Source organism: Lepeophtheirus salmonis, chromosome 7, assembly GCF_016086655.4.
Source record: "Lepeophtheirus salmonis chromosome 7, UVic_Lsal_1.4, whole genome shotgun sequence".
Taxonomy (NCBI): Eukaryota; Metazoa; Arthropoda; class Copepoda; order Siphonostomatoida; family Caligidae; genus Lepeophtheirus; species Lepeophtheirus salmonis.
In genome coordinates, this window is record NC_052137.2 from 36,240,459 (window position 1) to 36,376,931 (window position 136,473).

At 30.8% G+C, this 136,473-nt stretch overlaps 4 protein-coding genes and 1 long non-coding RNA gene across 14 annotated transcripts; 2 read left to right on the top strand and 3 right to left on the bottom strand.

Annotated features, from left to right (window-relative positions):
* Positions 1-2,269: 2,269 nt before the first annotated feature.
* On the bottom strand, positions 2,270-85,593 carry LOC121122281 (uncharacterized). 7 transcript variants are annotated; one of them, XM_040717268.2, is made up of 6 exons: positions 83,843-84,012; positions 83,298-83,447; positions 37,196-37,983; positions 19,313-19,507; positions 6,935-7,078; positions 2,270-3,896 (listed from the first exon to the last, which is right to left on the bottom strand). In XM_040717268.2, exons 3-6 carry the CDS (start codon positions 37,832-37,834, stop codon positions 3,324-3,326), a joined length of 1,551 nt encoding a protein of 516 aa, XP_040573202.1. In that variant the 5' UTR covers positions 37,835-37,983; positions 83,298-83,447; positions 83,843-84,012; the 3' UTR covers positions 2,270-3,323. The 7 variants fall into 7 exon arrangements, 2 of the variants coding, with proteins under 2 accessions (XP_040573202.1, XP_040573203.1); XM_040717269.2 differs by lacking the exons at positions 83,298-83,447; positions 83,843-84,012 and adding an exon at positions 61,687-62,033; XR_005865768.2 differs by lacking the exons at positions 2,270-3,896; positions 6,935-7,078; positions 19,313-19,507; positions 37,196-37,983 and adding exons at positions 77,542-77,699; positions 77,754-80,806 and having other exon boundaries at positions 80,873-83,447; positions 83,843-84,381.
* Positions 72,760-73,148, top strand: LOC121122283 (uncharacterized). Its single transcript, XR_005865774.2, has 2 exons — positions 72,760-72,893; positions 73,006-73,148. It is a non-coding gene; the product is annotated as an uncharacterized lncRNA (long non-coding RNA).
* Positions 85,594-91,176: 5,583 nt separating the features above from the next.
* Positions 91,177-93,871, bottom strand: LOC121121257 (acyl-CoA:lysophosphatidylglycerol acyltransferase 1). Its single transcript, XM_040716153.2, has 4 exons — positions 92,711-93,871; positions 92,482-92,618; positions 92,178-92,418; positions 91,177-92,116 (listed from the first exon to the last, which is right to left on the bottom strand). The coding sequence occupies exons 1-4, from the start codon at positions 93,131-93,133 to the stop codon at positions 91,877-91,879; spliced, it is 1,041 nt and encodes a 346-aa protein (XP_040572087.1). The 5' UTR covers positions 93,134-93,871; the 3' UTR covers positions 91,177-91,876.
* An 86-nt stretch (positions 93,872-93,957) lies between these two features.
* LOC121121259 (N-alpha-acetyltransferase 30) lies at positions 93,958-96,735 on the top strand. The gene is made up of 3 exons (XM_040716154.2): positions 93,958-95,086; positions 95,290-95,481; positions 95,539-96,735. The coding sequence occupies exons 1-3, from the start codon at positions 94,829-94,831 to the stop codon at positions 95,674-95,676; spliced, it is 588 nt and encodes a 195-aa protein (XP_040572088.1). The 5' UTR covers positions 93,958-94,828; the 3' UTR covers positions 95,677-96,735.
* A 14,322-nt stretch (positions 96,736-111,057) lies between these two features.
* Positions 111,058-119,340, bottom strand: loaf (lost and found). 4 transcript variants are annotated; one of them, XM_040716727.2, is made up of 7 exons: positions 118,786-119,340; positions 117,494-117,726; positions 117,156-117,435; positions 114,247-114,354; positions 113,401-113,562; positions 113,076-113,345; positions 111,058-113,010 (listed from the first exon to the last, which is right to left on the bottom strand). In XM_040716727.2, the coding sequence occupies exons 1-6, from the start codon at positions 119,033-119,035 to the stop codon at positions 113,095-113,097; spliced, it is 1,284 nt and encodes a 427-aa protein (XP_040572661.1). In that variant the 5' UTR covers positions 119,036-119,340; the 3' UTR covers positions 111,058-113,010; positions 113,076-113,094. The 4 variants fall into 4 exon arrangements, with proteins under 4 accessions (XP_040572661.1, XP_040572663.1, XP_071746080.1 ...); XM_040716729.2 differs by having other exon boundaries at positions 111,058-112,998; positions 118,786-119,226; XM_071889979.1 differs by lacking the exon at positions 114,247-114,354 and having other exon boundaries at positions 111,058-112,998; positions 118,786-119,253.
* Positions 119,341-136,473: the final 17,133 nt, after the last annotated feature.

The window sequence follows — 136,473 nt, forward strand, 5'->3', positions numbered from 1 at the left end:
TGCCCGTAACATTTATATACTTTAGTGACGGACTACCCGTCGTAGCTCTTCCTATGAGGGAGTGGGACATCACATTGGTATTTGTCAAAAATGATACCATATAAAGCATCATCATTCTATTGTACTAATATTTATAATATGAATGTTTCGTTGTTGTCGAGAAAGATCCTGATAATTTTAATTCTCTTGCTATAATAATAACGATGGAGGGGGAAATTGACTATCTTTTATACTACATATAGTAATCGCACTATATCCATCCGGTTAATTAAGGTAATCCACAAAGTCTCATGATACCAGACCCCAAATATTTTTATTATTGGCTCTTATAACCTTAGTACTATCATCATGAATTATTAAAAAAAATATATATTCTGATAAAAATTGTCTAGATAAGAAGTCCATTTTTTATTTACTTTAAAAATTACCAAATCGAAATGCGGGAAGAAAATTGCTAAAAAATTGTTAATTTCAAAAATTGTTAAAATCATTTATTGGCGTTTTAAAGAGAAATAATTTCCTACAACTATTTTTTTTTCGTACTTGCAAAAACAAAAAAGTTATGCAAATATTGCAAAAATTATTTAAGAAAATATTCTGGAAATTAAAAATACTTTTTTATATATTGTATTGCATTTATTTGTGAAAAAAGCATCGTTTTGTAGTATTTTTTCTTAAAAAATGGAAAATTGACGTTTGATAAAAAAAAAAAAAAAAGAGACAAAGAGAAAAAAATTTAAAAAAATTTAGAAAATAACAAATATTTCAGTTAAACATCAATTTTTATGTTTCACATTTATATGCAAACGAATCTAAAGACTAAATTCTACAAACTTCACTTAGTTACAATGAAAAAAAAACAAAATTGTAATTTTGACATAATTCTGTTCTTGCACACAACTTTTTTGATTTTGTTTAAATTTAGAAAATATACTTATTTATATATTTGCTTTTTGAGACGCCAGTGACTTTTAGATTTATAAATCAAGCCCTATATTCTAGTCTCCTTAAACTCCAAAAAATGGTTTTTGTGTTTTGGGTATAGTATAAGCCTGACCAAGTTCAAAAGAGACACACCCATTTAAAATTTCAGCCTCTTGGGTCCACATACTCAAACACACAAACTCTATTATATATATATATTGGTCATCTTGTTATTTCTATAAATAAATATTGGGTCTTTATAGAAATACAAAAATATTACTAAATATTACTTAACAATATTATTTTATAGAACCGAATAAAATACATATATAATATTATGATATATTTGTAATTCATTTTAAAAATTGTGGGGAAATAATATGACATTGATAGTCTGCCCTGGAGTACTTAAGAGATAAATAGCAGTTGGTATGATTGACTTATTTGCTCTTCTATCAATTAATTTTGGGCCTGTTTTAGTTGTTTTTGGAGGAATGGTTGCCTGATACAATAAAGGCTTAATGATTTACTAATATACAATCGATTTTGTATTTAACGATGTCAGTTCCAACAAAATTTGACTAAACAAATGTATCTAAATAATAATCCTAATTTATTTTATAAATCAACAGAAAATATGTATATTATATCAAATACGAGTTTAAATATAGAAGAATAATACCAATATGCTATAAAAGCGGCTCTACAAAATGTAGTTAATGCTCTCATTGCAAGTGATCCCATTAAGATCCCACTCTTAATTTTGGATAGGTTTGACAATATACATTGAGACATTTTCTACCAAATTTAAAACAAAATCGGTTTTGCTACTTGGCAGGGGTGTGTCATTTTGAATGACGCACCAGAGCCCCAAACTTTTATTTTTGATTAAAATAAGGTTAGGATTTACCATAAATTATAGTTTGTGTTCTTGTGCATCTTTTGACGTAATTTTTGTTAACATCGAGTCACTATGAGAGTAATTATGAGCTTCTGAACAACACTGTTCCAACGCATTAGGCCCAACTTGGAGCGGGCCTAGAACTGCCCTGGTGGGTCACATAACTCTAATATTTTACACACTCTCTTCAAAAGCCAGCTCACCAAAGATCATCAAAATCGGTGATGGTCATGGCGTGAGGGTGCGTACACTTGACGTTATTAATGACCCATATATGGGTATTTAATAAATTTTTTTAGAAAAAAACGGAGAGATATTCAATGTTTTTTTAGTAGTCTTTTATATTATGAATGCAAAATTTGTCTTTTAATCTACACCTAACTACTCTGGACAATGCCGGGTATTAATGTTAGTATTGAATAAAACTCTATCAACAGAAAAGAAAACATTTAATAGCAAAGCCATTTTTTATTAGTGTTAATATTCTTCTATATATATTTTTTTTTTTTTTTCAATATTTATAAATTTTACTTGTAACATTTGTCTATAGTTTAGGTATTTGTATAAACATATTCAGTTTATTAACGATTAATTATAAATTAATAATAAAGAAACATTTATTAAAATGTATAAAATAAAAGATATTCATAGTAGTACTTATTGTCTTTACAAAGATCCTCAAAGTTAACAGCATAAATAAAAATTTACAAGAAAAAACTATAAAATATTTCCTTGTTTTCATACCAAGAAAATGTTTAAATATAATGAATTAAGATGTGAATCCACTTAGAGCAGCAGCAGCATTTGTGAGGAACTCCTTTGATCTCCTTTGTGTGTGTGTATTTGTTTGTAGGAAACGCAGCTGATGGATAGGAAGTAATGGATAGGTTTTGTGCTTTGTCAATTTAACAAGTTTGATTGGTTTATTTATTCTATGGGATATGTCATCTTCCCTTCTTATTTGTGACTCTTAAAACTACATTGTAAAAATTTATTTGTGCGATTGATTGACTATTATGAACACCTCTTCCGGCATAGGTACTCAAATTAATCTGTTTGTGTAGACTATCAATATCCATATTGTAATATGTAAAAGGCACTCTATAGGGATCAAACATATGTGGCAGTATTGCTGATGAACTCTTTAGGGATTCCATCAAATGAACTACATACTCAAAATGGATTCGGCTCTTTCTTTTAATCTCTGTAGCATTGTCAAGGATTTTGTAGTTGTAACAAAGAATGACTCTTTCTCAAAAACACGAAAAAGTCAAACAAACATAATAAAACGACTAAAGAAAAACAAAGTAAAATCATGGATATTAAATATATAGTCATATATGTTGTATGTAGTAGTGTTTGTATGTAGGTATAGGTCTGTATATTTAGTAATTGTATTGAATAGAAAAAGTCGTTTTGTTCATTAAAGTTTTACTGTTGGGTAGAATAAGAGTTTGTGTAAAGAAGTCTTTTCCTCCTTTGCGGTCAATCTTTTGAGCTATTTGAGAGGATGATGAGTTTGGGGTGGAGGAGAAAGTGAGGGTTGTGGCGGTGAGGATGATGTTGGGAAATCATCCATTGGAAGAGCAACTATCTCATCTAAATGATTTCCCCGACGGGATGTGGTTTTCGGAATGGCTCCAGACTTGACAGCAGACGTATGAGTAGAGGTCGTTGTAGTCGTCAACGCAGCAGCGGCGGCAGCAGAATTGTTTATTAATATGTGCGGGCGTTGCTGAGAGGATGATGCCTTCATGCTGAACTTGGTTTCGTCATCATGTTGGTGGCGACGGAGGAAGACATCCGATTTGGATGGAGATGAAGACGATGCAAAAGCATTATGTTGCATCGACTGTGGATTTATCACGGATCGGAAGCCCTCGGAGGACGCATTGGGAGGGGGAGCACGATTACTACTGTGGTGGGGATAATGGGAACTCTCAAAAACTCCGCGGGGAGTTGTTTCTTGAAGGCTAAAGTGTGTGGTTGTTGAGGAATCCCGGAGTCGATCGTCTAGCGGGGGAGTAAAACAGCATAAAAATGTCTCCACGCCACAGACAAAACCCAGGCACTGGAAAAACAAAATGGTGAACTATTATTTTAGGCATGTCTGTAATAGGAGTACATACATATTACATAATTAAAGAAATCATCAATAAATGCAGGGTTTATTTGCTTCGTAATTAATCATTTTATTTAATACAGCAATGCAGATAAGTTTACAATATCCTAATATATACATATATGTACACTAAGCAGTAGCAGCAGTTTTCCCCCTTTCTCTTTTTGTCTTGGATAGCAAGAATAACATTAACCAATTTTTTTTTCTGTTTTTTGCTGTTGTTGTTTTTTTCTTTATGCATGAAATTTTTTTAAGCGGTTGTAACTACTAACCATTTATTTGCACACTTTTAAATATATATATCTACAATATACATATCTGTATGATACTTTTTTTTATTCTAATAATAAAATTCAGAATGCGCAAAATCTCTTTTACTCTGAATCATCAACTTTTTGTTGGAAAAATAAACTAATTTTTGGATTATCAATAGAATTTTGAGTTATCAACCCGTTACCGTTATTGTACCTTGCAACCTATTCTCCATTATGAAATAGGGAGAAACGGCCTAAATTCAGTTGGTAGATCGGAAATTCTTCCCAATTATGGAATTATTAAATGAATAATTGTTCCATAGTTTGGAGAAATTGGCAAATTACTAACTCATTTTTGGCCTTTTTTGCTTTCTTTTCGGATGAAAGACTACGGTATATTAGAAAGGTATTGCAGTATTCTATTATTCAAAAAGAAAGTAAATTATTTTTGCATGAAATTATATGAAGCTATCATTCACAATATTTACATTATGTCTTTATAAAAAATAAAAGTAAATGAGAAGAGGTTAACAATATCTCTGTCAAAAAAAAAAAGATATAAATAATATTCCTATCGAATAAATAAATATTGGAAATATTTACATCATGGAAATCCAAATAAAAAGCTACATCAACAAAAGTTAATATCATCTCCAAATCTAAAATTTTGAAATTCTTTAACATACCAAAGAATATGTATTCATATTAGACTGGTTCAAAAAAGTTCTTTCTAATAAAATATGAAAAAATATATGCATAGTTTGAGCCATATTTATCATTGCTTGGAAATTTTGCACTTCCTCTGAATTTGTAAATTATATGAAATAAAAAAAATACTTTTTTTTAGATCACTTTATAATAAAAAGCTATTTTAGCTGAATATGCAGTCTTTCAAAAGTTGTTAAAAATCCATCCCACAAAATATTATTTTTATACAAAAGTAACAGAAATGGTATAAGATTTTGAAATTTTTTTTGAGATAGTGCCCAAAAGAAAAAATGCTTCTTGAAGCAGAAATGAGTTATGCTGAGATCTTTTACATCATGTTCCGCTCCAAGGCTCTCATTACCAAAATTAAAAAGCTGAAGGACGGCAACAAGAGCCTTGAAAGGAATCCCCCGGCCAAAACACCAAAAAACTCAAAAGTGGTGTGAAGACAACTTGGCGAATTTCTGGTCCTGTTCAATTTGGAATCTGTCTTCTCCAGACTCCAAACCTCTTGGCTATGGTATCTGGGGCTCCATAGAGAAGAAGACTATTGTCATCTCTCTTACCATGTGAATGTTCTAAAGGCTGTCATGGAGAATAAGTGCGATGATATGTCGGAGGAATACGTGAAGAAGATCTGTAATGCGAATGCATGCGACATTTCTACTCGTTGAAACATAATCAATAAAAAAATAATATCCAGTGATTCAAGGGTCGGGTATGAGTTAAACGCTTTAATACCATCCTTTATCAGGGCTATTTGTTTCGACAGACGTGCTGTTACACACTGGAAAACATGTCATATTAGAGTCCATGAGTGATAACACATATTACAGTTATTTATTATGTATACCGGTAGTTGCATAAATACGCAGACTAATTTTTAAACGCTTATATCTCGAGGTTCTGTAACCGGAAATAAATTCCAACACTAGTAACTCGGTAAATCTTTTGGCTTTCTTTTTTGTTTTTCTTACTCGCATCAAACAAAGTCGTTTACGATGAATGACGAGGACAAACGTCTTATGGTTGCCACCCTCCTCCACGCCGGTAGGGCTGCCAAGGAGATAATCAAGGACACTGGGATATACAGGACTACTGTGTTTAAGGTCCAGAAGCTTGTCAAGGAGGGAAAAGATCTGAAAGACCTGACTATACCTCTGGAATGACTCAGGATTGGCTCACTGCCAACATTGCATTTTGGAACAAAAACATTTGGTCACCTCAATCACCTGATTTGAATCCCCTTGACTACAGTGTGTGGTAGGCAAATGTTTTTGTTCATGGCATCATCAATGTGTGCAAGGCCTCCCGCGGGCGCTTGGAGGATGTCTAAGCAGCTGGTGGTGGTTATATTCAGTAATTATATTAAATTTTATACCAGAATAAATTCTCTGTTATATAATTGTCAAAAAAAAAAGTCATACGAATTTAATTATTTGCCACAAATAGTCCGTGTATTTATGCAACTACCGGTATATGTGAATGAAATGAAGTTATTGTAGCGTTTATTAGTATATTTCTGATTTTGTGGACGTTATTTCACCACAAAGTATAAAAATTAGACATCCCAGAGTAATGTAGTATGCTACCTGGATGTCACAAGGGATAAGTTCAAGGATTTTTTTGCACTTCTTCCATTTGAAAAACTTTTTTTCATAAAGTTATAAATTTTGAATAATTTATAAAAGGGCAAAAAAAAGTGTACTCTTTACGCGATACAGTATTTTTATTTTATATTTTAGGAGAAAACTATCATAAAACTTTTGGAAAATTGTTTAATCATCCATCAATTATTTATTAAAAATGCTTTGTTGACTTATGTTGACTATTTCCAGATAAGAATTCCATTTTTTTAATATAATTGTAAAATTTACAAATTCAAAATCCGTGTGCAAATCCGTTTATCAAAAGCAACGTTTTTGGACTTTGCTTTCTTTACATTTCACGAAAAAAAAAAAAGAATTAATACATATTATGTGCATAAAATGTGGTACAATATTAAAATAGTAAAATAATACATACGGCTGCGATTATCAAATGGTTTTTGGTCCAATGTGGAAGAGGTGATGAAGGAAAACCACCACTTCGAATTTCGGATTGTAAATGGAATAGTAACGATGATGACACGACATACAACACCGTTAGTATCAAGTATACCACGGTTTGCTACAAAAAAAATGGAAATGAAATTAAGGGAATTGAAGAAGTATTGTGTTCCTACTTAAAATTACGGAGTTGAATCGAGATATAAGATGTAATAAGTAAATAAATAAACTCTTTTCTTACGTCATCTTTCGCACTTAAATACTCATAATGTGAGGCAAATTAGAGCAAGGTTGTTTAGATATTGTTGTAATATATACTTTTAATATAAATTATTTAATTTTATAAAAATCCTGTATCTTGATTTGACTCGATAGTTTAAAGGAACAACATGAAAAAATCAATTTTTTTTTCTTTATATTAACAGCTTTTCAATTCAATGCACGTCTATGGAAGACTTTTTGGAACCATTGAAGGTTATTTTCTTGTTTAGATGAATAAAAAGAATTTTTGTCATTACGTTACATATATAGGTATGTATATATATCGTGTGTTGAAAACTGCCCCAGGGAAAATTGCCAGTTCGGAAAATTGTCCGTATTTTGTTCAAACTTCATGATGAATAATAACACTTTATAAATTTGCCTAATATTATTTATAACAATTAAAAAAACATATTTATTTGTTCCATCCACCCAAGGGAGTACCTTCAAGTGTGAGTAATATTATAGCAACTTAGGTGGAGGTGGGAATAAATAGTTTAGGGCCTCTTAAAATATGGCGGTTGAATACTCACCGCCCTCCGATTGGCCAATGTCCTTGAGATTGTTAAAAACCAACGCCAATTAATTCAAGGAATCCCTCTAATACAACAAATTAGTTAAGCCCCTTAACTGGATCCTGGGGTAGTGTGGGATAGTTAAAAACCACTGCCAAAGTATCACACACATCCAAGGAACCCCTCTAATATCAAAAAATTGATCCAAGCCTTTGGGTTGCACAGGATACTTGAGGGTACCCCTGGATGGTACCGGTAGTTTTTAAGTATCCTACGCAACTCGAGGGCTTAAACTATTTATTTTTTTTGGTATTAGAGGGTTCCTTGGATGTATTGACTGTGATTTTTAGCAATTCCACACTACTATCGGGTCAATCCGAGGGGAGAGGGTAGTCATCCATATTTTAAGAGGCCCTAACCTATCTGCCCCCCCTCCTCTCCTTACCAAGCCTTTTGCTGCATTTCTTAGAAGACATGATTGAATTTAAAAAATAACAAAGAAATTGTATTGCAATAATATTATTCACACATGAAAGTACAGCAGAGATGGTGAAAAAGTGAACCATCAGTTCCGTTCCAGTTGGGCTCCTCAATCACCACATCTGAATCCTCTGAGGGATACTATTTGGTGACAAGTAGATTCCCAGTCCTAAATAATCCGACACCCAAATGTTGAAGTCCTAAATGACTAAGCCAATGAGCAGTGGGATGTCATGTCATAGGCTTACGTGAAATGCATTTTAGCAATTGAGCCACTCCTTGAAACCCGTTATTACAGTCTACTGTTATCATATTCAAGATTAATTCTCTTTGCTATCATTATTTTTTTTTAAATCATAAAACCGTTTTGTAGGTCAAATGTATTCAAAATTGTAAAACATTGTTTAATTCTTACCATTTAGTCTCAAAGCTTTTGCACGAACCGCTATATGAACTAAAAAGTATAATTGGGATTTTTTCCTTCTCTTGATTTTAGTTCAAGATTGATTTAATGTTAACACCCCACTTATGCACAAAATATAGATGTGTAAACACATATCAATTCTAAATATTTGATATTATATACGTATTTATAAGAACAAATATAATTACAGATTGTATTAAAAGATATAATTATTATTACGTATTAGTTGGTTTGTTGCATTTGGTGCAGAAATAACAATAATTATTGTAGGACCTATATATACTAGCTTGATTGCTTCTATTTCAATTCCATGATATAATTATTGTTATTATGGTATGGAAACAGATTGTAGCAACGATTAATGCTTGTAACTTAATTTGAATGTATGTATAATATTATTGTACGTATGTATATTAAATGTACCATGGTTTGAAATATTATTGCAATTTAGGGTATACTCTATTATACTGAAGGATTTTGTTTAGAAGCTTGCTTAACTGGGCAGGAAAGGCCATTTTGAATGTGTAATGAGAATTTTGGGGGAGTTGCTCTAATATTAAATTGGCTAATTTAAAGTAAAAAGATTAGGAACTGCAATCGAGGATTTATCTCTCGTGACCCCGTTTTTTAGGGATTTCTCACTCAGAGTTTTACCTCCATGGGAAATTCCACAAGGGAAAAAATATGGATACACTTTATAGCTTTGTCTCCACGACATTCTTTCTCTTTCTATCTCGCAATTGGAGACAGCAACAGGGAAAAGTTGAAATTCAATTATCGCAACATTTCATAACAAGGTAATAACCTAACGATAAGTGAAGCATGATACTGAAATGATACTTATTTGTATAATATAATTAACTCTTTAAGCGAGTTCATCGATGTCCAAGAAGAAAAATGCCAAAATAAACAAAAGAAGCTGGATTTTATCACTTCGACTACCATAATAGGTACTCCTGAAAGTAGTTATACTATAGTGATTCAAGGTAGATACAAGAAAAAGAGACGTAGTGCCTCAAATAATGAGATGTGATCTCCTCCGTTATCATCCATCAGTCCAGGGGTTCGACTCTGAGTCTGCCTCCTCAAAAAAAAAAAACACTTTATAAGAGACAAACCCTCTTCTTCTTATATAACGTGAGACTTAAAATCTTCTTTCATGATCCTCCAGTACTAATTGTCATAATATCTCATCAAAAGTCCAGATTCATCTACTCCTGCTTGAATAGGCAATAAATATTCTTCGTTTTGCAAAGTTATTTCCTTACTATTAAAAGTCTCCAATTTCGACATAGAAAGAGAAAGTATGAGTACTGAGGTCATTAAGAGTCTGATTTCCAAAGTATTTGTACAGTGTAACCAAAAATATTTCCAGGTAAATCTAGCATTTAACTATTTCATAGTTAGATATGGGACTTTTTCTATTCCAAAAGAAGGCGGGAGAGAGACATATGGTCATACTGAATTAAAATTCTTGCTAATATCAGCTGCTTATTATATGATTTTGGGCAGAGAAAATGAAATACTGCCATAAAGAGGAGAACTTTCTTCATTGAAAATTGCATACGCGCAGAGGAAAATATTGTAATAATATTTATATATACTAGAATGAACACGCTATCTTAAAAATAGCCAATTAAAAAGATTTATTTATATTTACCTTGTTTACTTTAAAGTTCTAAGCTAAAATGGTATACTATAAACTATAATTATATAAAAGGTAAATTTATACTGTAAAACCTCCTTCTATACAAATTGTTTTGTTGTTCACTCTCAATTTGATGAAACTATAATCTAACTTGTGCCCCCTTTCGACACTATTGAAAATCCAACATTTAATTGACCAAATGAAAATGCTGATTTTGGTAAATATAAAGCAATTTTTTCAAATGTTTGACCTTGTGATTTATTTTAGCTTGCTATGTTCCTTCTTCAACCATAATGGAGATTGAAGATCCATACTAAGATTAACTTTCTAACCCGCTCCTTCCTGTACTATTATCATGATTCCTTTTTTTTTTATTGTTTTAAAAAAATTAACTTATTTGCAAAATACAAACTTGCCCTCCAGAGCCTAGGAATCTGGTCTGTTCAGAGTGAAACATAGCCTAACATACGTAGCTCATAATTCTATACAACTTTTAGATTTATGTCTAAAGTCTGTATTTCTCTCCGTTTTTGAAATAAATGCGTTTTTATCATTGTTTTTCTAAGAGGGACGATCATGAGCTACTCAAAAATACACATGAATTATTTTAATATTTGTATATGTATTACTAGCAAAGATTTATCCAACGTTGCTCGGGCTATAGAGGGAGAGGAAAATTGCATTGAAAATCGTCAAATTAATTGAGAAAATACTTATATATACGATATACATATACTAATAATTATAATATGAATGTTTCGTAAAGATGCTGATTATTATAATTCTCTCGGATTCTTCAAACTATATTATTAATCCAGTTAATTAAGGTAAACCACAAAGTATCTTCAAAAAAAATAAAAATATATATACATATAATCTTATTATTGGCTCTTGTAACCTTAGTAATATTATTATGAATACATAAAAAAAAATACGACGCTATAAACTTCGAATAACATTTGCAGCAAAAAAATTGTCAAGATAAAGAAGTTTAATTTTTTATTTATTTCTAATAATTACCAAATCGGAATTCGCAAAGAAAATTGCAAAAAACTTTTGATAATTTTGAAAAAAAAAAGTTATATTTATTGGAATTGTAAAGAGAAACACAAACCTATGATAAAATTTATATTTTCTTCCCCAAAGTAAATATAAATATAATTGAATCCTTCTGTCTTAATAACAATTTGAGCTTTCAAAAAAAAATCGGTTTAAGTGATCCCATATATCAGTTATCGTTTTTTACTCAAATAAAAAGTATTTAAGGTTTGCAACTTTGAAGAATTATTTGACGTCGACAGATTATTTATAATTTATTTGATTATAGTTCGACAAACCTGTAAAAATTACTATAAACAATTTATTTCATTGGATAATTTAAAATATTTATTTATAACACGTAAGAAACATAACATGATTTTAAATCAAATCCATCACGAATGTAAGAAAAAGACTAGTTTTAAAAAAATATTCATAAAATATAAAATAACTTGCATAAAATATGGGAGTATTTATTAATTACTATCTCATCCAAATTATTCCGGGATCCCGAAATTTAACATTCCCAGAGTCTCCCAGAAGGGCAATTTCCTAGTAAGTGATAATCCCAGCTGTTATATATATATATAAGTAGCACGTCGTTACCTCACTAACACAAATCCAGGGTAGGAAAGCAAAACGTGGACAGTTAAAATATGTTTATTTTCTCATTACCATGAGAAAGTAAAGTGATCATTTTTTGAAAAATTCTGTTTCATCTGTCCTTTTTACATAAGTAAACTATACTAAGCATTTAGTCATTTCATCCTCATGAGTGAGCAACAAGCAACAAGGCAGCACATCTCATATTTCATAAATGCTGAGTTGAAGTGACGAAACCAAATAAATATTTTATAGTTTTTTCTTGTAAATTTTTATTAATGTTGTTAACTTTGATGATCTTTGTAAAACCAATAAGTACTACTATGAATATATTTTATTTTATACATTTTAATAAATGTTTCTTTATTATTAATTTATAATTAATCGTTAATAAACTGAATATGTTTATACGAATACCTATACTATAGACAATTGTTACAACATTTATTCAGCAGTATATAACATTATTAATAAATATGTATATATAAAATCTTTGCATTATGAAATGCAGCAAATCTATCTATCAATGTATATTTTAATCGTCTTTAAAAATAGAAAAATATTTTTAAAACAAACTTTTTCGTATAAATTTTTTGTCTGTGTATTTATAATAAAGATTTTAATAATACACATTAATAAATATTTGGATTTCTTAATCTCAATATTAGAGTACCAATTATTTCACATTTTATGAAAAAGTAAGGATTTGGAGGCTTTAAAGTCTTCTTTTGAATAAAATAATATATGTAATTGATAAAGTGAGACCCGTTTATATAAATGGTCATTAAAATTAAACTTTCTTCCAAATTTTCATTTAAACTGAACTCTGAATTTAATAAAAATAAACTTATAGTCTACGTTCTCTTAGATGTCGATTTGTTACTACATAAAATACTTTCAATAGAAGAAAAATGAAATAAAAAATCCAAATAAAGTCAACTTTTTGGACCTTTTTTGGTATGAACTTCATAGGAATTCATGAAAATGAAGATTAACCATTATGTTTTTTCCTTTTTATAGGTACAAATCGTAAGATTGTACCAATATTTTTGTTCCGTGTATTTCTTTTTAAATGTAGTTTACATTGCTTTTGATTCCATACGGATACATATCATGAGTACCACACAAAAACATTTTATCTTAAAGAAAAGCTAATAATCCTGGAATCTCTTTCAACCCCAGGATCTCATCAAATATGGTTTGCCTCGAAATATGGGGAGTCAAAGTTTTTTATTTTCATAGGTATCCCAAAATTGTGGTTTTTTATTTACTTCCAATAAAAGAAAAATACATTTATAATCTATTTTTTATCCAAAAAAATAGCATTTGCCTTTATTTGAATTTGACTCTATATCAGTTAGATCTTTCGGCTGTGATACACTAACAAACAGACAGATAGGCAAAAGGCTACATTTCTTTTAAATAATGTTATCGTTCTTTTAGACAGATAAACAATGTACGCTCATTCAAAATGTATATAACACTTTTAATAGCAATTTTATTAAACCAAATTTTCTAAATTAACTTAAAAGCTGTAACATCTCTTTATACTTAATAAAAATACTAACTAAATATAAGCCAACCGTTATTGGGTTTGACTATTGCCACTCCTTAAAATGAATAAATCGTGTGGTATACAGATTATATTCAAATTAAAGCACGGGATTTTTTTTCTTTAAAAATGTATAATTTCAAAACTTATATAATTGACCATAACTTTGGAACTTGGTAACTCAATTTGATTTGAGAGGGAGATTTTGGGCTCTACTGAGTGACCATTCAAGTTATTTTTTCCTAATCAAATGGATGGAATTGTACAGTAAAAAATAAGTTATTGGAGTTTTCTCAAGTAATTTAAAAACCTATAAAAGATTGAAGAGCTGTAAAAAATATGAGGAGGAGCCCCCTTTATACGATAAAAATATGAAACGCAATAAAGGTTAAAAGTTCATTGAGTCCATATATCTCAGAATGTATTTTTTTTTTAAGACAGCCCTTTCTAGTTTTTTAGTAAAAGAAACACGTTTCAACCTCCATATCTATACTATTTTTTCCACAAAAAAAAGTAAATTAATTAGCACTCTAATAAACATATGAATACATGCACGTTATAAGATATGAAGGGCATCAATAAATCGTTAAAAAGTCTTTTCTTTTTTGTATACATATATAAATATAAGATTCTATGTATCGATGTAATGAATGGTTCTATGATATGTAGTATTCAATACAATTTTATCAATACATTATAAATGTACATTTAATTGCTTATGTTCACATATATAAAGAAGGAAACTAATATATAAGGATTGGATTTCAATAGTCTAACGATATCTCTCTCTCTCTCTTTCTTTCTATATACTGCGTACTTAATAGTGTTGGGTCCAAAAATTGCTCGAAATCGAACAAATTTGGCTTTATTTAAGTCGACAATTTACCGAAAATTACTCATTCTACAACGAAATATTATTATGAAAACTCGATTAAACTCATACTCGAATGATAAAAAACTCCAAACATTAAAGTATTGAAGATTAATATCACAACCACCATAACGAAGTTTGCTTCAGTTTGCTTCTTAGTTAGTTTGTTTCTTAGTCACGAGGATTACGGCGAAAGTTAATGATCAATTTTGGTATGAAAATTTTATAGGGTCAGAGTATAGGCTATTAAATTTTGAGGGATCAAGGTAAAAGTTAAAGGTAACACAAAACGTAAAATATGCCTAATTGACCATAACTTTGAAATAAATCGAGATACAGAAATCAATTTGATTTTATGGAGATGTTTTGTCCCTTACCGACTTTCAATTCTAGTCCATAGTTTTGTCTACATTTTTATTTAAATTTCTTTGTCATATTTTTGGTGGGAGATTGTTTAAAATTGGTTCCTAGTTTTTCTGCTTTGTTATTTTTCCAAAAAGAATATTTCTCTCAATTCTATTTTTCATACTTTGCTGTTGCAGATCAGAGGTCTACAAACTACGCCTTCTTGCTAAATATGGCCCCGCATGTGTTTAATCCGTCTCACGACAAATAGGGAGTTATAAAATAAACCTAACACAGGAAGGCTTAAAAGCAGGGGAAAACTTTTCCTGATAATTTCCCATTATACAAATAGGTGATGTCAAAAAAACATCCATAATTTGTGAATAGATGGCTTTAGTAATGTGTATCTCGTGTTATATAATTGTGATCGTTTCACGCTAGATGGTGTTAGAAAGATATGATTTTGTACTTAAAAAAACTTTATAAGCAGTTTTGTGATTGTTGATATAACTCAGTATTGTTTGAGCGGTCGTCAAAAATGGACACCACCAAAGAGAAAATAAGCTATATTTGACAGTTTTTCTTCAAACAAGTAAAAGACGTATATGATCTTGATACTTTAAGAGCCAATCGCGTGTAATTTTGGTTTGATCGCTCCCTTTCCGGTAATTTTGATGTCATAGATGCACCATGTATTTTTAATAAAAACCCTTGGAAATAATGAATTTATTTTGACTATACCTTATATTGACTGTGTTATTGAGGTAGTCAACCTGAGCTGCATTTAATTAGTTCAATGAAAGAAACATTATTTTATCTTTCATTGATAACAATACTTGGACTCCTTGGCCAAATTGGATCGTTATAATTCGCATCCAACCCTACTACTTAGATATTTACCGATGTAGAAGATATCTGACTACATATTTTTTTTATATATGTATGTAAGTGAATATTAAATGCTATGAAAATACATTTATAGGAAATGAAGTCATGAATATATTAAATATTCCTTTTTTCTCTTTCCATATACATAGATTTGAAGGAATGATATGAAATTCTGCTACTAGGATTATGTTTGTATGCAGAATTGTACATACATAAGTACGAAAGCGTATATTGAACCAATTGAGAGGGAAATATGAGTGTAAGCAGTTTACATATATATAACATAGGCAAGGGAAGGAGGCAATAGGCTATTGCTCTCACTTTTGGCAAATTTGGTCTGGAGTCAAGGGGGTCCAAAGGGGATGGGCTAGAGGATTTGTAGCCCCTCCCAAATCATCCCAACTTTTTTCTTTTTACTAGAAAGTTTAATATTTGAAATTATTTTTTCAATTAAATAGTTAGATTTCAATTTAATAATCTAAATATAGCTATTTATTTTTGAAATTGTTTTTCTAAAAAATTTTATATTTCTAATTTTTTTTTTCAATTTTGTGTGAATAGTTGTAGATTTTTTAAATTTTTGACAAAAAATTTAATATTTTAAATTGATTTTGTGAAATTTTTTGTAAGCATCTGTAGGTTTTTGAATTTTTTTTTTAAATTAATTTTTCGTATGCAGCTGTGAATCTTTGAAACTTTTTTGTGAATAGTTGTGGAATTCTTAAATTGTTTTTCGAAAAAATTTAATCTATACATAAATTGAATTTGTAAAAAAAAAAAATTCCAAAATTGATTTTTTTGTAAACAGCTGTGGATTTTTGAAATTTTTCTCGAAAAAAATTATTTTTTGTATTATCACCTGTTTTGAAAAAAAATATTGGAAAGTCAATTTTTGAATTTTTTACACTAAAAATTTAGTTTTTGTAATTTTTTTCGAAAATATTTTATTATTTGGATTTTTTTCAAAAAAATATTCTAAAACCTAGCCCCTCCCAAAATATAATCCTGCGGACGTCCCTGAGATTTGTAAAAAATTTGCATATGAGCTGAAGTAGATTTATTCCTAAGCGTAAGTATTTTTTCAAATACAAAATGTCACTTTGTATGATACCACAGATGACGTTATCATTTTTTCTCATGATGTATGCAACTTAGTCTTCCTGTTACCAAATTCACCTTGTTCTTGTTCTAACATAAAAAATATTTACACTTTCAAAGACTTGGTTAGTGTTTTTTCGCCTTGTTTGACGAAAAACTATAAAATATGGCGTATTCTTTGTTTACATGTGTCCATCTTTGACGTTCACTATAGTAATACTGTGTCAAACAATCACAAAACTGTCAAAGAACTTCTTTAAATAAAATATTATCTGTATAACGCCATTTAGCGTACACCAATTGTACATATACAACACGTTATATAAATTACTAAAGGCAACTATGATGGGGAAATAATAGATTAAGTTTTACTACATATATTGTATTGGCCATTTTATTATTTCTATAAAGATGAGTTGGCTATCATATACAAATACAAATGTACAGCTACGTTTTTAATAAAACATTACTCAGCAATATTTTAATACATATTGAATATATGATTGAAATTTATAAAGAAAAAATTAAAAAACATGGATGAATAATATGACAAGGGTAGTCTGGGAGTACTTAATTGATAAATAACAGTTGGTATGATTGACTTATTTGTCTAACTACCAACTGATTTCTGGCCTTCTTTCTGTTTCTTTTTGGATAAAAAGTTATGCAAAACACCAAAAGGTACTGCTGTGTATTAATTCAATTAAAAGGGGCAATTCATGGAGGTTGCCAAGTTAGTTATCGAATAGTATTCAAGTATACTCGACGTTCATTGAGGACAAATATTGATTACTCCAGTACAAAAATTCTGAATACACAACATTAGATCAATTTTTGGAGAAGCAACAGACAAAGTAGAACTAAGCCTAGGGATTATCACGGAAATTTCAAACATCCTACATATTATGAAAACTTGTGATTCTATGGTTTTTTGGATGCTGATTCAGAATCTGTATTTTGAATATGGAAATGCAGTGGTGGGGGCTCACTATTTTGCAACATTCACTTTCCAGGAAAGCTCATCTTTTGAGCTTAAGTAAATATGGGAAAGTTGTTTTTTTTTTTGGTTTTTTTTTGAGAAAAATGTCAATAATTATTTTCTTACCTCAGTGAGTGGTATCACGGCGCTAATCCTGGGAAACACGGTGCGTGCTCAGATTAATTATCGTGCTTTGCGCCGAGCATGATCATAAACCTGGATATATATTTTTTTAATATTTTTGCCTGAGAAAAGTTTTCCGTAGGCAACTTTTCATGCAGATTTTTGAATTTGGATTCCAAATTCAATAAGAAAAAATAACACAAATTCTTACATTTTTTTTTACAAAGATTGTATAGTTTAAATACGTGCGCCCCAAAAACCTTGCATAATTATTCAGCAAAGAGAACTTTTTTATCCACGTTTAGATATTCAATTATTTGCCCAAAGAAAGTTAAGAGTTCAAATTTTGTTATGAGACAAAAAAAGTGCTGGAGAGGTTTGGGCTCATGCTCAAACAACTCCAATAGCATCTCCTTTAACATGCTAAGAATTTGAAATTTCATAACTTTTATTCGATTTTCTTAATCAACATAATAAAAAACATATATCTGGTTTATTTTATCAGTTTGAAGCTAATTGTTCATGAGCTGAAAATGCTTAGAAACGAACGCGTGCTCCCGTGAGAATCCCTAACTATCCCTCATTTCCCTATGGACCCTTCCCTATTGTCCATATTGTTTTTTGTGGATTTGTGGAGTAGGATTTCTTGGTTCTACTTTGACTCTTTACCCAAATCTCCACCAAATATCAACCTAAAGACTCAACGACACAGGAAATTGAGAAAAGCCCACAGGGCGATGAGGCATAGTTCTTCTTAATCTGTTGCTCTACAAAAAAAAAAATAACCTATTATGTTCTGAATTCAAATTTAAAATATTGTTTTTCCAATTTTCTATTGCATTAGATATTAATATTCGCCCAAAATTGAAAGGAATAAATAATAAAACTAAGCATTGGGGAGATATATTTATGATAGGTCTTCAGGTTTAAGTACTTTTATTTATAGATCCCATTTTGGCATTCAAATACAGAGTCATAGTTCCATTTTTTACTTAATATTAATGAGAAAAAAAAGGTTTATATTCGATTAAAACTTTGTTGTTAATCCATCCAAGAGTTCTAGAATGCGTTGTGAAAATGCTTCAAGTAGGACTGCTTTAAAGAAGTAGAAAAAAACTTTTTTTCATACCATTCATTAAATGGCTTATTCATATGAAAAGTCATTCTGCTACAATTAAAATGATCGTAACCAGAGAATTCTTATAAAAAAACTTTATATAATGTGTTCCATGCTGGAATTTTTTCTCTTATTTCAAATTATTATTTTTCAACTCTTCATACAAATTGAATTAATGAAGATTCTACAACATAGTTAAAGCAATAGGAGAAAGAAATCATTAGAACTTCCTTAATTACAATCCTACAATCATTAACATCCTCCCAAAGTTTCATATAACTACATTTTTGAATGAATTAATTTATTTAATATGATTACAAATCGAGTTACACATGTATGGACGATGAAAACTACAGTCATCCGGGAATCTAACATTTATCTATAATATACACAAAAACTGGTTCAATTCTTACCATTTTACCATACTCAACAGGTAGCAAAGCGTGTAGGTGTGATATGTTGAGGAACAAAATAAATAGCGTAAAAAGAATTGTGAATATTGAAACAAAAATTATTAACCGCAGCCTCGGAAAATGAGGCAAAGCAAATATCCCGGATTTGGCAGTGCCCGCTGTCAGTACCGTCGACAAACAAGCCACAGAAGTGACCTGAAAAAAAGGAAAAAAAATTAATCAGTGAATTATTTTTATTTTTTGTTTTATTATGTAGTATATCTAGATTGAAATAAATTCATAACCGAGCTATTTAGTAGAGCTTACCAAACTTATCTCTCTATCACCCCAAATGATATTAGAATAAGATTCTTAAATTTTTATCGCATATATGAAGTATATTCTGTATTAATAATTTATAGATATTTAGCATAAAAATAAAATATTTTAATATAAACCTGTATTTAATTAATATGTCCCAAATTTGGTACATCAGGCACACAGACATGTATAATTACATGGTCAAACATGTCACGTTGGGCATACAAATCCAAAATGTCATAACATGTATTTATTAGTCAATAATACTTAAAAATTACATGAGCACATAACTCATAGGATTCAAAATTGTTAGAGCGGATGAAAATCAATCAAAATACGTACACACCTATTAATTTTTAAATGTAACTGAAAAACGGTTTGTGTTTTTTGCACAATATACAATGTCAGTGTTGTGATAAATATGATAAGTTAATAACATTCACAGTTATTTGATTTATAAGTAATTTTCCAAATCTACCAAATTTTGTATATTGGGTCATAAAGTGGTCTTTGTTCGTGTTTATCAAGTTTAATTAATTCATTAAACTTTTGAGACCATCTTGAGGACATAAAAGATCCCAAATCAAATATTGACAGAAACAAAGATTTATTGAAATTTCCAAAGTTTTATTTTATTTTTTGTGTAAAAAAACTGATGAATTTTTGAGTACCAGATATTATTGTTTCTAATAGCCTTCCGGGAGATATTCGGATTTACAAAAGGGCTCATAAGATATATGATTTTTTCTCTTATCACAACACCATCTACCTCCCAACACCAAGTATAGACGCTTTTTTTTAATGTTCCTTTAATTGGTCTGATAGAGTTACACTGATTAAATATAAGTAAACATCAAAGTATTAAAATTACTCCATCTGACTTTGGAACCTTCTTTGAAGTCCATTTACATTATATATATTTCCTTCTCTATGAACGAGCGAGTATCGAACCTATTCGCATTGAATTCAAGAGAATACTATTCACGCTAGCGCGTTGTCTATTGAACTACCTCGTTCCATTCATTTGATGTACTCTTTCATTCTTAATTAAATTTAGAAAAAAAGGGTTGACCTTTATTAATGATTAAAGGTCAAAAAAAGGATTTACAAAACAAAAGTTTTTAAGGGTTTAAAATGAAATAAAAGACAATTTTATTTTAACAAATTACCAAAGGGCAATAAAGTAACCACTTGTCAAATTTCAGGCTGATGAGTTACTCATTTCCAAGTTTACTCTAAAGAATGAAACACGGTATGTATTAATAAAGTGATGGGCATCATTCGTTCAACATTCAAAATTAAAATGTTATAAAATGATGTTCAGTTTATAACTACATAAATAGGTTTTTTTAAATCTTTCAACATTTTGTAATTTTCCATTATAAAGAGCTAATTAATCATCGAATTTCTTTACTTCAAATTAACTTATGAAAACTCAGTAAATGGAAAAATTAGTCAAAAGTGAAATAATGATCCCTTCTGTCTCAATACAATTTTCTTAGTCATCAGTGTAAAAGCTTCTTTTCAGGGTCCTTAATTTCAGCTACACTTTCATAAAGTAAACATTACAAGATAAATGGCATCTTTAATAAACGTCATCACTCACCGAACCGGTGTTTAAAATCAAATGGAAAAAGTCTGAGGATTTTATCGGACTTCGTCTGTGTAAGGACAAATTTACAAAACGGTTAGACTGGGAATACTAAATATTTATTCATTCAATAAAACTAACAGTGTGATAAATGAGCACCCAAAAATATTTGTTCCAACTCCCTTAAAGCCTTCTCCTGAAAAAAAGTACATATAGTTTTGATCAAATTCAAAAATGGCTCATGAATCCAAAGATTACTATCGTAACATTTGACAATGAAAAGTATCTGAGAATGCACATCCTTTTTAAATATCCTACTTCACGAGTACCTATGGAATGAAGAGCTTGAAGGTCATCCTACTCAATATTTTTTGTAAATTCGTCTCTCCACAGAAGCTTACAGTCATGAGGCAAAATCTGATAAGATCCTCAGTTGCTCCTGATAGACTTCTTCCATTTGATATTAAACACCGCTCTTGTGAGTGATGACGTTTTATAAAGACGTCCTTCATCTTATAATGCTTATTATATAAAAATATCGCTTAAATTAACGACGCTGAAGAGAAGCTCCCACAAATAAATACTTGCTCAAATGAATGTTCTTAAGATGACACTCGCTGAAAAAAAAAACCTTGCTCAAATGAATGCACTTAACTGCCAAGATTTTGAGATATCTTAAATGTAATCTTTTTCTAAATATTTGAACCGATGTTTGAATGTATTTTTGGCTTTGACCATGACTGGTGTAGCTATGTTGGAGATTTTATGCAAGTTTGAGATTCTTTAACAATATATGATCAAATAATCATAAAAGTTATAATTTTCATAAAATAGCCATTCTTATTACATAACATTAAATTTTTTAATAAATATTTTCTTAATTTTGTTATAATTTTAAAATGGCGGTTGTAATCTGTGAACTTTTACAATTTAACGATTATTCTCAAACTGCCTACATATAATTAGCCCATTTAATTTATCGCCTATAAATATATATTTGTTCCTAATATAAACCATTAAAGATTATAATTAATCCCTCATTATTGTTTTAAATGTATTCTTAATAAGTTATCTATTTTTTTTGTAAATAATAACCAATTGAAAGATTATTAAAGCAATAATAGATTGAATAAGCATTGAAATTGCTTACGAAATTGATATAAGAGACACGAATGTATTTGTAATTAAATAATTTTTCTGTGTACTCTCAATATTAGATACTCCTTTCAATCGGTTGTTCTTAGACCTCTAAAGTGCCTCTAAAATTATATTGGTTATAACTTATAATCCGTCTAATGTAAAATTCTGATGTGTTAATTATATAAACTGTTGAAGTGTGCTTATGACTACGATTCAAATAAGTTATGCTAAGTTTTAAGTTGACTGGTTTTGGGCAATTCTATGCAAATGTCCATTTCCGTACCATCAATAACGCTGGGTATTTTCTCATTTCTCTCAAAATCCAAAGGGTCAACACATATTGCAGGCTTATCTTTAAGAGTCCAAAATTCTTCCAAATACCGGTAGTTGCATAAATACGCGGACTAATTTTTAAACGCTTATATCTCGAGGTTCTTTGACCGGAAATAAAAAAAATCCAGCACAAGTAACTCGGTAAATCTTTTGGCTTTGTTTTTGTTTTTTTTACTCGCATCAAAAAAAGTCGTTTACGATGAATGACGAGGCCAAACGTCATATGGTTGTCACTCTCCTCCGCGCAGGTAGGTCTGTCAAGGAGATAATCAAGGACACTGGACTATCCAGGACTACTGTGTTCAAGGTCCAGAAGCTTGTCAAGGAGGGAAAGGTCAGAAAGACCTGCCCATACCTCTGGAATGACTCAGGATTGGCTCACTGCCAACATGCCAAAAAACAAAAACATTTGGCCACCTCAATCACCTGATTTGAATCCCCTTGACTACAGTGTGTGGTGGCAAATTGAGAAGAAGGCCTGTGCTACCCGTCACTCGAATTTGGAATCATTGAAGGCCAGTGTCAATGAGCAATGGGCAGCCATGGAAGACCATTACATCATCAATGTGTGCAAGGCCTTCCGCGGGCGCTTGGAGGGTGTCATAGCACCTGATGAGGGTTATATTCCGTAATAATATTAAATTTTATACCAGAATAAATTATCTATTATATAATTCTCAAAAAAAATACGTCATACGAATTTTATTACACATTTAATTATTTGCCACAAATAGTCCGTGTATTTATGCAACTACCTGTAAGTGTAACCAAAATATGTTTATTCAATTTTCTAATTTATATAATTGCCTTGTCAATTTTAAAGCTTAGTTTCTAAATTTATCACTGAATGTAACTTTCATATAGCTTCATATAGCTGGAATTACCCTTTTCAATAATTCTTTCAAAAATATTATATATATTTTCATGGACGACTTTGTTAGCCAGCGTCTTAGGGCGTGTAACGATTATAAGCCATTATTTTTTTATTTTTTTTTAGAAACTAAAAAATACACGACCAGTAAAACTCATCTCTAATAATGACAATAAGATATATTTTATATTTTTTATAATGTTTGTTATTATTACACCTCTTTGTGGTCACAAATTTGGTAGGGCATATTAAAAGACAAACAATTGTTAAGAAACAATTGGGATGTTGTCACAATTCCGTAGTTGTATTAGAATAAAATTTCAATTATATTTATATTTTTGCTGGGGGTCAAACATCGTTTTACTCTTATTTATGTTTACTGTACTGAGCTATATTTTTTTGAAAGTGCATACATACATATTAATTTATAGAACTAATCACTTAAGATTAGTTAGCCATTATAAATATACTTTATAAATTCACATTTCAGGGTTTTGAAAAAAAAAAAAAAGATTCAAACAATGGACTAAGCAAAAACATGTTGGCGTTAGTAATCATATTATTTGAAAATAAGACAAAGCTATATAAAAATTTAAAAATATCAATCTACATAGATTATAAATTTTTAATAATACGAGTAAGCAAAATACAGTAACTGCATAAATGAATTTATTACAAAAATAGTTTAGTGGAAATAATTTTTTGGTCAATACAAATGTTTGTTCTTTTAAATTTGAATAAATAGAAAATTTTAAACGCTCCTTTTCAATGTTTATAACTAAAACCCGAATTATTCTTCTTTAAAAATAGGTAAACCTATCTACAGTGTGTCCCAACGAATTGTAAATGAGACTTTGGAAAAGTTTCATTGACTTACTATATAATTTACCGATTTCTATCCGAATAATCAACTGGTGAAGCAATAAAAACAAATAAGGAAGCAATTTTTCATCAAACCAAGGACGACTGAGATGGTCACCAAAAAGAATCGATGGGCAGCGTCATTTGCAGCAGAAATAAGTTTTGACAAGATTTCTAGCATCGTCTCCTGCCCCAAGGGTCTCATTACCAAGACTTAGAAGCTGAAAGACGACCACAAGATCCTATATATGAAGCCTGTTAGTGGTCGACAAGACCCAGTAAAAACAACGGGCTTTCCGGACTTTTTGGTTTCCAAAGACCCTCAACATCGGCTCATACGTGTAAATGGAGGTTAGGTAGACAATGGTCTTTCCTTGGTTGAAGGTCAGCTACCCCTAAACAATTTTGTTTTTCTGCAATATTCTGCACCCGGCCGTAAGTCCAAAAATTCCAAAAGCGATGTGAAGACAACCTGGCAAATCTTGGCAGTGGTCAATGTGGCCTCCGTCCTAACCAAGCTGCAACACTTTTGACACCGGGATCTGGAGCACCATCGAGATGAAAGTTTGTCCCACTTCCCATGTGAACCCTAAGGCTAGAAAAGTAGTGGGATGGCACGTCTGCAGAATAAGTGAAGGAAACCTGCAAGGCCTTCAAGCTTAGGATCAAGGCCATAGTAGAGGCCAAGGGAGGACACATTGCGATTTAATTGTTTATATAAAGTTTCATTGTTTGCTACTTGTACTTTTTAAGAGTCTTGATAAAGTTGAGCTTGGGAAAATTCGTTCACGATTCCTAGGACCCATTGTACAATGGGCATATTGTATTGCAACTAGCATTTAATTTAAGACTTTCATGGGGAACATTCTACAAAATCCACTAAATTAAAGGCTTAAATAATATTGAAACCAAACAATGCAACAAAATTAGATCTATTTTTTGAGTCTAAATTTTAATGATCATTTATACTTATTTGCTTTTAGGTCGAGAAACACTGAAATAGTTAGTTAACTCTTTGATCTTAAAACTCTTGAAACATTATAAACTGATATATAAAATAAAATAACAGTGTTTATATTTTTACCACTTTTTTACAGATATAGATAGTATTATTGTTTAATAGATAGTTTCAGAAGCAGAAAGAGCTGTGAAATGTAAGGGTAAATAGCTTGTCAACTACACCATCACTGTTGATCTACTCTGTATTAAATATTTAATAATACAGTGCAACACACTCAAGTCCGGAAAAAGTTTAAGTTAACCTAGCAGCCAAACAAGTAAAAATAAAAATAAAATTATTGGACACAAAGCCATAGATATACACATACCAATAATTCAATGTGCTCACCATGGGATACAACTACTTTTTCAAGGCGGCAACACTTAGCTTCGACCCAATATTTTTTTATGCTTAACATGAAATCAATTTTTTCTTTGACATAGAGCAGACCTTTACTTCTAACTAGTCTCCTAAAAACAAATTCCAAAGGATTCAAATTGGGAGAATGAGAGAGACAGGTCTCTGGTAGCCAAAAATCTACAATTTCTTCTAAAAAGACGTTCATAGTCTTTTTAGCCGTGTGTGAGCGACTGAGTACTGCTAGAATATGAACGACTTCCCTTAGCAAATCGACTTCCTTCGGAATATCAGATTCTGCTTTAACACTGCAAAAATGCCTTGATATCTACCTGATCTTTTGTCTTGAAGAAAAATTGAGATAATACTTTTCCAGTATTCCTAATGATAACCAAAGTTATCATTAGGAACCGATAATTTGATTGTGTAAGGGACCTCAGCTTTATCAGCAGCCAAGAATAGGCCGTTCTACATTTTCTACATTTTAACCACTGTAAGAATATGGCACTTTGTACATTTATAAGCCTTAATTGGAAAAACTAAAAATTGACATATTAAACAAATAGTATTTAGAGAATATTTGAGAGGACAAGAGCTTAACTGTTATAACGTTTAATTAGAAAAATATCACTCCACATCATAAGAGGACATAGACAGGAGCTCCTCCGATGTCGATTATTCAAACTACTCTTCGATCAACAAGGACTTACTCAATAAACTTCCCAACGAATCATTCGTGTTACCCTCGTCATTAGGATCTAATATGTTCTAGGCACAAAAATAATGATAAACACATTGGAAAAAATTTACAGGAGGATAAATGATCATAATTTAATACTCTTGTTATAATTATCTGTATCTTAAAAACAGCTAAAACTCTACATAATGATAAATCAATAGATAAAGATTTAAATGTAAGAATGAAGGATCCAACTAAAAAAAATCATTAATTTATAATGTAATAAAGAATATGTCATGGCATTTTTTATACTACATATAATAATTTTAAAAAGAAAATAACGATATAAAAATATATATGTATAATAATTTATCTAAAAATAGAATTTGCACTTGGGTATATCCGTTTTTAATGTTTGCATAAATAATATTTAATAATAATAATAGCGTGGAGAGTGATTTATGATAGCTGATAATATTGTATGAGATATTATTTTATATTAATTGTGCTCAAATAAGTCAACGTTTTGTGTGTGGGCCTTTCTATAGCTAAAATAATTCATCATCGACTATGAGTACATTTAATTTCATAGATATTTAACAAGGATTTCTTCATCCACCCGAGATTGACATTTTATGTAGTAACTAGCTAAGGATTACCCCGCGTTGTTCGGGCTAAGGAAGGGAAGGGAAATCACATTAAAAATGATCAAATTAGTGTAGAAAGTTGAAAAAATAATCAGAAAATACCTTTATCTACTACATATACTAATAATTATAATATTAATGTTTCGTTGCTTTCGAGAAAGAACCTGATAATTCTAATTCTCCTGATTTCTTCAGTCAATATCAATCGGGTTAAGTAAGGTAATCCACAAAGTAGGTGCTATAAACTTCGAATAACATACCATTATATATGCATCGAAAAATTGTCTAGATGAAAAGTCCATTTTTTATTTACTTCAAAAAATTCCCAAATCGAAATTCGCGAAGAAAACTATGTATAAAAACCTTTTTTTTTCTAATTTTACAAAAAAAAAAGTTGTAAATAGCAATTCTTGAAATCTTAAAGAGGAACACAAAACTACATTTATTTTTTTCGTACTTGGAAAAACAAAAAATATGAAGAATAATGTTGTCGAAAAAATAACCCTCGATATCTGGTTCATTTTTACAAATATTGGAAAAATTATGTTTTAAAATGTTCAGGAAATTAAAAACTCTACATTGTAAAGTGAGAGTCCAAAACTTTATGTCTAAAATGTATTATTGTGTGGCATTTCTTTTTAAAAAATTGAGACTTTACGTTTGATGAAAAAATGAAAAAAAGAAGAGAAAAAAAAGGAAAAAGTTGAAAAATTATTCAGGAAATGACAAAAATGTCAGTTAAACATGAATTTTTATGAGTCAAATTTATATGCAAAGGAATTGTTAAACAAATTTCTACAAACTTTATTTTTTTAATAATTCAATGTGTTATTGGAAGTTATTATTATTTTTTTTTTTTTTGCACATGAAAAAAACCGAAATTGCAATTTTCACCGATTTATTTTTTTGCCCATAACTTTTTTGATTTTGAATAAATTTAGAAAAGTTAGTTATTTGTATAGTTGTTTTTCGAAACGCCAATCACTTTTTGATAAATAACTCAACCCCCTATCTAGTCTCCCTGAGCTTCAAAAACGGTTTTTTGTGTTTTGGGTATAGAATAAGCCAAAAATCAACACACCCGTCTTGGCCTGACCAAGTTCAAAAGAGAAACCCCATTGCAAAATTTCAGCCTCCTAGATTCAACGGTGTGGGCACCTATAAAGAATACACACACACACATTCTCCTTTAAATATACACAGATTAAATATCGTAGCAACAATTTTAAGATAAATTTTGTAACGTATATAAAAACTTGTGAAAGGGATCACAATAAATTTCCAAATAAAAGAAAATCAACAAGTCTATACATTTTGTTACTTTAAAAGTGGGTTACCACGACTCTCCCTTTCAAAATAAAGAGGTTAAGTGATTAAAAAAGTGTATTGTTTTGGGAGAGAAAATGCTACATTTGTAATTTTCATTCCTACTTAATGGGCAAACTAACAATACCAAAACCTCTAACTTTGAAATGGAAAATGGTTGAGATATGAAGATTACATTATGCCAAGTTTTAAGAAGTGAATTACGTCTATATGAATAATAGAGCTTGTAAACCTTTTAGTTCTTTTTGGGATGGAACTCAAAAAATAATCTAATATGTTAGTCCTCATAAATTATTTGCTGAGATTTAATCCCTGTTGGTGATGTTAATACTAAATTTCTTAACTTTAGTGTTAATTGGAGAATAGCTATAAATGTTAGTAAATATGTCCTGCTTCGTTTGCACAATCAAGAGTTTATCTACTCAAGTTTGAAGGTGGTAGGGGTCTTAGTAGACTGAAGTCTCCTCAGAGCCTGCTGAAATTTGGCGTTTTCAGGGCCAAAAAAAACTTATTCGTATTTTTGGATATTTCCTTGAATCAAATATTACTACTCTCTTTTCCTTAAAATGACTCTCCCGGCACTAAGAAAATGTTCAGTAAAAAAAATTATTAGCAAATTATTGTAAGTCCCAAAATCTGAGACTTGAAAAAATTTCAGTTTTTTCAAGCCCTCTTCGACTTATTAAATTGCACTGAGGACCACCCATTTTGAATGGATTATAATACAAAATCTTCAAAACGTATTTTATGTTGACTTGCCCTCCTCAACTTCATTGAATCCCAATAATAACCCTGTCTTGATTGGACTCTAATACAAAAAATTTCAAGAATGGTTTTATGCTGACTTCCCATGGTCAACTTAATCAAACTCGCACTAAGAACACCGTTTTGAATGGATTCTAATACAAAATCTTGAAAGGGGTTTTATGTTGACTTGTCCTCCTCAACTTCATCCAACTCACACTTAGGACCACGTATTGAATGGATTCTAATACAAAATTATCAAAACAAGTTATCAATTTATACTTCACCAAAATCTCACTAAAAAACGTTCGGAATGGATTTTAATTAAAAATCTTCAAAATGGTTTTTTTCACTTTTATGAAGGAGGAATACCTACTTTGCCTCTTAATAAGTTTAAAAAAAAAACATTACAAACAAAGTAAATTCTTCTATGTTTTTCTTTTTTTTAGTCTAGGCCAGAGAATTCTCAAATTTTCAAAGTTTTTTTGCATTCATTAAACCTCTTGGATTCAATCCAGGTTTCATGATGCGAACCATCACACTTTATCACTCTCACTACCACAAAATCAAAAGACTTGACCTCATCACTCTGTATAATAGACGTGCCATTACGCTCCACCGATTTTATTTTTTTAAACATAAACCTATCTCCCTCAGTCTGGATGCTAAATAAACGCTACCTATTTTTCAAAAATAGAATCTTTTGATCACAACACTTTCTACCTCCCTGAAACAAATATAATAGAACGACGTAGGTCAATGGACGATGCGCTTGATAGAATATATTCTCTTGAACTCAATGTAAGTAGTTTCGCGTCTCGGTTTTTCCTAGAGAAGTAAATATACTTAATGTATATGGACTTCAAAAACAATCTCTTGTTCAGATGGAGTAAATGTTTACTCATTCTTAATCAACGCAATTCCATCTGACCAATTAAAGGAACATTAAGAAAAATATAAACATTTTCAAGCAGATATATCAAACATATATATGAATATTTTGGGATTATTTTAAATTTTTTCTTTGCATTTTTACGATTTTTTAAAATTTTAATATTCTTCGTTTAAATGTATTACTGTTACAGACAATGATATTTTTATATTTTATAAATACTTAATATAAATCCACCGTCATAGGTTTTGATTATCGCCGCTAGTCGATAAATAAAAAACATAGCTAAGTGCACAAAATAAATCATATAATTTTTTTTCTACATTAAGATATTTTGAGCATTTTTCAAGAAATGATGTCGATAAAGATTTGTTATAAATAAACAAATATATAGGACTAAAAAAACTGGGAAAGCAACATTAATAGAAATAATATTAGGTTCATCTAAAATATACTAATTATTTAAAATGAACCACTCAATTTTGATATTATTTTCCCATTAGTAGAATCTTTCTTATTTCTTATTATCTTATTTCTTCCTATTACTTTGTACTGGACCTCTTTCTCCTACAAAATTTATTATGAATACAGACAGCTTTTTCCGAGCAATCTATCTATGCATGGTATACACTAAAGTCGGTCTACCAGATATATCATGCGTAATTTATTTCTAAGAATTTTGCACAATATATTCTTCTTCTCGAAAACACTCCCTTTCAAAATAAGGAGGTTATGTGATTTAAAATGCTTCTTCCTTTGCGGAGAAAAAAATGCCACATTAGTCATTTTCGTGCTTTCAAAACTTAATTTATCATGGCATTTTCATTTATACAAGCAAGATACATTCTAAATCCCAAAACCTCTTACATTGAAAGAGAGGAATGTCGAGGTTTGAAGATTATAATTACAAAATTCTTATAAATAAATTGTCTACATATGGGTCCATTCAAAACTGTACACGCATGATTGATGTAGTAACCCACCTTTATTGTATACTGCAACCTTTCGCCATAAAAGAAAATTGGAAAAATGCTCAAAATCACCTGGTAGTTAGTCAATTCTTTACTCCTTGATAATTATTGGTTAATAATTAATTATGGCATAGAATTATTCTCAGCTTAGCAAAAGACATTTTGGATTCAACAAATCAACGTTTAAAACACTGATTATGGGGAAAGAAACAAAGACAACTACACCTGACAACAAAATACAATTTTGTCCAGATAAATAGGGAAAATCTTGAAAGGCTTAGAATGAATAAACTAGATGGGGTATGTGTAACCATATATTTTAACCATTTTATTTAATTATTTGAAAGCTACATTCAATAAAATTCAATTATTTAAAATGAAATCCAAAACTCTTGATAACCTCGGCCACACGGTACCTGAAACTTTGGAAGGTCTGGGCGACCTCGTGAGGGGTCCATCATTGCTATTTTACTTGTAATTTCTTCCTTGGGATACTCCAACCATCTAGGAGATGTAAATTAAAAGTTAAAAACGACATTAGCCCTAAGCCTCCAGTGGGCATTGGACAACGTAACAGAGATGTTTTTGAGTATGTTACAAGGGATTTTATATATTAATATATGGTAATGCTTTAAAAAAAAACCTCCATAAACCTGTCAAGGAGAGGAAGGCAAGGGTTTTTACGATATTAATCACAACTATTCATTCTTTCACGACTCGGACTAAGATTTTATACTGGGACTAATAATACCTCGTTATAATATAAAAGGCATATTTTATGGGTTTTTTTTGCATAACCATTGAAAATGAACTATCAGTGCCAGATCGAAAGAGGGGGATTATGGATGTCCTCTTTCAGGATACCGATCTCCCTTAGGATAGTTATTGATATTGCCTAGATTGGGCACCTCATCTCTTCCACCATCGTTTAAGTATCCCCTACTGATTTTGACGCTCAAATTCTTACTTTTTACATAGTATTGAAGCATTGAACACAAATAATAGAATAAACAATGTACCTTTATATACAAGGTCGACTGATATTTTTGAGACATTTCAAAAAATTTACAAAGCAATGCTTAAAATATTTAATAATTTATTAAATAAAAAAAATTCAAAACTATTTGAAAGGTGTGGCTCCTGGCTTCGAATTCTGCTTTAAATAGGCACCCTCAGAGGTGATTACCTTCTCCAGCCAGAGACTGAACCTGTTGCGGGCCACTCAACCTGTTCCCTGGGCAACTTGTTGAAAATTACGATGATGCACTGCCTTAACTCGGCCACCGTATGGCACGAGGTTTGGTTGATGTCCCATTCAACTTCGCCCTACCAGTAGAAGTCACAGGGATTACAGTCGGGGCTGTTTGGAGGCCATATTTTGGGTTGTTGTAGTCCTTGAAGTTCTGGGGCAGCCACAACTCGGACTTGTGGATTAACAAAAAAAAATAACAAATACTTTGATGGTCTTCACTGTGTTCCTCATCATGCAGAGACCTTCATGATGTCATAGTTCTTCAAACCGGTGCAAATCATCATAACCACGGTTATTCCTTTCCACTGGTTGGAGTTGTTGGATTCCATTGTTGTCATCACCACGTGTTCTCAACTACTGACACAATATTTTGGAAAAATGCTACAGTCTACTGCTACCTAACGGTCATTATGTGCAATTATATCAAGTGTCAAAAATATCGCGTCGAGCCTGTATATTTTTATATATTCTATAAAATATTCACAATAATAACTTAAAAAGTTAATATTTATATACTATATACAACAAGGAAGTTAAAATGCTCCAAAAACTCATCTGAATGTAGAAACTTTAATAATTGTTTATGAATGAAAAGATAATACCTACGTACATATTACTATTGCAGTTGTAGAGCAATGAAAATGAAAACAAGGGTTGTTATGATTTGAACGGAAGTATCCATCTTATTCATTAAGACTCTTACAGCAACAATTTTAAGCTCCATTTCTTCGTCTATTGATGGTTTAGTGACTCCGAATAGTTAAAGCTAAAATTCTTTGATCAAAAATATTTGAATCCAACTCCACACCTCTGACTAAGTCATCTAGCATTTTTGACCTTTTTTTTAGGAGTTCTATTTTAAGGATTTTATAATTGGATTGTACAAACTAATAAAAACAAGCATTTAATAATAAATTATTTTGTTAATAAACAAAACTGCATTCGAGCAGAAAAAAGTAAATAAAAATCCATAACATACCATAAAACAAATGCAAAAATCAATATATTTTCCTAATAGAAGTCCAATGTAAACGATGCAATTACATTTCAAGACCTAACAACGGAATGAAAGGATGTGTTTGGATTTAAAACCTACATGACACATTTTATGAAAATGATTTAGTTATGAACCAATTTTAGAACTAAATTGATTGTCCCAAATAGGGGAAGAAAGAAGAGAGGAAATTTGTTTGCTTTGTCTCAGGGAGCCCACTTTAAGGTGAGCACTCTTGTCGGGACCTCTTATTCAAGCCGCAGATGTAGGAGTTGAGAGGATCTACAATCCCAACTTTATGTGTGGCTTGACACGCCCTTCTGGATAAAGACGAACAGGACGTGCACTGATGCCAGTTACTTAGTTTTGACATATGACACCTTGGCTTCACGGAGATCTTCTCATCTTAAAAGAGGCACCGCCTGCTTGAGCAACTAGAGGAGGCCCAAGGACTTAGTTATGACTTACTTGGTTAGTAATTCTTAAGAGGCTCAAAAAGCCCTCCTTTAGCTTTAACATGTGGAAATTGTACAAATGGATCTGTTGTAGAGGTCCTGAGGAGCAGTCCGAGTAATCGAACCGTTCACTGATGGATAACTGTTGGTTCACTAAGAAGTTCATGATGCGATTCCTAGAACCAGATCTGTTGTGCTCCTTATTGGTTAGAGTCCTTTACGAAAGGCCTCCCATCAGTGAGCTTCTTGACGATATTATATCATTCGAACTTTTTATAAAATTCATGTTTGATATTTTCTATTTTAAAATATATTAAACTGAATTAAATGCGATCATTTTACACCAATGAATGCAAAAATGCATTACAAAGGACTTGAAGTGGGGGAGACTCATTTTAAACCTTAAATTATATGTGGAAGATACATTTATGCTATAATATATGTATTAGGACAAAACTTCCGCATGGCGAAACTTCCCAGGGCAAAAATGTCAGCGCTGTACCATCCTAGACCCCCTTGAGGTAGGCTTTAGTACATATTTAAATACTTGAAAAATGGCATTTTAAGTAATATTTCTTGGTTAAAAGCGGATTTAGAAAACCCCAAGCAACTCAAGAAATTGATTTGATAATATCATCATATAGAGAGCATAAACTATACGGACATCAAATGAGTAGAAGAAATATAAATGTAAATTACAAAAATTCTTATTTCACAGAAAAATAAATGTCAGAATTTGATATAATATATATCAGTTTTTGTATTATGAAATAACCAAAAAATCATATCAAAGATACTTTTATACATCATTTATTTTATTTTAGAAGATATAATATATTAATCAATTTATTTTCATAATATCAAAGGATATTTTAAATTGGTAAGCAACACGTAAAAAGTCTGCTTGAAGAACTGTACAATTATTGATCAAATAATGCAGTCTTCTTGTAGTTGCAAGAAACCTTGGACTATGTACGTTCATATAATATAAAATAGATAACCCTCAGTATCTTGTACATACATACATATGCATAGCGTCAACACAGAACAAATATTAAGCAAAACTCTATATAGAAAAGTGTACATTCCTAATTTTTTTTATATCATTTTTATTTTCTGATATTTCATTGATTTACTTATATCAATTATGATGAACTTTATATTTAGATTTCTGATATAGTTATTTTACCTATCGAATATTTCTCATTTTATTTATAAGAATGTTTTTAGCTCTGATTTGACCTTTCAAATAGAACCTATCATATAAGTTTTTTTTTATTAGTGTCAATAACTTATATGTGATTAAGAGTGCATCTGAAGACTAACTAGAATGATTCACTAATATAAATGGAAGATAATGAGTTAAAGTACGCAATTAATAGAAATTTAGATTCAATTCTGAGAAAATTATATTCATAGCTTGTTTTTGTATTGATATAAATGTTATTTACACTTATTCATTAGAAACAAACTATTTGATAGTGAGAAAAGACCCCGTGGTTCAGCTCATTTGTAAACCTCCACAAAAGATCCTGTTCTCCAACAAATTTTATTGGCGTATAGCAATTGAGTGGTTTCTCAAAATGAGTGTGAACCTCGATCAATGTTTACGTGTGTATGATGTACATTTTTGTTCGCACGTCATATTTAATTTTTTATTTCGAAATTGGAGAGAGCGATAGCACAAAGTTAAAATTCAATTATCGCAACCTTTTAATATGAAAAAACTTAGCCTAGCAAAGCGACGTGAATTATTAAGTATTTGAGTATGAGGAGTGGGATCTCGACTCTTTCGAGTTATTAGGGAAATTAACACTTTGGAGGATACAGAAAGTCTCATTTTGTAAAGGCGGTTGTGTGTTCATCTTTTATGGAGTGTTAGGGAGGGGGGGGGGGGTCGGACTCGATCTTTGGACTATGCCAAAAAGTGTAATGCATCGCTTCTCATTAGCCTGTACTTATCATGTATGAATCAAGGTTCTGTAAGGATCTAGGGGTCCCCCCTTTGAGATTTTTTTATTTCTCTAAGACGTTTTATAGTTATATACATATATGTATAATGTGTGTGTCTTTTTTGTTGTTGCTCCGACATTTTTACACTTAAAGACATGGAATGAAAACAAAAAGTTTTGTATTTTGATTTAGCTGTCGTTTGTTTGCGACAGAAAGCCTCATAATCAAAAATAACGAGAATAAAATCGTAATTAAATGCTATTGCAAGTCTTAGGTCCTCACTTTGTATATTGTTTGGATGATACAATGTTATGTGTACAAACAACCTCATTTAATCCTCCATTAGTGAGCATCTTTTCTTTTTTTTTTTACGTTGTTCATGAACTTGAGTTAAACGTTTATCCAAATATTAAGCGAATTATATTTCGTAATATACAGTTGACACGGACTAAAAACTACGCAAATTAATCTTAATAACATTAGATTTTAGGCCTCAACAAGATATAATTTGTGATTATTTTAGTTGAAATATTATAATAAATTACAATGAAATATTTACTATATCTATCGACCTTTTTTTTACTAAAAATATACTCATTAACTTTGATTAGATTGAGTGTTGTGATATGTGGAATAACAACTGATATGGTGAAAATCATATATCCTAAATTGAAGAAAGGGGAATAAAAAATAACGACTCAAAAGTGAACAAATTAATCAAAATGACCAAATCTTGACTAAAAATTGCGAATAATTTCTTTTAAAATACATTTTTCAACAACAAAAAGAGAAATACTTCAAAAGCATACTAAAACTTTCCAGCATTAAAATCTATTTTAAAAAGATATAGAGCAATTAAATGAAATTTAGGGTTCAGAAAATCAGATTTCAGGGTTCAGATAGGAGGTTTATTGTCTTGGATTTCTTGATATTCCCATGTAGTTCAATCCCCAATGTATGACAATTACAAACATATGAATGTAGGTATATGAGGAAAAGAAGCAAAGTTCTACTATGTTGGTACACTCATATATGTACATTCTACGTATAAAAATAAAGTACATTGAGAGTGAGAGAGAACATAAAAATACTAAAAATAAATATCTGCAGTGACTTCATATAAGTACCAATGCACGTACCTAGTTGTGTATGTATATATAACATAACTACTTTGACAAAGACGCGTGTACAGCATTTAAAAATAACAAAAAAGTATAATCTTTTTTGTTATTTCAAAGTCAAGAGGACATATGTGTGTACACCTTCATTTTTTTCTTTTTATATAAGAGTAATAATCCTACCCTTAACATGTTTCAGTATTTAACTGTTTAAAAGGCATGAAACTCTGATAGGTTTTTATTCTTCTTCCCATTTCTATCTAACATATTCATATAGAGACTAAATTATTAGTATGTCAAAAAAGGAAGGGAGAATCGAAGGTGCTTAATTTTTTTTTTTTTTTAAAGAAATCAAATATTCCAAAAGCAAAGGAAAGAGAATAAAATAAAGTGTCTTACCACTAATAAGACCCGTAGAAAATTTCTTGGAGTTTTAAATGTGGATGTATCACAAAAGCAGATGATTGAATGCGTAAGCCTGGATGGATATATGCTAGGAGTACGTTGTTGTTCATCATCTTCTTCGTCCTCATTTCTCCGATAATGAACGTGAGAATCCCAAGAGTTAACAGATTCGGAGGGAGAAGGAACTCGCCGGGACCCTTGGTTATGTACTCTAGTTGATCCCTCATCATCGATTTCTGGAGAGGCGAGCCGGTCCCGCGGCCGCACTCTCCCTACATTTTCTGACCGTCCTCCTCGTAGACTTCCAACTCTTGAACCGTCGATATCATAATCTCGAAAATCGTCCGCTTCAAGAGCTGCAAACTCTAATCGGTTTAAATCTTCCAAAAGTTCTTCGATTTCATCTGGACCATATATGTCCGAGACGGAATTTACCCAATGTCGGGTAGCAACTGAGCCGCTGCTTAGTTCCGAAGCACGACCAAGACTTCCATGGCCCACGCTGACTCGACTTAATGAGTTCCGTTCGAAACGATCGGATCGGGGCATTCCCCCCGTGCAATTAGTTGAATGAATGAAAAAAAATAACGAGAGAAATGAAAACTCTCCAGGATGAATCTGGAGAGTTATCATAACGTATATTCCGTGTTAGAAAATGGACTCGTCGATTTTCTCCTCGACGATGGAGCAGTTCCTCGTTCCTCATTCACTACCTTCCTCCCTCGTCCCATGACGGAGATCCTCTCTTTCCGTTTAACTCAATGCAGAACACGATTTAATGTCTGAAAAAAAAACAAAAGAAATACAAAAAGTTACTTAAAAGGCCAATAAAATAAATGGATATTTATATCACAGTAAAATCAAATATTATATCTAAATATACCTAAATATTACTTCGGTTCTTATTTTCATATGTCGTGTCAAAGTTGCAACGGGTATAGGTCAATTGTATAATTTACAATTCATACGTTTCATAACATCTTATCTAATTACAACATAAATCATTATATTTACCAACTACCAATTAATGATATCTATCATTTCACTTGATTTTTTTAAATGTCCTATATATTATGTACTTGTATTTGCGAGTATTAAAACTTTGGGCATTTGAACTTTAAAATGTATGTCACAATAATTTTAAATTTGTAATTTTTATTCAAAAATGTCATTGATTGGCCAAATAATAATATATCAGCCATCCATTGAATGTTTCATTATTGCATTATCCCCATCACATGTACACATAGTGTAACAACAAAATATGGCGCTTCAGATTGACGGAACTTTCCGACATGTATGATGACAAAATTGAGCAATGCTTTTTTTATGGTGAAATATATCTATAAATATTCTGCTTAGTAGTCAAAATATGGAGTCAACAACAAAATATTTCAATACTATTACATTATCAAAGGCAGAATTCAGGTGCACTCTTGTGATGAATTTGGAGTCGGTGGTGCTCCCCTGGATCAAGGAGGTCGCCTGAGACTGTCCGTGGTTATGGTAACAAGATCTGCTCCCTGCCACACCTCGAAAACGAGACAAAATTGCCTCCAGTATCACTAGTACGACTGGCTGTCCAAGGATATTTGGCCTCCTATCTCTCCCTACCTGAACTCGTTGGATAATTTTTTGTTACAATGTTACCATGAGTCAAAGGTGAGAATAGGTTGAATTGCTACCAAGAAGTCTCTGATTGACTCTATTGTCGTGGAATGCAAGAATTTAGATATAAATATAGTTTCCAGGGCCTGTGTGTGGTTCAAGACCCAAATCGAGGACGTTATTGACACCAACAGAGGCTATATTGAGTTGAATATAATTTCAATGATTGTATCTGCTTCTCAGTTTTTGTTTTTTTAAGCAAATCTTCAAAAATGACTATTTTATGTTAATTTAAAGTAGTCGGACTTCATTGTTAGATCCCGTAACATTCAAAATACTTCTTTTAGAATTATTATTCTAATTCAAGGGTTGCAACTTATACAAATTTGCTCATACTAAATATAATCACCTTTCTCTCTCTCTCTTTATTGTACAACTCATCCATTCTGTCTCTCAAATTCACAAAATATATTTGTACATAATATTTAAATAAAAAACATTTCCGCAATTTCGAAAAATAAGCTACGTTTTATGTTCATATTTCTTATATATACGAGTTTTGTGAAGGAGGGGTTGTACCCTCTCCTTACATATCATTAATGTTAAATACACATAACTGTATATACATATATGGATACTTCCATATGCAAGAAGCGTTCCTATTGAAGAAATTATGATTTCCATACGCGTTTCTTTTTGGTTTTCTTAAAACAAACACAAAAATAATAAAAATGGTTTTTTCTTTATTTCTCCATATCCTTTTGTGTGTGTCTTAAAAAAAAAGAGCTAAACCTTCTCATATCAGGAACCAAGTAGGTAGATATATAGTACGTACCTTTTATATACATAATAAATACTCAGATTCTAATATACATATGAACATCATCATTCTATATACAGCATCAAATCCACTATCTCTAATTGTCCTGATATACTACGAGTAGCAAGCATATCAGGACTAAATGTGAAGAGCACATTCTATACTAGTGTTGGGATTCGGTCTGGAAATCCAAGACCAATTTGAAAACAGTATATTTTTATTTGAACCGAAATCATTCGTTGATTTAATGTATCAAAGAAAAATTATGTCTATATGTGTTCCAAAGAACTATTCGGTCTGCATCACGGCTTTACCTTGCCAAGAGAAAAATATCCTATGTATTTTGTTGTCAGCTGTCGATTCCCTCATCTTGCTTGATACGTCATGCCTATTTCATAATCGATTATCAAAAAAAAACGAACTACTAAGTTATACCACTGTGTTCAAACAATAATGTGTCAAACAGTACCAAAATATAGTCTGTGAAGTTTTTTTACAGCGCGAGATACACATACATAACGGCATTTATTGGAAATATGATAGATTTGATTTTTCTATAATCAATAGTTTTGTGTTTTTCTAGATTCCAGGACCGTTAATCTCTGAATCTGGAGATTCATATGCATTTATGAAGTTAAAGAAATATTTCTTGGTTTAATCATCCTTTCACGCATCGTTGTTTTTAAGAACTCTCTTTATCTCCAATTCCTCAAGGTAGGCTAAATTATATTTATACAATACGGTTTTACCTCGCTAACACAAAATATCCTATGTATTTTTTTGTCAGCTGTCGAATCCCTCCCTGAATTGATACGTCATGGCTATTTCAGAACTTATTCTTTTTGATAAATATACAAAGTAATAAGTTAATCTATCCTTATTCTCCGTTTCCAAAAGGACAGGAATACGATTTTTGTCGATCTCTCGTCGTGTGTATACATATATATTAACCATTTTATTATTTACTCTAATAAGTTTTGGCTATCCTATAGAAACACAAGTGTAAAGCTACGCTTTCAATAAAATATTACGAAGCAATATTATACTACAGTATCGAACAAAATACTTTTATATGTGATATATTGTAATGATAGTCTGGGAGTACTGAAGGTATATATAGCCGTTGTTGTACTTGACTTATTTGGCTAACTAACAAATGATTTCGGGCCTTTTTCTGTTTCATTTTAAAATAAAGGCAACAGCATGACAACTCATAAATTTAAGAGATAGTGGAGAAAATATGTTCATAGATTGAGACCGAAAAAATCTCTCAACGATTTGAAATCGATGAAATTTTTTGAGATCACGGTCTAGAGTGCAATATTTGTCCAAATCCCCCTAGAAAACATATGCTTAAGACACGAACCGGAAAAAAATTCGGTCTTAAACCGGGTCTCAACACTAATACATATATATTTATTTATTGAAGCTGACTCAGCGCATACTACATATGTATGTATAGTTTGTTTCTATTTTTTTGTGGAGTCATTCAATTTATGAGGATTTGACTTGTTTTTTGTGAAACTTTTTGTGGCTTTTATTTGGTTTTTGTATGCATCGAAAAGGGATGGCTGTAAATCACATCTCATACAAATAAAATAACCGCAGCAATTTATTGAATGATGTACAACACTTTTTATTTTAGTTGTTAAATGGGAATATTTTTTACGCACGAAGAACTACACTGTTTGCTGTTGTTGTTGTTGTTTTCGTCAGCTGTTTCTGCAATTCTCGCCTTTCTATGTAGGACTGCTTTCTAACTCATTTGATTTTTAAATAATCAAAAATAGTCTTATAATAGTTGTGAAAGGCTTTAACCCAATGGGAAAATGAAAATGATAGAGATGTCAAAGGAGTAATTCTTGGTTCTTTGTTAATTAGTGTTGTTCGTTAGCCTCGTACAAAGGTACGAAGTGCTTAAGCATTAAAAACTGGCACTATAATTAATTATATACAATTGATTTAGAACCGGTTCCTGGAGTACTACTACATCATAAAAATATTAGAAAAAAAGCCTATATATGTTATTCAACTCCAAAAGAATAATAAAGTAACCAGCTTGAATTATGGAATTGAATTCCATTTATTTATTAAGAGTTTTTAGCGCTATACAAAAGTAGGTACCAAAAAACTACAGTATCATTTCATTTAAATTGTATCTTTGTTATCTTTGACTACGAGGTCCTGCTGCACAACCAAAGACTGCTGAAACAAAATAGTTTTTATAAAATGTCTTTCAGTATAAAAATGTCGGAGAAACCGCAAAAAATGCAACGCGTGTGCAATCTCCTCCAAGCTTATGTTAGTACCGAGAAGGCTGCAAAGACAGTTGGTATCTCTATCCACCCTGCTTACAACACAAAGAAGTCCATTACAGCCCTATTCAGCCAAAAATAATGTATGACTTCTGGCCTACCTCAATGTGACCCTCCCTGACCTCAATCCCCTAGGTTTTGCAGTTTAGGACATTTTGGAGAAGAATGTATATCGTACCCTCATCTACATTAATATCTCTCCGAGATGCCATCATGACAGCGTGGTACGCTATGGACACAACCTTTATTGTCAAGAGCTGCCAATCTGTTCGCCGGCGTGATAATGCTGTTATTGCATGTAAAGGAGGGCATATCGAATAAAAAATATAACTAAATATAGTATTTAAACAATCACAAATTGGTTTTAAGTAGTCTTTTTTTTTTGTTACCATAGGAATCACTTTTTTCGCTATTTAGTCATGCTACTAAAATATCTTAACTTATTTGGGATGTGAAAGCAGGCCTTGTATTTAATAGATCCGTCCTCTACAATAATTAAGAATTAACAACGACAGTTTTTGAAACAACCAAATTGATGGCGGATTATTTTGGACTCAGTGGGAAGTGCTATTTTTTTACATCTGTATTTAGGCGTTGAAATTTTTTATTGAACTCTGTTTCGAGACACTTAAATATGGTTTTATTCAAAACTATTCTGAATGATACAATCATATACCCTATGAAACAGGGGCAGGATAAATAACCCGAAAAAGAACATAAGCACTAATATTTCTGTTCTAGAATGTAGCGTGACAATGTAGACATATATGTAAACATAGATTTACAATTTCTACATTATTTGATTTAATACAGAGAAAAGACATAAAACTAGAATGTGCACTCCGTAGAGTGCAAAAGTCCCGCCTACAGTCATTTCTCCTAAATTAAATTATTATTAGCTATTTGAAGCATTTTTATTAAGCAAACATAAGGACACCATTTTGAGATATGTATCTTAATATGTTGCAAAGTTGTGGTCGATAATGTATTTTTAACATTTTGTACTTCCTTGACCTTTGACCTCTCAAAATTGAATGGTATGTTACTGTGACCATATACTATGTTCGTACAAAGTTAGATAAAAATCGATCTTTAACTTTTCCTGTCATCCTGATAACCAACAGTCAAACAAACTAACGAGCAATAACATAACAATTTGTTGGCCAATGTAATTTTCAGATTAAGTACATAGTTCAACAAGGGGTATTGGCTTGAAATAGTGTAACTCTTTTTATATGATGTTACAATAGACGAGTTGTGATCAAAAAGTAAGGGTACTTTTTATATTTTTTTAGGAAAAAATATTTATTTATTCATGAATATTTATGGTGTCCACTTCAAAGTAAACTCCCTCATATAAAATACACTTGTGCCAACGCCTTTTCCAATCCGCGAAGAACTTCTCATAAGCACTCTTCGGTATAGCCATGAGCTTTCTAGCGATGTAGTCTTTATTGCTCCATGCAAATCTCGGTCTTTTCATAGGTTTCTTCAGTTTTGGGAACAATAAAAAGTTATATGGAGCCAAATTCGGTGATAATGGTGGCTAAGGTATGATTGTGGTGTTGTTTTGGGCCCAAAAATGCAACAATTATTTTTGTCAAAATTAAGCAGTTTGGGGATAAACTTTGCTGACCCTCGACTCATGCCCAAAACGTTCAAAAAAAAAAAATTATGTCAATATCTTCAGCAACTTCTCTGATAGTGGTTCGACAGTTTTTCAAAGCAATAATCCTCAATGCTTCAATATTTTCATCTGTTGTTGTCGTGCTTGAGTGTCCTGAGCGAGGCTCAACATTGGCATCTTCCCGGTCATCTTGGAAGATTTTGTACGAATTGTAAACTTTTCATTTAGAACAGTTTCACAGAATGCCATTGTCAACATTTCAAGTGATTTGGATCACTTAATTTCATTTTATTATACAAAATTTGATGGAAATTAATTGGTCCATGTTTTTCAATAGCCAAAAAAATCGCCAAACACGCAAATTACTTAAAACCGTTATGCCTCGCACAAACAAACTAAACATATTATATTGCTGAAACAGTAAATATAGGCTCGTGGTGATGGTAATAATATAAAAATTATTTATAAAACTCATAATAATAAAAATATTGAAGAATTATTTGTACATGTTGTACAAAATAAACTGAGCATAATAGCTGATATCTATTTTTTCTTAAATTTGATCAAAATAGAATATTTATATACTTAAGCAGCGAATTATGTTTATTAAGTCTTAAAATCATATTAATAAAAATATATGTGATTCAGTTAGACATTCTATGAGTTCGTTAATTTATGTATAATTAATTTTCAAATTAGTTGGATTTATTATGTAGTATCCTATTATATTATAATGTCATTTATCAATTCATTAATATACAAGCTGAAGATGCAAACTAAAATATACTGTACAATGTACATGATTAATGTGTCGTATCAGGGGCGTTGGGAGGTTTGTAGCTTTCTCCCAAAATTAAGATTTATTTTTTCCTTTGGTCACGACAATTTTTTAAAGATTAATTTTCTTAAAAAAATGGTAATTCACCAAATTATGCAGCTGAGCAAAAAATTGGGTATCCAAATTAATTTTTTACGAATAGCTGTAGATTTTTGAAAAAAAAATCTAAAAGTTTTTTATACTTAAAATTTTATTTTTTGAAATATTTTCCAAAAATTGAATTTTTCTAATTTTTTTTTTTTTTTTTTTTGTTTGAATAGCTTTTTAACTTTAGAAAAATAGTATACAGGGTAGGACAGCAAAACGGGGACTGCAAATTAATGTTTCATTTCTCATTACTGTGAGAAGCTTTAGTGATTATGTTTTGATATTTGGTTTCCACCGTCGCTTTTTCATAAACATACTTTCCTATTCATTTAGTCATTTCATCATAATGAGCGACCCAACAAGCAAAAAGGCAGCACCTCTCATATTTCCTAGATGTTGGAGTGGATGTGACGAAGAATATGACATTGTTAACTGTTCTAGGAGCTTGGTGTTTAAATTGGGGAAGAATATATTCCCTGAATTCTACCTAGGACTATCAAGAAGGCTATAAATCACAACTTTTAATTGTGATTAGTTTCTATCACAAGGATGCCATATCACCTTCTGACAGAGAGCACGAAAGCCAGGAGGCTCGAGAGGTGCCAGAAAATTTTTACATGGATCAAAGCAAATGGGTCAATTTTGAAAAAATTCTTGGGCAAGAAACTTTTCACAGTTGATCAATTCCACAGCCGCCGGAACGATACTTTACTTGCGTTTCTGATTAAAGAAAATGTGTCCCCCCCCAATGCATACATCAATGTGACCAGATACATCTTCTACGTGAGTTACAAAAGATTGTCTATAGCTTTAAAAAAGAGTATGAAGATGTTAAAAAATTAAAAATGATTTTCTTTATGGAAGGTGTATACGGCCGTCTATAAGACGCATATACTCCTGTCTAAACCCTCATTACTATTTACTAGATGTGGACTGATATATCGGATCAAAATCAAAAAACCAAAATCCAATATCTGCATTGTACCTGTATTGAAGAAAATTCTTAGAATATTTTCTCCGATATTTTATATTATGTAATCAGAAAGAAAGAGGGAATTGAGAAAAAAATTGTTATTCTATTTTTGTAGCCAGGGAATGGTTAAGACACAGAATTGTTCCACTTATTAATGAATGAATACATTTTTATGACTTTTTTACTCCTTAAAAAGAGTACAACACAAATTTTGCCATTAGATTAAAATTCACGATAAGATTTATTCATTACCAAGACTTGTCAAGTTTGTTTTTCATTAGAATCGTTCTCTTTTTTTAAACGGTTATCTTCAGAACACTACTTTAACCAGATCAAATCTATGAATCCATCCTTGATAGTTCAAATATTTTTGGTTTAAATAAATCTTATTCTGGTGAGTCAGTCTTTTATTATATATCACGTAGTAACCAACAAAGGCTTACGCAAGATACAAACAAAACAAGACATTTGTGACAAAAAAAATGATTTCAAATATAAGTTGGTACATTTTATTATTCCTACAACGATTTTAGCGGTTATACAATTTTCGGATGCCATTTTTATAGTACGATTTCTCTTTAATCACAAAATAGATCACATTTCAGTATAAAAGATATAATCTCTTAATTGTATTATATTGAACCACAAAGTTGAAATTGGGTATTAACAAGAAGAAAAAAAAATATATGTTCTGTTGTACAAATGATTTCATTTAAAATAATATTGATTAAGTAATTGATAACCAATAAACATAAGGGTTTTTAATTATCTTCAAAGAATGAATAGAATAAAAAAAACCAAAACTCGAAGTATAATGACTAAACTATGAAAAACGTGATTTTTATGGAATCTTGAATTGGCAACTCAAAACCAATTTGTGTTATGTTTACATACTAATTGCAATTATTTTTAATTCAATTTGTCCTCCTTTACTAGCTGTAACGGCCTCGACACACCGGAGAACATATTAACAGCTTTTTACTATGAAGGCCGTGTCCATGGCGCAACATGCTGTCATGATGACAGCTCGGAGTGAATCCAAATTTGGATGAGAGGTGTGGCACACACTTTTCTTCAAAACATCCAAGCTACAAAGTCCAGTGGGGGGGAGGTCGGAGAGGGGCACATTGAAGCAGATTAGAAGTCAACCATTTTGGTTCTTCTTAGCTATAAGGGGATGTAATAACTTCTTGATGTTTTAAGCGAACCGAATGGAGATGCCAACGTTATTTGCAGCATTATCGGCACTGACATCCGTGTCGAAGAGATTGCACACGCTTTGCCTTTTTTCTTGTTGCTCCGACATTTTTACACATAGAAACATGTGATAAAAACAAAACTTGTTTATTTTTGTTTCAACTGTCGTTTGATTACGTATTGAAATCCTGTAATTAAAAATCCCACTCTTTATATTCCTTATAGCTCAGATTTGAAGTTATGCACCAGTATAATTTTTTTGATTCTCTCAAATTGCATCATATAACCTTACAGTACATTTGGCCTTAATGTACCTATATTGAAACGTTTCACATAGTGTTCTTCGCTACTCTAGTGACTTACTAGTATCTAGGTAATGGCACATTTAAAATGGAGCTGTACTAAACTAATATTAAGACCGATACTCTTGCACTCCACTGTGTTATATAAAAAATGTCCCGCAGATGAGGTGAATTCTAGCCCTAATCACATGTCAATTTCCCTAAACGATACTTTAGTTTGATATTTGTAGTTTTTAAAGATTCGAAATGTACCGAAATATTGATACCGGAACGAGCTCAAAAATATTGGAATCGTGACAACAGCAGTGTATTTTGCTATATATATGTACGAGTGAATATTGTATCTTTGTACATTAAATATATAAAGAAACATTTCATACACTGATCTGTCAGTGTTTGTGACAGCAAAGTGAAATGCCATTTACTCAGGATATGACCAGTTATGTAAAGTACTTTTTTATAAATAAATTATGGAGTTCTTTAGGGAATTTTTAATAAAAGATGTCAAAACAGAAAAAGGGAAAGGTAGAAAACCCCTTGGGATATTTTCCTTTCTTTTTCAATTAATGAAGTTACATTAATTTCCCATTAATATGAAAAGACCCATTTATTAATTAAGTTTCCTACTTCTTATAGAGACCATAAATTAGAGGAAAGTAGAAAAACTATTTATCTATTTATATTCGATGATATATTGTCCCAAAATAGAATCTTTACTGAATGTTCAACATGTTGAATAAGGTACAAGTTAAGTTTGTGTCGATGTTCCCTTTATATGAAGATAACTGCAATAATTATCCATGCAAAATCAAAAGACTCGTCATCATCAATGTGTATCATAAATGTGCCATTAAGGATATTATTACACTCTGCATAGTTTGAAACAAAAATGTAAACCTATCTCTTTTGTCTGGTTTTCAACGTGGCCAAGATAAAAAATGATGGAGAAAACCTCTCTACGAAAGATCCCACTAAATTGATGAATCGCCTCGCAAGAACTTCTCTGTGGTCGCTACTAGGACCAACAAGAGGACTGTGAATAACAGCTTGGGATTGTCCTCATACACGAGGGACCAAACCATCTTCTTACAGAAGTTATGAAGGCCAGGAGCCTCTCAAGTCCACGTATTGCTGCCGAATCCTATAGACTTTTTATTATAGTAAACAATCCTCATGACTTTTTTAGTATCAGATATTTTGACTTTAAATAGCCTTCCTGGAATTATTCGGATCCACCAAGAGGGATTCATTAGATATATGTATATATATTTTTTCTCTATTCACAACATCATCTACCTTCAAAACCCAAAAATGGAATCTTTCTTTTTTAATGTTGCTATAATTGGTCAGATGGATTGGCACTGATAATGTTGAAAGAGTTTACCTATTTCGTTAGAGGTTTTAATTTAGGAGTAATACCCCTTTTGATTGCTGTAGAAGTAAAAATAACAGTTTTTTGATCAATTCACCAAATAGATATTGAGATTTGAATTTTGAGCAACAAAATATAATAACATTCCTATTACAAAATATGCAGACATGTATCTGATATGATAGCTCACTTTAAGATCATTTACAAATACACTGAGATGATTTAAAATCATGTATTTGTCTCGAATGTTATCAGTTTTTGTGGTTTTTGAAATTTCTCTATTTCTATTTTGAAGATATTTGTTTAAGAATGAAAAAATTCAGTAATATGTATCGGAATACTGAGTCAGTATTGTACTGTGAAACTTATCATTTTAATTCAAGAAGGTGTATCCAGTTTACAGTTTTTATCATATATGGATATTAAACCTACAACGTCATACATGTAATTTTTTAATACGTGAGTTTGGAATCATTGATTTGAGCAGTTTGACAGTTTTTTTGCCAAAAGGGTAAAGGGTGTGGGAGATAATTTTACAGAAATGTGGATGACCTGAAGTCCACCATCTCCAAGGTCTGGGGCAACTATCTCGAGGAGAACATTGTCAAAGCCTGTACTGTATTCAGGCTGTCGTTGCTTCTAATGGAGACCATATCGAATTAGATGTAGTCTCTGTGTTTTGGCATAAAATTATCATTCATTAAACAAAACTCATATCCCATTTATCTTCATAATTAAGAATTGATATGATTCACTCATTTTAGCAGAAGGAGTTCGTGTAAATTGTTTTTTAGGTAGAAAATCATTATTGTTTGTGTTTACACCTCACCAGCCATCGAAATTAAGAAATAGGCCAATAATGAGTTGTTTGTTCATCAAATGAGACAGTACTATGTCGAATAAAGACAAAAAAACTTGTTATAGTTAAATACAACTATATAACTAAGTTTCAAGTTTTCTGTTTTTTCAAAATAGACCCATTGTTTATAGCTTACATAATACTTTTACCATAATTTATTAAATGGTACCTATATACAGTGTGGTTTACAAAATTTGGGAAAATCTTTTATTGCTTATAATGAACGAACTAGAGGGAAGATAGAGCCATATTTTAATTTTTTATTTGAGAGCTATATATAGTGAAATTTAATTATTCATAATGAGATCCACCTCTCTCTCACACGGCGCCAAAAGCTTTGGCAGTGCCGGGAGATCTTGTGTTGGTCCATCTTATTCAATGTACTGGTTCTGGTTTTACATTCCCTCAATGGACCAAAGAAGAAATTACACCTTCCAACTTGACAGTGCATCGTCCCAGAAGGCCAAAAAAATGCAGAATAACTTAGCCACAATTTTTATCTCTGAGTGAGTATCGAGCATGAAGCCTGTGCCAAGTACCACTCGGCTTTGGAGACCCAGAAGAAGTATATTACCTGTACAATGGTAAGGCTGGATCTGCACGAGGTCGCCCTGGCCTGCCAAAGCTTCCAACGCCGAGGTTATCCAGAAAGGTGGATTTCATTATAAATAATTAAATGTAGCTTTTAAAGAATAAAAAATGTATGGTTCCATCCCAATTAGTTCTTTCGTTATAAACCTTTAAAGATTTCCCCAATTCATCTGGACCACCCTGTTTATTCATTATTTTCTCATTATAAATTATTTACTGAAAATTTGTTTTATGTATCACCTAGGTACGTGCATGCATTCAATGTATATTTAATTTTAAAAAGTAATAACTTTTTTTGACAATAATGAACTATTATATATTGCTAGATATATATTTTCATCAATATTCAAAAAAAAAAACAATGTTTAAATTAATTTTCATGATTGGATTTTTAAACCATGTTATTTTACTATGGAGAATAGATCGATTATATAAATATACATACCTTTATTCAATGTTAAAAAAAATACTTTTGTAAAAACTAATGTGGCAATATTGTTTTTACATATCTGTACAATATTTTTGTTCTTATGTTTGTATAGATAAATATTGAGAAGATAAATGAAAGCATTCAAAAAATGCAAACTCAATTATTTTCCACACACAAAAACTCCTTACCAAATTTGATAAAAAAATCTGTGAACAAAAAGGTTTTTTTCCTTTCATTTCATCCCTTAATCTCATAGTTTTAATCAAAACGATGATTCATTCTTTAGAACTGAAGTTTTATTTTTCAGCATTTTTTTAAAAGTTAAAATTGGAGTAGTAAACTTCAAATTTCAAGAGAATACATATATTTCCTTAGCTTTATATTTTCCTATATGTATAATGCCATTGCTTCTCTCAAGTTTTTCATCCTTGACCTTGCTTGACACGTGCTGTTGTCTCTTCAATTTGTAGGGATACATCCCAAGGTCATCTCAGATAAGGTCTTCCATTGTTGGTGCACCTATGTTGAAATTATTGGCCATCTTGGTGAGGTTCTTCCTGGGATTTCTTGCAATCCTTGCATTGACGACTCTGGGCCTCCTTTTTGAGCTTAGTCAGCCTGATTTGAGTCTCTCCGTGATAGGTTGACTCTCATCATAGCTCTCAATGTTTATCTTGATGAGCATGGGATGGACCTCTAGGTTCTTCAGGTTTTGCAACATGGCTGGTCGAGATTTGCTCTTCAGGTACCCATGATTATAACCTCTCTCTTGGCTTCCATTGTGGCTAACAAAACTGTTATTTTATTCAAAACTGTTTGTTTTGGTCTAGTTTCGACCCAATTAGAGTTTAAACATAATATATCGCAACCTTATATAAATGAATAAAAAGTCTATAATTTATGAAAATATGTTTATTAAATATGATGACAAAAATCAAGAAAATGAAAAATACCCATTTTTTTAATAGACTGTTCTTGTATTAGCACACCAATCTGTACAATTGTATAATTTTTGGAATGTAGAAAAATGTTCATTTTTTCTCATTAGAATGTACTTTTAAGTAAAAAAATTCATGTCATGACTCCATGATTATTTGTTCCTTGACTTTGATTTCAATCCTCTAATAAAAATTATATTTTTTACACTCTTAAATACACGGATATGTACCCTTCGTATTTTGTGTACGTGCTGCGTATACAAATTTAAATCAAATTTAATATTCACTAAGTATTAAAAGAAGTTACTTAGTATCAATGAGAAGTAAAGAAATTGATCCGTTTAAACGTGATTTATATTGGTTTGCAAAATATTGACAAAAAACTGTTTTTTAGTTAACCAATGATTAAAATACAAGGTTCTATTTATAGATCCCAAGGAAAGAAAATAAAGATGGATTTAATGAAACACATGCCTTGGTATTAGGTGATCATAAAGAATAGATTATTATCAAATATAAAATATTAAAGGTAGTCTTACATCTTGTAAATCTATTTATCTTGATATAAGACCACAAAAGGGGTTGAATAAAGAAATTTTCTTTACCTTAAAGCAACCCAATATATTATGTACTTAAAGCTCTCTAGAAGTTTTGTTGTTGGTTAATGAAATGTTTTTATTGTATTTTATATTAATTCATTTGAGCAAAATACATTTTCAAATATCTAGTTGAGCTATCAGCTCATAATTTAACATTTACTCACAATTATTATAATAATTAATTTTTGATCCATAGTTCGTCCAGTTTTTTTTTTTTTTTTTTTGTTTTTTTATCAGAAGAATGAATTTTATTTTCCTCACCTGTTATCGTTATTATTTAAATCTTAACTAATGAACTTATTTTCCTACTACATTCAGTTATAATCCCAACTTTGTTGAACATTCGTGTTTGCTCATAAAAGACAGATAGTTCCCTGGATTATTTGTTGCAATGCTATGATTGCAAGCCTTTGATGGACTCGGAGTACAATTGAGGATCGACATCAGAGTAATTATTGCCCGTATCTTGTTTATTTCCTTCTCCCCCCCCCCGTCCCTTGTCACAGGTAATTGTAGCTAATGTAATGAAATGTCATGAGAGCTAAACTCTTTACCTCTAAAACATTCTTCAAATTGTCCCTGTTACCATGTTAATTTTGGGTTTCCTCTTTAACATGCCCAAAATACACACGGCTTCCATCTCTAATTATTTTTGTCCCAGTACGTTTTTAGAAATATCTTATAATCTATCCTATTTCACCAGTTCAATAAGGATTAAATATATTGACTTATTTTTATAAATTAGATACAAATCTTATAATATTTTTAAAGAGCATTGTAAACCTCAAAATATGGATGTCAGGAATAATTGTTTCAGTAGCTAATTAAATACAAATTTAATTACATTCAATTAATATAAGGATTTTAAATGACGTTTAGCTTTGATTTTCTTGCATATATTTGAACATTATTCTATCCTTACATTTGTGCTCTGTCGACTTGAGTCGATTCAACTGCTTAAGGATCTACCTGATAATAAGTTAATTTATTATTTCAGCAATTTTTTTTCTTCCTTAACAGTAATAAGCTAATATTGTTCACTAAATGTGAGCTTCTTCAATTAGATGAAAAACTGTGATGTTATATATATATTTGATTTGTCTTCTTAGAGGTTAGAAGAATCACATTAGAAGTTGTGATTTATTAGAGAGTCCCTTAGCAAAAACGCCATGAAACTTAAGAGATTTGATGAGATTTAGCAAGAAAAATCAACCTGATTTTATAAAAATAAGACAAGGTTTGTTCGGAATTGAAAATAAGCTGATTCGAAACAAAAAATCATTGACTCAAGTCGAGGCTAACGGATTCGATAGTTGCTCGAATCAACACAACATTTATATTTTTACATATGATTTCAAATGGAAATCTATATAACTTTACTTTTTGTGTGTGTGTGGCTTACAACTGTTTTTCACTTTCTTTCTAAACTCTTAAAAATGTATAGTATTTAAAGAGAAAGTGTTCTTTCCTTAATAAGTAGGTTTATGTATACTAAATGAAAAAATTTAAATAAATACGTCAAGAATGGGATTATATTTCTTTAAATTAAAAGATTTCCTTATTAACAAAAAACATTAAATAATTAATTTTATTCATAAAAAAGCAACTTTTTTCATCAAGAATACACATTCATACAAAACAGCAAGCAGCAAAGATATTGAGACAAGTTATGTTCTAAGAAACACGCAGTATACTGCATTGAATAATTAGGATAAATATTTTGATAGAAAGTTGTTTCATCATTTGAATTTATTTCATCATTTTTTGGATAGTTAATACATTTAAAAATAGGTTTTAAAGAAAAACGTGCGAGGACACTTTGCCGAACGGACATTTTGCGCAATGACCACTTTACAAAATGGACACATTTACGAATTATCACTTTGCCGGAAATATGTTTGATGATGATTCATGGAGCAATACCTCTCTTTATGTTACTCCTATTTTAAAGTGTATAATGTTTAACTATTTGCCACGAATTGCAATGAGTAAGTGTTGATTAGTTGATAATTGAATTACTCCATTATGGGGATGCTTAAATAATGTTTTTGGCAAAGTTTCTTTCAACAAATCAAGAGCAGTTAATTCTTAACCCATCTCAACTTTAAACTAATTCATTCCCTCCCTGAAAGGGATTCCCAAAAGAGTAAGGACAAATAAAAATGTATAGCTTCAATATTTGTTTCTTTTATGTGGTTTAGGGCAATAAAATATAAACCTCAGGCTCAAATTGACACCAAGTCTTTGTGTGGACATAGTATCAGACTTTTAGAAACATATAAAGCATACTGATAGATTTTAAATCAGTTAAAGAGTAATAGTTCTCTAACTAAACACTTTAGGGGATTTAAAACAGGTCAAATCACTCGTCTCAATAAGTGTTTTAATTTTTAATATTTTTATATTTCCTCATGAAAAAGTTGGGAATTAAATCAATTTTTAAAAATATTCAACTTTACATTTATCCAAAGTTAAATGACGTCTTCATTACAAAATGATTAATTCGAACTGACAGAATATCTTACATGTTCAATAAATGAAAATGATCAATAATTCATATGACGATACATAGTATGCTCTTCAATGCTTATACAATAAAAATGGGACTGAACTACACATATATTACTTCAAATTGGATAAAAAAAAGTGTCATCAACTCAGCTAATCAATAGATATGAACCCAATTTGAAAATCGTTGGAGCATATTAGATAGATATATTCTTTAAAAAGAAGAATAAAAAAAAAAATCAACAGAGCTAATCATAATGTATTTCGATTTCGTTGTAACAAGTGAGCGGGAAATTACATTCTATATCGTAGAAGTAATCATTAAATCCAATAATATACATACATTCGGGGTTGATCTTATCTAGTGCTACACATTTTATTTTTTTCAAATTTTCAAAAGTAAAATTTAAACAAGGACATTTATTTGACAAAATCATCTGAAAATAGTACTCAGCACAACTTTTATTCAATATGTGAGGCCTCAGCTTTAATAATTGTCTCAAATCGAGGCCTAAATCCCTTGCAGACCTTGACTATTTAGTCAGACTCGAGCTTGGTCCACTCCTTCTTGATGGAAGCCTCTAGAGACTAGACACTCCAGTAAGAAGTAGCGTACACCCTCTTCTCCAGACACAGCTAGATAGAGTGGTCCAATGGGTTTGCGTCTGGAGCCGAGAGTGGGTACATGTTGAGGTCCGGAAAGTTGTCTCTTGGGAATGGCTGTGGCTTAGAGTTGAAATTATACATATCCCGTCTTGAATGAAAACAAAGTTCTCCCCGAACTATTCTTTGGCTCAAGGTAGTACTTTCATATCCAGAAGTTCGATGTAAGTATTTACATTGAACAGCTCTTTCCTCTACACAAAAATTGGAGGGCAGACTTCGCCTGTGCTGGCCACTTGATTTTTGTTCTGCGGACATGTCTCACTGAAGCTGAGACATGTTTGGGTGCTGGTTTTGATGTAGCGGATGTTCTGCTTATTCAAAATTTTAAAAAAATCATCAGAAAAGAACAAAACTTTGGTCGAATTTTTGTGGTCCTTAAGAAAATTAAAAAACTTATCTGCTCTTCCCAAATCGTCTCAACTAGCTCAGTTCAGAGACCAAGTGTCTTGTTTTCCTCTTCCGTGATTTTGCAGTAATGTCATTAGGGATTGAAAATAATAAAAGATCAACCCTGTATATTAGAGCTTTTGCACGTGATATCAACTGAAAGCTATAACCAACCAATTTTTCAAGGAATAAAAACCCTTGCTCCCTTCTTCACGACAGTTAAGAGGTTGTTGTTTATCATTTTTAAATGAATTAAATGTAGTTTGTTTGCTACATTTCGAATTGTTCAATTGTGTTTTAAAAGATATATTTATAATTATGGTCCAAAATGGTTTATCATAAAATTTCTGACATCAGTAAAAATGCTATATATAGGGGTTTTCACTTAAAACGACAATTGAAATGTCAAATGATTACTAAATTACTAATTGGTCAAATGGAAATACTTACAACATTATAATTGTCAGTCCAACTACTTTTTTTTTTTTTTTTTTTTTTTTGAAGATTACGAATGTTTGACTTACTTGAAGCTAAAAAATCGTATAGTTTTAACAAAAATTGAAATGAAGGTTCTAGTTCTACATTCAATCAGACTTTTGTATGCCGTTTCATCAAAAAAAAATCAATGGGGAATGAGTTTTGAATGGTTTTGATTCCAATATTAAATTCAAGACCAGTGGATATTTTATTCTTCCTCACATAAGACTCTTCCTTAAAAATGGCATTTTTAAGCTAAACTTTCCTTTTCTTAAAATCGTATAATTGAAACACAAATTTGAAAATATAATTAAAAATTTTGCTCAAAATAAGCATAATTTGTTATCTTCTTTCATTGGAAAAAATAAAATAAAACTTTTTTTTCTCAAATTTAGCATTGCTGTGTTGAAGAAGAATTATGAAGGGTTAAAACTTAACTTTATTGCTTTATTTCACGTCTATATACGTAGTTCTTAGGAATTTTATGAGGAATTCACATTTAAGTTAAATAATGAAAAATTAAATTGTCAAACAGGCGATTCATTAATTCAGACAATCTAGAATTTACACACACATTGATTCTCAATGTTTAATTCCATATTTGATGTTAATCTTACTAACTAACATTTTATTTTTAAATGTTTGCAATGCACAAACATTTGCATTTATTTTCTTATTTTTTGAAGTTAAGAAACAGCCAAACATGATTTTCCTTTTATGAACGTAATTTAAAGCACGAAAAAAAACAAAAATAGTTCAAAACCTCTGTTTTGACTTTTTGCTAGCAATATAAAACTCTTAATGATATGATTTATAAATAATTAAAAATTTCAATCTAAAAATAAATCATTGTAAAAAATATACATATTTAAACTCTGTCGAAAGATGGTTTAGCTATATGGTTTCTGGCACGTTAGAAGTGTCCAATGTGCAGTTTTTAAAGTTTCTCCTGCGAGAGTAGTCCATCTTTTGTATGAATGTCCGAAAATACAAAAAACTATTGAGTCTACTGTTACTAGCCGTAAGACACTTAATTATGAAGGTGGAAAAGAAGATCTTTTGGCATATTTTCTGGAGGGATATGGGATGAAAGATGACGCTATAATTACGAAGATTAAGCAAATAATTTATGCGAACAGATGTAATAAAGACAACAAATTGATTTTTTTTTTTTACTTTTTGTTTTTGTTTACGATATCATTGTTGTGAATAATAAGGATAAAATATATGAGCTAGTGTCATTATAATAAAAAAATATAAACAATTAAACATTTCTTAATATTAATATAAAATTGTTTTATAGTAGAATAGAAAAGTATATAATGTTTGAGTAAAAGAATTTTGTAGCATGTATTAGAAGTTTGATTACGATAATGGAAAATATTCAAGAATATGAAATATAGGTAATACACTTTTCACTTTCCGCCATTTCATTATTTAAACAGAAAAAATGACAAATATTTTAGAAATTTTAATTATAAATAAAAATATTTGAAAATTTATAACCTTTTCCCCTCAGAAAAAGACACAACATACTCTAAATTAGTGATAATTTCCTCACGATATTTGAGATCTGAATTATTATATATGCTGCTGTTATGGGAAAAATTTGACATTTTGATTCTTGAATTTATCATTGAGTTTTTTTTTTAACTAATTTTAAAATCGGATCCAGGTTTTAATACTCGAATCTAAAGTTGTTTGTGTCAGTCCATATTTATTCGTTGAGTGACGTGTTTTTACGAAAAACAAAATTCCATTTCTGTAGCAATCTTTTACATAAGCAATTTCAACCATTTTTATCTAGAAAAACTTCCTATTTTCGAAAGGAAGGATTTTGTACATTTGATCAAAGTATGTGTAACTATAAGAAAAACGAGAACACAATGTTGAAATAGGTAATTAGGAATTTGAAAGCCCGGATTTTTCTATTTTTTTTTAAAACAGCTATTCCTTTAAAAAAAAAATCAATTAGAGAGCATAAAATCCAGATATTAAAGAGTTTAAAGTCAATAGGTAGATAAACTTTAAAAATCCCTTATTCTACGTGTTGGCCGTGAAGTCAAACATTCCAAACAGTATCATATTACACTAAAGAGTTTTCCTTCAAATGTAATAATACACACCCAGTTTAAACTGGATAATAATACTAATGTGTAACTATATAAAGAACTTTTGTGTCCAAATATTGTGTATTAAATAAAGTATCATCCTCTTAATAACTGCCATACCCGTATCCAACATCTAATGGGAGCGGAGTGAACCTAAAATAGCCTCTGAAGACTACAGGAGAAACTTCAAAATCTCCTATAATGTAACTTCAGCTATAAAAACAGAAGATATTCTGTTAGTGAAAAATTATTTGAACAGATACGGCAGTCTAAGATGGTATTAATTAGTATTTAACGCCCTTATACATTGATACATGGAAGAGAGGATAATACAGGGACGAAAACTACAGTTGGTGGATCAATGGAATAAACAGCTACTGGATTTTGAAAAACGAATAAGTAGAAGACTCCCTTTGAAGCTCCAATTCTCATAATTATGAAGTAATAAATAAACGACCCTCCCCTTCACAACTGATGTATCCGTATCCAACAATGGGAGAGTATTAAATCAACAAATACTTTACTAAATACTAAAAAACCTTGAAATCCAAGTGCTCCAATATAAGAAGTTTATTTTTAGATACGAACTGGATTCTGTATTGTCATACGAGCTGGTAAAAAAGTGCCAACGGAACGCAAAAGCCACTTCAAGTTACGTTTCTGTCTTTTTTTAATAATGTCTTCGTAGATAAATTGCTTTCACTTACGAGTTCCTCGTAAGCTCAGAAACGAATACAACTCGCATGTTAAGGATGTCCTGTATTTTGATCATTACGAGTGTTGTCTGAATATATGTAGACAAACATTTGTAGATACTTATATATATATATTAATGATGATATTTCTAATAATCATCATTTGTAAGCTCCGTTCACAACATGTATACATATATAACCTTATTATGAGAGAGAAAGAGAAAGCCCAGGGAAAAATACACAACAACATACTGAAGATGAAAGAAAAAAATGAAGAATAACCTTTTATTTCTTCATGATTATCATTACAACTATTGATGTGAAGAATGAAGAAAAAAAACCGAGGAGTCGATAGCATTACTATTCCATCTATGTACGATATACATACAACCATTCAGAATGGAAGGAAAGCCACCATTAAATGATGCAGTTTATTCATCAGAGAAAAACAATTTGACAAAAAAAAGAATATATATTTTAATATTATGTACATAATAACAACACGTTATTCCTATAGGAATCATAAAATTATTAACAAATTATTTTTCAAATATATTCATGATGGATTTCGAATCCAATTTGTTCATCAGGGACGTCAACAAGATTATTAAATATACATATATGTATATTTATGTTTTTGAAGGAGGGGTGGGGGAGGGCTTGATTTTTGGAATTTCATTGAAAAAAAATCCAAATTTTTTTTTTTTGGAAAAAAATTCCAAATATTAAATTTTTCGAAAACAAATTCAAAATTCCACAGCAACTCACAATATATTCAATTTTTTCTAAATTTTTTTCAAAAATCCATAGTTATACAAAATAAGTGAATTTTTTTGGAAAAAATTTCAAAAATTAAATTATAAACATTAAATTTGTAGGGAAAAAAAAGTTCAATAATCCATAGCCATTCACAGAAAATTCAATTTCTTAGAAAAAAAATTGTAAAATTAAATTTTTGGAAATAAAATTTAAAGAACAATAAATTTTTTGGGGAAATTGGATATCCCCTCGAGCCAACCCCTGCGGACGCCCTGTTTTATATACCAATATTTGTACCAAAAACGATGTGTCTCAAAATTGAGTTTGAATTACATTTCTATTCTATCAACGTTTCTGCTTCTTTGCCCCTAATCTGTGTTTTAATGTTGCATTGATTGTATGAACTAAAATTAGTTCCAGGTAGCTATATTATAATAATTCCATAATTGGAATGAATTGGCCAACTACCAACTGATTTTGTGCTATTTTTTCTGTTTCTTTTCGTATGAAAGTTTGAGTGGTACAATATTGTTAGCGACGTGGGTTTTGAATCAAATTTTAGGATATTCGATTTAAATATGTGGCCCCTCTACACAAAAACAGGCTAGAATTATGTGTCTCAAAATGGAGTCTGAATTATATTTGGATTTTCTGACGAATTATCTTCAAATAAACCTGATTAACCCGTTATTAGCCTCGCAAATTGCACTTTAAATAGCAAAAAATAATTCTCACAGTGAAATAATTATGAGGGGATGGATTTTCTTTTATAAGCCTATTAAATATCATCTAGCAAATGAAGGCATTCAACTTAATTTATTCTAATAATTTAAGTTAATATTCTCGGGTATCAAAAAATATAAAGAGGTATATGCAATAATGGACTAGTATGATGTAAAAAAAATCAATGATCTATATTTCCCATTTACTTGATTTTTGTTCAAGAATGTTTTTATGCAAACTCAGCATATGTAGACATACTAAAATATATTTAATATATTTACAATATGTCATATATTTATTAATGGATAGATGGAAGGATATATGTTCGTTTTGATTACTAGTTAGTATTAAGCTAGCTATTGATTACTATTTATTATTAGCAAAACTCATAACAAACATTTTCTATCCATAATGTATTTTTATGTAAGTTTTAACGATTTATTATTATTTAAATATACAATGTTCATAGGTTATTCAGTAATAGAACTACTTTTACATATTTATATTGAAAGGAGCCTTTAATTTAAAAAATAATAAAAACTTCATGATATAAAACTTTGGAATTCCAAAAGTATTTTAATGGTGTGTTCGCTGTTGTTGCTTTCGTTATTCTTTTTATTATTTTTCCTCATCTCTCAAAGAGCAATTAAGTTTTTTTCCTACGTTTAACAAGTGAGAATTATTTCTTATACATAATAGTGTTGCTTCTTTCAGTACAAGTAGAGCAAGGCACTATGAATATAAAGGTCATTATTGGAGGTATGTAATAATGTCATTAAGTGTTAATTGCTAATATTTTAGAGAGCAATATAATATGTAGATGACGTTTTCAATATGGTTAACAGTATAGAAATGAAATCATTCTGGCTTTGGAATAATATTGTACTATGTATTGTTCTGGAAAAGGGGTAATTTTAAAATGTATGTGTTTTGTCGTACATAAAGTATAATTACATTGATTAAAGCCTCCATACTAAGTAGTGGAAAAAATATTTTCTAAATATTGTTGAGATACGCAGATAACTTTTTTTTTTTTTAATTTGTCCAGATGGGACATTTGTATATTTCAACATTTTACGAATATTTAATTAAACAACTTCGTACAGGTCATCATCACATTTTGTTTTTAGATGGAAATGTAAGTTAACAATGGGTATGACGTGTAGGAGTACCTATAAAGCTAAAGCAGACACTGAACAAGAGATTCACTAAAAAAAAATACATTATAAACATATGTATGAAATATAATTGCTTTTGATGGATAAAGAACTATATTATATTATATTATGAAATCTTTCTTAATCCCTCTGTTCCTATATCATAATTATTAAATCCTATGTAACCCTTCACAAACATACAAAAAAAAAGGATCTATTTTTTGATAGTCCAACTCTTTCTCACTATATCTTGAAATAAACCAGTATATACTTAAATTATTTTTATGAGCCGTATATAAACACGTTTCCCAACTATTCAACATTAAATTTGGAGGTAGCATGCCTAAAAAAGTGCCGCGCCTTGGAAATAAGATTCGAACACGTATTTTTTTCCGGGGAAATTAATAGGACAAGAGAAGAAGAAAAGAGAAAAATTACAAGCTTACCAAATGTCTAACGAAGTAATTTTTCCTTCTTTTATAACAATAATAAAAATTATTATTATTATTGTTTTTGTTACTGAGGAATAATAATTTCCCTCTTTGAAAGGAAAAAGATGAAATTAAAATATGGTGTCAATGATTTTTTTTTTTTTTTCCTTTTTGAGGGAAGGCAAACAAAAAAAAATTAGGATGTTTTTCACTATTCCCAGGATTTCATTTTTATTTATTTTGTCGCATAACTCTCTTTCAAAAAAGTTCTTAAGGGATCACTTTCTCCTATTTCACATCATGCTTAAACTGATACTGGTGTTCATTGGTTTCTTTTTTAAATGTATACACGCATACACAATGGAGATATGTATTAGAGCCCTTTCTATAGCCCAGCGCTTCAGACGATCGATTTTTCCTCTTCTTTTTTTATATACAAAAAAGGGGGGAAAAGGAAAAAGAGTGTCTGCTATTAGGGCTTTCTTTTTCTTCCCTTCTTACATGCAACAACACCAACAGAGGGGGGAGAGGGGATTACTGAGCGCGCTCACGACCTTCGAAAAAAGGGAGACTATTTTCTGGGACCGTTTTCCCTTCTTTTTACTACTTCATACGATTTGCACTCCTAGAGAGCGTCGTCGTTGTTGTTGTTGTTGTGGCTTGAGTGGTTGTTGTATTTCAATCGTCATCCTTCATTTTTACGTCAGAAGTAAACAACATGGTAAAGAAGAAAAGGGAAAAGAAACAACTCACTCCTTTTTCTTTTCTCTTCCTTTTCTTTCTAATTTCTCCTTCTTTTTAAGAAAAAAACAAAAAAATCATTTTTATTTTCATGGTTTTTGAAGAGGTTATGTGATTATTATTATTATTATAATGTTTGTATCATTAAATAAATGAATTTTTATTTATATGAATATTAGAAAGCTAAGGTTAGAAACAAAACAAAAATAAAAGAGAAAGCCCCCTTTTTTTAAATGGCATATGAAAGCCCTCTTGAAACGTTTAAATATACATTATCCAATTTTAATCAAGTGGATGATGCCCCCCCCTCCTTCTTAGTATAAAGGGCCCTCTTCTCAAAGTGATCATTGATATATCATAAGTAGTTTTGTAGTTAGTTAGATGTTCATCCTTTAAAGGTCATGAAATGAGCATATTCCAATAGTGAGCGAGTAAGAGAGATGGGGGAAGATATGTTGTTAAGGTCATGGGTCTTGTTATGCTAATATTATCATTACTTTATAGCAAAGTATTCTCGTTTTATGTAGGGAAGAGGTTGCAACACTTTTTGCTCAATGACATGAAACTGTAGGTAAAGTAAAATTCTAGCATCAGTATTAGCTTATCAAAGAGTTTTTGAAGAGGTCAAATCAATTAAAAAGTTGAGTTTATAACAACATTTCCTCTTTATTCAATATAAACATATATCCTTTTTTAGTCAGGGGGTATTAATACCATTTCCGCAAAAACATCCTATAAATTTAAACACTCCAGTCTTAATCATTATAATGAAGTGTTCCAAGGGCAAATCGGCTCTTTCAAGAAAAAATTGAATACTATAGATTTGTTGCCATGTAGCCATAGTAACATTCATTTTTAACATTATCAGAAAATTTTCTACTTTCATTTAGTTTTTTAGTTGTTTTTTCCCACAGGAACAGGAAAAGAGTGAACTATTAAATGACGTACCAAAACTTTTTAGAAAAGGAAAGAATGAATTTTTCATACAGCCAAGATGATGAAAGGACAGGAGATTCGGAATATGTAGGAATTTTTTTTTTGCTTCCGAATCCGGTATATATACATAATATACCAGGGATACAATAACAAAGTATGGAACAGCAGAAATAAACAAATACACTAGTCGTCATAATAAACATTTTCCTGGAAAATTATAATCGTCTTTGAAAATTGAAAAAGAAGAATTTGAATTATAAACTATCACCTGCCTTGATGTTCACGTAATTTTACTCAATAATATCTCCTATATAGTTTACATTTTTTTAATGTTTAACTTTCTACTGATTAGCGCTCGGAAAGAAATTACATAAATATATCAATTATAAGTATAATTAGTTGTGAATAACTTTAAATAAAAATTCATTCCTCTCTGTGCTCATAAGTAAATTTATTCTTGGTTGACATATTTATATTAACTATTATATCAGTGGTTCTCAAACAGGGGTACGCGTAGTCCTTAAGGTAATTGGAGGAACTCCAGGGGTTACTAGTGATTTTGAAAGAATATTTTACAAGTAGTACATAACTCAGGGGTATCTGCAGGGGGGTCGGATGGAGGGACTGTAGCCCCTCCCCCAAATTAAGGATTTTTTGTTTTTTACTAGAAAATATAATATTTGATTGATTTTTTTTTCAAAAAATTTAATGATTGAAGTTTAATTTAATTTTTTGTGAATAGCTATGAATTTTTAAGTTTTTCTCCAAAAATTTAATATTTGAAATTTTTATTTAAAAAATTTAATATTTGTAAAAATTTTCAAAAAACTTTATAATTAGAATTTTTTGTGGATTTGGTTTTTTTTTTTTCGAAAAAACTTAATTTTTTGAGAAAAGATATGGATGTTTGAAAAAATTACACAAAAATTTATTTTTTTGAAAATAACTATGGATTTTTGAATCTTTTTGTTAAAGAAATTATTTTTTTGTGAATAGATGTAGATTTTTGAATTTTTTCATCGAAAAAATTTAATATTTTGAAAATGTTTTTCTAAGAAAAAAATATCAATTTTTTCCCAAAAAATCCAATAACTGAGCCTCCCTCCCAAAAAAAACAAAAAAAACAGAATACTGCGGACGCCCCTGTCAATGAAGCTAAAAATATATGTTGTCCTGGAAGGGGATACATGGGTTTAATAAATATTTTACAAGTGGTACATCACTAAAAAAAGCTTGATAATCCCTGAATTATATTACTAAAAAGTATTTTATCTTTCAAAAAATAAAGAATCAGTTTACATTTTGTTAAATGTAAATCTCTAGTATCAAGCAATACTATAAGCATTATAAGACCCAGAAAATCCCTTGAATCTTTTTTATGATACTTAAAAGTTTGGGTACCCGAAGCCTTTTCAGGCCAGGGATCTTTTCGGATAATATAAACTTACTTATACTGTACCCGGGTCTAAGACCCGTCCTATATCTACTTCCATTGTACATTCAAAGAAGTAAGTATATATTAAGTTATAGAAACAAGGAAGATAATGTTATGACGACTAATGTATAGCACCTAAAAGGATATTTTCTCTTGTTCCTATCCTTCTCTAGTGTACTCTATGATAGTATATTATATGTAAGGTTTCCCTGATTTATTATTAAATATTCTAAAAAATTCTCCCTCATTTTTCGCAGTAAATAATTTGTGCCTGAAGTTTAATATGCGTATACAATATCATAATACATATTACATGTATATTTTCATTTACTCTGAAAATAAACCATTCATCAAAAAAACTTTGTGTGTATTACACACACACACACACACACAATGAACACAGAAAAATAATTTATACAACGAGTTGTTGTTCATAAGTATGTTTGGCTTGCCTATTCTAAAATTATCATAATATTTCATCTCTTCCTCCTTTCACTAACTTTGTATGACCATTGACCACTTAATTCATATACATGAATACAAGGTAAATTCAAATTGTTGATTATGAGAGTCCAAATCATTTACAGGATTTTTATAAAGTGGTATAGTAGAGATTTTTCATTCCAAATCTCATGTTCTGGGCCTTGTGATCATATCAAAATATTTAAAGAAAAAATCAATTCTAAAACCTATACTCTTAATAATTTACAGTCTTAACTTAAGGGTCAAAAAGATAAAATAATACTCCGTACTTAAGTTGTGATATATGTATAGTGTTACTAGAGATGAAATTGTTGTAAGAATGAGACGAAAAGGTAGGAGCCAGACATAAGGTATTACTGAAATAGGTAAAACCCTTGTTAATATCAATATATTTATTTCATTATGCATTTTTAAAACAATTTATACCAAAAATAGGTGATAATGCTTACTTCAGAGGGAGAATAAGTTAACACCACGATGACTTATTAAAAAATAAACAAAAAGAAGTTAAAGCCCAATCAACAACTATTTTTTCTTTACTAATCGCTAAACTTCTTTAAATGTTATTAATGCCAATTGATGCTAGTGTAGTAAAAAAAAAATGAGATTAAATGGGGAGGAGACATTTTGTTGTTGAAACCTGAACAATTTTTAGGTTATTTTCCAAAGCTGTTATAATTATTTTTTTATTTTTGAAGAGTCAGTAGCATATAATGAGTTGTACTAATATTTGGAAAAATGCCAGGCTGAGTCACCAAACCTCATATTGAGGGAAATTTTTATACAAAATTATCACACTGTTATCAATTTATCAGGATCTAAGAAATTAGCTAAAGCTAAACTATTACCAAGAATGAACAAAAAATTTCAAATGAGAAATCAGCAATCAATTTTTCAATTTTCTGGATGTATACATAGAAGGGTGTAGATTCCCGTTTCCTTGATCCAGGGCTTCGCCAGAATAGTTGTTTCCCATCTTCTGGAGATTTCGAATGAATTCATCATCTCGCTGCAGGTAAAACATTCTGGAATGTTCTTTTCTATCAGCTACAGTTTCAAAGTCATAATTCGACTCAATCAGCTCTCGCTTCACTTTACGAAGAAACGATACAGCAAACTTTAACAAGTCAACAATTATTCTCCTCTCATGTCCGTTGGATACCACCATGAGCCCTGCATGGAGTTTCTGCACCTCGGAGAAGATAGATATATCCATACTGCTAGGCTAATGCCAACGGACTGAAAAATACCCATACTAATCAGCTGATTTGGTCTCAAATTTGTCTTTGAAATATGAGCTGCCACACTCACGACTTAAATACCCTCCGTACCCGTTAGATATTGGTCAAATAAGCGTGAATATGGTTATTCGTCTTTCAATACGTTTCAATACTGCCTCCAAGCAATCGTGGAGCTTTTCTAATTTTACTAAATTTTTCATACAACCCATAGTTATTTAAATAGACTTAATGTTGCTTCACGAACGGAGCTGGCAGTAAAGATAAATATGTAGGGACTTAAATTTATTTCCTTTGTTCAATTTTTTGAAAAAGATATTAAATTTTCTTTCTCAAACGATTATTTTTAATATATTATGTCAATATTTTATTGAATTACATTTTTTAAGAAAAAAATTAATTTAAAAAGAGGTCTTTTTTTCATAACCTTTTATAGAAATTTATGCTAGATGTTTGTAGATATTTCTTAATCCAGCTCGGGGCTCAAGTCAAGAGCAAGGCCTCTGAAAAGTTCCCTCTATGCCTATCCTAAAACTGGCACCATTGATCCTTGCTGACTGACCGTTGAACAAACGGGGTTTTCTTTGACTACCTAATACTAGAGGTGTCAATTGGTCCAATTGTCAGACCACTAGTGGTCATTTTGTGAAAAACATTTTGTTGAAAAACTATTTACTAGATCAATGATTATTATCAAAAAATATTTGATTATTTAAAAATGCGCAAACAAATACATCTAATACCCAAAAGGAGAGAAGGATGAACAAAATATACAATATCTTCCAGTCCATGTCTTGAGTGGGTTTTCTTCGAAACTGACCTAACAAATCCTCATATTGGTCAATTCTCTCCGTTTATTGCGTCTGTGCATATAATAATGTCGGAACATTCTCGAATCTATAGCTCAAGTTTGGTCATTGATATCATTAGACAAAATTTCAAAAATAAGTATTAAAAAAAAATGATAATCCTATAGAATTAAAAAGGGAAGCATTGACGAAAGGTATTGTAATTGTAGTAGCATTGCATTAAATACTGGGTGCCCCATTTAAATCTGAACACATACTCATTCAATAATTAATATAGGTGGAGTGATTGAAATTAATTCATATTTCGATATTTTTTTATGCTTCGATAAAGCATCAACAATTACTTAGAAAAAAAAAACAATCTTACTTACAAGTCGAGAAAATGAACGTGATCGACAAACTTAAATTCGCGAACTTCAAGCAGTTGGGCGTTTCCAGGACCGCTGTCTATGCCATCAGCAGGTCTGAAACGTTGGAGAGGAAGAAGGGCTCTATCAAAAAGGCCAAACTTGATCCGGAGGAGTTAAAGAAAACAGCCCAGGACAATGCCTTAAATATCATGAGGACCCATGCAAGAGATCTCAGGGTTTCACAATACACTGTCCAGAGAGCTATCAAAAAAGTGGGTGGAAAGAGACGTGTGAGGGTGGAGAGGCAACTTTTGACACTAACAATGAAAGAAACCCCTCTTCTTCGTTGCAAAATTCTTTTAAACTCTTTTTTTGACACTTTTACCCCCCACCTCTATAGTTTTGATCCCAACACACTCGACTATCCTTTTTGGAAGAAAAAAATATTATGCTAACTAATAAATTATATCTTGTTGAATTTTGAAATTAAAAATGTTCAGATTTTAATGGATCACTCGGTATTCTCGAAGGGGAGATTTTTATTTCCTCTACAGAGAACAGGATTATATCATAAGCCTTTGATTTCTGGACTACTGAAGATGAAAATGGGCATTCCATTGTTTGCTGAGGCTTATGCTGTAGGTAGAAAGTAAATACTTGATTTACCAGAAAAAATGATTGTTTCAATTATTTACTAAACGATTTCAATTTGCAACAGGGCTAAATTGTGGAAAAATATACAATTCCGACACTCACACATTTCCTGACTTTCATTTGTTATATATCCTGAGATATTTCGTGTCCATGAACCTCAGAGATCTAGAGGATATTGATTCAAAATACATCAAAGCAAGAGTTCTGTTTGGATCAGCAGTTGTTAATAAGAGTGCGTCTGACAACGTAAGAACATATAACTTTTTTCCATAACCCAAAGGCTTATATCACAAACAGACTGATAGATAAAGAACAATTATTTACAGAAGACCTAAGAGTGATAATTATTGTTGCAGCTGCGAAGTATGCCGCAATTAACATCAGGATCCTCAACATAGACAGTAACGGCTTTGATAGTGCGGTCAATCTAGTGCACTACTGGCACAATGGATCAATCCAGTTTCTAATAACTCTATAGCACATTGTCATTGCGAACCGTGTTCATCAGCCAAAATAATGAAATGTTTGCACATTTTTATTTGTAAATCTTGATTTTAAGCTGAAATGCTTATTTATGCTAATATAACGCAATTTCTCCTGGCAATCATTTTTATATATGATATGAATAAAGACAAAAAAAATGAATACATTTTCTTTTAATAATAATTTTGATTTTTCCAAGTCCAAAAATAACTAGTATATTACTCGGGGTCTATACTTTTTTTTAACTACTGATGTGGTATTTAAGTTTCCACGATAGCAAAGGAATAAAGCTCGACAGACAAAGAACCTTGTAGACATTTAATTACGACTAAATCTTTCTCTTAATCTCTATGTGTTTTAAACTTCGTCTAAGATGAAAACTTAGTAAAACATCTGCGATATCTCATACCTATAAATAGAAGTTATAAGTGATATAATTAGGTATTTTTAACATCTTATGAATTAATTTAATGGAGCACTTATATTCGTATGTAAACAGAGGGGCCGAGAGTGGTGTTGTTTTGTGGCAAAATAATACAACTCTCTGAATGATACTATTATTTTATAAAAATTAACATGTGCGCAAGGTTAATAGAAATAAAGGATTATACCATAACGTGTGTACGACTTATGTTTGACTTCCACTACGCTTCCACTATTGACGCCATAGTGGATGAGTGGTTGTGTGTTTTGTCAAAATCGGGTTTTCATGCCCAGCAATCATACATTAAATTGAAAATTCTATAAATAGTAACATCATTTACTATGAGTGGTTGCGTGTTTTGTCAAAATCTGCCTGTCTTGACCAGCAGTCGGTACAATACATCAGATTGAAAATTCTAGCAAGTCTGATTATATGATGGTCTAACCTTGTATTTCTATTAACCTTGCATGTGCGTATGTTTCTCACTTAGAAGGTGCAGTTAAAATTCTTTAGAGCATATGTTATATTTTTTTTTAAACAAGCTAGAGATTGTCACGCCCCCCCCCCTGCCCCCTGTAGATAATACAGGTGTGTGCATCTAAAACTGAACACTCCTTTAAATTTTAGGCGTTTTTCTTGTCTACGGGCTTGAGGGCTTGACGAGGAGTTCCCTTGTAGACCTTAAGGCCAAGATCTTTCTTAACTAGCCTGGCCATGGTCCTTCTGCTGACGTTGAACTCCCTAGAGAGGCCGCTGACGGTGGCTTTGCCTCTCTTGTCCTCGACAGACTTTTTCACGGCAGCAACCATTTCGTCCGACCTTCGAGGCCTTGACTTAGATCTTGTGGTCGCCTCAGGAGTCCCTTTGGCAACCACGCTGTAATTGTGGTGCGGCTACAGTTCAGAACCTTGGCAATTTCAGTAGGAGTTTTTCCTCGCGCGGAAAGTTCCAAAATTGCGACTCGGCGTCTCTCCATATTATTGGCTGTTGTTTCACTGTTGCTATTTAGATTTTGCTGGAGTTTTGTTTATAACTAGTCAAGACCCTTGCCTTGCAGTATAAACCAGTTTCAACTCAATAAAATCACAAATATGTGCATGGCGTAAAATTTAAAGGAGTGTACAGTTTTAGACGCGCACACCGTTATATATATTTTTTAGTTTGCTTATGTCCCATTAGAGAATAATACATCAATCGTTTTGACTTTTCTCTCAAAGTAGGTTATGTCAAATCCATTTTTCATTGCTCCACACAGTTTCTAATTGTTCCATAAAATTGGCAATGGCACAAACAGCAACACTTAATTTAATAAACTATGCTGCTCTTTTTCAAACATTCTTCAAATTGTCAGAGTGACCATATGTATATTCCAATTTCTTTTTTTAGCATACTCGTAGGTCATATTATTTTAAACTATAGCTATTAGTTACCATTGATCCCCATTGGCGGACTGTTGATACCTTTGTTAATAAGTGAGGCTACGGGATATGTCATAATTTTTTGAGCCCATGGAGAATATCATTAAGGGATGCTAGTATGACAATTAAAAAAGTTTAAAATGTAGTCCTTTTGGTTGGACTTGCCACAGTGTTACACAACGAGCACAAAAATATACCGTGAATTTTGAAATCAGTTGTCGATATTTCTGCTTTTTTCCTAATCAGTGTGCTGAACGTTGATTGGTTTAATTAGCATTAGTTTTAGTTAAGCAATAGACACTTTTTATAATTATTGAATAATAATCAAATGATATTGGGGCTTTGTTCTATTTCTTTTCGTTTGAAGGGTTGCGTTATACAATAAAGGTAACAACGCGGCGTGTTGGAAAGTCATTAAAGAGCTATTATATATAAATAAACGGAACTTTTATTTTTCACTCAACCTCCTTATTTTTTAAGCTATTGAATCTTAACGTGACACAGCATATTAATGTACCTACTAGGCTATCAATCAAAATTATTGAAATCTTTAAAAAATCTTTTGAATGTCGAAGAATAAATAACTAGATATAATAAATACAATGGATGATTAATAATAAATATAAATCGTACTATCAGAAAAACTTTAAAAATTATATAATTACATGGCAACTTCATTTAATATATATTATACTGAAGGCTTTAATGATATGATTTTTCTGTATGAAGTCTAAAATCCCTTTTTAATACTCGATCATGCTAAGGTAAAAATTGAATTAAGCGAAATTGCAAATACCAAATTGCTTTGATAATATTATATGTATTTCAAAGGTAAGCAATAAATGTATATTCGTACTTATTTTTCGGGCATAAAATGGGCCTCCCTTCACTTGAAGTCCTTTGTAATCCCTTTTATTTACACGGAATAACTCGAAATGAGGGTATTTTAGTTCAACTTAGATGTATAAATTTCCTATTTAATTAATGTTGTTTCTTATTATCATGAAAAAAGGACTAAAGAATACAAATAAATAAATTTGAATAAATAGTCAACTTTAAATTACATCAACTTGTAGGAATTTTGTGACTCCTACTCTGTGTAAAAACTCCAAGACTTCAAGTGGAGGAAGAACCTTTTTAAGCCTTAAATTTTAGTATAAGGTAAAAGGGATACTTTTCCCAAATATATATGCAAGGTGAGGACTCAAGCATTAGAGGTCTTCGAGGTCGTTTCTCCTCGGTTCTAAAAGTCTGACAATTTTTTACTTTAGGCCATTTGAAAGAACTGACAAAAAGCTACAATTTGATGTTAATTTTGTTATTGTGGAATCAAAATGTCCGTCCAACAAGCTAAATTGTAGAGGGTATGCGATCCCCTCCACGCACAAGTCGACAAGTGGGCGTTGTTCTGAACATGAACAATGATCGCTTCTTGGCTGAATGAAGAGCTCTTGTTGAGGGATCCTTCAGGGCCAAACATCCAGCTCAGATCATGTTCTTCGGCGACGTGGTTTCCGATGGGAGCAAGATACTTGCCTACTTCTTCAAAGCCAACGAGAAATTCAACACTCACGTCTACTACAAGGTCCTCAGGTACCATGTCTTGCCATTGTTGAAGAGCACGTTTCCAAGGGACAACTATGTGTTTACCCTGTTGTGTATGTTAAAAGGTTATCCTTCCCTTTTAATCTCCACCTCTTCTTCTTATTATTATGATTATTTAAGATGTATGTAAAGTCCTGTTTGATCTTTTATTAGTATAAATAGCTTGTATGGATTATGATTGTCAGAGTAATATTGATTAATGTTTCTAATAAGAATATAAATGTGTTCCTATTAAATCCAACCCTTGTAGTATTCCTCCACGTCTTCCCTTGGTTCTCTCGGTCGTCCTGGATTCCAGGTACTAAATAGATTGTGTTTCTCAACTTCATCATAGACACAACATACCTAAGACGGCGCCCCGGCACACACGCCTAAGAAGGTGCAGCATTTCTGCAGGAAGAACATAGATACCTTCTGGACGGTAGATTCTTGCCTACGTCCTTACCGGACGTGAACTCCCTGGACTTTACTGTTTGGTGTGTCTTGCAGGGCAAGATGAACAAGACTTCTCACTCGAATGTCGAAGCCCGCCATCACGGAGGAGTGAAAAAACTTGTCCTCGGACTTCATCAAGACCAGCTATGCTCATCTTCTTCCCCGTATTGAAGCCATCATTCAGAATGGAGGAGGACATTTTGAATAAAAGGTGTAGAAATGGTTGAATTACCAACTTTTCCTTGAACAGTTGGCTATAAAAATGGCGCAAGATAAAATTATGGAGAAGTGAAAACGGCTTTTAGAATTTTCAAATTTTTTAGTCATCACCCTGTATATGAAAAATTCCCGGAAGGAAACATCCTAGAACCCTTTAGTAGATCATATGAAATTCATAGTTCACCGGAATAAATTGTACCAAAAATGTTCATCTCTTAGAAACAATATCTACCAATTTTTTAAATCATTTTTTATTTTTGTTCATTTAGTTTTTAATATTTGACTTACATTTTACTCGCGTAAGACATTGTATTGTAAGACCAGGCTTGAAGATTGAGTGGGAAAATCGCCCATTTCAACGACCCATATCTATTTTTTTAAGAAACAATTTAAAACATCATTGTTAAAACTAAGGTTGAGAAAAGTAAATCAGTATTGATTGAAATATTGTTTAATTTAGGCTGAAATTTCATTATGAATTTCAACCGGAGTCATTCTCCATCATCAAATAAACAAAGGTTTTCACCTGAACAACTCTGAATTTGACAAAATTTAGAATACAATATGTAGATTTGTACCTGCAAACTTTAAATATATTTTTTTATTTTTCCAATCGGACAATTAATTCTTTAAATATGAAGCCCTTTATAGTAAAAACAGAGGTATACCAAGTGATATTAATTATATGGGTCATCATTACATGGAAAAATTACACCATTTTCATTCCATTTGAATAAAATTTGATATGTTAAAATTAAATAGAAGGCATAAATAGTGATGAAAATCCGGTGTATTTTTCAGCTCGGCCATTTTTTTTTTCGAATTAGTAATCTTAAGAATGAATTTTCTTTTCCTCAGCAGTTGTCATTATTATTTAATTCCTGAGAAATGAGCATCCTTTCTTAAATAGATTTCAATTATATCCTAAACCTGATTGAACATTCGTGTGTACTCATAAAAGACAGATCGTAACCCAGAGGATTTGTTGCGGAGTTATATTTTTAAGGGATTGTGGCACTCCAAGTAGAATTGAGGATCGACATCAGTCATTCTTGTCAATGTCCTTTTGTATTTTCTTCACCCCCTCCTCCCTAGTCAAAGCTGATTGAATGAAACGCCAGGACAGCTAAGCTGCTCTCCTACAAAACATTCTTCAAATTGTCAGGGGTACAATGTTGATTTTCAATTTCTTTTTTCAACATGCCCAAAATGCACACGATTTTCATTACTATACATAAATGATAAGATGCTTAAAGTACACATTTAGTTTTTTTCGTTGATCAATGCAATTTTCTTAACTAACACTGAACACTTCTGACTAGCCGCCAAGACAACAAAGAACGTTCTCCCTATGTATGTGCAGTTATTGCAGGTACTCAAAGTTCGTTGTTAAGCAACGGCTGTTCCCTATATATATATTAAGGTCACTCATGCCGCCTGTATTGTTCCCTTTTTGATCAATATCCAGAAATGAATTGTTGTCTCAGAACAAAAGGATTCAACTGATTCCCCATTTCTGGAGATGTGTATAAGGTTATACAGTATTTTAACTTAGAGACCTGTGCGATGTACTCTTTTCAGAAGGTGCATGCAGGAAAATCCTTTCTCACTAATAGCTTTTTGATGGACTTAGTATCACCATTAAATTAACTAGAAACAACAAATTTGACAGGATTTCAGGATTCTCAGATAAGAGATATTTACACAAAGTGTATGCGTATAGCTGACTACCACGGTGTACTGAAAAAAATATCTTTGGGTCCATCTATTCCTCTGATTTTTTTCTTTTTCCTCCTCATTTAGAAAATTCAATAGCCAATCGTGAATTTTAAATTTTCTTATGTCGCAGTAGCGCGAGTTTAAAAGCACATGGGTCTGGGATAGTGATTTGCAAGCCCTGATAACTTTATCTTTATGCATTTGTATAATAAAAAAAATTATGCAGTTGAGAGGTATGGGGTTATTTATTTTACTTAAAACTCAATGAAGAATTTGAAGGACTTGAGACACATGCCACTTTAAGAATTTGTGGGGGGCGGTCAAAGAGAGATGTACAAGACATTTAATATAATTTTAATCTTCAAAAGATTACATTAAAGTGCAGCAGCCGGGCACTCGTATGAAAAACACAATGACTGCGACTCGGGTTAGGATAAGACTGGTGCCCAACTAATTCATTAATTTTAATTTGTAATGCTTTAAGGTGAGTTACCATATATATCATGCGTGTATCACAATTCATTTCGATTAACTTAGTATATGATAACCTTCAAAACCTCAACAATTATCCCTTTCAAAATAAAGAAGTTCTGTGATTTAAAACGTTTCTACTTCAGAGAAAGAAAAGGCCTCGTAAGATGAGTCATGACTAGGGATGGAAAAACTGTCCAAATAATCTCCACTAATGTTCTTATTAATAACCCAAGTCAAAATATAGGCACATATTTTTGAAGTTGTCTCAAACCTATAAAAGGATAAAAATAATCTAAAAATCCAAATCGAAATTTTTTGAAAGCCAGATTTGATATGAGAAAGTTAATTACAGATTCGTGATATGTGCTAAACTACTATTTGAATTTTATATGGAAATTAGAAGATTTTTTTTTTTTTTGTTCATTTGTGTAATAACTCCATATTTTGACCATTCTAACGTATTTATTGTAATCTCTGTAAGCATACATGACGTTGTTCAATGTTAACCTATTGTTTAATAAACTCTTTCATTCAGGGTTTTCACGCTGAACAGATTTTCGATCCATAATCATGACATAATCTGGTCTTTTTTTTTTTTTTTTTTTTTAAAGATTTCAATCAATTATTTATTTCGTAAAATCTGAACACTTTGAATTTTAAACTTCAACAAGACATAATTATCTTCTTAACTAACAATAGAATGGGTAAGTTATGAGCTGTTAAAGTTTCAATTTACTTTATTAATAGGAGGAAATTATTTTGCACTCCCGTCAAGTACAAAAAAAGAGCACTTTGCAAATTCATTTCAGTGTTCCCTGTACTTTGCCTGTTTCCATTTGAGGTCTAGTCACCTCTTTCTTTCTTTATCTTGGATCGAGGTTAGAGTTGTATAAAGTATGACCTAGAAAAAGTGCGATACTTTTTTAAGTAAGAATGTTTGGGTTTTTTTCTAAAATAATGATCATTATTATTTAATTCTCAAATCTTGAGAAGGAAGCATCTAAGTATAAAGTAATAATTGGTGATTGTATTCATGAAAGATGGAGAGTAAACTAGGTATTTGCTCGGGAAATATAAGTGTAAGTCCTCGATAATCGATTCGTGGGCGGCACATAATTGCTGAGGCTAGTATGGTTTGTCATGTGTTTGAGTGAATACCCCCATTTGTTTATATGTGCTTATTTATTATGTCCATATAGACAAATTGAACGTTAATCCATGTATGTGAAATTTTGTTAAGCATATACGTAATTACCAATTATTAGTTTATATGTATTGGTGTATGGGGGTTAGTACTTTATGAATAAACAATTGGGGAGTAGGAACTTTGAGATGAGTATTCTTTGAAGTTTCATCCATAAAATAAGTAGGTGTTTTTAATTATTTCAATTTAACCACTTAGCATAGAACCGAACATAGTCCCAAATGACGGTACTGAGAATGCTCATATGAGATTCTGCTCATAGCCAAACAATAGAATAGAAGATAGAGATGGGAGTAAATCCAGCCTATATGTCCGTTGTCTTTGTTATATACGGAGTGGAATTTGTGTTGATTTCCTTCCTTTTATAGAAGCTCCTCTAATACAACATCATGACAGCTAAGCTGTCATCCTCTCAAACATTCTACAATTTGTCATGATCATCATGCTAATTTTGTGTTTCTTTGATTTTTATAAGCCGGCAGGTCATATTTTATGCAACTCTAGTAATGGTGCACATTTTTGCATCATAGGGAGTGTACCTTAGTAAATGGGTCAATTTGAAAAATATCATCAGATTCCATATTTTTATTAAACACAACTTATTTGAGATAAGATTTTTTACATATATTCACTACTTTTGTGATGGCTTCCAGAATTTTTATACTGTATATTTCCATGGCAGATTCCCCACTAGGAGCAGGTATAGGTACTCCTAACAGCGACGTTGACTCTAGCAGTATATCTGAAGTTTGAAAAGCAAGTCTTCAAATCACTCATATGAGAAGAAAGGATATCCGTCTTGCCCAAACTAATTTTCAATCCAAATTGTTACCTAAATTTGTCTAAAACAGTGATTACGCTCTAAAATAACGATGTATCCGTGTCTAAAAGGATCATGTAATAAAGATTGACACATCATCAGTATATATAAGCATTTGTAAGGTCATTTGACGAACTTAAAGACCTTAAGCGTTAGCATTAGAATTGTTCGTTATTCATCCTGTCCATCGACTATCAATTAATATGAAGGAGAGAGTGGGTCACCCTGCTTACATCCTCTACCGATAGGAAATTAGGTAGCACCCGGTAAATCTATGAGATAATAAGATTTGCTGAGAACACTAAACTAAATTAAATGGGATATCCCCTCCGACAAAGTTATTTGTTCTTTAGTTTTAATGTATCCACTTATACAAATTTCAAGATCAAACTTATAACGTGAAAAATAAGAATAAAACAAAAGTTTAGTATTAAATTTTCTTATATTATTTCTTTAATTCTTTCTTTAATTATTTCATTATTATTTCCTTAATTCATTTAATCAATATTTTAAAAGGTGGAAACCGGAGTACCCGGAGGAAAACCACCAGCAGAAGTAACATTGACTTAGGAATTCCATAGCTGAAAAGAAAATATTTGTATAATATGACATGATAGTAAATAATTATATTATACCTGGACATATGAATTCAAACGCGGTGCTTCGTAAACGAAATGTACCTAACCGTCATAAAATCTGCAATCGGGCCCATCTAGGAGCTCGCCAATTTAAATCGTAATGCTACTTGTGTAATAACATAATAACCTTCAAAACTTTACAGTTAAGACTGGAGAATCCACACACACCATTGGCAGAGATAATCCAAGTACCTCAAAGAGGACACTTGGATATCTCTCTCTTCTTTCCACTGACTACAATGTGGGCCCTAGGAGCTCACCACAATTGCAATCATTCTTCTTTGATTACTTTCCTTCTTCAACAACCAGAGTTCATTCTTCCAGCGCCAGCACCAGCAAAACAAAAACAAATCGAAAAAGCTATGATAACGAAGAAAACCCGTATATAAAGATAGAAGAAAATTGATATCCTTTAGGGGTCCAAAACATGAATAATTTAGAACAAGACGAAATTGAACGGGTCCCATAGGCCATCCCAGAACGAACCATACGCAATTCAAGTAGGGTAAAAAATTTACTGAAGTTGTATAATTGAGCCAAAAGGTATCTCAAAAGGAAATTTTTCTCAACTTCTTATATCCTAACCACATATTCCCCGTACATGAAGGCCACTTTTGATATTTCATAAATTTACCACTTAATCCATTTATCTCATTTTCCTAGACATTGGTTTCCATTTTTGAGGCTTCAAACCAAATTATTTCTAACACTTACATCTGAGGTTACAAAAAGAAAAAAAACATCGCCACAAAAAAATTGAAATAACAATAAAAACACATTTACAATAATACAATGTGAAAAAAACATTTACAAATTTGTCAAAAAATCAATATACTTGGAAGGTTGAGGCGGATATCAAGCATATCTTCATTAAATTTAAATTGCACTTTAATTATCTCTTCACGTAGGTTAAGAACTCGTCGGGCCCATACGGAGCTCACCGACACAGGAACAAGTCTGAATTTCTGTAACACAAGAAAGACTCTTGAACCCGAATAGTCCCGCCCTATAGGAATCGAAATAATGACTTGGAACTATACATTACGAACAAGTTGAGTAGATTTGCCAATTGAGGAATCTGGGCCCAAGAGGAGCTCACCAGATTATTATTTCAGCTTTTACGTGGCGATATCGGATCAAAGGCCCATAGCGGGTAAGGTCAAATAGATATCCTTGAAAGTTGTATTAGGTTCGTTGTAGATGGAAAAGAGCCATAGGGACTGGCATGATACATTTTCCTGTAAAACTTGACAAAAAGGGTAGGCGATGTTTCCCCAACCCATTTCCCCCAATAATATGTGTTATATCCTTTAAACTTATCTTTTTCAAAGTTGAAATGTGACGAACGCAGATGTAAAAAAGCCACAGGGTTGATCGGATATCTCAATCCTGTAAGATTTAACAAGAGGGAAAAGTAACTTGATTTCCCCCCCTAGCTATTTCCCCAATAATATGAATGTCTTATCCTTTTAACTTATCTGTTCAATAGTTGAAATTTGATCGTTGTAGGTGATAAGCCACTACGGTTGGCCAGGTACCTCGATTCTGTAAAAATTTAACAAGAGGGAAGGTAACATATATCCCCACCCTAACTATTTCCCCAATAATACGAATGTCATATCCTTAAACTTATCTGTTTCAAAATTTTCAATAAGTAGCCATCATGTTCCACACTTTTTTTTCAGAATAGAAAAACTTCGTCGAGTTTTGAAATTTCCGGGTTATCCATTTAAAAAATTTGGACGTATCTTTCTAAGATCTGAGAGGACTCCGGTCATTATTTTAACAACTTCTTAAAATTGATGCAAATAAGTATTCATATCTGCAAGCAGGAAAACCCCCCCTATATATTAACCCCAGAGCTATGTAAAATAGCACTTAATTCAGGTAAAGGGATATGTCAAAAAAACACGGGCCCATACGGAGCTCACCATGCTGGATAATACCTGAGAATTTCACAGTCCCAAGGATGGCTGACTTGTATCAACCTCTCGTACTTAAAGAGTTGAAAATATACTTGACGGGGTAAGAAGTAGATATCAATACTCAAATTTGAGGGAATTGAAGAATCTGTAAGAGCTCGAAAACTTCCTCTGATTACTTAAATAAAATGCTTACCAAACCCCGGGCCCGTACGGAGCTCGCCAGAGTCATAAGAAGCTTTGAATTTCCTATTCATACTCGAACTTATCATAAAGATTTCGAATAAGACTCTGAAATATACGCTGTGAAGAAAAATATGTAACTTGTTGTTGCTTACCAAACATATTCAAAGCTTAAAAGCCTGGGCCCGAAAGGAGCTCACCAAGCAGCAACATAAAAACTTGGGCCCAAATTGGAGCTCACCAAGACAAACAGGTAAGATCCTGAATCATTTAACGAGTATTTCCTACTATAAGGTTTTCCAAAATACTGTAAAGAAAAACCTATTGACCTTTTCACTTGAAAAAAGGAAGGCCAGTTATTCAAAGATAATTGAATTCCATAGTTACCAATAACCATTCCACTTCCGGGCCCAAATAGGAGCTCGCCGGAACATTTATTATGTCGATAAGATACATTCAAAAGCTTTGTAAGATCACATTATTCACTTTTTATCATGCAGTTCTATATTTCATTATCACTATTTTCTCCATTTTAGTAGAAAAAAAAAGTTCACTGCAAACTTGAATTAATTAAATACATATACATTTTTCCACAAATATATAAATATGTATATATATATTAAGTATTCACAAAAAATTACTGATATGAGCTGCATGTCGTACTTGATTATCACATGTCCATTACGATAAGGGGGGTTGACGTAAATTTATAAAAAAATATCAAGAAAATACCATTAAGAGGCAAGATTTTCCACTTGAGATATCACTTGTTTAGACCGACCACTTGTAAAAACTACCTCACAAAGCACCATACTTCATGGGACACTACACATCTTGGGCTTTAAAAAGATTTATATCTTGTAAATAAACAACAACCACTTCTAGTTAATTCACTTGCAGAATTAGCGCAAACATCGGCATTTAGTGCAAGGAGCCCAACGATTTCTGGAAGTACAACACATGACATCCTACTCAAATTAACAAATTTGATATTAGCTGTGCACAACTTACTGCCCATTTAACATAAGATTTATATCTTCTTTTATATTCATAAGGAGAAATGGCAGTAATAAACTTAATAATTTGCAAAGTGGACAAAAACAAATACATTGGGGAGGATTGATTGGATGTAAAAAAATCATAATGCAGCATTTTTTTAATGATTTATATCTTCTCACAATGGCAGTGGTTGTCGCAGTGGCTGCATCCTAAAAATATTTGGTGTTCATATTTCACATTTTATTTATATCCAGCATAGCCAATTTTGCTTGAATATTGAAATTTCAAATCCTGCAGTCAAGATCTGTTCCCATGTGGTTACAAACATAAGGTACTATTTACAATTTAATCATTAAGATTTATATCTTCTTTTCCAACACACTATCCATATTTTGAATAATTCTAAAGCAACGTTCAAATACCCCAAATGAAAGTTGAAAATAGACAAACGACATTACTTTGTGTGGTAAATCATAAGAAGAATTTAAGTTTTATATCTTGATTACTTTTTTCACCTAAAACGTTTAAACAAAGCTTACTAGATCATATTCTCAGCATTACGAAGTGGCTTTTTTAAACATGATGGAAATCTAGAAGTATCCATAACTTGCCATACCACTCATGAATATAAAAGTAAAATCATAGAGATGTAACAAAGAAAGTTAAGTTAGCTAAAAATTAAAAGAAATTTTCCACAGACCAAATTTTAAAAAATAGGAACACATGAAGTCACTTGCCTAAATAAAGTCCAATGACTAAAGGTAATGTAAGAAACACATGTACCTTAGAGAGCGTGTTACTTTTGTAAGAACAAAAAGGAAAAACATGGAAATTTAATAAATTAAAGAGCGACAATTAAGTGAATAGTACGAAAAAAATCCCCTTACCAAACATATGTATCTAATTGTTTGCTATCATTGGACTTAACAGCAAAGAGACATGCACCAACTATGCTGTATACAATTAATATTTATGAGGATTAGTATTAATATACAATTACATGAAATTTATCTGTAATTACAAAAAAAGGATTGTCAATGAAACTAGTAAATAAAGGAAAGTGCAAATGTTACCAACCAAATTATTAAAAATTATTCTACTTCGAGATTTTATGCTTAGGAATTAAATAGGGATAAAAGGTCTGCTGCAAGCGTTGTTGATGCAACATGAATGATAAAAATACACAACAGTGATATAGCACCAGGTCAATAAAAATGAAATGTATAACAATGATTTATATCTTCTTTTAAGATGTTGGTGCAGACTCGCCCCAAGTTAGTAACATTTGAGACAAGTAAAAATGATACCGAAGCAGATTTCAAACTTTTTAAGATTTTTATCTTCTTAACACATTTATGGCAGCTATGAGGTTCACCACCCAGCAGCACTTCCCATTCCAAAAATAAGAATTATTTTCGCATGCCCTAATTGTGGATTAAATCTTGGAAAAGATAAATTCACTAATTTGAAAATTTTATAAGGTGGTGGAGAAAGTTTAAGACAAAAAAAAATCAGGCAAAATAAAATAAATTAGCTCCCACATGGGTAGCAAATATAAAGATATATGAAGCTATGATACGCACATAAATAATTTTAAGACATTTAAAGTTACCCACCCAAACCTTGCATACATAATATATGTGCCAGAAAGTACTTCATTTTCAAATGCATTGACTTCGCAGATAGTGTCCCACTGGTATGCGCGCTTGTGATCTTTTCATTAGAAAATTAATTAGTTAAATCGCCATTCAGTACTTAATTGGCATCATCATCATTAATAGGAAAAGCAATATAATTTAGTAAAAGTTGTTCTTCCTTAGTAATAGTTTCCAAATTAATTTTAAAACATGCCATATATCTAATATCAATTTAACACGGAAAAAATAAAAAATTTAGCCTTTAACTATGAAAGTATTATAAAATGAAAATTAACTATGGTACATTCATCAAAAATTAAACCTTCTCAAGGAAAACGACGGGAGTAAAGAAAAATTAAAACTGTATGCAAGGATGATGGAAATACAAAATCGGCTGTTTTAATTATCTTTGGTCCCTTTAACATACTATCTTTTATTAAATGGCTAAAGACTGGTGCAAAGATATTATCTAAATGATTTGTATCTTGGAAACTAAAATTGATTCATTCGAACTAAAATTGAATTGAAGGTGGCGGTGTGTGCTTTTGCGTAGTACTATTGTCATTGTTTAACATGCAGGCAACAGCACCACTAAAAACAATGCTTCATCTCAAGGAAATCCAAAGAGACTCAAGATTCCCAAAGAATAGACATGTTTTATAACAGATTTATATCTTCTTCAGCCTTGCCCTTCCTTATTAGGTAGCCTGCCACAATAATCAAAAATTGTCCAAAAACAACAATTTAAATATCTTTTTTTACGTGGGGAACAAAGATCGCGAGCAAAATCAAAAAGTTACCTTCACTCCTGTATCTTTTTCAAACTAATTAAGTTAATACTACATAGTAAGGGCAAGGGGTCATCACCAGCTCAACCACCACTTCAGCGAGGGAACAATGCCAACAATTGCCATAGTACCACAGATCCAGACGATCCACAATTCAAAATTCTGAAAACAAAGAAAATCAAATCAAGTAACAACATCAAACATGAATCAAAGACTGTTCCACCCTTTCTTCAAACTAATAAACTTCTTTTACCTAGTTTTAAAATTCATTACAATTACCAAAAAGTATGACGTAGCTACAAAAAAAGAGAACATGACTCATCCCTTTCAAAGTTGAACGACGTCCTCCCTCCCCTCACACAACTCCACCCAAATTACTTTTACATCATTATAGAAATCATGTTATAATTACTTGACAGAATCCATAAAAATGATTTATCATCAAAATTTAAACAATAAAGCCCCATTCATATTCTGGAAGTATCTAGTTTCAAAATGGCGTCGCGTCCTTGAATAAGACTTTCTTCATAAGTAAATTTAAAATATTTAAATCTTACCAATTCAAATAGGATCGTATATTCCATCTTTCTCCCCCAACATAATCTGTGTTTCCACGATTTCGAAGGGATAGAAGCAGTTTCACAAGAAAAATAATTTGAACACGTCCTCCTCTCGCGATGAATGAGCTAGTAATGGCAAACTGGCTGCGGTGAACTAGGCTTTTTATACTCATTTATCTAGGACTATACATTTATAGCCAATCATAACCGTTATATTAAAAGTCCGCTCTCTTTTCTTTATGACGTAGATGCTACTATTCTTTTTATGAGTTATGATTGGTTAAAAAACAACAACTGCGCAAATGTTCCTGAGTTGAATATTTTCCTTAAGTGCGCTTCTTCTAGAACTGACTACCAAATTATATATTCTATAGCTGTGTACATGTCTAGCTTTGGCACTGGATAAACTGCCATACTGTATGGGCATGGCAGACTATCCAATAGTCCATACTAATAACTAATAAGTAATACACCAATTATATGTTAATGGTATAATCTCCCTGATACTTGACTCATTATTTGCGGAAATTATACACATAATATTACTTATTAAGAATATTATATTTATTTATATTAATATAGAATTGTTTTAAGTTGCCATCTTACAAATCTATAGTAGTAGATGTCTAAATATGAGTATCTTAAAGTCTATAATAAAACTTATAGCACTGATTTGCTAAAAAGCTTATGTATTTAAGCTGAATACTATGTCCTCAGGTCGATGAAGTTAATCCTATATTTTATGTTTTAATAATAAAAATGTGGTGTGGCTAGTTGGATCCCCTAAAAATTAATATTGCAATTAGTGATGAGACTAATGCTTATATAAATTTTTAACATATTAGAAGAAAAATATGTTTAAATTACTTAAATCGTAATAGTTATGGGTTGAAATGTTAGAGATTTATTTTGCAATGTTATTTAACTTGTTATGAAAAAACATAGAATGATATAAATAAATCCAGACCATGTAATTTAAAGGGGTATGAATGTAATACGATATTCAAATATTATACATTATGGATTATATACCACATAATTTTGATACTAATTTAATCGGGTTTGAATTATAAGTTCAATTAAGATATTTTATTGAGTTGTATCATTAATATATGACTCTAATTCCAAAAATATAGATGCATGCTTAAATCTATTGAACAAATAGTATATTTCTTATAGATTTATTTGACATCATTTTCACATGACACATCAATAGTGAAGTAATGAATAATACCTAATATGTTGCACTCTGATATTTTCCCCTTTGCCTACAAATTAAGCAACAATCAACGTGGAAGACATACACACATTACTTACTATATCATGTAGCTGATATATTCTATTATAATAATCAATAAAATAATACAAATGTCCTAATAATATATTATAGAAAGTTGCTCAGTGTTTTTTTTGTTTTTTTTTTCACTTATAATAATGAATTTTACAGGAACGTTACATACCTTCTTCATGTCATTTTATCCTTCCGAAAGTTTCAGTAAATGCTTTAGAAAAAATTCAGTCCTCTGTGTGTACATTTTATACTTCTCACAAGAGATCAATGAACACTCCAATCCATGTACCTTCATACATGTATAATTTTACACGTATGGAATATTTGCAGAGTGAAAAATCGTTTTAATTTTTATTTTTTATAATCATACGTAGTACATTTTAATAGACATAATATCCTATCTGACAAAGGTATATATAAATATATATGTATGTATATTGAAAGTATATGTGCATACAAACTAACTTAGAATTAACAGAAAGTTACACAATAGAAGGGAAGTAAAGGAGGGGGGCAAAAAGTTATATTATGCTTCTTCCTCCCTCCTGAACCAATTCTTTATTTAGTTATTGTTAGAGGATCAGAAAAATACCATGAATTGCCGTTTGATTATTATGCATTCTATGTAGTTAGAATCAGAGATGCCAGTCAACTTTTCAACAAAGCCCCAGACGGAGCTATTTATAACCCAAAGGCTGCAAGAATATTATTAATATAATAATATATTTCTTATGTTTATCGAAGAAATTTCCGTAGATATTGGCAAATGGTAGCCTACAGATAGACGGTAAAGCCTCTATTGATCATCAAGATGCTTACTTCTGTCAAAAAAGTTGAACGGAGCTTATATTTTTGCCTCTGTTTGTTTGTTGGTCACCAGGATTAAAGGAAAAGTTACAAATCAATTTTGATCTAACTAGGTACGAAGATTACATATTATGGTCACAGTATGAGGCCATTAAATTTTGGGAGGTCAACATTAAAGTAACAAACGTTAAAAATACATAATTAACCATAATTTAGGAACATACTGAGTTACAGTACTCAAATTGGTTTCCTTATGAAGGTTTAGGAAAAAATGACCTTAGACGGAGTTGTGCCTTATACCGAATATCCATTATAGTTTTCTGGATGCTTCGGTCCAAGTACAGGGAAATTGACAGCTAATGGAATAATAGATGTTGATGAAATGCTGGGGTTTTTTTTTACACTTAAGTAACCTTAGCTTTGCAATTATCACATTTTCATCAAAATTAAATATCTTTCAAATTTGATAACATAGCACTACTAGGAGCTTTAAACTATTATGTTTAAATTTTATATCATTAATTTCATCAAACAGCATGATGTCTTTCCTCTAAAATAAACTTCATTCATATTTTTATGGTTGGTTTGATTTTTCGGATAGATTTATGACAGTTCGTCTAACTGCAGTATTTGATTTTTAACAAAGAAGCTCTTCTCTTTTTTTCTTTTTTTTTGCACTCCAATAATTTTATCATTAAAATTGAGTAAAAAATTGTCTAAATCCTCGTGAGTGTATATCAAAATGAACAATAACTTGGCAACTTTAATAGACAGCATAATATCTACTGGAAAAAATTACTAAATAAAATATATTGCTCCTTACTCGTTTGAATTTTCAAAATTAAAATAGAGAGCAATAATTAACAAAAGCACTTATATCTTTCAGATTATTAACATTCTCTTTTTTTTAAAGTATACCCACGAGGATTTGGAGAATTTTAACGGTGTCTGGTACTTTTGCCTTAATATATGTGGGTCGATAACATAAAAGCAACCTCAGATTTTTTGATGAAATAGAAAAAAACGCATTTTAAGTTTTTTACTAGAATGAAAAATTAAAGGATTTTTTAAAGAGTCAAATACAATATTTCACGACTGAAATACTGTTTAACAAGTTATTAATAAGATTGATATTTGTTAAAATTTTTACATGAACATATTTACAAGTTCAGTCAATTTGATGGTGCGGTGTTTGAACTTTAAATCGAATTTTGAAAGCATTCATATTTAAAATTTCAGTTGGCGATGCATGTTATTAACCAGCGAATCTCTTTCTACTTTATATTATTAAGTACCAACTCAATGAATATATAATACTTAAACACTCTTCTTTAAAAATAATTTTCACTTAATGACGTCTCAGTATATTATATAATCAGCATCACCAAATAACCGACTTTTATCAGGTTCAGTTAACCTTAAAAACCGCGGCTCCTATGGACTTTATCACTTTTATGAATTAATATAAATTATAGTACTCATAACAACGGACACGTTTATCATACTGTCGTAATATTGAGAAAAATTATCCCAGCTTGCTTTTATGTTATCACCACACATATATTAAAATGTAAGGTTTAACAGTCGTTATTATTTATTTTTAGTTGAAGTTTCCTTTGAATTTATAAAGTAAATTATGCTATGTTTACTACTATAAAACGCATTAAATGGTAGTTTTCTGTTGAAATAATGATAAAATTATGCTTGTTTGTCAATCCATGAGAATTTTCCAATACGAATAATCCATCACGTATTATTATAATTAATTAATAAAAGTGAAGTGATTAGCACTTCAATTCGAATCTTTGTCGTATTGTTTCTTTCTTTTTAGTATACTAATTTTATTACTATTTTGTCTCTGATTATAATTCGTTATATAGCAAGATTTCTTTAGTATGTATGCATTGAAATTCTATCATTTTTCCAAAAGAAAACAAGTATTTAATGTTTTTAATAGTAATACAGACAACATATTTTGATGAAAAATTTTAAAAGGAAATATCCATTTCAACCAAAAATATACAAAAATGTAATGAATACTTAAAACAACATATAAAACTCATTAATTTATATATTGAGCAAAATATACAAAAATGTACCTAGCGCCAATTTTCATATCCCTAATCATCCTATACTAAACATGTAGCCTAGAATACTATGACTAAAATACAATATTAAGCTTGTTTTGCTCTAGCAACACATACTACGGAACTTGTTCGGTATTTGCTTCTGATATACGAAAAACCCAAGATCTGGGCGGAAAATACCGGTTATAATTTCTGAATTATTATCAAATGAAACAAATGATTGAGTTCAGGCACTTGAAATTTTTGCATTTCTTTAAATTATCTATCTGTAGTAGTTTATATATTTTCACATACATGATAATGAATATATTATCTAGAAATGGTAACTTGTACAAGCAGAGAGTACTGGTTATAACCAGAAAAAGAAAGAGATTATATGAAGCATTTGGACAAATAATTTTTCAGTTCTTGTAATAAGTATAATGCCATCATTGATGTTCTATTAGATATTTGATATATTAAGTGTAATATTTAATAAGCTTTTATAAAATTTAAGGCGCAATAATAAATGTAAAAAGGTGTATCAAAAAGAAATCCATTATTTTTCCATGAAATTGAAGGCTTTATTTAGGATTTTCCGATTTAGGTCAAATAAGCACCGTTTTGTTCGATAACTTGTTGCCATTTTGAAGGTAATTCCATAATGCCTCTCTCATAGAAACCCTTGTCCCTATTGGCAAAAAACTGGGAAAGTTTATTTTCACAAGCTTCTATTGAGGCAAATTTTACACCAGGAAAATCTTTAGCCATAGAGAGGAACAGGTGGTAATCACTTGGTGCCAGGTCTGGACTATAAAGTGGATGCATAGGAACCTCCCAACCAAGCTCCCGCAGCTTCTGGCGAGTCACTATCGATGTGTGTGGCCTGGCGCTGTCCTGATGGAAAACAATTCCTCGCCAATTAGCCAAAGCTGGCCGCTTCTGGGCTATTGATTCCTTCAGACGGTCCAATTGTTGACAGTACAGATCCGAATTAAGGGTTTGGCCATAGGGGAGCAGCTCATAGTGAATAATACCCTCCCAATCCCACCAAACACACAGCAAAGCCTTCCTGGCTGTCAATCCTGGCTTGGACACAGTTAGCGGCGGCTCACCGCGTTTTGACCGTTTTCGCTTGACGTTGTCGTAAGTGACCCACTTTTCATCACCAATCACCATCCGTTGCAGAAATGGATCGACTTTGTTGCGATTCAGCAGTGATTCGCAGGTGGAAATTCGGTTCAAGAGGTTTTTTTGTGTTAACTCATTGGGCACCCATACATCCAGCTTCTTTTTATATCCAGCCTTATTCAAGTGGTTCCAAACGGTTTTTTGTGCAATGTTTAGCTCTTGAGCAATCAAAACAGTGCTTGCATGACGGTCGGACTTGACTATTTCCATTATTTTATCCACATTTTCGACAATTGGTCTTCCAGAGCGTGGTGCATCTTTGACATCAAAATTATCGGAACGGAATCTACGATACCAAAATTGTGCGTGATTGACTGATACAGTATCAGGACCATAAACACTATTCACATTTTCAGCCGCCTGGCTAGCATTTTCCCCTTTATCAAAGAAAAACTGCAGAATATGGCGTATTTTCTGTTTGCTGGTGTCCATCTTAGACGCGCGTTCAAACAATAATAAGTATTACAATCATGACTATATAATATGTTTTTTAGTAGGATCTTATCCTTTTAACGCCATCTATTGGAAAAATAATGGTTTTTTTTTTACTACACTACATTTTGTTAAATACATGGCTACAAATATTAATTTATATTAGTATTTTATGACTTATGCACAAGTTTAAGCTAGTATAAGCAAATTGTACAAGATGCAACCAAAAATTGAGATGAATCATAATAAATGAAAAAGAATCACTTTCTGGAAAGGATACTGCACGATTGAGTTGATCGACGATAAATTTCATTATGTAATTTTTGATCATTTAAAAAACCAACTAATTGATAAGTATTCTCGGGTACATTATAAAGGTCAAATGCCCACAGTTATATTACTTGCAAATTTATAATAAATTTTAAAAAGATCAACTAATATTTAGTAATCATAATGACTGGTGTTGTAATTAAATAATGCGTTATGAATTATGAGACGTACACATTGTAGATTGTATGAATTGATTTTTCAAGTTTCAACTTGTACACAAATATAAATACAACAGATAAAAACACATCAATGCAATAGGCAGTGGCGTCCCTAGACTCTTTTCGTGGAACTCAAATCCCTCTAAAACTTTATGAAACCCCCCCAAAATCATATATATAAATTTTATAAACCTATGTATACAAATAATTATATCACGGTGTTCATAATTTTTGGGGCTAAGCCCCCCACACCCAAATGATAAAAGCTAGCAACGCTCCTGCATCAATGTATAATTAATTAAATTATACTAACAATAATAGTTGAGAATCACATTCTGCTCCAACAAAATATAATACTTTACCTATTTTGAGTAGTTAAGTAATATTTCATGAGTAAATATATATGTAGACAATTATTATTTTTTCCTCTAATTATATGTTAATGATCATTTTTAAATTATTGCTAGTACGTCACAGTTAATTCATAAGGTTATATCCTCAAATTTAGGAATCCCGGATTTTACAAAAAAGTATATATTAGATAATGGATACGATTAACGATATGTGAACTGTATTTATTTATAAATTCTAATTTAACCAATTGGCTCAATTATTTCTCATATTTACAATCAATTCGGCTCTAATTCGAATATAAAAAGATAAATTATCTAACAAATAGTAAATATTCATAATAGAAACATGCTTTACTTGACAAAAACTTTGTGTCAGTAGATTTTGATATAAGGACTTACCCAACATTTGTCTTTTTATTGACAAAATATTCATAGAAAATAGTGACATAATAAATGATCAACTAAGCACAATCAGATATAACATATAACTTGAAATTATATTATTAAATATGTTTAAGATAAAAACATAAATTAATAATATAAATAAAGAGGTAAAAGATTTGATTTGTTTTAGAACAGAAAGCAAATAGTTAATGCACATAGCTTATAAAATCAGTAGCGTGTATACCTATAGAATGATTTAATGTGTAATACATACATTATTTACCTTTAATATCTATTAATTAACGAGCTTACATGACCATCGCTGTGAAAAATATATGACAAATTTATTTCTCAATAACAGTTTTAGTACTCACAATAAAGCCTGTCCTTATTATATGATATATATTGACAAGACTTAATGTGTATATATATATGACTATAATCATAATGCGCATACCCAGAAATTAATAAATCATTGTCTAAACGAAATATTTCTACATTCTCTCAATAATTGGACTACAGAAAATTTAAGACAAAGTTTGAAGAAAATTATATAAAAAAGGAATTCATAATGAGTTATAAATTAACAAATCCAAATCATTCAACATGATTTAAAAGTAATAGAACAACTTGATCGATAATTAAATATATATTATAATCATTCACAAAGTTATTACTCCTTATAATTATAAATTCACTCAAGTCCTTATTTTCATAACAAAAAAAAAATAAATATATATATATAATAATGACAATCTTGTCAAAAAATAAGCTCAGAAAAATAATTATCATTTAACAATTTATGACTTACAAGATTTAAAAACCGCAATTAAAGGAAGGTAAAAAATTTTATATGAGAGTTCTAGTACAAAATATTAGTGCCATTTGTTACTTAACAAGTCTGTCATAACGCACAAAGAATATAGAAAATTTCTATGACATAGCAAATACAAATCACCTAAATTTGACAATAAGTTCAAACTAATAAGGCAGTTGTCCCCCTTTTGCTAAGTGTCTCATCAAAATAATGCTAATATTGTTCGAATAAAAAATACTAAAACAGAGAACCAAAAAATAAAGAAAAAATGTATCAGTACATAGTATGATCCATCATGAATCAGTTCTTTAGGAGGACTAGAATTTGAATTGAACATTTGATGAGGCCATACGCCTGTTTGGTAATATTCTGATAGCATTTTCTCCTTATCAATATATAAATTATAAATCCATTTTTTCAATTCTTCGACATCCTTTGGAAGCTGTAATAACAATGTTGAATTGTAATTAATAGAAAATAAGACAGATAAGGGATTAACTCACGGATTCGATATCAAAGACTCGATAATGGAAGTATGTCGTACAAGGAGGACGATTACCTATGATAATTGTAGGGAGATCAAGAGGTTTCCCTTCAGGATATGCTATAGTTATATCCACGATCTTGTTAATGTATGATTTATAAGAAGAATTACAATTGAGTACGTCCAATATCACTTCGAGTGCCCCCGTACGAGGAAGAGTGCAGTATTCCAAGAGAGGTAAATCATTCTTTTTAGCAAATCTGTGTCGGAAAAAGATAGATTTCAAGCTTCATAGTATTGAGGTACATTCTGTTCTAACTCACTGATGACTAACGCCTTTCCTTTTTCGAAGGAATCCACCTTCGGGGAAGAGTACAAGATATTTTCGTCCTTTGGCAATAAACACTGTCTTTAAATGATTCCGTAAATCGACTAAACTTTTCTCACGGCACCGTTTGCCCTATAAAATGTGAAATATTGTATTAGAATAACACATAAAAGGTTTTTTAAATTTTTTTTGCAATTGAATTGATTAATTAATGTCTTAATTACTGCTAATATAAAAAAATCTTGATGTGCACTTGCAACCCATCCAAAAGTTGTATATTTGAATATTTTATCCATGATCCACATGATTTTTGCTGCAATGCCAGGTTTGGAAGCAAGAAGCGCCATGAGATAGGGAACATCTGCTGTGGACTGATGGTTCGGCATGAAGAGACATTCTTTACCAAGTGGAAGAGGATCACCCGATTCATATATTTTATAACCCGCCGTATAGATCCAGACACCCACTTGTGATAGTAGCCATCCAAAGAGAACTTCTTCAATCTTGTCGTAAGTCTGTCCATACCCAATGAGTTTAAGGGGACTTGCAAGGGCCAAAAGAAAGAAGTGGCTCGAAATGGAGTAAACGTTGTTGACTGCAACGAAAATGAAGCGAAGACATGATAAGAGTATAAATCTCCACCACATATCTGTAGGGAGTCAAGGAAGAAAGCGGAACTTGGTTCCGCCGATATCCAGGGTTTATTATTATTGTCCAGTTGTGTTTGTTATTAAATGAATAACCTAATAAATAAGAGGAAGCCGAGCGCAGCAACGCCAATTCCTCACTCCTTTCCACATCGGACAACAGCAAATATAAAAAGAAAGTACTTCACAGCATGAGATCGAAAGCATTCAATGCAATAGCTTAGAGCTGCTACTATTCTCCCTGTGAATTATTCAGAATTCAGATCCGTTGTGAAACATTACACATTATTATTTATAAATAGTAGAGGCACAACTCAAACAGCGTTTTTTTTCTGCTATTTTCAATGTTTATACACAACTATATATGAACAAACAACTTATAACTCTCATTAGACGACAGGCATTACACAAATTGCACTCATTTACTCCTTTTAATAAACATTAATCGAACATTATACAGTATATCCAATATTTCATACACTCATCGCAGATAAATTCACGCATTTTTGTATATTTTTTTTATTTTGTCAATTCCTTGGTTTTAAAGATGAACGCTATTCGATAATTATGTAATCACATACATTCATGAATTACGATGCCAGATGTAAATATTCTTCAACAAAGAAAAAACATATCAATATTATCTTAATGTGTAATAGTTAGTTATATATGTGAGTTGATAGCTCTAACTCTAACGGATATTTACTATAAAATGATATAAGGGAAGTGTGTGTCACTCTATAAAGTCTCTATATTTTTAATAATTAAATAAAACAAACTTTTTTAAGGAAATAGTATTATAAACATTTATGTATTTCACTTTGTAAACAAACTTGATTAGCCTACATATTATTTTGCAGTAGGACTACAAACAACAAAAAATTATGTAGTGATGTTCATTCTAATAAATGAGTCCATGATGTGTTTGATCATACAAATATTTTAATGAGAATGCCAATCAGATGTAAAATATTTACAGTATATGATTCAAGTAGATGAAATGTATATGATAGATGTCAGTATTCCGAAGGCATAAAGGTAAAGCTAATGAGATAAAGGAACATATGTTAGTACCAATATGAGAGGTTTAGTACTGTTCAAGACTACAACAGCCCACGTTGTTACTTATTTTTTCAAATTCATTTTTTGATTAATAATAATATTGGTTATTTAAAGATTCTTAAAATGATATGTACAATGATTAAACTTGTAACTCCATCATTAATAATCATCTATAAGGATAAGCGATAGCTACACTCATAAGAACCTTCTATGGCTCAATGTTCATTTTATATATTATAAGTTTGTCAATGGAGTTATGAAGAGTTTGTACTATTTTAACTTAAACTTATAAATTATAACTATGTACTAGTAAAAAGTGACATTTGAAGCAATATGCCCTTGCAGGGGGGGGAATGAATCGTAGTTATTACGTACGGCCATTAGCAGAAACTGATTCTGAAAATAGAAAAATAATCTGATGGAAGAATGAAGTATTTGCAGCTTATAAAATGTTGTGTGTAGCTGTTGGTGTTTCAGCTGTTTACGATGCTTTTAATTAAAGCATTATAAATATATATTTAGCTAGGAGCTGTGGCAGCTGTGCATCTGATGAGCAAAAGTGTATGAAAAAGGTCGTAGAGGGCGCTTCTTCACATTGCAAACTCTGTTCAAGTGATTCTTAATGAATCCCGAATGAATAAGAAGGATCCGGTATGCGGAAAAAAGGAGGTAGTGGAGTCCTTGGAAGAAAGTCTGAAGGCGAAATGCTCGTTGAAGTGTGGAGAAGATGTCAACGAAGAAGAAAAAGGACTTGAGATCGAATATCTTGTCTACGAATCCGAACTCCAAATGCCGGACATTATGGCTCGGATACAAAAAGACTTGTCCGAACCTTACTCCATATATACATACAGATATTTCATTCATAACTGGCCTCATCTTTGCTTCATGGTAAGAGTGAGTTCCCTCGAGCTACGGGTCCAATGGCAAAAGGCTGAATATCAGAATATCTCAGTTGAATGAAGAGTAGAGTAGCCATTGACCATTCTGATGGGCAATGAAATCCAAACTACCCAATGTATTATGTACTTATTTTCAATGTTTGATGTTTTATGTCAAATATGAACTTTAAAAATATATGTTATATATTCCAGGCTCGGGTCAATGGGAACTGTGTTGGAGCCATAGTATGCAAACTTGATTACCATAGCTCGATGCGATATTCCTGTACTAAACGTGGCTACATAGCAATGCTAGCAGTCGACAAAAAATATAGAAAACAAAAAATAGGTTCTACGTTAGTGAAAAAAGCGATACGTGCCATGGTTCGAGAGGGAGCAGATGAAGTACACCTAAAATATATTATATGTTTATAATGACTTCATTGATACCTTATTCCTTAGGTTGTACTAGAGACGGAAATAACGAATAAACCAGCTCTGCGACTCTATGAAAACCTTGGATTTGTGCGTGATAAAAGACTTTTTCGATACTACTTAAACGGGGTGGATGCGCTGCGATTAAAGCTCTGGCTTCGATGATGCACTCTTTTTACTAATCCTTATCGCAATTTAATGGCTAATTTTGTACTACTTTTCTTGTTGAAACATACGTCTTTTTCGTTTCCTTTTGTTTTTTATGATGATATGTATATATATATACAATTGTGTCATTAGACTATTACTAAAATTAGAAAATAGTGTTGTTGTTCAAACAGTTCAGTATTTCATAAACATCTAGGGCTTGTGTGTAATTCCTCTAGCAGCCTGTTCCTACAAATGCTTTTTCACTTAAGAATATTCCTAATCAAATTAATCATCATTATAAAATTTTTAGTAACAGATTTTTTTTTTATTACATCAATGTGTTTTTCTCTTAGTCATTAAAAAGTTGCTTATAAATTAATTATATTCCTAGACATTATTGTGTAGAATAATTGCTTCTCCTAATTATTTTTTCAAATGGGAGTGAAGTCTGTAGATATCTTCAATATGAATTATATATATCTATAAGTTTTATATTAGGTAAAATTTCTATGGCTTTTCACTCCTTGAGTAAATTTCCCCTTTAATTTTCTTACCCTACTATACACGCATACTTTATTTATACTTTCATACATAAATCGTAATGTAATAGTTTCCTAAACTCAAATATTGAACATCTATACTTCCATTATTTTTTGTTTTGCTTCCATGGAATATAAGATTTTTTTTTTTTTTTGAAGGCTACTAAAAACTTCATTGAATATAATTTCATGATATCAAAGTTGTGATTTTTGAAAAATTGGGCACATGCCAAACAATTGTGTGTGTTTTATTAATGGAAATATTTAGTAAACTAAATATTTTGTAAGACTTCTCTCTAATCCACGTAGCATTTAAGTTTGATTACTTATTTTACAGAAGCATTTTCATAATATAGTAAAATTTCATACATTATCTAGGCTTATCCATAGTAGTGTACAATTTCATTAATTGCGTAGTTAAAAAATGTATTCAATACCATTTGCTCGCTTCAGGCAACTTAGCAATGACATGAAATTACAATTTATGCATTATATATTAGTGAAAACCTATGAAATATAAATCTGCTCTTGAAAATCAGTCATCATTTAGCTCAAAAGTTACCAACCTTTCGAAGAAGGATATGTTAATAGGTGTTTTGACAAATTGGTTTGAGTTTATTTTTATTATATATATCAGTCATTTTTTATGGCTCAAATATAAATAATTAATAAATAGATTATTTTATTTATATCTAATCATTTGAAGTGATTACCCGTAACTATTGCGGAAGGGCCAAATGAAACTCAGTACGTGTCCTACGGACCCAGGCTTTCCCATTACATACATTGTCCATGCATTGACAATTTATAGCCTATACGGTATTTGATGAATCTTATATGATTAAATTTATGAAGGTAAAATGAATTATAATAGGATATACGTAAATTTATATGTAGCCAAATAAGCAAAATTGACTGTATCATTAAGATACAAATTTGTCTAGAGCTAAAATATAGCAATAGCAAATTCTATTCACTTTTTGTTTCATGGTCAGGTCCTGAACTATTATCTCCTTTGAAATTGATAAAATTTAAAATAACTAATTTGTAGAATATTCTTCAGTGTCTGGTAATTTTGCCTTAAACTATTTTCCAACGGATATTTTGCATCAAGGATATTCCGCCTCAAAGATATTTTGCCTTAATATATAAATAGATAAAGTTTAAACGTCGATATTGTATATTTTTCGTTAAAATTGATGTTCCCTTAGAGTTTTTTAAATCAAAATATGGAGTATTTACTAGAATCAAATGCATTAAACGTTTATTTTTTGTTGGAATAATGATGATGTTATGCTCTTCCCTCAAATTATGTTTGTTCGTTAATCCATGAGTCTTTTCTAGTGTGAACAATCCATCATGTCTAATGATAATTACTAACGGAGAAGTGATTAGTAATTATTCGAATCGTTACCATGTTCATTTATTTTTGTTTCTCTTATTATACTAATTTTATTAAATATTTTGTCTCTGGCTCGAATTAATTACATAGTGAGATTTTGTTTGCGAATGCATTGAAATTACATCACTTTTTCAACAGAAAACAACCATTCAATGCGTTTTATATATATATTTGGTTTATTGTTACTTTTCGTCTTGAAGTTGAGGGATTTAAAAATGAGACACAAGCATCATCTATAATTTCTAGATATAAGAGTTTCTCATTTCTAAGGATTTTTTTCTTTATCCTTCTGGATAAAGAAAATATCAGGATCCTGTTAGTAAATATTAAATACTATGGAATTTATAATTTGTCACATACGTATACACGATCTGGTTCAGAGGCTTAAAGTAAACTAGTGCTTCACTAGAATCAATTTAAATCTTTTCATAACATTATACTCTGTGTTCTTTACATAACACTGAGTATGGTTATGGCTTGCAGAGTGAACCATTAACTTTTTCTCATCTCAGAGCAATCCACCATTTAATACTTGTACTTTAATCTGAAGGGAATCGCAATGATCCTTCCCTCGAGTACCTAGGGACATCACAAGACGATGGTATATTTATAAATTATAATAATTACTAACTTATAAGTTACAAATATAGCAATATTGCGTTTTGCAAATATGAAATTATATTAATATAAGTACTAACTAAAAATATGGAGCTATTATCGGAGTTGACTTGAGTAAGGCATTCGATTCGATAAATCATTGTCATGTTTTTAAAGCTATTCAGAGACTTCTACCTAAAAAAGTTTTTTAATCTAGTGAGCGCGCTTTTATATAACGGTTCATCTAGTATTTCGTTAAATGGAGTAGAAAGTGAACCAATTTATCTGAAAAAAAGCTGCTGTTCAAGGCTCCCTTACCGCACCTCTTTTACTCATTGCATCCATAGAAGAATTAATTATATATATTTTTAATGAAAAACCGCATATAATCGATGCTTATGCAGATGATGTCACTTTAACAGTAGAAGCTAATTCAGAGCCACAGCTTCTTAAAAGAATCAATATCCTGCTGGACTTCTTTGAAAAGTATGAGAAAATATCTGGTCTAAGACTCAACTGGCAAAATACCTCCATTCTTCCTCGGGGTGCTTTGAAGCCAAGCGAGGATCAAAAAGGAGGAAGTTGTCAAGTCCAAATTAAATTGAGATCTTGGATATGATTTGGGTGTGTCATGGCGCTCATATTTTGAATTGGCGTTCTATTAATTGTGCTATTTACCGAAACCGGTCTAGGTAGAGACATTTGAATCTTCAGAAAATAATTGATCTATTTAACACACAATTAGTTCCCCTAGTTATATACAAAGCTTTGCCTCAATTTGCTAATAGGGTATTGAAAGAGGAACAAGAGTGGCTTAAAAAGCTATTCCATCCATGCTATTTAGCCCCCATAAAAAGGCCTAAATCACTCATTGGAGGCGGAATTGCACTTCTAGTGAATATAATTGCGAAAATATATATCAAAATTTTTATCGATATGTCCAGGAAACCGGACGTTGAATGGAGGAGACAGGTTTGATACAGCAAGTTCAGCTCATGATTGGTACTGACCTCACCAACGAAAAAATTGCTGCTCACTCCCCAGTATGGCCTGCAGCTAAACTCATTATTTGGTCAGCTGTTCTTTTATTCAATGGGGGTTCTATTCTTGATATCATCCAAGGCAAGGTTAAGAAACCTGTCTTCTTTAGGAATCTTAACACTCCAAAGAAATTAGAGGATGAAACCCTCTAATAAATTTTTAACTTTTCATGACCTAAAGGAACAAATCCCCTTTTGCGATGGTCGTTTTTACTTCCCTTTCAAAAGAACGACAAAAGAATTTATTGGTTCTGTACCTTGGCGTCTTAAAATGACTTTTATTAAACCAACAGACGAAGCATTTTTGATTACTATTTAAGTATGTTAGGACTTTGAGAAAATTGGAGAAAAATAATTTTATCTTTCCTTATGTATATTTCGGACGGAAGGAAGGCTACTGTACAATTTCAGATTTCTGCCAATTTTATCAAATTTTATATACCATGAAAAGATTGTGGGAAATTTTTTAACAATATACTGCATGCATTTGTGGATTGTAGGGCTACCAAAATTCTGCAAAGATTCATCACCATCAACAACAAGGGTCTGGAAAATGGGCCTTTGAATTTAATCAAAGCTTTTTATACTCTTCGGATTATCTCAAAGGAAGAAACAGTCTCCATAGAAGTCTTATGCCATTGATTTTGTTTTATTAAACTCTAAGGCATTAATTGTAGGAAAGCTTACATCCTATGAACCAATATACCCTTACGAACTTAGAGCAATTTTTATGGCATCTGCTACTAGATATATCACCCTTTCCTTGAAAATCCCCAATACTGATGACACGTCCTGGATCCTAGCAGCAAAATAAGTAAAATTCTATCCATCGGTATCACTCGAACATAAGAAGCTACTAAAGTCAATCCTCAGAAGCAATAACTTTAAACTATACTGTTTATTTATGTATATTTAGTTACGTAATTGCTTTGTAAATATAAAAGGAACAGTGAATAAAAAAATATAGGAATCTCAGTAAATATTACTCTGATTTAATTCAAAGATCACTGATTATTATTGAGACCAAGTAAAGGGTTTTCCAATAAGAGGTGTTATTTTGATATTTAAAAAAAAATTTCATTTTTTTAGATAAATGATCGGATGTTATTTCAATATAAAGAGAAAGGTATGTCATTAATAATGGACAACAATATCAGCAAAATGGCCGCCACAGCTACACTTACAGGAACGTATTCTTTTATCTCGATAGTGCAATCCATTCACCTTAACTGTTACTCCAACCTCGAAACCACTGGACCATAAATTGCACCAAACAGTTACACGTTGTGGATGTAAAGGAGGGATTCCAAAAATTAAAATAGAGTTTTCCGAGCCCCAGATTCTTGATTTTATTGATTTGATGACGGAAAATTTCATAAAAAGGATACTGAGGAACGTGCACTTCAACCATAGCAAGACATGGTACCTGAGGACCTTGTAGTAGACGCCCGTGTTGACTTTGTGGTTGGCCTTGAATAAGTAGGGAAGTACCTTGCTGTTGTTAGACACCATGATGCCGAGGACCACTACTTGAGCTGGATTCTGAAGTTTCCCCCGACCTTAGCTCTTGATTCAGGGAAGAAGCGATTATTTCTCCTGTTCAGAACAACGCCCACCCTGAAGGTCTTCTTGACGGAGATCTACTTCTGTGCAGAGGAGATCGCACACCCTCTGCTGATTAGATTGTTGTTCGGGCATTTTTGATTGCAAAAACAAAAAACAAATTCAAATTGTAGCTTTTTGCCAGTTCTTTGGAATGGTGCCCAGTAAAAAATTGTCAGACTTTTAAAACTGATGGCCTCGAAGAGGATTCTAATTTTTGAGTCCTCACCCTGTTATATATTAAAAAAGAAAAGAAGATTGAAGTACATATATATAAAACAAGTTTATCTGTACGAAAATATGTCTGAATGTATGAAAAACAGCCACAAGGTACAATGTATATGGTGCTCCCTGATGTATATCATATACCAATACAGTATAAAGGAAAAAAAAACAGTAGTATAATATTTTGTGAGGACTGTATATACTTGCAGGCTTTTAGTTTAACTCATGTTAAAAAAGGTTAAAAAGTAGTTTATATAAAATTTTAAAAAATGTGACTTTAGATCAGGTTTAACAACGAGCTAAAGTACTCCCTAGGTCATCAAATTATATTAATTTTGTTTTTTTGAAGCTACTATTAATAATTTTTTTTTCTTGTGAAGAGGACGTCTAAGTATTGAGGAGTAACTACGTGTAAGTGGGCTCTTGAAAAAAGAGAGCAACATCAAGGATATGTTAAAGAGCTATCTTCTATTTTATTAACACAAAATTGGTTTGTTCATCGACGTCTAATAATTCCAGGCAATGCCGGTTTCATTTTTGCTCGGCAATTGAAATGCTCTTGGTATCTGGGAATCCAAAAAAAGTTTTTCTATATCTCTTTTCTATTTAAACTGTCCATTCTACGTTCTAAGATTTCTGATCGATCATTTGAATGTGGAATAGAACATGTTTCTTTATTTATTCAGAAAAGTTGCACCTTGCACGAATATAAATGAACCTTTTAGTTCCAAATAACATTCCTGAAAATAAGGAAACAAAATACTAAAATGCACTCAAACAAACGTGTTTAAAACTATGACAAAATTGACTAACACTAAGTTGATAAAAATTGAGAATGTAACAATAAAATAGCATTAAGAAACAATAGACTAGAAGAACGAATAAACAAGCAGAAGAACATCTTGATTCTAAAATATTGAACTTTTTAAAAGTGCAAATAATCTTTTACAAAACCATCAAGTATTTTGCTGAGAATGAAGGATTTAATTGGATAAGTTAAAACAGTTTACTTATTATTAACTAACAAAAAAGAATAAATTAAATTATTCCAGTCTTTTGTACATAAATGTAATCGATTTAAACTTATTCGTGGACAAAACTGTTTGATTGGTTGTCAGGGCGCAAATAATTCTCATCGTAAGTCACCTTTCATATTTTTATATGTATTCTTTTTTCTTTTTTCTTATGACACGCTGAGTTTTAGCTGCACACGCTCGTTACTATGTTGTTATTTATAGAAACAAAAGTCACGCAGTTCTAAGCTATTAAGAAGATATTCAAAAATGACTTCACAGTAGATCTATAGATTAGGATCCTTAAATTATAAAAGATTTAATTTTCAAAAATTGGAGGTTTTATGAACAAAATCGTCAATGGTTTATAGATTCAATAAGCAAATGATGACGTATTTGGATATACGTCTGTTACTGAGTATAAAAATCTATCACGTGGTGATATTTTAATTGTATTTCCCAACATTTCCTCAAAAAGAAAGAAAGAAATAAGAACCGAAATCAGCTATTAGCGGGTCAATTTTTTCGGCTTCCACTTATAAATCTATAATTTTATTTTATTTTAAAGTTATTTTTAAGTATCTACGTATAAAGTGATAAATTATAAAAATAAGGTTGTGCCATTTTTAAATTATGATATGTGCCAACAGGTGTATTTATGTAGGAGAATTAAAGGCCACACAATTGGCTAGAAAGGGTAAAATTGAATTATTTTTTAAATATATATTACCAATAAAGTAGTAAAAAATATGATCAAAAACAAGTGCAATACTTTTTATAGTTAAAATCTAAACAGGGTTTTTGTATTTTCCAATGATCTAATCATTAGTATTTATTTCTTGAGTAAGAATATTCAAATATAAAGTGAATGATTGAAAATTGCTAGCTTTAATTATTTCTTGGACTTAGCCCCAAAAATTATCAACACCGTTATATAATCACATTTATTTATATATATATATATATGTTGTGTACAAGTTGCAATTTCTTCGTCTTAAAATGCATTATTTAGTTTCAATATTTATCGTTCTAATTACCATATATTATTTTTCATTTTGATCTATTAAAATCACATGGTAATTATGTGATTAAACTTTATAATGTGGCACATAATACTTATATTTTAGTAATTTTTATTAAAATAGCCAAAAATTACACCATGAATATATCGATCCTCCATGGAATATTCAATACTTGCATTATTTGTATCCAAAAGTATAGTATCTAAATCCGTCTCTTGAAATTATTCATCTCCTTTTTTTGTTGCAACTTCTACAAAATCGTAACATGTACATTGTACATGGCATTTATTTATGAGAATTTTTTTTAGGAGGGCTTTAGGGGCGGTTTTTCTTTTTGTAGTGAGGGGGGTTGATCCCCCCAAAAAAGGGCTAGCGAAGATGATAATGGAGATTTGTTGGAGAGTTATAAATGTAATTTCTTGTTGGATTCGAAATATAATTGAGAATCGACATAGTGGGGTTCACTTAAGTGCTTACGCACAATTTAGCACGCATTTTTCCTTCCTTTTTAATTTTATTATTATCCTCATATTGTAAATTATTTATTTTCAAAACAAAAAAAAAAGTAGGGAAGTGTAATAATAATAATAATAAAAAAGGAGAAATTATGCTTGCTAAATGATTGTGTGAGCAATTTCGTGAACCAATTTTTAGTCCTAATTCCATATTATGATTAATTTCTCTCCAAAACCAATAGTTCAATTAAACTATTGGTTGTATGAATAAAAACAAAATAAAATATACAATGAAACAATATACACTCAATAAATAAATAATTTATACACAACAATTTGAAGATGGAAATTAATTCATTAGTGGTATGAGAGGTTAAGTTTGTTAAAATAAATAAAATTTGACTTTTAATTGTTTCTTGAGCTGTAATTCTTAAAAAACATCTTGAAATTATATTTCATAAATTGGTTTATTATTTTTTTGATTTTATTGATTCAACCAATGGTTCAATTCTGGTTTTCTATTAGAAAATATATTTGAAGAATAACAAATTATATTAGTTGTGAATTGTGTTAAAAGCACAAGATCTGCATAACTTTGTAAACATATTATCACTTAAAACGTTGAAATATGAAATTTATTTATAGAGTTATTAGACATAGGATTTGTGAGGAATCGCTCAAACAATTACTAACTTGGACTTTTTGGGGGAAAAAACTGCTCATTTTGCCCCTGTTTGTGTAAAAAATTGCACTTTTTTTCCTAACTGTTATGAAAAAAAAAATAGAAAAATTGTGTTTTCTCGTAAGATTACACAACAGCTTTTGATTTGATTGTATTTTTCAACGAAAAATCAACGTGCAATCCCCTCTTTCGTTAAATCCTCTATTTGGAGGTAAACAAATGTATATGATGGAATTGGAGTTCAAATTACATGATCGGATATGTAAGGGAGACAGATTCCTACAACATTCAATTAAAGAAAAGATAAATTTGACGCAAAATTAACTGTTGAAAAATCTCCTTTGAATCTAGCAACAAATGAAAAATACTTTTACGCCAAATTTCGAAATCCTGATCTTCCATTTATGCAAAAGGTTGGACGTAATATCAGTGGTGGTGGTGATGATGAGATCCCTACCGTGAACAAGTTTCCCGAAAATCACACCAACATTAAATTTACTCCAACTACTAATGTTGACAATGAATGACGGTATTTAAGAATGTTTAAAACTACCAATACGTATCGAAGGCAAAAATTAACAGAAGAAAATCTTTCTAAATTCTTGATTTATCAATATAATATAGCAAACTTTATGAATAAATTATAATAAATATTGAACAACACTAATTACATTAAATTAAATTAACTTTTTATAACTGTATTTTTCTTTAAATACCAATTGCTCAATTTCAATATTTTGAATGCTTATTTTTCAAAATTTTATCTCTCTTTTTTTTGTCCATTTTGGCAAAAAAAATTGCTCGAAAATCCTTTGTCTAATAATTATGTTTATATCAAGAAATTAACCTTCTCATATCTTCCAAGCCAATGAAACTTCCACTCAAATCTTTTTTTTATTTATAAACTTCCTTTTTTTAGCATTTTTTGTACATTAATCATATTTTACTTTAATAGAGTAGGTACGATTTAACCTTTTGTTTTTACTATTTTAATGAATTTATGATTTTTATAAACTATTAATCGTTATTTTTATAGCTTTTCCAATCTACAGGGTTTTTTTTATATTATGAAGGTTCTAATTTTTATATGTTTAAAATTAAAAAAACAAAAACAAAGACCATATATCTTTAAAAATGTATAGTCATAAACTAGGATCATCGTGTACTTTTTTTTTTAAACATGACATATGTTTGCTTTAGATAACTGATAGCTGACTTACCTATCGTTGCTTTAATATACAATACATACATATATCGTTATCTATACAAATATGTTACATTTTTATTTCTTTTTTAAAATGACACGCACGCTCGATTGCATTGTTATTTCTTAGATCAAGTATTTTAGAGTTTTTTCTAAATACCCAAACTTTTTATTAAGAAAATTAACATTGAAGGTGTTCAAATAATTATTATCTTGAACTCAATGTCAGTAAGATCGATAATCACTCGCTCCTAGAAAAAAAAAATACATTATGTCTTTTTATATGGACTTTAAATACACTACAATTCCTAGGATAATGGAGTAATTGAAAGTTTAATAGAGATACAAGGTCATACCATAACTAAAGTTGATAATATTGTAAAGAAAAACGCGTGCAAGGAGAAGGGGAAAAAAATACATATGGTATCATTGGATAAAATACTGATGTGATTATCATCTGCCTGCTTTATTAGGATTTTTGAGGGTATAACGAAAGTATTTATTAGCAAAATGTTTAATGAAGATATACTACGTATAATTGACTTTGACGTTTTTTATCCGTTACAGTAGATTTGAAAACGTCCCACTCCATGAAATTGTAATTCATTATGAACCTTATTCTCAGAATAATCGCTAATGAAACGACAAAGTAGAGTATTTCGAATCTTTTTTTTCTTCTCCAGTAGTCGGTACTATATATCGAATTGAAAATTCTACAAATAGTGACGTTATAGCCTATAAGGGGTTGCATGTTTTGTCAAAATCTGCCTATCTTGCCTTGGAGTCGGAACAATGCATCAGATTGAAAATTTCAACAAACCCGATTACATGATGGTCTAACCTTGTAACCTTGGAGTAATTGTAATACTACATGGAACCAATTTTACCTGCCTGCACCATCTTACACAACAACGTAGAGTCCCTTAAGGACGTCATAAAGCCCGTGGCTGCAAGGCATCCCTCTGTTGACATCATCCAAGCCGCCGAACATTCCGTGGGAAAATTTAGGCAGTGATTGATATCAATGGAGGTCATATTGAAAGTTAATATGCTTTTATCATATAGAGGCATATTTAAGAATATACAATTGTTTGGAAACAATAATTTAGAATGTCATCAACATTCTGCAGTTTTAGTACCGAGTGGTTCTTTGAAATCTGAACACTTACTAAGTCAATAAAAATGAAGGTTGAGTGATTTAAATTAGTACATATTTCGATATACTAAGGGGTAAACAATTACTTAAAAACAAATCAAAACTGAGTTATCTAGCTTACATACAACTTGAGAAAATTATACTTGAACGTGAACAAAGAATTTCCATTCGTGCATTCCATGTAGATGAGCGTCTTTAGTACGATTGTCTACGCTGTTAGCAAGTTCGAAACGTTGAAGAGGCAGAAAGGCTTTGTCAAAAAGGCCAAATTTAAGTCGGAGGCGGTAACGAAAACATCCCAGGCCAATTCTCTCCATGAGGGCCCATGCAAATGATCTCGGATTTTCATTCTAGACTGTCCGAGAGCTATCAAAAAGTGGGTGGAAAGAGCCTTGTGAAGGTGGAGAGGCCACTTTTGATACGAACAATCAAAGAAACTCATCTCCTCTGTTGAAAAACTCTTTTGAAAGAGTCTTTTTAGTTCTTTTGAACTCTTTTTTGACGCTTTTGGCCCCTACAGCCATGATGTCAATCCCCTTGACTAAACCTTTTGGATACATGTCCAGGAGAAGTTCTGCAGTGCCCGTCATTCAAATACCAAGGCGCTCAAAGCCCCTTTTATCCAGCGCTGGAACGCCATGACATAGGACTACATAATTGGTGGTTTCCAGGCCTTCTGTCGCCGTCTGGAAGCCATAATTTCCGTTAAGGAAGCTACATTAATGATTAAAAGAGTTGAGACACATATAAATTTAAAGTATCAATTTTGTTGAAATTCTATTGGCAATTAATAAATTATATTTTGTTGAAGTATAAAGTTAAAAGTGTTCAGATTTTAATGGACCATTTGGTAGAATAAAACTTAAATCATTTTTATATTTATTATTCCATTGTGAGGATTTATATAGATATTGGAATAACATTAAACGTTACCAATTAATTTGTATATTCCATTTGTTTAACATTGTGTTAGGTTTCAATATATAAATCCCCAACCCGTCTGAGTCTGTTATTACTTTCAGTGGATCGAACTAATTCGTTTTTTTATAGAAGTTTAGTATATATATATATATCACAGAAAATAATTGTCTGGATTGTTCTTTACAAAAATTGATCTAATTTATAATTTGGTTTAGACCAATTCTATGTATAAATGAATGTTGATAACCTTATGCGTGTTTCAAAGTTGTGAACATCGGTACAATAACGTCGTATGAAGTTAAATGTAAAAATCAGTCCACTATTTGAAAACGATTACATTTTGATCTACGGTCTGAAATCGCAAATAGGATTACACTTCCTTCACATGGGAAGGAAAGTGAAGACAATTTTTTTTTGGATTTTTATATGGATATTAGTATAATATTATATTTAATTAAGAATATCTTTCATTTTTATATAGAGAAGAGCTGAAAAGAGTAACATATGCTCTCTTCCTATAATACTATTGCTTTTTTTTGGTACCTTGTTCAAGTCATCATTTTATGAAGTATGTATAAAGGTCATTTTTTTTTCTTGGATATTTTTTGATCCAATAGAGCTAACCCCTTGAAATTTGGTACTTGTCTAGTTTAAAGTGTGAAAATTCTAAAATTGAAGTCAAAAGTAGACTATTTAAATTTCTTATCATCTCAATTTTGGTTTAAAAAAACAAACCTAAAATACACTACCAAGTACTTGATCATCAATAATAAAAATGTCCCAACTCCTATGAATATGAAACTTTGGCAACATATTTTACATATGTAGGGGCGTCTCTGTATCAAAAACCATGTTGACTTTTTTATCATAGCTCCCAGGGTGGGATCTCAAAGTTAGATTACTTTTCTCCGGTAATTTAGTCAATTTTACGTAAAATGTTTAAAACTTAAACTTATTTTATGATTTATACAGACTGACAAAAATAACTGAACTTTCATTATTGATGATATCTCAGGGTTGGTATTATTTTTAGGTCTAAACTTGTTCCAGATTTAAAATCCCCATCCTGTATATAATCAACTGGATCTAAAAATATTTCAGTTTTATTTCAAAAATTTCGAATGAATCAGGTAATTATAATTTGATTGCATAATTGTATATACGTAAACAAGGTCTTAAAAGTCCCTGGCTTCACACATAGATGGCGCTATTTTTTTAGATTGCCATTATTTGTCGTTAACTAAACTTTAAAAGACAGCTGTCGAAATTTAATGACAATTAGTTCTTTAGTTTGTGAGTTATTGTGCTAAGTTTAACGCTAATTTTGTATTTGTAAAACAATGGCTCAAAAATAATATCGTGTTTTAATTTTACATTCCTTCTTGATAGGAAAAAATACTAATAAAGCCAAGTAATGGCTTGAAACGTGTTATAGGGACTCTGTTCCATAAAGTGAATAATAATAAAAAAAATTAACGAAAGCCCACTTTGAACGAAACAAAAATATTTTGTGTGTTAAGTCCGGTGTCATATGGGATAATGACTCCCCGAAAATAAATACTTCCTCGTACAAATCCCATATTGGAAAGGTAATTCCCTATAAATCCCATATGGGAGAAGTACCCCCCTATATGTATATGTATGAAATTATATTTACAAATGAATTAACAAGTTCAGTCAAGATCTATAAGTGTTGACAATGCCGCATGTGTAGGGATTATCACGGGAATTTCAAACATGGTGCATTTTTATGAAAACTTGTGATTCTATTAATGGCGCGGTCTTCCATCTCATCAATTGGTTTTTTTTCTCGAAATAAGCTTATTCTCAACATCAACTAACGACAAATTTATATTTGCTATTCTGGTGCTACTTTGTTTTTTTACAAAGTTTGTATAGTTTAAATACGTGCGCCCCAAAAACCTTGCCTTTATTATTCGGGGAAAAGAACACTTCTAGACAAGTCTAGACTCTATTTTTTTTTTTTTTTTTTTACAGAGAAAGTTAAGAGTTCAAATTTTTGATATAAGACAAATTATTGCTGGAGAGACATTGGCTTATGCTCAAACATTCAAATAACTCCAATAGGATCTCCTAAAAAATGCTGAGAATTTGAAATTTCATAATTTTTATTCGATTTTCTGAATCAGCATCTCAAAAAACTTATATTCCATGAATTTTAGCATTTTTAAGCTTCGTGTTCTTGAAGCTGAAAATACTCAGAAACGCACGTGAGCTCCCGTGAGAATCCCTACGCATGTGTCGTTTGAACTTATGATATATCAATATCACCTGAAAGATGTATTGACAACAACCAACTGTATTTATCAGAGGTGAAGTCCCTCATGATTCTTTTGGGAGAAGGGCAAGACCATTGGGCTTTTTTGACAATTTTTATACGATGTTATTGTTTTGTAAAATGCCAAATTTGAACAATATTTTTTTTTTCAAAGAGAGAAAAAACTTATAGATCTAAAATTAAAAAAAAAAGTGACTAAATTTAAATAATAAAAAAGTATACTAATTATTTTTTTACAAGAAGTAATTTTTTATTGTAATAACTATAAAAATACCCCCCCCCATGAATAAATTTTTTCTTTTTACTAGAAAATTTAATATTTTTTTCAAAAATATAAAAATTTGAAATTTAATTTAATTTTTCAATTTTTTTTCCAAAAATTTAATTTTCTCTAAACAACTATAAATTTTTGAAATTTTTCTTCAAAATATGTAATATTTGAAATTTAATTTTTCGAATTGTTTTTTCCAAAGGACTTAATTTTTGTCTGAACGCCTGTTAATATTTGAAAATAAATTTATGAAAAAAATTTAATTTTGGGTGAATAACTGTGAATTTTTGAAATATATTTCCATTTAATTTAATATTTGAAATTTATTTCAATAAAATTTAATATTTGAAATTTATTACCATAAAATTTAATATTTGTAATTTAAAAAATTAAAATTTAATTTTTTTAATATATATATCTATGGTTTTTTCAAATTAAAAAAAAATAAAATTAATATTTGAAATATTATATCGATAAAATTAATATTTAAATTTTTTTTGTGAATATCTATATGTTTTTGAAATTTTTTTCCACAAATTTAATATTTTTGAATTAATTTTTGATTTTTTTTTTCTCAAAAATTTCATAGATGAAAATTAATTTATGACATTTTTTGGGAAAAAATTAAATTTTTTGTGAATTGTTAGATTTTTGAAATTTTTTGGAAAAAAAATTAATATTTTAAATATATTTTGTTAAAATTTTATATTTGAAACTTTATTGTGAATATCTATGGATTTTTGAAATTTTTTTCCCAGAAATTTATATTTGTAAATTAAAATTTTATTTGTAATTCAATTTTTCAATTTTTTTCTCCAAAAATTTTCGATTTTGAATTTTTTTTCATAAAACCAAGCCCTCCACAAAATATTACGCTGTGAACGCCCCTGACATACGATGTTATCAATTTTTTGTGTCAACTCCTAAATATTCATATCCTCCTAAATCGGCAAATGAAACACTATCCACAACATTTATTATTTATTTTGATAAATAGTCTTTTCATATTTGTCAAATATTATAAACACATTTAAAAAAATTCACAACTCGTTTTTATATAATATAATTAAACAACATAATATTGTGGTTATTTATATATAAATATGTATGTTTGCATAAACCTAATTTATCAAGTAACACATTTTTTTTTGGTCTAACAGGAATGAAAAAAATTACTCTTATATATATGTATATATAGATTCACGAACCGTTTTGATATGTCTTATAAGGAAATAAAACTAATTAGATAAATTATAAAAACAATTACTATCAACCAGAAGAAAATGCTTTTGATTTAAAAAAAAAAGTCTATAAAGTATAACGTGAAATTTGTACTACAACTTTTTCCCAATGACTTATGGAAGACGACAATGTATAAATAATGAAAGTTTTATAAGAGATCTAATTTGTGATATAGAAGATATTATGTATATAAAAAGAAATTTAGCTTAGCAAAAACAAAGCGGAAAAAGCCTTGCAATGATCTTTGATATGAATACCTAGTATTATATTTATATTGAATTATAAAACAATTGAGACCTAAAATAAAATATGTTTCATTTATTTTTTAAAACCATAGTTTTATTAAAAAATGACGCCTGTCCATTTCTAGGATATTTATCATTCACAACGCTGAAAAATTGGGGTTGTATTGTGTGTATGGGTGAGTAGGTAGATAACATTGCGTTACAAAAAAAAAAAAAAATATTTGTTATTGATTATATAATTGATATAATAATATTTGTTATTAATATGAAGTAGGAATCACAGATTATATTATTAAATATATGTATGATATTTTTTTGTATATAATAATAAAGGTAAAAGTGAATTTGCACGCCTTACGTCTTCTACGCATCAACTTTGGAACACATCAATGAACAATTTATCTATAAGAATTATGTACTAAGATCTTCAAACCTGAATGATTAGCTAGTCTTTTCAAAATGAAGAGGTTCTGTAACTTGAAACATTATGAAACATATTAGTGTTTGATCGGTCTAAAAAACCTTAAAAGAACTGCCGTTCTAGGACCGGTCCTTATTGTAACTATATTAGTTACTATGATGTAGTTATTTACTACGTCCTATCAACTGCTCAACCTCTTTCAAAGAGACAAGATACCCAATGTGTAAAAGTAGGATATGTGCTATTATTCATTATTTTATTTGGTTTTTTATATTCTCTAATCCTAGCTAGGAGTGAAGAAAATAAAAAAAAAATCGCTCTAGGACCGTATGAATGAAGGAGCATTGAATGGTAAAAAAGATGGGACTGATAAAAAAAAAAAAAGACTGATAAGAACCGATATAATGTTATTGCTTAACCATAGATGTGGAAATGACTTCAATTTCCTTGTCTAAATAAGAAACTCAATGCAAAGGCTTGTAAATATTCAAGTGTGAAGATAATCAAATATCTACAAATTTCTTATGGATAAATTCTATTTTTGTTCGTTCCAAAATGAACACGTTTTTAGAAGTGACTGATCTAGGATGGTAGAATTCACCTTTAGGGGCCTGGGATCTTTCTTTTCTTTGTTTTGTGAAAAATACTAGTTAAGTGCTTGCTTGTCGTGTAGTTGGTTGTTAAGTATTTAGGAATATTACGAATATGAGAAAAGGGATTTTTGAAAGAGAAGGATATATGAATTGTAAGTGCAACTTGGAGGGTATTAAAAGGTCAAACACTGGATATCAATAAAACGTATCACCGGTTGCACTTGAGTTTTTTTTCCGCCCTGCGGGGACTGATATGTTCTTTTAATTTTTTTTAACAAGATGGCATCCATTTTGACAGAAATATGTGGAGCGATTTTTTCCTCTTGAGAGTCAGGATTGACTGGGAAAACAACTACGCATTTTCATACGAACCATTCCGCGTCTTTTTGATTACATGAGGATAAATCGCTACAATAGAAACTAAAATGATGTAAATAATGGCTCATAACCAAAACAAAAAAAAATATATTTATGAGCATTCTCACCTTTCCGTGGCCGGACTTCTCACTGCAGCTGTGGAAGGAGTTTTTCCGCCCACCAACGAAGTATTGGATTGAAATATTTTATTTTGCACCCTCGTCTTTCCGCAGGGGGACTCCCGTTTCCCGAATCGGGATTAATTGTCGTGACTGTTAAGTTGTTTCCGCCAACGAAGCGCGTCGTTGCAGAGTTTTCTGAGAGCCTCAGATCATTTGTTACTCCAATCCCTGTTGTCATCATACCATTAAGTCCCTTACCTCGAGGTCCAGGATTCACTAATTGTATTATATATAGGATATTAAGATTGAGCAGGAAAGGAAAAGGTCTTACTTTGATATGAGGCAGCAGTAGCCGAACTATTATTTCGCGCCCGTGTTTTTCGACAAAATGAGATCCATACTGCAACGATTCCAGCAAGGAGTAAAAGAATGATTGCAAGAGCTATTGCTACCATAGATGTATCATCCATGAAGAGGGGCAGAAAACTCAATCCTAAAGTTCAAAAAAGATATTTAGCTATAAATATGATAACATCACTAAAATTTTAATTTGTATTACACAGTATCTATAAATATGTATATATCCAAATTAAATTTCGAGCTTATAAGAAAAAATCAAAAGAATTAGAGGTATGTAATTGTAATGTTGTGTATTTTTAAGTACAAAAAAAAAAGTTATTTAGTTAGTAACGATATTAATTAATTTATTTATGAAAGAATTTAAGATAAAAAGAAGGGATATTAATAATGAAAAAAAGATATAGGCATCATTTATGAAAAATAAGGAAAATGTAAAAAAAAAAAAACATTTTTAAGATGAACAAATCGCTTCGTGCTCTCGGCCGCCAACATTGAGAATTCTATGTATTTTGCAATTGTTTTCGTATAACAGCAGCAGCTCGATAAGGGATATATGCTATAAATAATTTTTGGCTTTAAAATAATAAGACTCTTGACATCTTGGCAGAAAATTTTATTATCATTTGTGTATAAAAAAAAGTAAAATTATTATACAAATTTCATTTTGTAAAGGTTTGGTGAGTGAAAGTGCTTGAGAAAGAGAGAGAGGAAGAGAAGAAAAGAGAGACAGACAGACAGAAAGAAAGATAGACAGAGTATGTGTGACTGAGTGAGAGATGTCAAGAGCCGTTTATTTTACCGAAAATATCCATCTTACCTTTCTGCTGCCTCGCTGGTTCGGCCGATAAGCTGTCTTTGGTTTCCAAACAAGGGCAAATTCGACCAATACTCATAATTGCAGAAAACAAATGCCCTGTCCGTTTAACTGCGAGAGCAAAGCGAAATAGAATTTGGCTGATTTCTTACATTTTTTTTAAATTATTTCATTATGAAATAGTTGTTTTCATATACATATTGTATGCAGTTACTCTTATTGTTAGTTAGTTAATGAAAGAAAGAGTCTCAAAAAACAATATTGTGTTATATATATATAGAAAGCTAAATATAATATTTTATTAATAATGAATAATATTGAGATAATATGATGAAAATGGATATTTGAATAAAGCAAAATGAAATGCGGTAATGAATTGAGTGGGATTGCATGCGGTTTAATTAATAGACTGTTATGTGGAAAGTAACAACCAATTCAAGGATAAGGAGATGAGGATCGGAGACGTTCGAAACTCTTGGAAATTAATTATACTAAGGAATTGACGATAAAAAGGTGGAAATAATCAGGGTTTGAAAGCCACACTGTAAACTAACCCATGGCTAGTAAAAAAACCAGTTGGGATTGTGCAAGGTGGCCTGTATCTTGCCTGTTTTGCTACGTAATGCCGTATTTTAGCCCCCGAGTACCCATGGGATGCTTAGATACCTTACTATTCAAGCTAGTTTAAATATTAATTATCTCATGAATATTTTTTTGCTAAGAACGCTAATGATGATCTGGATAATGTCTTATGACGTACTTTTAATATTGCTATTCAAAGCTTTATTCATGGGATTTAAATAAAAAAATGGGGCGCCTGATAGCTTAAACTATCATATTTTTTCCTTTTTTTAATGAGATACATCTTTTTAGCTTATTACATCTACATTAAAGTAGTCTGGGAATATGGCTAAAAATTTGAGACTTAATGCTCAACTTTTTGTATACAAAGATATGATTTCAATAGAAGGAGATGGTGGAATAATTAAAATATTTTATTATGGGGTAATATATTTTCACAGGGCTAGTAAAAAAAAAGTTTGAATAGCTCTGTTAGGTAGTAGCTAATTGAAACGACAATCAACCCTGAATATAATGCCTGTTAAAGTGGGATGGGGGGGGGATGAACATGTTACCTTCAATTTTATGTAAACCCCAAAATACCCCCTTCTGGATTTTATCATTAATATGTTGTAAAAGAATTAATGTTCCTCTCATATCAAAAATCCTAACTGCGCCCTTGAAAATGAAAGTCTATACGATATTGGGTATGACTATTTATGTCCAATCTACGTAGATACTTGGAATAAATAATATAAAAGAAAATATTGATTTTCCCTTTACCTTGAATAGGTATATTTAAATAAGAAAAGAATCAAGAAAATGAAAAAGCAGATGAAAAAATCCATAGATCCGTAAAAAGTTTATGCATATTTTATACGTGTATTACTATTATCAATAACATATACATATATATATATATTGAATAGAAGTTACTTTTTAAATTATTTTTTATTTATTTTCGGGAAAAAGTCTTATCATTTCTTCATTGTGCGTGTATATTACACAGTTTCATCAAACCTACGAAGATATTTAACATATACGAAGAACGTATGTGGGTTCAAAAAATACAATAGTTGTCAACTCTTTATAATGAGCTATACAATAAGTTGTTTATAATATGAGGATAGTGGGAGAGGGATATTTGTAAATTTTAGCGGCCCTACGCTACATATTTACAAAATTTTATTGTAAATAATTTATGTCTTTCGAAGGGGAATTTCGGGTTTTGTATTTTTATTAGAAGATAAGTTACAGATCTTTTTCGATTTGAAAAGCAACGCATTGAAGCCAAATGAAGTATCATCAATCAAATGAAGACTCCATCCATTCCATAAATTTGAAAATAAAGCTAATGATAATTAAATAATTAAGCGCAATTTGTCAATGAAATATTGGAGTCGTTCAAATTTGTAAATTTAAAAATATATATTGGGATTTTATTTTTGTTCAAAACTGTTTTTGTACATATGAACCACATTATATACAGTATGTAACTGATTCTGAGAGTCTAAAATTTCATTGCATATTTCATCACATAGGTAGTGTGACCTTGTGCCAGTGTCAATATAAGGTCAAAATACAATGAAATTGACTCCTAGTTCTTGATTGAATTAAGCGCTGTTTTACGATGTTATTAACATGTTGAGCTCCCTCTGACAAAGATACCTAATATTATGGACACAATAATTGATTGTACTTAGATTGAGAAGTAAAAAAAAAACAGTTCAAATTCAGTTGGATAAAATGTGGGATGAAGTAAATAAAAAACCTTTACCGTTAAAGGGAAAGCCCCTTTCTAAATTTACTTTGATAGATGAAGTTTTCTTTTTTTTTGTATAGAGTCTATTTTTTTGTATGTTTAATTTCCGTTTCTTTTTACAAACATACTTATGTTTGTATGTATGTATTTCATTTAGTTAAATATGAAATGTTATTTTTTGATATTCATATAGGATAATTTAATATATATACGTGTGTGTGTATGGCAGTTGTGTGAAGGGAAATGAAATATGGTGCTGTGTGAAAATCACTGAAATAGTGAGTCTTTATATTCAATCATTCGTTTTGAGGGGGGATGCCAAAAAACTGTATTACTCTTGACTGATATATATTTGAAAGAAAAAAAACCAAACGGTCACTCAACCTTGGGTTTTTTTTTTTTTTTTAGAGGGAAGGTTTTTGATGGAGGAGGGAAAAATATGTTAATAAAGAGAAATACACTTTATGGATTAGAGAGGCGTAGGGAAAATTGGAGGGTTATTTTAATGATGTGGGAGATGAAAAATGATGAGTAATGAAGTTTATGTAGTCATATATGATTAAAAAGAAATGATTGGGGTAATACTTACGAGAGCAGAACTGAGATGAGCGTTCGTCCTCTCCGTCTCCACAATGATTGACAGTGTCACAAACAAGGTCCTTATTGATACAAAGACGATCATCACAGGAAAACCCTTCACGACAACCCGTTTTTTTTCCATCTTTGAAAGCCGTAATAACAAGTTTAAAACCATTTAGGTCCATCCCCCAGGAGTCAGTAACGTATTTGAGAGTAACAAAGTTTGTTCGTGTGAAAATTACTCCTCCATGCCCCACAGAGTCTTTTGTCTTATCACAGGATATAATTGCCTATATAATAGTTGTAAAAAGTAGTGGTAATGCTAGATGATAAGGAAAAAGTCCTTACCCTGTGATTCCCTATAGCATGCGCCCCATCAAATATGTACAAATGATCGTTACAGTCAATTTTGAGATCCTCAAATCGAAGCATGAATCTTTCCAATATAGACTCTGTTTGAAAAGTCACAACGCAGTCCACATCTCTCTCATTTCGAGATTCGATGACTGCTCCATCGATGGGTCGAGGGATATTGGAGAGGAAACTCTTTTGACTTCGTTCGCACAAGGTGCTGATCGGAACTACATAAGGAAGGAATAGAATGGGAATGTACATACATATGTAGGTAATTTAAACCATTCTGTTATAGATGTCTAACGAGAGAGATAAGAAGAAAGGGGAAATATTTGATGTATATATTGGCAAAAAGTCTGATTCTAATGTGTGCTTTTGCTATCACACAATGTTTGAATTCCAATCTACATATATATATATATATATATGTATGTTCAATGATTTTTTTTTGTTCTATATATTACTTCTCCTTTAGTAACTTTATATATATTTATCTAAAAGTGTGTCAAAAGTTATTTTCATTCATATATTTAAAAAAATAATACATCTAACATGATTTCTTTACTATTTTATCAAGTGGAAAATTAACACCAAATAACGAAAAAGCCAGCATGGAATGTGAATCCTCGTCTTTGAGAGAATATTCTATATATTTGTGAATAAATATAGTATTTTGATATATTCCTTTTGAAGGGGGAGAAAAATATCAAAAATCAAAGATAAATAAATCTTAATTCCAACAACACAATGAAAAAAAAAGGAGAAAAATCTTTCTTTCTTACTTAAATCAAACATGAGTCAAGAATAAAGAAAATTATCTTCCGTCTGTCATTGTCAGGAAAAAACGAACAAAAACAAATAGGAACAGGCCCTTTTCAAATTATTTGTAAACATGTGCATAATATATAGAAAAAAATTATAAAAAAACTACATCTCTTAATCAACATTTATGAACAAAACTTAAAGCTACCAAAAAAGCACGTACTCAACAAATTTACTCCCTCAAAAGTCCTCGTTTTTTATTGATAACCTGCTGATTCATCATAAGTGGTTTAAAAGCTAATTCATTTCCAATAATATTATTAATAATAAAAAACGAATTCTCTTTGTTTCCCTCCCTCAAAACCATAAAAAACTCTTAATAAATTAATTAAAAAGACGAGAGAAAAAAAATATGGAGGAAAAAAACAAACAAAAAACTTTCTAAAAGGGTTAAAAAAATCATTTAAACAATAATCATTATTATATATATTTAATTGAAATAATAATAATAAAAAAATGCATACGGAATTCATTCTTAATGGCCGAGACTCCTGATTTGAGTGGATCTATGTTTGATAATAATAAAATGAAGACAAATAAAAGATGAAAGGATCCTAGAGGAGAAGGACTGAGAGCCATCCGAACTCGACCCTTTCGTCTCCGAAACCGTCCATCCTCTTCCTCTTCTTCTTCTTGATCATCTTCCCCAAGAAGACGAATACTACCATTCTGAAAGCCAAAGTTTATCATTCTCCTTCCTCTCTTTCGCCTCATTTTAGGATCTTGGGAGGATTGTGCAGAGTGTCTCTGTTGTGTTATTATTGTGTAAAAAAAAAAAAAAAAACTTGAGAAGGGACTCAAGATGATTAGAGTTTATATTTTTTTCTCAAAATCACTGGTAATGATGATGAGAATGAAAAAAAAGAAGCTCCGAGTCACTCATCTTGCAAACTGAAATAAGATACAAAATTAGGGAAGAAAGCGCCGAATATAAACAAAAAAAAAAAAAAAAAGATTGAAAAAAGGGTACTAATTCAGAGAAGTAAATCTCTTCTTTTTTTGTCTTCCATACTCTTACTGGAGAGAGAGAGAGAAAGCAAAAGGTAAGAGCACTCGGGCTCCCCTTTCCTTTTTCTTTTTTTACTACTCAAAGAGAGCGATAAATAATAGGAGAAAAAAAGAAAAGAAAAGAAGAAAGCAGAAGGAGAAAAAGAAAAAAAAAAGGAGAGAAGGAGGCTAAGCATATGGTCACAAGATTGCTCAGAAATAAAAAAAAACATATATTGAAATATAGCGTTTGCAGATTATTCAATATATGTAAGTGGATATTCATATAAGTATGTAGTTCCTTGGAAGAACAAATTCTATAAAAAAGAGAAAAAGGAGCGTCATAAATAAGGGATACTTATGTAGATATATTTATTTCAAAATGAGATTTAAATATTATTTTACAAATTATGAATTGAATTATTCATCCATAGAAAAGAAAAATATAATAGTCTAATAAAAATTGATTTGAAATTTCCGTTAAGCCCTTAGGGAATAAAACAATAATCGTGGATAAAAAATAGAATTTCTTTATACGAAAAACAACAACAACAAGAAAAAATAACAACAGCAATTATTTATCTATAAACGGAAAACTTTAATTTATAAATATATATTTATATATAAAGATGATAAAGAATTATTTTAAATACATCCTAAAGGTATCAAGCAAGCTTTAGCTACAATTATATTGAATTATCATCACTCTTTAGTAAATTCAAATGCTTTCTTTTTTGTTTATTTGTTGAAAAACTAATGGAAGATTTGACTTTTGACTGTGTTTCTCATAAAGAGTGATGGATGTACCTATTAATGTAAATAGTACAATTTGTGAAGAGTGGAGAAAAAAATGCAAAGTACTCCCAAATTAAATAATTCAGAATATTTGCGCTGGAACAAATCAAAATGCATAATCGTTTAGAAGGGTATATAACCTTTTTAAACCGAGGGTTTCATTGTATCAGTTGAATAAAGAATGTTCTTGCAGAAGCATCAAAAATGATGAGTCATCCATATGCTTACCCTTCCTCCCCTATATTGACTATTGTTAGGTTATGAATTCGAACTGTGTATAATATTGACAAGACGATTTGGGAAAGAGTAGATTTGGACGACATTTAAAATCGGACCCAGGTTCTAGTCGAAAGACAATGCTCGGTTTAGAAGAGGCAATTTTGATCATGGCAGAAAATTCAACTTTTATGTAGATGCAAAAAAATGCCATGGGTTTTGAGAGTGTTCTCCTCAACCATTCAGACAAAAACACATTTTTAGGACTCCAGATCAACATTAGGTCTCCCAGACACATATTAACTTCATTAATTATCAAGGATAGATTCAAGAGTTCAATGCAATTTTAACTTTTTTGAAGCATGAAAGATCAATCTTGAAATTTTTTTCCAATTAAAAGATTTTGACTATTGATCACAATCACAAAAATGACTGATGGTTTTCAAAATAAAAGAATAGATATCAGGAGTGCCCCACTCAAAACATCAAGACAAAATAATGGTCCTTTGAGTTATGGCATCTCATAAAGAAGTTATCCCCCCTACTTTTTTAAGGCAGGAGCTAAAATTTGGGCCAGGGAGTAAGTTTGGATACTTGACCATGTTGTTTTACCTCGAAACTAGGCAAATTACCCCAATAGGAACTATTTATGGTAGTGAAACACAAGAATTATGCTGCTATCTATTAAAAAAAGAATAGGACAAGTCAAGGTGGCCTCCCTCAAGCCCATGTAGTAGCCTTTTTGACTACTATTGGGGTTGCATAGGTGAAAGTAGATCCAATACTACTACACACCAAAATTTGAAAGCCAAAAAATCATTCATTCGTAATACTTGGTCCAGCTTTCCAAAACAGAAATTATCCAGAGACGCCCATGTTTCCCACCTTTTATCGAGGCCGTTGGAGAGACCAATGTCAATTTTATAGAACGAATAAACCATATATATACTTACTACTTATTAATTTTTGTAGAAAAAAATCGATTTGTTGATTTTTTAGGCCAAGCATTTTTTAACCACCCACTCTGTACATATATAGAGTCTATTGGTAAATATGTTATGAAAAAAGAGAAATGAATAGACAGATAGTCCATAATTGCTGTTGTCATGACAACTTTAAAGTATAAATACATAAAAGAAGGATCCCCCCTCACACTAAGTAGTTTAAGGAAATCGTTGAATCAGTCCTTTAAATTCCCTTATTTTATTTTTTTATACGCACATTATATGGATTAGAAAAAATATGGAGACACCATTTTAAAAAGTGGAACCAAGTTGCCAAGAAAATAACTTGTAAATATGTACCTTAGGTCGTTATAACGGAGGGTGGGGACACCCTCTTATGGAGTAACTTAGCCGAAAAAAATAGGATGTCACTCGGAATTTTAGATTATACAGGTAGTGACTAGGAAAAAAAAATGAAATGAAGGGCTTTTGAAAAGCCAAAATATATATATTTGTAAGAAAAATAGCTTTTGAGGAATATTACTTTAAAATAAATCATTAAATTAAATATCTACAAAGTCTAGGTAAAAGGACACAAAATGATTTATGAAAAATGTCTTTTAATAGCCGTGATAAAAAACTTAAAAGGCCCAACCTTATTTTATTTTTTTTAAAGTCATCTCATATTAGTAAAAATAACTCTCGGAAAAATATATTCTAAGCCCTTCAAAAGAAAAATTCAAGGACCTGTCCTGTATGTACCTAAGGAGGGGTTCTCCAATCTTTTTATTTACAGATAAGATAAATCAAATTAAATTCGTACGTACATTTGTTCACTAGCTATTTACAGGCTTTTCCTTACTCTATGTATGTATATTATAAATTAACTTTTTAATCAAAATAAATTTCGAAATCCACCACCAAAATTAGACATTTTAATTGTAGACTGAGAAGGTCATATAATTTTTTTTAATTTACTTCTCCATCAAAAACTGTCATTGATTTCACCTCAATTTTTTTTTCAATATTGACACTGGACTAAATCAAGGTAGTTGTTTTTTTAAGACGGAATTTTACTAACACAGCACGCGCCCGTTGTTTGTTACTTTAGCAGCTAGCCAGAAGTGTTTTTGTTAATTAAAAAAATGGTATCGATCAACAAAGTATTTATTCCACAATCGTGGAAAAGGCAGAGTGTCCTTGTTGCGATCCAAACCAGACGTGACAATGTTGAGATCGCAAACTTCTTGAACGTGTGCATGCCCTTTGTTTGGAGAGTAAGGAAGGAAATGAAGATTCTGGTTGGTGCAAAGCACGCTGATCACAAGATGAGGTCAGACTGTCAGAAGGATCATGATTTCATTGCAACTTTGTGTCAGATTATTTGCAATACAAATTATACAAGATGCTAAGAACTCAACTTCTGACAGAAAATAAAACCCTTGACACTCGTTGTCAGAATTTTATTTTACTTTATTGTACCGATTGTTTGACCTTCAAGCTCACCGGACCTCAACTCCTTGGACTTCTTTGTTTGGGACACAGTTGAGCAACACATCTACAGATCCCCTCGGAACACAAAATACGAGCTAATGTCGGAGATCGGGTATGAATTCTGGAATTTGCCAAAGCAGACTGTCATCAAGACCTGCTCCCGTTTCTGAGATCGATTCAATGCTGTTATAGACACCAAAGGCAATTATATTGAATTATATATATATTTTTTTGATTCAACATTCATTTGGGGTTGGGTTTTATTAAAATCCGACTATTTGTTTAGGAGAAAATCCATTTATAGGTTGTTAAATAGAGGTACCTAGTACCCTGTATTTTCTAGACTAAAGTTATACCGAATTACTTAGTTATAATTAAAGTGGTCTCAGAACGATCTAGGATTTCGAGACCGAACCCCAAACCTAGTGAATAGCCACTTATGTTTAATTTCTTTGAATACATAAACTGTACAATATACATATGTAAAAAAAAACATATATAACTCAAAACATAAGCAAAAACATTTTGCGACAAAATAAAAAAAGCTAATGAAGATGGGGAAAATATATGTAACTCTATGCAAAACATAATCATTTCGGATTAAAAACCTATTAGAGTAACTATTATGTATATTTTTTTTTGCTTTTTTCATATTCATAGGAAGAGATTCTAGAAAAAAACAACAACTAGGAAATTCTTTGTGGAGTCATGCTATTTAGGTTTAAGTATATATAAATAACATGTATAGCCTTATTTTGGTAAAAAAATGTGTATTTTTTTACCAAAATTATGGCAGGAAATTTCAATCCCTTTCAAGACAACAGAACAAAAGAATATCATTTTTTCTCTCGACAAAATACGAATTATATTTTTGGATTGATAAATTATAATAATAAGATTGAATATATATGAAATAATTTAAAAATATATTGCATGGATACAAGATCTTATCAATGTGCTACTCTCAACTGATAATTGTGCTTATGTGATGTTTTATAGGTATGTCTACCAATACCAGCATACAAAAATGGCACTTTTGCTCGTCATCATTATTATTTAATTCCTAAGGAGTGAACTTCTTTTTTACAACATACAAGCTATCATTGATACATACGAAACCTGATTGAACATTTGGGTTTGTTCTTAAAAGACAGAAAGTAACTCTTATGATTTGTTGCGGAGTTATAAATGTAAGTCCTTGTTGGACTCAGATTAGAATTAAGGATCGACATCAGAGTAATTCTTGCCTATTTCCTTGTTTATTTCATTCACCCTTCACTATCACAGCTTCTTGTAAATAATCTAATGAAACGTGACGACATCCAAGTTGGTCTCCCCCAAAACATTCTTCAAATTGTAGGTATTACCTTGTTAATTCTTTTTTGTACATGTCCAAAACATTACCAATTAGTATAACTGTTAATAGATAAACAAGAGCTGAACAGCAGTTGTATCAATATTTGACTTTACAAAGGGTGTGTACACTTTTGAATCACTTTGAAGAGTTTGATTTTTACATACCGGGTCGTGCGAAATGGATGTAACATTACTATAGATTAATTTTTCGAGGTATAGTGATTGTAATTCGTAAATTCCCAATGTTTCACGCGACAACTGACTTTTTAAGCTTTCGAATGAGCTATTGAAATTATTATCTATTATTTCTGTAAACAAAAATGGAAGCTAAAATAAATCAGATTTGATTTGCACCTGCCACAGCGCACCTGAAATTGTCAAGATTGTTGGGATCGAGAGGCACGCCGTCTACAGCGTCAGAAAGCTCATGGAAGAGAGGAAACACCCAGTTGCGGAAGGCCGGCCAAACTGACCCCAGAAGTGGCCAGGAAGGTGTTTGAGACCAAGCCCACCATGTTTATGGCCAAATTTGCCAAAAAGAAGTCAGTGGCTCCTTACACCGTGTCCAGGGCGATCAAGGCCACCAAGGGAAAGTCCAAGAGGTACGTCGAAAGACAATTAATTACTCGACAGCTACAAGATGTCTATTTGGAGTGAGCCAAATGCCTTCTGAACGACCTGAAACATCATGTCAACCGTGTGACCTTTTTCTCGGATGAAAAAACATTCAATGTCTACCCCGTCTTCAGCAAACAGAACCATCGGGTTGTTTCCTTTGAAGACACTTATAAAGACCTCGACCACGTATCCGAGATTGGTGGGCGGGTGCCACATTCTGCCAGAAGACGTGGGACGCCTTGCCCGACTACCAAAATTAGGATGAATGAAAAGATAGGGAATGAATTTACTAGTAATGAAATTACTTAGCAGAATTAACTCTCGCAGGCGTTTTATATGTAGCATACGATAATAACTGGCTTTTTTTTACTGAGCGCTCTAGACATATATTAATTATTTTTTCTCAATCTCTTGTTCTTTCATTCTTGAGCACAGAACACGTCATATGATTTTGATATAAGTATTGATTAGATACGTGTGACTGTGCTCATGAAAAGTGAAGAGTAATACTAATGATTTCTTGGGTATTGTTTTCTATATTATTAAATAGAACTTTTATTTTATCAGATCCTTAATTACTCCGGTCAATGGGAGTTACTACCTCTAGTATATGATAAATTTAACTTGAAAGGCCAAACCAAAAGTTTGAATATAAGTAATATAACAGATCAAAATATTTCAAAGTAATATTGACTACATTGAGAATCTTTCCTTTCCCTGACTTTTGTTCTATATTAATTTTTTGTCGACGCTATAAAAATATACCAACACTAAAGTATATAACAAACTTGGAGGTTTCTCCACTCCCTTCAGAGATTATAATTAACTAGCATGAGTCAGCAATGTGAGAGCAATAAACAATTAATTTCCAACTCAACTTTCCTTGAGTTGTAAATACTTCTACTAATAAAACGCTGTAACCGAAGCAAAAAAAAAAAAAAAAAAAAAAAAAAAAAAAAAAAAAAAAAAAGAGTAATTCAAGATGGACCTAAATAAGTAAAAGAATTATTTAAAAAAATTCTTTTTTTCTAGTCTTGGGAGTGGTTTCAAGAATTTATACGAGTCTATGTACATACATATATATATTTGAATGTATATAATATGTATTGTGTATACAATATATGGAAGAATATTTAGCAAAAAAGAAACAAAACAAAAAATACTTAGAGGATTAAAAAGCAATGTCATTTTCATTTAAAACTCCCTAAATGCTTGATATACATACAATTTCTCCTCGAATTAATTACTCATTTTAAAAACATGACTTCCCATATACTAATTGTATATAATGTGTAACCGTATAAAGTATATAGATGTAAGAAAATGTATACTAGTGTATACACTTCTTACTTTGGACAGATACATAATTTATCATAACTCACAACCCCCCTTTGTGTTTTCTACACACTTTGCATCTTTTTTTTTAACCACTGAGAAACAATTTTGCAAATATGTAAATATTTGCAATAATTGAGTGAATCTATTCCAAGCATATACTTTAAAGGACACGTTTATAAATTGTATGTCAATATATTATGTACTTTTTTTTTCCTTCTACTTGGAAGACAATCCAATATAATTTTTTTAGTGCAATTTTTTTCGAAGCAATAAGCGAAGAAAATAAATAAAAATAGGACAAGTTAGCAAAGTTTTACCTCTTCCCAAAATCATGAGGCTATGATATTTGCCTATGTAGGTCAGGGGTCACCAAAGTATGCAGAGTGGGAAAAATAATTATTCATTAGGTTTACCAATGATTCATACTTTCTTTTGATAAACTGTCATTTTACAATAATCATGCAGTTAAATCCGAAATATATCAACGGCTTTTTTTTAATAGATGAAGAGTTGATGTTATCGAAATTTTACATTTTTCCAAAGTTTATTAAAATATTTAATTTTTTGAAAACTTATTTAAAAAGCGGAATACATTTTTTTTTTGACATTTCTAAAATAACATTATTTTCATACTGGCAGTAGTATGCGGCATTGCTCGGAGTTTTTAGACGTCGACGAAACAAACACACTTTCCTTCACAATAAATCCTAGTGTTACTCTCCGTTTTTTATAAACACACAAACACGTAGTTACTCAATGCTTAGGGCGTGTCAAATAGTAAAAATCTATTTAGTCTAATGTATTAATGTCATATTTTATTAAAAGTGTAGCTATACGTTTCTCACACTCAAGTACTAACGCCCTATTTCCAAATCGAAATAAATACAATTTCTTCTTCATCCCTTTTCGTTATATACCAGTGGTAGTACCCAGCATTGCACGGAGTTATTAGATGTCAAGGAACATACAAATTTGCTTTAATAGTATAGAAGGTAACTCCCCAAGGAATCCTTGGCGTTACTTTCCGTTTTTCATAAGCCAACTCACACGCAGCTACTCCCACAATACTTTGACGTTCTCTCCTCAAGAATAATAATAACAGCTTGAAAGAAAAAGGTCGAATGTTTTTCAAATATCAAACTCAAAGCATCAAACTAAAGACTCATTCATTTTTATATAAAGTCCTTCCCACTTTTTATTCTTTTTTAATATAATATTTAATATTTTATCGTACCGTTTTTATACAATTACATATACATACTATCTTTTGACCCGTACCCTCAATTGTATTGTTATTTCTTAGATCAATTAGGAAAATAAAGATACCATCTACACTAAAAAATAACTTACTTTCAACATATATTTTTTTTTAGGGGGAGGGGGGTTGTCATCCAAGATTGATTTATTATGTTAATTTTAATTTCATTTGCAGTTTGATTGCTAAACCCATTAAATTGAGTCCATTATATTCAGTTTTTCCTTCGCCAGAGTTTACTCTTGTTATATTTCTTCATTTTATGTCTTTTGGCAAACATTCTTGGAATCGGCTGCATTCATGAGGGAAGGAATTTGAATGATCATGCAACTTTATTTCCCCCATCAAATTCACAAATAGAAATGAAGTTAATAACAAAGAAATTGAAGAAAATTTTAATCTCATCCAAACATTTTTTACCTCATATTGCTTTTATGCAAAATATTTTGCTAATGTAGTAAAAAATTTGTGTATGAGAAAAAGTTATTTTTTACATTCAGTTTCTTAGTACACCCATGGATCTTATCTGGATTTTAAAAATATATTCACATACTTATTAATAATTTTCATATACCAAATAAATCTTCACCTATAGTGTCAGCATTATAAAATTGCCAGTCAATCTCAAAATCTTTGAATAACTATAAATTTTGGTCAAATAGAGATAGATAAGAAGTTTTTTTACCATGAAGAAAAATGTGAAAAAAGTTCATTCAATTACACATGGGCTGAAAAGTTCAGGGACTAACAAAATAAAACACTATAAGACTTCTCAAGCCATTACTTAGCTTGAGTGGTATTTTCTTCATCAAGAAACAGTGTAAAATTAAAACACGTAATTGTTTTTGATTCATTGCCTTGGAAATAATGAAAAGTAGCGTAACAATTAGCAGAATAACTCACAAATTGAAGAACAAATTGACATCAAATTTTGACAACTGTCTTTTGAACACTGGTTCTTACTGAAAATGAGGTGAATTAAAAAAATAATAATGCTATCTTTTTGTGAAGGCCGGAAATTTTCAGACAATGTGTTATAGTCTACCTTATTTTGTACTAACATGCACTATCCAGGACTTGAATCGCATGAAAGAGTGTTTTACTTGTTCTTTTTGTAGATTGGCAAATGCCTGCTTGATCTTTCCGATCAGCTCATCTCTGGTTTGACTTGGAAGTCGGTTATACTCTCTTTCACCCGTCCGCCAGAAGTAAAAGTCGCACAGATTTTAATCCAGGTTAAGTTAGAAAGTTGCTACATGTACCAACAGTTAACAATAAATAGATCTGTGGCATGTAAAAGTCGAAAAGTAGACTATTCATATAAAAACATTTGATAAAATTTTAATCATTGAGTTATCCGCATAATATAATTTTTTTATTTGAAAACACTTTTTTTTTCTCTCATCATTTGTTTGTACAAATTGCTACTTGGGCGCAATATAAATAGAAAATTACGTGCATAAATAGAATATTTATGCACGTAATTATTTGAACAGCCTTGCTTATTATTTTTTTTATTCGTACGGACCTCTGTGAAAAAAGTTGGGTAAAATTTTACGAGCTATTTCTGCCTCGAAGAATATATTAGTATAAAAAATTAATCATTTTAAATTAGGCTTTCTATAATTTGTTACTCCATTTAATTAACACAAAAAATCAGATTTTATGATTTAAATTTTGCCTTTAAAAAGTATAAAAGGGCATGCAAAAAGGGCATTACAAGTCTATTTGAAAATAATATTTAATTTTATACAATTTTAATTGTATTTTTGAGCCTTTTCCTTTTCAAAAAGGACTCTGACCTTTTTAGAGTGAAATAATAAAAAACTGAAAATACTTTAAGAGTTAATGGAAAAAAAAAAATTATATATAAAACTTATTATAGGAATATCATGATTTGATAGTAAGTTTTTAATATTTTTTGTATTTGTGTTTACCCTGGACATTGTTGAATTTTTAATATTTGCTTTATAGGTTGTCTACTTTTTCATACTGTGATAGTTTTGAAACAACTACCGCCATTTCTTGGTCAGGCCGGATAATACTAGGACTGTAAGTACACATAAAAAGAGAAACACCCAGGAAAAAGCGGGCACTTGCCAAATAATAGAGATCCGAATACTTTTTTAATTTTTTACAGCCGATATGTAATTACTCGTAGAGTCCTTACTTTTTGATAGTAATAGGCAGATATTTTTTCATTAATGTTCCGGATACAAGTTCATGAGTACGAGTATTAGCTGGAATCATCCCTAATTCATAACATATTCACATGTGCAATTTAAAAAAAAATCAAACTCTAAAAAAAAAGAGAATCCGGAAAAGAGAAAGCAAACCCTAATTTATAGAATCTTATTCCTTGCAATTAAAAAAAAATATCATTAATTATTTATTTCAATAGCCTTTCTGTCAATAAAGACATTGTTTATACTACCAATATACGTAGGTAGGTAAGTATTAAACTTTAATTAGGTTCCTCATGTAAAGGTAAGGTGCTATTAAAGTTATATAACTACAGTATGTTCACATGTTTGAAGGACAAAGTGAGTTAGATATATACAGGGTGCACCACCTATCTTTTTCGTCTTTTTTGGCACAATATCTTGGGTAAACATGGCACTTAGGTATATGACTTTTTTTTTGTTATATAGCTTGTTTAAACTTGAACCAATTGGAAAAAAATGGAATCCCAAATATTTGGAAAAGGCACGGAGACCTTCTTAGAATCCGTGCTGGAGAGACAACATAACAATTGCTCGAACTTTAGGACTTAGTAAGACCTTCGTTCGAAAGGTATGGGAGACGTAATATGTGGTTGAAGGACTCATCTCCCTTTCACTCCTCGAAAGAAAGTCTCAAAAGGCTCCAAGGCAATTTTGAAGACTTCAACTTGCGATACTTTGTGTCTCCAAACTCGCCAGATTTGAATTTGATTATTTTTTGTGTGTGGGGCACGATCAAACGAAAAAACAATCAAAGCCCCTTCAACAAAAACAAAGACCTTATTTAAAAAAATCAAAATCAATCAAACTTTCAGAATCTGGTTTTATACGATATTTCAAATCGTATTACAGGTTAGAGAGAAAATTGAGTTTGAAAGGAATCATTTTCGTAGCACAGATAGCTTGCACACTTTTTATATGTATACATATGTAAATCCATATTTAGAGACTTACATTTACATATCTACATTTAGCAATCCATACCAGCTTATTTCTTAGTGCAAACAAAAATACTTTTAAACTAATATTACAACAACAACTTTTTCAGGATGTTTTTATATTTTTACAAGAAAAAATTTGACTTTTGTGTTTAGTTTTTTCTACTTCTTTTTTTTAGCTTGTTACATTAATAAACACTTATGTACACTTGAGTATGTAAAAAAAGGCATACTCCCAATAATATAATAAATTATAAGGAAACTTGTTTTCTTTCATATTAGTATTTCTACAAGTAGCACTTTAGAATGAATGTTATATTTATCTTGTAACATCAAATTTTTGTGATGTTTTAAACCTATATACTGAACATTTTGAAAATACAATTTATTTTTCGAGCTCATCAAAAAACTCTCCATGACTCAAAAGTCCAATACTTCATTGGTGTGTGATAAAATAGGGGTTGAATATAATCGGATATGGATATCAAAACGTTTTGTAAGTTTATCCATTGAAATTATGATATGGTTATGGATGAAAATCATATTAAGATGGGCTTTTTATAATTGCTACTTGAATATATGTTGTTATATTTTCCAAGTGTAAATCCTTGTTGAACTTGGAGTTGAATTGAGGATTGACGTTGGAGTAATTCCAGGCTATATGTCCTTGCTACATATGGAGTAGGGTTTGTGTTTATTTCTTTCCTCTCATGGCGGATCGCAGATGATCTATAATAAAACGTCATGACAGATAAGCTACTCTCTTCCCAAAAAAATATTCAAAATGTCAGGATTATCATGTTAATTTTCGTTTCAGTTATTTTTACATTCCCATGTAATTTCAAAAAATTTTATACTAGAAATTTTTATCCAAAAAAATTAATTATTTGTGAAAAACTATGTATTTTTTAAATTTTCTCCGAAAAATTTCATATTTTAATTTTTTTTTTCAAAAAATTTTATATAAGAAATTTAATTTTTGAATTTTTTTTGCCTAAAATTTTTACTATCTACGTATAATTATGTATTTTTTGATTTACTTTTTAATAATTGAAATTTAATTTTTCAAATTTTTTCCTAAAAATTTTTAATTTTTGATTAAAAAAAAAAATCAAAAAAAACTAACCCGTCTTCCCCTAAAATATAAGCTTATGGGAGCCCCTGATAGTAAAATTGTATTTTTGAGCTATCATTTAAAATATTATAGAATCAGAATTGGCATCAGTATTTTTTACAAGAATCGCAGAGAAATTGGCATCGATATTTTTTTTTTGGTATCGTCCCATCACTAGTATATGGTAGTTTCTAGTGCATGAAAGACGACAAAGTAAGACTTATTATTTTTTGCAGAATTATAAGTGAAAGTCCTTGTAGTCTTTCAGTAGAATTGAAGATCGATATCGAAGTAATTCCTGCCTGTATCATTGCTAGATACAGAGTGGGGTTTGTCTAAATTTCCTTAATCTCTCAGCAGAAGCAAAGTTAATAAAACGTCATGACAGCTAAACTGTTCTCCCAATTATTCTTCTGTCAAGGTGACCACGCCAATTTTTGGTTTCTTGTTTTAAAATACCAGCATCTCGAGCATATATTTCAGCTTTCGAGTGTAGTTATCTGTAATTTGTATGACATATGGCTTGCCACACTTCAAGTAAACCATTCAAATAAAAGGTAAATATTTATGAACAAATAACTACTTTTGGGGGCGTTAATTACTTGTTTTTAAATAAAACTAATTGTAAGACAAATATAATTAGCTAATCAACGTATATACAATTTTTACTCTCATCAAAAATATTAATTATCAGATTTTATTCCGTTGTATTTTTAGATAATGTATTCTATAGTTTAAATCATTCAAAGCATTAATTAGTAGATAAACATCCTACCAATATCTTAATTATGAAAACCAAAACAACAACAGCCCAAATTTTTTATAATACTTGATAAGCTAATTACAAATTAATAAGTTTCACCAATGAAAAAAATATGCAAACAAATGGTTAAATATACAATACACGGATACCCTCATCATTTAACAAAAAAACAACAACACAACAGTATTTAAATAAAGCGTTTCATAGACCTATTATTATTTTGTTTAGAAATTATACAAAAAAAGCAAAGACAGTGAGGTTGAAAAAACAGTATATCTTCATGTATATACTCTCCTTGATCCGTTCTTTATATTTAAAACATTCATCCCAGTAAAAAAAAAAATATTAGATGAACAATGGAAATAAGTTAATAAGAAAAGTTACGGGTAAAATAAATAATTTAATTAATTATATATTCCCCCTCCCCCCCATTCCTTCCTTTCAATCTATACAAACAAAATAATAATTGTACTAACAATAGGCTTTTCCATCTTAATAATACTATTTTTATGTCACGCAACTATTCCAGTTATTTGCTAAGAAAATGTATTTGATATTAACTGAGTGGTAATTGGATCTGGTAATTGTTCCTCAGACTATTTAAAAAAATGTATAGTTGAATAATAATGTTCAACCCTCTTCGTGGTACATTTTTCTATTGTTATTGGGCTGATTCCTTCTCATATTAAGTCAAAATAAATAAAAGTTGTATTTAAAAGTCATATATGTACCGGTTAGTGTTGTCGGTCCTAAGATTGATTTCCTTGTCACCCTTCCCTCTTTCATTCTTATATTAATGAGTATAATCTTTTTTACTGTAAAGGAAAATCAAATGTAGAAAATTTAAAAAAACTTATTTAAACTTTCTTCCCACAATTATCACCTTGAATTTTAAGACACAGAATTGGACCTATACTCTGTAATTCATGGTGTAAGAGAAATGCTTCACAATTTGACCCTTTCTTACATGTTTCCTATCAATATTTTAGAATAAGATTATTTAGACTGAGAACGTTAGAAATAAAAATGTACTTGTTCAGCCTCATCAAACATATATATATATTCTCAAATCTCAATATTAAAAAGATTAACTATATAAAGAGAAATAAAATAAGTTTTTCCCAATTGTATTGACGTGTAAGCAATTGATCTAGCTTCAGAAGAGTCCATAGTTAATAATATAACAGATTTTTGAGGACTTTTGGTGTATTCGACTCTAGAACTATAATCTCTACGTTCAGTTTGGATATGGTGCAATTGCTCCTTAATACTATCATTGATATATAATGTCCAATCAACTAAAGGGTTAGTACGTAGAGATTCTCTGAACAAAAAGGCTAATTCTTGAGAATGATCATAACAAATATGACAAACATCGCCATGCCTTCCCATTATAACCAACTCGGACACACAGATTTCCTATGACAAATGAAAGTTTGTTTATTGCAATATTTATCTTATCCGTGATCCAAAGATGGCTGTATATATTTGTTACATAAAACTTCCATATTCCAATGACTTGGGAAACGTATGGCTTTGAGATCATAATGAGATGCAACTCCTCCTGGTTTAAAAATACAATGATCCTTCATTAGCTTATCCTCAAAATGTTTAATACATTCCCTCCTTACATTTATATCTCAATTGTACAGGTTATTTAATGGATTTCCAGTCAATTTAGGATGATTATGTTTGAACCCATTCTTTAAATAATGAGTATATAGTCTCTCAACTGTAGATCTCCAATAGCCAAAAGGAACAGAAAAGTTGTCAAACAAACTTTCTGCCCTCTAATTTGGAATTGGATCTTTTGATCTTCCTTCTCCAGGGCAGCAAAATGTCTTAACACATAGGCTTCATGATTCAATCGAGAAATAGAATACATTTCTAAGAATTGTTCTCGCCGATAAAAAACGTCTTCGTAGCTAAAGCAATTAAAAAAATTATAAAAGTATCCAAAGGTCCCAGAAAATAAAAACAACTATTTTCGGGGAACCTTTTAATTCCTTGTCCTTCTTCCACATCCACATCGTGAAACGTTACATTTCCATGTTCTGAAGGTCAGATCTCAGAGATATTGCACTCAGATGAAGTTGAAATCAGGGAACTCATGATAATATTAATATAACTAATCAACAGAATAATAGCGTCAAATAATTGAACAATGTTATTAAGTAAGAACTTCATTTCAGATAACCCGGTTATGAACCTAATCATACCAACATCAATACGAATTCTTTCTTATAATACAATTCCATCCTTTGTCATCTTTGAGAGGCTATATCGGCTTCACTGATGCATTAACTGCTATTAAATATACAATTAAATTAAACCAGAGATTCTAAGCAATAATAAAATGTCCTGCTTTTCTGAAATTTTTGAGAAAAGTTGATAAAATTTTTGGTTACCAGAATATCCTTTTCTTTCTTATAAACAAAAATAGCTAGACAAAAAAAATCACATTTTCTCCTATCCTTGAATTTATTTTGCATTATCATATACTTCTTATTATCACACATTTTAAATTTTTTCGTAAAAAAATTCAAATATTAAATTTTTCTAGTAAGAAGTAGTGTTCCTTAATTTTTTATTTATTTGGGTGTTCTTTTTTTTCATAATTTAGAAAATTAATAAATAGTTAAACAATAGTAATAAATAATTTATTACTAAGAATCGGAATTGCAAATTAAACATTATTTTTGCAATGCTGATTCCAATTCCAGAAAAATCACATGATCTTGATTCCAATTAATCGTCTTATCACTAGTAATGATACATATTTTTATTTAAAAAAAAAGTCTAATAGGCATATTTTTATATTTAATGATGACAAATCAAAAATTTAACTTAATAAAATACAGTTCACTATACATATCTGACATGGATAAAGAACAAAATAGACAAACGACATTAAAAGTCCTTTTTTCTTTTTCTTCTTTCTTCTTCTACGACTTATAATAATTTAAAGTTTAATCATACTTAATTGACATGTATGATTAACTAAAATCGGTTTATTTTGCTACATTTATTTGTCCAGTAACACCTATTCGACATTTTGTCGGTCGACGTTTAAACCTACTACCATCATTCAAATACTTAAAAGACCGAACTAACGATTATTCTCAGAGAAATTTGCATAAACGTCGAGTTATTTAACGATTATGTATTCCAAATTTATTCGAATGGGTTTCCAGTTGCATTTCTTGAAAAAATTATTTATTGTACTTTGCTTATGATGGCCTCTAACTTCAGAGACATAGTAAGTTTAAGATCTCTCGCCACTGTGTAATACCATATTTATTCTTTAAAATATAAATAAATTGATTAGTTCGGTACATTTAAATCTGAATTAGAGCTTCATTTCCGCTTAAGAAAGCTTGTGTTTCAAGCAACTTCTCTTATTTCCTTTCAAACTCAATTATATTTAAAAAAAAAAAATGTTAATTAACTAACCATACATCGTCACATTGTTAAACAACAAAAAAAAAAGTTTTATATTACCTACTGCTCCCTTAATAAGCTTCAATTGTCTGTCCGTATATTCCCAACCTATTTTTCACTTGATATTGTCTTGATACACAAAATAATGCTCAAATAAACCCATAATAAGTATATAGATTCTTTCATTAAAGCATGGGAAAACCCGCAATATTTGATAATTCCCTAATGATCTTTTTATTATTCAACGGCTCAAAAGGGGAATAAAAAAACAGAGGCTTAATTGTTTTTTGATAATGTTAATTATTAATGTGGAGAGGGGACTGACAATTAGCAATTATGTATACTGATGTACATGTATTGTATAAATTCTTTATGCATGTTCTTTAAGATTTGAGAAATCACTTTGCTCTAATTAGATAGAATTGAAGCTACTTTTAAATATAAATACTTTCGTATAAACATTGAAATTTTTTAAATCTTTGATTTTAAAAGATTATGAAACAAGTATGAAGATTAAAAAGCATATTTAATATACTAAATACAGTGAGATTCAGAATTAAGGTCCCTCAAACAAATCATATTACTCTTCAATTATGGTTTGTATTATGAATATTTTTTTTTACAGGTGTAAAATTGACCAATATAAATGAGCTTATCCCAGTTCTTAACAA

Excerpts from the sequence above, each read along its gene's own strand:
- LOC121122281 (XM_040717268.2), bottom strand. The coding sequence starts at position 37,834 with ATGATAACTCTCCAGATTCATCCTGGAGAGTTTTCATTTCTCTCGTTA. Across the intron at positions 19,508-37,195 it reads TTCTACGGGTCTTATTAGTG|GTCACTTCTGTGGCTTGTTT; the intron begins GTAAGACACTTT and ends CCTTTTTTTCAG. Across the intron at positions 3,897-6,934 it reads ACCATTTGATAATCGCAGCC|TGCCTGGGTTTTGTCTGTGG; the intron begins GTATGTATTATT and ends TTGTTTTTCCAG.
- LOC121121257 (XM_040716153.2), bottom strand. The coding sequence starts at position 93,133 with ATGTGGTGGAGATTTATACTCTTATCATGTCTTCGCTTCATTTTCGTT. Across the intron at positions 92,619-92,710 it reads AAGATTTTTTTATATTAGCA|GGCAAACGGTGCCGTGAGAA; the intron begins GTAATTAAGACA and ends CACATTTTATAG. Across the intron at positions 92,117-92,177 it reads GAGTCTTTGATATCGAATCC|CTTCCAAAGGATGTCGAAGA; the intron begins GTGAGTTAATCC and ends TTGTTATTACAG.
- LOC121121259 (XM_040716154.2), top strand. The coding sequence starts at position 94,829 with ATGAATAAGAAGGATCCGGTATGCGGAAAAAAGGAGGTAGTGGAGTCC. Across the intron at positions 95,087-95,289 it reads GGCCTCATCTTTGCTTCATG|GCTCGGGTCAATGGGAACTG; the intron begins GTAAGAGTGAGT and ends TATATATTCCAG. Across the intron at positions 95,482-95,538 it reads TTCGAGAGGGAGCAGATGAA|GTTGTACTAGAGACGGAAAT; the intron begins GTACACCTAAAA and ends CTTATTCCTTAG.
- loaf (XM_040716727.2), bottom strand. The coding sequence starts at position 119,035 with ATGAGGCGAAAGAGAGGAAGGAGAATGATAAACTTTGGCTTTCAGAAT. Across the intron at positions 117,436-117,493 it reads ATGCTATAGGGAATCACAGG|GCAATTATATCCTGTGATAA; the intron begins GTAAGGACTTTT and ends ACTATTATATAG. Across the intron at positions 114,355-117,155 it reads CTCATCTCAGTTCTGCTCTC|TTAAACGGACAGGGCATTTG; the intron begins GTAAGTATTACC and ends TTGCTCTCGCAG.